The following is a 142,251-nucleotide window of genomic DNA, read 5'->3' as shown; positions in this document are numbered from 1 at the left end:
TGCTTCTTCACTGACCACTCAGGAATAGTCTGAGAATCAATGACAAAAGTCAGAGAAGGTTTGGTTAGATGCAAACGGGAACGGGAACAGCAGCAAGATTGGTTTGAATCATGGTTCAATCGTTCCCCATGGTTAACCACCTTGCTGTCCACCCTAGCCAGGCCCCTCATTATCCTCCTCCTCCTCACCTTCAGGCCCTGCATTGTCAATAGATGAGTTACTTTTGTCAAAGTCAGAGTCTGTACAGTTCAGCTCATGGTACCCAGACAGCAGTACCAACCACCGGACCTTGTTGCTGAGACCAGCCTGGACCCACAATTGGGTCCTTCCTTAGGTTCCTCTGAGGGGGGAAATGTGGAGGCCGAGAAAATGAAGGCCATCCCACCTCAAGTTTAGCGTTGGTACAATTACAGCCATCTTAGCTTTGGCAGCCATCTCAGGCCCCTGTTACCAGGGGCTGAACTTCACCCTACTTTAGTTATAGGAAAAACCTCTATACCCCACCCTGCAACACCCGGGCAACAGCTAATGAGCTTACTGCAGGAAAGTCTGAAATTTCCCCTCTACCCCCGGCCACCAAGCCTCCTGTAATGACACATAAATACTCCTGCCTTAGCTAGACTTGGGGTCCAAGTCCCTACTCTGCTGTGTTGGGTGTACTTGGGCCCAAGCTTAAGCTTGTCGAATAAAACCTCATGTGATTGCATCGGTGTTGGTTCCTTGGTGGTCTCTGAGACACGAAAACTTGGGCATTACACTGTGTGGGTGTGGGTGCGTGCGCAGGCGTGTTCACACACGCGCGCGCCCGTGCATTGGGGGAGGGACAGAGGGTGAGGGAGAATCTGAAGCAGACTTCCCACCGAGCATGGAGCCCAAGGCAGGACTCAGGGCTCATCCCACAACTGTGGGATCATGACCTGAGCTGAAATCAAAAGTTGAACTGAAATCACACAACAAAAACTTACACGGTGTACTGTATGTTGGCTAACTGAACATAATGGAAAAGAAAAAGGAGTCAGACAACTGACGGAGCCAGCCAGTGCCCCTCGGTAAGGATTTTCATATGTTAAAGAAGACTTACAGGATCCTAGCTAATGTTTTTTTGTTTCTATCAAAGCATTAACATTAGGACAGTTCAGCAGGGGGAGGAGGTGTCACCTGGGTGGCTCAGCCCATTGTCTGCCTTTGGCTGGGGTCACGATCCTGGGGTCGGGGGTTCCAGTCCCACATCGGGCTCCCTGCTCTGCAGGGAATCTGCTGCTCTCTCTCCTCCTCTCTCTCACGTGCACTCTCAAATAATAAAATCCTTTTTCTTTTTTTTTTTTAGATTTTATTTATTTATTTGACACAGAGGGAGATACAGCAAGAGAGAGAGAACACAGCACGGGGAGTGGGAGAAGGAAAAGCAGGCCTCCCCCACTGAGCAGAGAGCCCGATTCGGGGCTCGAACCCAGGACCCTGGGATGGTGACCTGTGTTATGCCCCCCCCAAAATGGGTCTGTGATTAAAGGAGCAAGACTGATACAAAGCGAAGATCAAGCGAAGCTTTATTTCACGCCAAGCGTCAAGAATCAAACTGACCAGCCAGGGCCGAGCCTCTTACAGAGAGGGCGACCTTTCTCTTTCACAGACTAGCTTTTTTTTTTTTTTTAAAGACTTTATTTATTTATTTGACAGAGAGAGATCACAAGTAGGCAGAGAGGCAGGCAGAGAGAAAGGGGGAAAGCAGGCTCCCTGCCAAGCAGAGAGCCCGATGTGGGACTCGATCCCAGGACCCTGGGATCATGACCTGAGCTGAAGGCAGAGGCTTTAACCCACTGAGCCACCCAGGCGCTCCACAGACTAGCTTTTAAGGGCAAAGGCCATGTGGTTGGGCCTGGCCATGCACAGGTGGCCAATGAGATTGTAACACACAGAGAAAGCTGCACAGTGATGCTAGGTGACTAGTTGCATTACAAGTTACCCTCTAGTAGACATTTGACCTAGCCTATCACACCTTGGTTAGAATTGGCGCCCAAAAGGCTCCTAAAGGGTGGGGCCCATACTCCTTGGTAGCTAGGGAGACAGTATGCAAACCCCCCCCCCCCCACTGATCTGATGTCTCCACCTGGCCTGACCCACCCTTGTATCTGGGCTTTGTTACCTGCGGCTGGTTTGCGGGACTTGTTTTTAAGTCAGTCCCCTGGAGGAAGGGAAGCAGGGACCGTTTAAGGGTTAAACAACAAGGTGGTTGTTTAACCTTAATGGAAGCCTCTGGTTAAATAGGTCCTTACACCTGAGCCGAAGACAGACGCTTAACGAGGAGCCACTCAGGTTCCCCAATAATAAGTTTTTTTTTTAAAGACAGTTGGGAGCTCCTGGAGGAATGTCATATTCTGCTTGTCTCAAATATTTGTCAATGGACTGGTTCTCGGTTAGAGGTTCTTGTCAGTGTACATGAACTATTAACCCCGGACTGGAAAGCGGCGATGTCTGCAGAACTCACCAAGGGCCCTGGAACTGTGAACTCAAAAGAGCTCTCAAGATGCCACATCTGTTTCTCATTGTCCCCGAATGCCATCAGAAGTATACTTTGGATCCCGACAACTGCTACCAAATCTGTTAAAAAAAACAAAATTCATCCAAGTACATTTGAAGATTAATGTGCCTTCAACAATTCAATAGTTCATGAATCGAGCAGCATCCCATCTAGCAAGTAAAGGAGAGCTGTGCTGAGCTAAACAAAAGAAAGGCTTTTAAAGGCAGAGGGAGAGCATTAAAAAAGAAAAATTTGTTAGGAAGGAATGCTCGGTCTAGGCAAGGTTGCCCTCCCAAAGGAAGCAGGAGGGAAGTATTGGCCAGGAAATCCCGCCGGTAAACCATAAACCCGGTGAAGCTTATATTCCTGGGAGGGGCGTGGTTTGAGGCCGCAGTTGGGGTAGGTATTAAATCTGGGTTTACTGACCTGGGGCCTTAACCCAAGCAATGCTATTTTGGGCCCGTGGTTTTCTTTTTAACAACAGCTACCATAAACACCTCCTGAAACATAAGAACAACAACCCCTCATACCATCTAGTGTCCAGTCTGTATTCCTACTTCCTTGGCTTTACCAAACCGGTCCTTTTTCACCATTAGTTTGAATCTGGATCTACAAGGGCTGACCTTTTGCATTTGGTTGTGTCTTTTCTTACCATTTGTTTCCAGGCGTTTGAGCGTTTGAGCTTGCCAAGTTCTTTTGCAGGTTGCCTTTCCCTCTCCCTGAGCTCGCTCATCCTTGGATGGTGACTTTGTATTTGCTTCCATCCCTGCCACAGGGCATTGGGTTAAGAACCAGGTTTCTTCTTGGCAGCTGAGAGCGCTGTGGATGTGGGGATGCTGCTGGCCCGGTTGGCTGGTGGTTAGGTTGGCCCAGGAGCCCCTCACAAGACAACATCTTTTGTCTTTCACCTTCCAGAGTAAACCAAACTCCTAGAAGTGGTCAAATGTAGTTTTATTCTGTATGAATGCATAAATGGGAAGGTCTCCCTCCATCCCAGGTATTGTGTGATTAGGTGGCTTCGATCTCCTTTTCTAGGGCCCTTTTCTTCCCTTTTAGCGACAGGGACTGAAATCCCCGCTGCTCTGCTGGTGTTCAGACTTGCAGCTCAGCTGACTTGCGGCTTCGGCCACCCTCACTTCCCGGTGTTTGCCAGAAACATCGACCGTGTTTTCTATCTTTTTCATACAGGGCAGTGAACAAGGCCCCTTTGTGCTCCTTTGCCTCTGAGAGGTTTGTCTTAAAAAGCCTGAGCAGCAGCGGGGAGCCTGCTTCCTCCTCTCTCTCTGCCTGCTGCTCTGCCTCCTTGTGATCTCTCTCTCTGTCAAATAAATAAAAATAAAAATAAATAAATAAATAAATTAAAAAAAAAAAAAAGCCTGAGCAGAAGATACCAGTGATCACCGACCATCTTGACTTTTGTTATCGTAAAGTGTGAGTCCATTTAGGAGACACACTACTAGGGGTTCTGGAGAAGAGAGGAAATCATATTTGTGGGGGAAAGAATAGAGGAAATGTAGGGAAATACAAAGAGAGAGGTCTGTGGGTCCTAGCATTGGTGAGGGTTCACTCCCCAGGTCATTGGCAAGCCTTCAGAGGAAGTGGTTTGCATGTTGCACCTGGGAGACTGGATGCAGGGCCCCAGGGTTTCAGTCCCAGGGTAGAGTCATACAGCCCATCTGTGGCACAGACACAGAGAGCCACCAAGAATCTGTAGTACTGCTGTGGTCTTAGAGTGGCTCTTAGAGGCAGCGACTTCCAGTGGGGTCCATATAAAAATCACCACAGTGAAAGCTCTCGTGTGACTGTACTTCTTAAACACAGACAAGACAGAGCAGCCCAAGGGAAGAGCATTCACAGGCAGAAGGAACAGCCATTGCAAAGCTCTTGCATCAAGAAAGAAGTTGTCGTGGAGAAATAGGAGGTTGGTGCGGCTGGGAGGTAATGGACAGGAAGGAGGGTGGTGGTCTGGAAGCTAGAGCCTTACTATGGGGAGGCAATTCAAGCACCTAGGGCACAAGGCTTATGAAGGTAGACTCCCTCCCATGTCTGGTGCATGCCTGGCTTGTCTCACCCTAGTCCAGGCAGTCCTAGTCCAGTACAGAAAGCCAGAATACTTAGAGCCTGGCAATAAGTTACTGGAATGCACTGGGGTGCCTCTCAAGGATTTCATGTAGGGGAGAGGATGATGTGATTTGATTGACATTTTAAAAGACTGCTGTCGTAACTTGTTATGGGAGATCTTTAAAATAAGCCTGAAGCCCATGGTACAATTTTTCCTCCCTCATGATGCCTGAGGAATAGAAAATTCAAAAAGGCAAAACCTCTCAGTCTGTTGATGGATCGTGGCTAAATAGTCCCTACAGACTCTGGGCTGGAGACTGCGGTGAAGACGCTCTCCCCCTCAGTGAGAGTGAACAGTGTCAGCTCCGTGCCACGGCATGACTCACCCACTCCAAGAGTCTCAGCATTGCCAGCAACAGAGTGGGTAGAATTGCCCTACACGTTTCTTACCACAAAAATGCTTAGAAGGAATCAGTAAATAAGTACAAATTTAAATGTATATCTGATTATAGGATTGGGTAAATTAAAAATATTCAGATATTGTTGGAAAACAGGATTCTGGGGATGCCCGGGTGGCTCAGTCGTTGAGCGTCTGCCTTCGGCTCAGGTCATGATCTTAGGGTCCTGGGATCGAGCCCTGCATTGGGCTCCCTGCTTGGCGGGAAGCCTGGTTCTCCCTCTCTCTCTGCAGCTCCCCCTGCTGTGTTCCCTCTCTCTCTCTCTGTCTCTCTCTGTCAAAAAACAAACAAACAAACAAAAACCAGGATTCTTACTATAAAGGAAAGTGTATCTACATTAGGGATGGGAGGAAAAGGGCGATAATTTGTTGGTTTGCTGGGGCTGGACTGGAATTAAGAATCAGTAGAGACCCATTTTGACAAAAATCAAGAAACTCTTAGCTCTGTCCATTGTAAGGGCCTTGTATTAGTCATTGTTCTCCAGAGAAACAGAATCAGTAGGAGATACCTATCTCTCTCTCTCTCGATTTATTGTAAAGTATTGGCTCACATAATGTCCCAAGATTGCCATGTGTAAGCCAGAGATGCTGGAAGACGTGAGGGTCAGAGAGTCAGTGATGTCAGTCTGGATCTGAAAGCCTGAGAACAGGAGCACCGAGGTCAAGAAAAGATTGATGTGCCAGGGGTCAGCAAGCTGAGAGCAAATTCCACTTTTTTGTTCTATTCCACTTTTCTTTTCTTTTTTTTTAAGATTTTATTTATTCATTTGACAGAGATCACAAGTAGGCAGAGAGGCAGGCAGAGAGAGAGAGGAAGGGAATCAGGCTCCCTGCTGAGCAGAGAGCCCGATGTGGGGCTCGATCCCAGGACCCTGGGACCATGACCCGAGCTGAAGGCAGAGGCTTTAATCCACTGAGCCACCCAGGCGCCCCTCTATTCCACTTTTCAACAACAATAGTTCTATTCCACTTTTGTTCTATGCAGGCTCTCAGTGGATTGGATGATACCCATCCACATTGGAAAGGGCAACCTACTTAGTCCACTGATTCAAATATTCACCTAATGAAGCATTAAGAAACACTTTCCCAGACACAGCCAGAAATAATGTGTAACCAGATATCGGGGGATCCTGTGACCCAGTCAAGTTGATACATAAAATTAATCATCAGGGGCCTAGGCACAGTGGGATCCCAGGAGCAATGAGCACATGGAAATTCTGATCTTAATTTTATTTTATTTTTTTTAAAGATTTTATTTATTTATTTGACAGAGAGAGATCACAAGTAGACAGAGAGGTAGGCAGAGAGAGAGAGAGAGGGAAGCAGGCTCCCTGCTGAGCAGAGAGCCCGATGTGGGACTCGATCCCAGGACCCCGAGATCATGACCTAAGCCGAAGGCAGCGGCTTAACCCACTGAGCCACCCAGGCGCCCCTGATCTTAATTTTAAAATATCATTTTCCAGTGAAAGGAATCAGGGTTCCTTGGATAAATGAGTCTGAGATCAGGGTCAGGGAAAATTTAAGGTGAACCTAGAATGTCTTGCTAGTCAGAAAGGAAGTGTTCAAAAACCAGTGGAAGTGTGTCAAAAGGACACAGGAGGCAGCTTGAAGGAATGCAAGAATAATCAGAGAATCAAAATGAATAATGAGAGAAATGGTTTTTAACACACCATATATTTTTTTAAGATTTTATTTATTTATTTGTCAGAGCGAGCGAGCACAAGCAAGGGGAGAGGCAGGCAGAGGGAGAAGCAGGCTCCCCACCAAGCAGGAGCCCGGTATGGGACTCAATCCCAGGACCTCAGGAACATGACCAAGCCCTAGGCAGTCACTCAGCTGACTGAGCCACCCAGGCATCCCTAACACACCATATTTAAAAATTAATGAGTTTATACTAACTTCCATGATGATAATGACTGAGTTGGGGTGGAGGGGTGGTGGGGGAGGGAGAAAGGAAAGCTATCCTTAGAGAAGAGCTAATAAACAACAAAAGAATAATAGAATTAAAACAATTACCATTTTGTAACTATCACACCAAAACTAATTCAAGCAGTAATAGCTAATTTAGACACCGTTGAGCAAAATAGGACATTCGCACAGTCTGAAAGTACCACACCTTAGCTTATTAATAATGAATGAGGGAAAGTGTCTTTTTAATGGATAAACCAGGTAGATACCAATCAAATAATCAAACTTAGCATTACTACAAACGTAGAAAAAGGCATCATGTTCCTCCTGATAAAATGGACAGAGAAAGACACAATATTAGCTCTGTACAATTCTTTTTTTTTAAAATTTTTTTTTAAATTTTTATTTGACAGAGATCACAAGTAGGCAGAGAGAGAGGGGGAAGCAGGCTCCCCACTGAGCAGAGAGCCCGACGTGGGGCTCGATCCCAGAACCCTGGGATCATGACCCGAGCTGAAGGCAGAGGCTTAATCCACTGAGCCACCCAGGTGCCCCACTATGTACAATTCTTGACAAAAAAAAAAAAAAGCTTACTCTGAAACTAAAAGTAAAATATGCAGACAAATCCAAATTCAGAGTTATTCTGCAAAATAAGTGGTCTAGACTTTTAAAATGTCAATGTCATCAAAGAGAAAAGGCAGGTACACTATCTTAGATTAAAAGACACAAACGACATAAGGCATGTAAATGACGTGTGTGGCCTTTAACTGGATTAGAAAAAAAGACTGTCTTAAAAGACATTATTGGGACAAATGGGGAAATTGGACCGTATATTAAAGTACTATACCATTGTTAAATTTTCTGAATATGATAATTGTATCATGATTATGTAGATGTATGCAGCAGTGTTTAGAGGTAAAGTGTCATGATATCTGTGACTAACCCTCAAATGGTTTAACAAAAATTTAAAAAGTAAATGTGTGGGTGTCCAGTTCTTCCTGAGATTTTTCTGTGGTTTTGAAATATTTCAAGATAAATAGAGGGGTGGAAATGGTGCATAACTGAGGTCACAAGAAAAAAAATCCTTAAGGGATAAGAACAGAAAGAGAACTTAAAACTAGATGAGCTCTCACTGTGGCTGCATTCAGATGGGGTGTGTTGAAAACACAGGGCACAGAATTTCACAGTCACCCAGAGATAAAGATGAGCGCAAAAGTCCATGCAAGCAGAGGGCTGGGAACAAGAGTCCTCTATTAAACTGTGATCCTTGCGGTACAGCACCCTCCCTCAAAGGGGGAGGTAGGAAGAAAAGCTGTCCTCTGCCACAAGGAGATGACAAGGAAGCATGTCCATCTCAGCTTGGACGGAGAAAAAAAAGTAGCATCTGAGAAATTAGACCCACAGGTCTACTCTCACCGGTTTGGGGTTTAATTTTTTCATTTTTTTATGTGATATTACAACTGCCAAGATGAGAAATAAAAAGTGGTCCTCTGTGTGTAGAGCACAATTAAAAAATATGGTCCAAGACTACTGCCACCACGACTACCTGGAAGGGACAAAGGCAAGACAAACTCTTCAAGCTGTGTAGAATCTGCACAGATAGAACTACTGAAGATGGGCTCATGGTTCCAAACTGTAAAATATACAAGGAAACAATCCATTATGAGAGAAAGCTAGCCCAGAGAGTAGCTGCTGTGTTAGACCCCCGAACTTCAACTACAGTGATTCACAGCTTATGACTATAAAAGTGAAAATATACTAAATAATTTAAAAGCATAAGAAGGAATCGAAACAAAAGAAAACAATACATTGTGAAAATGACTAGGCAGTTTTTAAAAAAGGAAATAGAATTTCTAAAAACAGAGGTATATGTTTGTTTATTCACCAAATCTCAACGCATGGGTTAAAAGAGCACATTGAGAAACAAAAAAAAAAAAAAAAAAAGAATGTTTAAAAAAAAAATAAAAAAAAAAGAGCACATTGATATACCTTAGAAAAGAATAAGTGAACTGTACAAGGAACTGAGAAAATTACCCAAATGTAGAATTGAATGAGGAAAAGATGAGGGAACTCCTAGGTTTCTAGTGTTCTCTAGACCTTCTGCTAGGTGGTCTAGAGACCACAGTGAAAAGGTCTATCATGTATTTAACTCAATGTCCAGAAGGAGAGTTTACAGGTGGAAGATCGACAACATTCAAGAAGAAATCAGTGAGTGTTGGGCACCTGGGTGGCTCAGTGGGTTACGCCCCTGCCTTCAGCTCAGGTCATGATCTCAGGGTCCTGCATTGGGCTCTCTGCTCAGCAGGGAGCCTGCTTCCCCTCTCTCTCTGCCTGGTTCTCTGCCTACCTATGACCTCCCTCTGTCAAATAAATAAATAAAATCTTAAAAAAAAATCGGTGAGTGTTTTCCAGAACTGATGAGAGAGAGGAATTCAGGAAATAGATTCCAGATTAAGTAAAAAATAGTTCATACTAGATCTAGATCTGTAGACATCAAAGAGTTGGTACAAGTATTATGAATAATACAATATATTAAAAGTTGTGGAGTACTAGCAGAGGAGTGCTTATGAGCCTTAAATGCATATAACAGAAACAAAGGAAAAATGGAAAATCAGTGGTCTGAGCTTCCATCTCAAGAATCTAGACAAAAATAATAAATCAAGGGGCACCTAGGTGGCCCAGTGGGTTAAGCCTCTGCCTTCTGCTCGGGTCATGATCTCAGGGTCCTGGGATCGAGCCCTGCATCGGGCTCTCTGCTCAGCGGGGAGCCTGCTTTCCCCCTCTCTCTCTGCCTGCCTCTCTGCCTACTTGTGACCTCTGTCAAATAAATAAATAAAATCTTTAAAAAAACAAAAAACAACAAAAAAAATCAAACCTAAAAATCTAGAAGGAGGAAATAAACATAGCAGGTATTAGTGAAATAGAAAACAAATGTATGGCAAAGAAATTTATCCAACCCAAAATCTGGTTCTTTGACGAGATGAATAATATTGAGAAATCTCTAGCAAGACTGATGAAGAAAAAAAGAAGACAACATGTTACTGAATCCAGATTTGGCTGCCTGTCACTTGAAAGCCATTACTTGAGAGATGAATTTTTTTTGTTGTTTTTTTGTTTTAAAGATTTTATTTATTTGACAGAGCACAAGTAGTCAGAGGGAGAGGGAGAAGCAGGTTCTCCTCTGAGCAAGGAGCCCGATGTGGGGCTCGATGTGGGGCTTGATCCCGGGACCCTGGGATCATGACCTGAGCTGAAAGCAGACACTTAACTGGCTGAGCCACCCAGGCACCCTGATGAGTTTTTGATTGGAAAAAAAAATTGAGTTTTATTCAGAAGGCCAGCAGCCCAGGGAGAAGACAGACTCTTGATCAAAAGCCAACTCTGAGGTTTCTGCCTGGCTCGTGGCTCATTTTTTTAAAGGGGTTTTGGCTAGTTTAATCAGCAAAGGGAGCGCAGTGGTCTGCAACATTTCTTCATTTCGTGCAGACTTGCTGATGTCAGCTACAAATGTTATCTCAGTGCTTCAAGGTTGTGCAGGGGGCTTCTGGTTCTTGGTCCATGATGTGCAGGGATACTCTGTTTTTTTCTGCAGAGGAGGGCAAGGTCTATAAATGCACAAAGCCAGGTCAGTAAAATCATTTGTGTGACCTAAAAAAAAGAAAAATGTGTTGCTAAAAATTTGTGGGGCTAGTCAGAAAGCTGAGACATTTTCAGACTTCCTGGCCCCTGTGGCCTGGGAAAGTTTGGTCCTTTATTCCTCAAGGCTAGAGGTCTGCAGATTTCAAAGAAAGTATATTAGTTCTGTTACCTCTCAAGGGCCTTAGGTCAGCAAGTAAGGAGTGTGCTAGCTTAAAGCAAGGCAACCTTTTAGACTGGTAGGAGTGCTGTTACAGAGCATCATTACAGATCATACAGTTATGCTACAGATGTAAGAAGCAACTACACTTTTAAAACACAGCTTACCAAACTGACAGAACAAGAAATAGAAAAGCTGAACAGTTTGATAGCTAGAGGCTGCATCCATTGTGAAAAAGCTCACAAAGAAAACCCAAGCCAAAACAACTTCACTTTTCTCCCAACCATTTAAAGAAGAAATAATAGTTTTGCACAAATTCTTATTGAGCTATAGAAACTTAGGGAACACCTGCCAACTCATTTATGAGGTCAATACCTTCTAGTCACACAAGTCTGACAAGTATATTACAAAAAAGAAAAGTAATACATCAACATTAAGGGCAGTTTATTCCAAGAATATAAGGGAAGTTTAATAGTTGAAAATCAGTCAGGAGTCCCTGGGTGGCTCAGTTGGTTGAGCATCTGCCTTCAGCTCAGGTCATGATCTCAGGGTCCTGGGATCGAGCCCCACATTGGGTTCTCTGCTCAGCAGGGAGCCTGCTTTCCCCCCTCTTCTCTGCCTGTTTCTCTGCCTATTTGTGATCTCTCTCTGTCAAATAAATAAATAAAATCTTAAAAAAAAAAGAAAATCAGTTCATCACGTGAAAGGAAGAAACAAGAAGGGAAAAAACATAATTATCTTGACAAATTAGGAAAGGCACTTGATAAAACTCAGTACCTATTCATGATTAAAGTGGGGAGACTCTAGCAAGGCAAGAATAGAGGATAATTTTTTTTCAAAGACTTTATCTATTTGACATACAGAGATCACAAGTAGGCAGAGAGGCAGGCAGAGAGGGGGAAGCAGGCTCCCCGCTGAGCAGAGAGCCCGATGAGGGGCTCGATCCCAGAACCCCAGGACCATGACCCAAGCCGAAGGCAGAGGCTTCAACCCACTGAGCCACCCAGGCACCCCAAATAGAGGATAATTTTTAAAAATCTGATAATTGTCAACTATAAACTTACCATGAATATCATCTGTAGTGGTGAAATATTGAAAGCTCTCCTGTGGATATTATATTTATTCAACATAGTACTGGAAGTTCTAGCCAGTTTATTAGGACGAGGAAAAGAAAAAGTATAAGGACTGGGAAAAAATGAAATAAAGCTGTCTTTTTTCACAGGTGATACACAGTTGTGTATATGGCAAATCCAAAGAATCTATAGATAAACTACCTGAAAGAAAGGTTAATTTTAGCAGACACAAGCTCAATATATGAAAAGTCGATTATATTTTTATGTATTAGCAACAAATATAAGATAAAAAAATTTGAAGATATTATCTACAGTAGCCCCCAAAATACCAAATTTCTTGGAAAAAAATCTAATAAAAAAACTTTAAAAAATCTAATCAAATAAGTTGAATACCACTTCAGAGTTTCTCAAGCTTGGCACTGTTGACACTTTGGAATGGATAAGTATTTGTTGTGGAGGTAAATTAGTCAGCTTGGGCTGCTATTAAAAAAAAAGGTGCAAAACCTGGGTGGCTCAGTGGGTTAAGCCGCTGCCTTCGGCTCAGGTCATGATCTCAGGGTCCTAGGATCGAGTCCCACATCGGGCTCTCTGCTCAGCGGAGAGCCTGCTTCCCTTCCTCTCTCTCTGCCTGCCTCTCTGTGATTTCTGTCTGTTAAATAAATAAAATCTTAAAAAAAAAAAGGTGCAAAATTATTTCTAGTTAAGAACCACTGTTTTACACTGAAAACTATAAAGCAGAGAAAAAATTTAAAGCCCTTAAGTAAATGAAAATATATGCACGTTCTTTGATTAGATCATCATCACTAGCCATCAGGGAGATTCAAATTAAAACCACATTGAGATACCACCTGACACCAGTTAGAATGGCCAGAATTAGCAAGACAGGAAACAACGTGTGTTGGAGAGGATGTGGAGAAAGGGGAACCCTCTTACACTGTTGGTGGGAATGCAAGTTAGTGCAGCCACTTTGGAGAACAGTGTGGAGATTCCTGAAGAAATTAAGAATAGAGCTTCCCTATGACCCTGCAATTGCACTGCTGGGTATTTACCCCAAAGATACAGATGGAGTGAAAAGAAGGGCCATCTGTACCCCAATGTTTATTGCAGCAATGGCTACGGTCGCCAAACTGTGGAAAGAACCAAGATGCCCTTCAACGGATGAATGGATAAGGAACATGTGGTCCATATACACAATGGAGTATTATGCCTCCATCAGAAAGGATGAATACCCAACTTTTGCAGCAACATGGACGGGCCTGGAAGAGATTATGCTGAGCGAAATAAGTCAAGCAGAGAGAGTCAAGTATCATATGGTCTCACTTATTTGTGGAGCATAACAAAGAACATGGAGGACATGGGGAGATGGAGAGGAGAGGGAGTTGAGGGAAACTGGAAGGGGAGATGAACCATGAGAGACTATGGACTCTGAAAAACAACCAGAGGGTTTTGAAGGGGCGGGGAGGGGTGGGAGGTTGAGGAACCAGGTGGTGGGTAATAGGGAGGGCACATACTGCATGGAGCACTGGGTGTGATGCCAAAACAATGAACACTGTTATGCTGTAAATAAACAAATTAAAAATATACATATAAACAACTACCATAAAAAATAATAATAATTAAAAATAATAATAATAATAATTAAAAAAAGAAGATTTAAAAGTGTAAAAATGCCTGTTCATTCTTCTAGATTCAGTAAAAACCCAATCAAAATCTCCACAGGGTGTGTGTGTGTGTGTGTGTGTGTGTGAGTGTGTATGCGCGTGCACATGTGCATGCATGTGAAAATTAAAAACCAAATGATACAGAAATGCAAAGTTTTAAGAGTAACCAAGGTAATCTTGAAGATGAATAAACTTGGAGAATACATGTTTCTATGTGCCCGTTGCAACTCCATTTTTTAAAACTACTAAAAGAATAAATATTGAATGAATAACTTTTTTTTTTTTTACAATTTTATTTTTAAGTAATCTCTACACCCAGTGTGGGACTGGAACTCACAACACTGAAATCAAGAGTGACAAGTCACTGAGTCAGCCTGGTGCCCTGAATGAATAAGTTTTAAGCCATTAGAATAAAAAAAGGGTAATAGGGAAAACCCAGTGGAAGATAGGAAAAAATAAAAACAGAAGCACAAAAAGTCCTGGTTAATAGAAAGTACAGGAGAGCCTGGGTGGCTCAGTCCGTTAAGCATCTGCCTTTGGCTGAGGTCATGATCCTAGGGTTCTGGGTTCAGGGAGTCTGCTTCTCTCTCTGCCTGCCATTCCCCTGCTTGTACACACACTCTCTCTCTCTCTCTGACAAATAAATAAATAAAATCTTTTTTTAAAAAGTACCAAACTAGATGGTTAAAAAAAAAAGACATCAGTAATCATAAATGTAAATGACTTGAACCTGCCAGATAAAAGAAACTGTCCGATTTTTTAAAATAATAAAAGCTACTTCTGAACTGTTTGCAAGAGATAGACTTAAAAAATGACACACAAATTTTTATGTTAAAAGATAGAGAAGTGGTGCATCTATTTTAATACCAAACAAAATAGACTTTAGGGCAAAAAACATATTAGGGTTAAAGATGGTCCTAGTTAAATAATAAGAACAATTTACCAGGAAGGTCTATCTTTTCTACATTTATGTGAACCCAATAATGGTTCAGAGCATGTAAATTAAAGATGAAATTAAAAAGAGAAATTGCCAAATTACAATTATGGTGGTAAATTTTAACACATGTATTCTAGCAGAGTGGGATCAACTCAGATATCAAGTAGACCAAAAATTAAGAGGCTGTGGAAGATTTGAAGCACACAGCACGCTTGATCCAATGGCAATATCTTCAACTCTGTATACAATGATCAGAAACTATTCATTTTGGGGATGCCTGGGTGACTCAGTTAAGCAGCTGCCTTCAGTTCAGGTCATGATCCCACGGTCCTGGGATCCCAGCCCTGTGTCTGGCTCCTGCTCAGCGGGGAGCCTGCTTCCTTTCCCTCTGCCCTTCCTCCTTGCTCATAGTCTCTCTCTCAAATAAATAAATAAAATTTTAAAAAAAGGAACTATTCATTTTTTTAAAGTTTTATTTATTTAAGTAATCTCTACACCCAGTGATAGGGCTTGAACTCGTGACCTTAAGATCAAGAGTCCTGCACGCCTCTGACAGAGCCAGCCAGGAACTCTGAGGCTATTCCTTTTTTATATATACACAGAATATTTACAAAAGCTGGCTGTCTACTAGGACACAAAACAAGTCACAAAAAAGACCAAAAGATCAGAATCATATTTATATTCTCTGATCATGATACAGTTAAGTTAGATACATACAGAAATGGGTTAATTCTTTTTTTAGTGGGAGTATTTTTATTTTACGTGCAATGGATTGGCATTAAGGTAGGTGTCTTGGATGATGCACTCGAGGAGGCTCACTTAATCCAACGTAATGAAGCCTCTGTCTTCTGCATACTGACGGAGATACTGGCAGCACATACTGGGGCCATAATTCTGAATCAGACCATGCTAGTTTGAGCAGACACGGCAAAAAAACAAGAACCCGGGCGCCTGGGTGGCTCAGTGGGTAAAGCTTTTGTCTTCGGCTCGGGTCATGATCTCAGGGTCCTGGGATCGAATTCCACATCAGGCTCTCTGCTTGGCAGGGAGCCTGCTTCCTCCTCTCTCTCTCTGCCTGCCTCTCTGCCTACTTGTGATTTCTCTCTGTCAAATAAATAAATAAAATCTTAAATAAATAAATAAAATTTAAAATGCTCTGTGTGCTGCAACAAGGCAAAAGAAATGGGTTAGTTTAAAGAAGACATACATCTGGCCATTATGAAATATTCCTGAATAACCCCTGTCTCAGAGAATAAATTATATTAGAAAGTAGAAAATGAGGGCGCCTAGGCGGCTCAGTCATTAAGCCTCTGCCTTCGGCTCGGGTCATGATCCCAGGGTCCTAAGATTGCGCCCCACATTGGGTTTTCTCCTCCGCGGGAAGCCTGCTTCTCCCTCTCCCACTCCCCCTGCTTGTGTTCCTGTTCTCGCTATATCTCTCTCTGTCAAATAAATACATAAAATACTAAAAAAATTTTAAAAAGTAGAAAATGGGTAGCCACATCGGCCTCCCTCACTGACCCTGAACCTGCCAAAAATGCCCCCACATCAGTGTCTTTGTCCATGCTCTCCTCTCGACATACTAAGGTGCATGTAATGGGGCTAAAGCGATACTTAGGGGACAATTTATATTTGTACGTGCTAGTATTGAAAAATGAAGAGAAAAAAACTGAAAATTAATGAGCCACTAAAAATCTCAGCGAACCTACTAGCAAAATATCTTTTAAAACATTTCCTGTATTACCGACTTTGCTTTATCATCATTTTCCAAGGGTGATTGAATATCAGAAAATCTAACATCATTTACCACCAAGCCACCAGATACGGTCGGGAACGTTGTCCCAGAGCTGCTAGCAGTCCAAGTATCTAGTAAGACTAGGAGCCAAACCAGAAGTCACGGGCAGGCCTTTATTTACTTAGTGTAAGGAAGAGGCGACAGGAAAGGATGTTGGCTTCCCCGGAGCCATGTTTTCACTCCACGAAACAGCAGTGAGTGAAGGTTAGGTAAATCAGTGAAGTGGGGAAGGGAATTATCTCACAGCTCAGGGAGTCACCAACAAAAAGCACTGTTTGATGGAGCTGGAAACCAGGGGGAGGGTTGGGGGGAGGGCTAGAGGCAGAGGCATCTGCAGTGTCTGAGCTGACCCCACTGCTCCCCCAGCGAAAACCCTGGGCTAGGAATGTAGGTACAGCCAGTGTATGCGTGAGCATGGCTGGGCTGGGCTGGGCTAGGGAGCTGAGTCCTCGATGGTATCTGCCTGCAGGTGGCAATGTACAGGCTGGGCGTCAAGTCTCTTAGGAAGACAGCTTCCCCACTCCCACCCGCACCCCCTGAGGGCTGCCAGGCAAAGCCTTCATACTTGCCAGCCGTCAGGCCTGAAGCATCACACATAGGCTTTGGCCTGGAGCCAGACTCCTTATAGGGTATAGCCTCTGTGTGGGCTGAAGGGGGCTGAAATTGAGTTCCAGCTTTGCTGCCAAGCTGTGGTCCCTGGCATGGGGCTGTGTCTACCTGAAGGAAGACACGCAAAGCTACCATATGGGCTCCTGACAGCCCTACCCCCATGAACAGATTAAAGTAGATCTCTCCACGTCTTCAATAGCCAAGAGGCATGTGATAAAACTCCACACTCATCTATGATTTATTAAAGTGAATAAACTAAAGACTAGGAGGAAATTTCCTTAACCTAGTGAAGTGTCTGTGTCCAAATGTCCTCTTCTAAGGGCACCAGCATGTTAGATTAGGGCCGACCCTACAGATTTTAACTGAAGCACATCTTTAAAAACCCTAGCTCCATGAGGTACCTGGGTGGCTCGGTTGGTTGGGCATCTGCCTCGGCTTGGGTCATGATCCTGGGGTCCTGGGATTGAGCCCCATATCACATCAGGCTCCCTGCTCAGCGGGAAGCCTGCTTCTCCCTCTCCCACTCTCTCTGCTTGTGTTCCCTCTCTTGCTGTGTCTCTCTCTGTGTCAAATAAATAAAATCTTAGAAAAAAGCCCCAGCTCCAAATGCAGTCACATGAGGTTTCAAGGGCTAGGACTTCGATATGGAATTTGGAGGGACACAATAGGGATAAGAGGTGGGTGTCAGAAGAGGCCAGTTTGCAGAGGTACATGGGAGACAGTCCCTGCAGGTTCCCAAGGGCTTGGGGTCAGGTGGGAAGGAAAGGGAGGGTAAGAAATGACTGGCCTTGAACAAGAGGGCAGCTGCTGCTCCACTTGCTGAGACGCGGAAAGCAGGGGAGGAATAAACTTGAGGCTTGGTCCCAGACAGAGCCCTGAGGCATTCTAGCTTACAGAGACTAGAAGAAGTGGAGCCCAGAAGAGTAACGGGAAGGAGGAAGCCAGAAACCTGCACTGTCTTGGAAACCGAAAGAGAACCAGCAAGTTCTATTGATTCTGCCCTTTCATGTCTTTCTTATTTGAGGCAGAGAGAGAGAGAGAGAGAAGCAGGCTTCCTGCTGAGCAGGGGGCCCGATGTGGGGCTCCATTCCAGGACCCAGGGATCATGACCTGAGCAGAAGGCAGACGCCTAACCGCCTGAGCCACCCAGAGTGCCATTACACTGGGTGAACTCCTGACTTCTGGTGAACTCCTGACTTCTGGTGAACTCCTGACTTCTACTCCAACTTGACCTCTACCCTGATTCCACCAGCAGAGGGAGCCTTCGATTCCAGGTGTGGGCCCAAGGGGATGCATTTTCAACGGATAGGATGGAAATAATAAAACCCAGTCTGTTTTTATTATCACCGTGTGCTGGCAGTTCTAGTGGGTAATAAATACTTTTCTGAAAAAATAATTTATTGGTCTAAGTTCGGAATAATGACTGTGGTTATGTAAGCTTCAAAGGGAACATATTTATTATTATCTTTAGTAAACTTTATACTTGGAAGCTAATTCAAGGAGTTCACAGTGATACAGTGGGCTGCTACACATTTGTTTTGAAAGTAAGTTCTTGGGGTGTCTGGGTGGCCCAGTCAGCTGAGGGCCTGACTCTTCCACTCAGGTCATGATCTCAGGGTCCTGAGAGGGACCTGAGTGCTCAGCAAGGATTCCCTCTCTCCCTCTCCCTCAGCCCCGCCTCCTGCACCCCTCCCCCGCCCCCGCGGCGCCCTCCCCCCCGCCCGTGGGCACATGCACACAAGCACTCTCTACAATAAATATATCCTCTTTAAAAAAGTAAGTTTTTAAAAAAAGATTTTTATTTATTTATTTGACAGAGATCACAAGTAGGTAGAGAGGCAGGCCAAGAGGGGGAAGCAGGTTCCCGGCGGAGCAGTGAACCCGATGCGGGGCTTGATCCCAGGACCCTGAGATCATGACCTGAGCTGAAGGCAGAGGCTTTAACCAACCCACTGAGCCACCCAGGTGCCCCAAAAGTAAGTTTTTAATAGCTTAGAACCTTTAAAACTCATTTTAGATACAGTTCATGTCTTCAGTCATTATGATAATACAAATTCCTGTGTTTACACAGTAGATTCAAAATCGACCAGGATAGCATCGCAATTGTAAATACAAAAGAAAGAGCATGAGTTATGGTAATTATGTCATTTTAATTATGACCACTTGGAGTTTTACTTGTGTCTAGAATTTAAAACACTGAAAGAATACAAAGTGTTTGGTGTATTTTTGTTTGGTAAGTGCAAATCTTAGTTCATGCACGATATATTTTACCAGATTCGAATATCCTTAAATTGAAGTTTATCCTTTTTTAAATGGGAATTGTTGCTAAGCTAATGAACGAATCAAGACAATAATGATTATTACTGATTACTATGTGAGTGTTAACAAAAATAATTTTGTTGTCTAGAGGAGGAAGATACTTATAAATGATCCACTCCCCAGGTATCCAATATGCTGATTATGAAATCAAAATGCTCAATATTTCATCTTTGAATATACATATATAAGGACAAAGTTTAGTACCTCCTGGGGTGCTTTCTATCCTTGCAGTTTGTTAACTGGGTAAGGACAAAAGTAATCCATTTTTTCTGGCCAGTACAGAGGGACAATGAGGAACATACCTGATGAAATATGGTGGTCTTCACAGTCAGCTGATGGCTCCGTCTGTATTTTCACAGAAATGGCTCACATGCAGAGTTTCATTTTACTGAGTTTCTTTGAACATTTTCTTTTTCCAAAGTCGTAGAAAGGAGTGACTTCCTAATTATTCTTCCTTGAGCCCATAAAGGGGTATTAGGGAGTGAATGGCGGAGTTGGGGCTCCAGGCCTCCCAGCCAGCTTGAGCCCAGACAGGTCACACCCACATCTTAGAGTCCAGACATTATGGGCTGAATTGTGTTCGCTCAAAATTCCCGTGCTGAAGGCCTAACCAGCAGGACCACAGAATGTGACTGCTTTTGGATGCAGAGCCTTTAAAGTGGTGAGTAAATGAAAATGAGGCTCTTGGGGGAGGCCTTAATCCGATATGACTGATGTCCTTCTAAGATGAGATCTGGACATACAAAGAGACACCAGGGGCCCATGTGCACAGAGGGACAAGCAGGTGAAGAAGCCAGAGACCAGCCACATTGCAAGCCAAAGACAGAGGTCTCAGAGGAAACCAACCCGGCTAGCACCTTGATCTTGGACTTCCAGCTCCTGGAACTGCAGGGGGAAAAACAAAAGTGTGTTAAAGCCACACAGTCTGAAGTATTTTGTGCGGTAGCAAACGAACACATCAGGCATTTGTTTGAACTGAGGGCTCCACAGCTAGAAAGTGTTGGGAAATTACTAGAATAGGGACAGAGCACAGACTCAGACCATTCCTCTGGGTTTGAATCCTGGCTTTGCTTTCTTGTAGCAGAGCAATGGGATGGGGCATGGACTGAATGCTGGGGCCCAGTTTTATGTCTGTAAAGTGGGAGTGATAACCACTACTCAGTATTTCAGTGGGGATGACACGGGGTAACGAATGGAAAGTGTGAAACCCACTGTGGGAGCCCAGTAAATGAGGCTGCTGAGCCAAAGGCTTTCCTGCTGCCTTAGCTCATGTAAGTGAGATCCTGCCCAAGCTGACTATATTGGGGAGAGCTGGAAGTCTGTGGATTTTGCAGTTAAGGGAAGGTCGTTTTAAAAATGTTTGCTCAGTTAAGTTTTTAAAAATTTTGCTTAGTGTTACTTTGAATGGTTGGGAAGATCGAAAAATAAGTGTCTTTTCTCTGCTTATAAAAATAGCATATGTTTATACATATACTGTGGAAATACACATATTCTACAGATACATTTTAGAAAATTTGCATGAAAGGTGCAGGAGTCTAGAGAAGAAAACAACTCATAATAAAACCGGTCAGGGATAACCACTGCCCACATTTTAGTATGTTTTCTTTCCATATTTTTTTTTCTGTTGTGTTTCTAAATTGAGGACATCAGTTTTGTGCCATGTTCTTTCACTGAACTTTTAAGCATGGGCACTTCCTATGCCGTTACAAAGTCTTAACATCCATTCTTTCCTCCTGTCCTTTAAGGCCCATGGCTGCTGTAGGGGCTGTTGTGAAGTAGCATTTGAACTGGGGAAAGCAGATCTGGGTTTGGGGGGCTGTGCAAACACTAGCCGTCAGTCTTCCTAAGGAGTCCCTGGCAGGAGCTTGGAGGCTGAGATGATGATGGGCCTGAGGCCCGCAGCCCACCAGTGAGACACACCCCTCCCCCCGCATTCCCCATCGAGGTTCCTGTCACCCTGGCCCTTTAAGAAGGGAGCTAGAACTTGGGCTAGCCAGACCAGTGGTCTCCTAGCAACGGAGGGACAACAAACAGTTTCAGAGTTTGGGCTGGGGTGGGGACCCTCCACAGCAGGGGATGGCGTACATGGAGGCCTATCAGGTAGAGCAGGGTCTAAGGGTGGGTCTCTCTGTCCTTTCTCTCCAGCCTCCCTACCCCTGCCTTTCTCTGCCCTTCTGTTAGCATTCCCACTTCCTCTGTTCCAAATGATCTTCATTTCTGGACACAGTTCCTGCTTATTAAGACTTTCTTAGTGGATCTTGAAATTTTCTGTGGGAAAAAAATATTCTGCAAATGATGATACTTTGTTGGATCTCATCAACTTCTAACCTTTCCAGTTTTCTTTCTTTCTTATGCCCAAATTGCTTTTGCTAAGACCTCTAGAAAAAAATGGTAAAAAAGGCATTGGTGAAGGGTGCCTGACTGGCTTACTCTGTAGAGCCTGGGACTCTTGATCTTTCGGGGTTGTGAGTTCAAAGGGTGTGGAGATTACTTAAAAAATAAAATCTTTTTTGTTTGTTTGTTTTATTTTTTATTTTTTTTTTTTAAAGATTTTATTTATTTATTTGACAGACAGAGATCACAAGTAGGCGGAGAGGCAGGAAGATAGAGAGGGGGAAGCGGGCTCCTCGCCCAGCAGAGAGCCCAATGCGGGGCTCGATCCCAGGACCCTGGAATCACGACCTGAGCTGAAGGCAGAGGCTTTAACCCACTGAGCCACCCAGGTCCCCCAATAATAACTAAAATCTTACCAACAACAGCAGGAACAACAACAAAAGACATTGGTGAATATCCCTGGCTTGCTCTGAAATTAATGTGGTATTCCTAGTGTTTCCCATTAAGTTCCATGTGGTGTTTTGACTACTTTATTGAGTTCCTTAAATAAATTTGCATAGAGTTGTCCTAGGTGTGAGTTTGGTAAAGAACATAGAATGATATTTTGCTCTTTGAATCAATTTTAATGTGCATGATATAATGGAATCTATCCCATATATGGTTTTTTAAATTTTTTTTATTTTTTTAATTGACATATAATGTATTATTAGCCCCAGGGGTACAGGTCTATGAATCGCCAGGTTTACACACTTCACAACAATCACCATAGCACATACCTTCCCCAATGTCCATAACCCAACCACCCTCTCCCTACCACCACCACCAACAACCCTCACCCCCCCACCCCCACAACCCTCAGTTTGTTTTGTGAGATTAAGAGTCTCTTATAGTTTGTCTCCCTGGATCCCATCTTGTTTCATTTATTCCTTTCCTATCTCCCAAACCCCCTACATTGCCTCTCAACTTCCTCATATCAGGGAGACCACCATATATGGATTGTTTTTTTGTTGTTGTTTGCCAAGGCTTTATTTAATGTTACTTCCATCATCTCTTTTTTGTCCATTCTTTAAGCTTTCTTCCCCCCTCCCCTTGTATTATATTTTTGGCTGTATTTTGCTATAAGTTCAATCTTCTTTATTAACTAATGTCCCCAGTTTCTGCCAGTTACTTGGAAAAAATATTACTTATTGAATGTGAGAGTTACACGCCCTTCCTCCTTTCTCTACACTTTAGAATGCATTTGGAGGTTCCCGTCCTAATCTGTTGTGATAAAAAACGGTTTGTTTTTTACATTCTGTAACTCTTCTTTCAAGAATTATGATATTCGTATACCATTTTCTTGCTGTGGTTATTTCACTTAACTAAATGTTTAAGCAAATTAAATGTTCATCATGAAGCATTCTCTCTCATGACATCCCAGTTTGTAAGTCATTTATTTATTCATCCCTTGGTTGTCTGCATTATGTCTTTTTTAAAAAATATTTTATTTATTTATTTGACAGAGAAAGAGGGATCACAAGTAGGCAGAGCAGCAGGCAGAGAGAATGGGGAAAGCAGGCTCCCTGCCGAGCAGAGAGCCTGAAGTGGGGCTCCATCCCAGGACCCTGAGATCATGACCTGAGCTGAAGGCAGAGGCTTAACCCACTGAGCCATCCAGGAGCCCCCTGCATTATGTCTTGTAGTCGCTTCCCAGGAAGGGTAATGAATGTCAAGGCAAAGCTTAGAAACATCATTTAGTTATGGACATTGGGGAGGGTATGTGAATTGGTGAGTGCCGTGAAGTGTGTAAGCCTGACGATTCACAGACCTGTACCCCTGGGGCAAATAAAACATTATATGTTAATAAAAATAATTAATAAATAAATTAAAAAAGGAAAAAAAAAGAAACATCCTTTAGTGAGTTGTGTAACTAACTCACAAGAACACCAAGGACAGGCATTAGATTCTTATGGGTGAACAAAGACAAAAAAAAAAAAAAAAGAAAGAAAAGAAAAGAAAACCAAAAAAAAAGGACTTACATAAGGAAAAGGCAAGGAAGAAGGCAAGGGGGGACAAGGTGCTAGTCTACAAAGGGTGAATTTTGTTTTTCTAATTAGGGTTATTTAGCTCACAGCTATCAAAGAGATTGGTCAGGCCATCTATTCTGGAATAGATTGACTAGGTCATTAGAGAAAACAATTTCAGTTATTTGTGGATTTTCCAGAAGTCTTGAGACTTAAGCTATGCAGGACACAGACAGGGTGTCTATAAACAGTGTCTGCCAATGTTCTGACATCTCCACCATAGATAGGCCAGGACCACTCCATTTCCCTCAGTGGAATTTCTGTGAGAAAGACTTACAAAGTCATTGCAAGTTTGGAAACATCTTCCAGCTGCCATCGCGGCTTATAGATTTTTGTGCTCTTAACATTTCCCCTTTAAACATCCACAGATAGTGTTCCATTTTCCTGTGGCATGTGAGTTGCTAGGGAAATCTGCAGCCATTTGATTTTCCCCTTTGTATTCCACCTAAATCTTATATTTGGCTTTTTTTAATGCCCAGAGAAAAGAATCTTGCCATGATCTGTATCAGACATTTGTCTGTCTATCTATAAAATGGCAAGCCACTTTATAGCTTCATGTTTTCCTTTGTTTTAACAAAATATGGTTGCATTTTAATTTTTTAAATTAATGGTTGCATTTAATTTTTTGTTTTCCACAAATATTGATATGTTCTATTCATTTTCATTCCATTCAATGTACTTTTAAATTTCCCCAGGATTTCCTCTTTGACCTAGCATGTTTTTAATTTCCTTTTTGGCCCAGCATGTTTTTTTAGTTTCCAAATGGTTGGAGATTGTCCTGCTATCTTTCTGGTACTTATTTCTAGTTTGAGTTCATTGTGGTCAGAAAACAGATAATGTATAACTTAAATTCTTTTAAATTTGTTGAAGTTTGTTTTGTGGTCTAGGAAATTGTCTATCTTTGACTATGTTCCATGGGTACTTAAAATGAAGGTGTATTCTGCTGTTGTTGGGTAGAGTATTCTACACATATTGATTAGGTCCTGTTTTATTTATTTTATTTTATTTCATTCATTTGTTTTTTAAATAGACTCTATACCCAGGGGCGCCTGGGTGGCTCAGTGGGTTGAGCCGCTGCCTTCGGCTCAGGTCATGGTCTCAGGGTCCTGGGATCGGGTCCCGCATCGGACTCTTGCTCAGTGGCGAGCCTGCTTCCCTCTCTCTCTCTGCCTGCCTCTCTGTCTACTTGTGATCTCTCTTTGTCAAATAAATAAATAAAATCTTTAAAAAAAAATAGACTCTATACCCAACGTGGGACTTGAACCCACAACCCTGAGTCACATGTTCTATCACTTGAGCAAGCCAGGTGCCACACATGTTGATTAGATCCTGTTGATTAATGGTATTGTTGAATTAATCTATATTTTTGCAGCTTTTCTGTCTAGGTATTCTATCAGTTGTTGAAAGAGAGATGTCAAAATCTCTAATTATAATTGTGGGCCTTGTCATTTCTCCTTTCAGTTCTATGAGTTTTTGCTTTACATATTTTGCAGTTCTTTTCTTTTGCACTTACACATTAGGATTGCCATGTCTTGTAAATTGATGCTTTTGTCATTATATGATGTCCGTCTCTCTCTCAACTAATTTCTTTGCTCTGAATTCTACTTTATCTGAAACTAATATAGCCACACCTGCTTTCCTTCGATTACTGTTTGCATGACAGATCTTTTCCCATCCTTTTACTTTCAACCCACCTATATTTTTTCTATTTGAAGTAAGCTTCTTGCAGATAGCATATATCTATAGTTCTAAATTGACTTTGACAATCTGTCTTTTCAATTGGTGTATTTAGAACATTTATATTTAGTGTAATTAGTAATATTTTAGAGTCTAAGTCTGCTATTTTACTATGCTTTCTGTGTGTGTGTGTATGTGTGTGTGTGTATGCGTGTGTTTGTGTGTGTTTAGGGGGTGGGGGGTAGAGGAAAATGAGGAGAAAGAATCTTAAGCAGGTTCCATGCCCAGTTGGAGCCCAATGTGGGGCTCAGTCTCACAACCCTGAGATTATGACCTGAGCCAAAAATCAAGATTGGATATTTAACTGACTGAGCCACCCAGGCATCCCGCTTTCTTTGTTTTTCATTTCTGTTTTCTTTTTCCTGCCTTTCTGTGGGTTACTTGAACATTTTTTAGAATTCCATTTTGATTTACCCATAGTATTTTTTAGATGTCTCTTTATATAGCTTTTTTAAATGGTTGCTTTAGGTATCACAGTCTTCTGGTGTTCTCAGTTTACCAACTAGAGTAAAGTATAGAAATCTTACCTCCCTTTATGTCCTTTTAACCTTTTCCACTTATAATAAACTATAATAAATTACAATAAATTGTCTTAAATATTTGCACTAGATAGTTATAATTTTTGTTTAGCCATCAAGCACAATTTAGAAGATTTAAGAAGAGAAACCAAGTCTATTGTATTACTTATATTTACACTTACTGTGTTCTTTTCTCCATCTTAATGTTCTAAGATTCTTTCTTTTATCGTTTCTTTTCTATTTAGAGAACTTCTTTTAGTTGTTCTTTTAGACTAGGTCTCCTGGCAAAAAATTCTCTTACTCTTCCTTTATCTGAGATTGTCTTAATTTCTTCCTCAAATTTGATTGCTATGTTTTCTTGGTAAATTGACCCTTCATGAATTTCCAAGTGGATTTTTTCCCAAATTTCAGAAATTTTCAGCAATTGTTTTGACCACTTTTTCCACCCCACCCTCTTTCTCCTCCCTGGGACTCTGATAAAATGAATGTAAAATTGTTTTGTTAACATCTCACAGATCCCTAGTCTCTGTTCATTTTTGTTTTCAGTCTTTTTTTTTTTTTTTAAGATTTTTTTATTTATTTATTACAGCAAGAGATAGAGAGGGAACATAAACATGGGAGAGCTGGAGAGGAAGAAGCAGGCTCCCTGCCAAGCAGGGAGCCTGATATGGGGCTCAATCCCAGGTCTTTTTGCTCTCTGTTGTTCAGATTGGGTCATTTCTATTGTTTTATCTTTGAGTTCATAGGTTCTTTCTTTTTCCACTTCCATTCTACACTGAGTTTTTTATTTTCATTATTGTATTTTTCAATTCTAAAATTTCCTTTTGGTGCTTCGTTACATGTTCTGTGCCTTAGCTGAGACTTCTTTTTTCATTTGTTCAAGTGCATTTACAATTGCTTGTTAAATCATTTCTTTCTTTTTAATTTTTTTTAAGGATTTTATTTATTTATTTATTTACTTATTTATTTTTGAGAGAGAGAAAGAGAGCACAAGTGGGGAGTGAGGAGGGGCAGAGAGAGAGGGAGAAGCAGACTCCCCTCTGAGCAGGGAGCCTGATATGGAAGTCAGTCCCAGCACCCTGGGATCATGACCTAAGCCAAAGGCAGATGCTTAACTGACTGAGCTACCCAGGTGCCCCTGTTGAAGTACTTCTGTCTTGGCTACTTTAAAATCTTTGTCAGATAATGTAACATTTCTGGCATCTTAGTATTTGTATCGATTGCCTTTTTCCCATGGAGTCTGAGGTCTTCCCAGTATTTGGTATCATGAGTTATTTCTGACTGAATTCTGGACATCTTGGGTGTTATGTTGTATTATGAGATTCTGGATCTTAGTGATATCTCTGTTTTAGCTGTCTCTTTCTGACACCATTCTATCAGGGGCACGGGGGGCATCTTTTTACTGCCAGATGGGTTCTAAAATCCAGGCTTCCCACCCATCTGCCATTGACACCCAAGGTAGAGGCTTCTCATTACTGCTGGGTGGGGATGGAAGTTAAGTTCTCTAGTGGTGTCTACTGACACTGTAGGCAGGGGCCAGGGCTCATTACTGCCTGGAGAGCATGAAAGTCCCAATTCCCTACTGGACCTTCTCTGACATTGTCTTGGTACAAAGGTTGTGGCGCTTTATTACAAGCTGCTGAAGCTGGCAATCTAGACTCCTATTATGTTTTGCTGTTTTGAGTGAGAACAATGTTTGGCTGTGGTAGAACAATTATTGTCCTAAAGTTTTCTTTCTGGCTAGCCTGCCCCTTTGGCTGAGTGAAAAAATGCTTTTGTTAGGTTTTTGTTTTGTTTGTCTGTTTCTTTTGATGTTTCTGGATTGCTGGCTTCAAGGTCAAAGTCTGGGAATTTGAAGCATAAAGAAAACCCAGGAAATACACCATTTTGTTTTTCCTTGAATCCTGAGATCCCTAGCTGGTCTGCCTTCTTCTCTCTGCCTTTCAGTCTCCTTATGTTTGTTTTATATATAATGTCCAGGGTTTTTAGTTATATTTAGTAGGAGGAATAGGGGAAAGTGTGTTTACTCTATATTCCAGAAGTCCTCACTTTTTTATGCATATAAAATTGATGACCTTGTGGGCTATAAAGCAAAACATTTCTCTGTGTTGTACTTAAACAACTCTTGTTGATCTTAAAATATTGTAAATCTAGCTCTCTTTAATATTATAATACTGTTTACCAACTTAGTCAAATACTCTTAACTGATGTGATGTGGGCCTGAGCAAATGGTCAAGAAAGAATTTTTGAGATGTTTTTGGTGCAAAAAGGTGTTTTTATTAAAGCACCAGCACACGACCTGTGGGCAGGAAGAGCTATACTGGGATTATGAGGAGCTGTTGATTATATACTTAAAAAAAAAAGATTTTATTTATTTATTTGACAGAGAGCAAGAGCACAAGCAGGGGGAGGAGCAGGCAGAGGGACAGGGAGAAGCAGGCTCCCCATTGAGCAGGGAGCCTGATACCAGGCTTGATCTTAGGACCCTAGGATCATGACCTAAGTTGAAGGCAGCTGCTTTACTGACTGAACCACCCAGGTGCCCTGATTATACTTCTAAGTTAAGGGTGAGAAGTAAAGACAGAAGAAGTTTCGGAAAGGATTTTCATATGCTAAAGAAGACTTCTAGAATCCTGGAGCCCTAAGCTACAGTCAAGCCTCTAGCAGAGCATTAACATTAAGACAGTTATGAGCTCCTGGAGGAATGTCTTACTCTGCCTGTCTCAAGTATTTGTCGACGGGCTGCGAGTTGCATGGAAATTTAAATTTATCTACATTTCTTTGGCCTTTTTCTCCACATCATGACATCTACCCATTTTAAAATTGTAAGTCTGAGATCCATTTCACTTTTTAAATTGGAATCACCACGTCATGTGTTTGATTCTCCAATATGCCGAACTATGTATACCCACATTACAAGGGCTTTCGAGAACAGCCATAAACTGGATATTCTTTTTTTTTTTTTTTAAGATTTTATTTATTTATTTGAGAGAGAGAGAGTGAGAGAGAGCGCAAGAAGGTAGTAGGTCAGAGGGAGAAGGAGACTCCCCATGGAGCTGGGAGCCGGATGTGGGACTTGATCCTGGGACTCAGGGATCACGACCTGGGCCGAAGGCAGTGGCTTAACCAACTGAGTCACCCAGGTGCCCATAGACTGGGTATTCTTAAACTTCACCTTGAACACAAAGAGCACACTACTGCAGCAGGGAACTCTGGGTCCATCTCTCCATATAGGACTGTTTGGGACGCCGAGTCCCCTGCCTTCATAATCTTTCATAATCTTCCAATCACACCTCCTGTTATGGGAAACATTCTATAGCATATACGAGCATGCTTCTTCAACTGATGGATTCACTGGACTTATTTCATTCCTGACTTCTGCATCTGGCTCCAGGCCACCAAGATGAGTCTGATGACATTCTCAACATGGAGAATCTTAATCCCGTGGTGTTTGGGAGCATGGGTGTGGCAGTCAGGCTAGAACTAGATTTGAGTGGGTTCCAACTCTGCGCTTAGTAGTTGTGTGTCCTTGGCTAAACCTGAGTTTCCTCCTGTACAATAGGCTCCCAATCTCCATCTGAAAGAGCTGCTCTGAGGACTTACGGCAAGCTTTCTGTAAATAGTCATCTTCTTTCCCACCAGCGTTTACTTGGCGGTGCTGCCGTGTTGCCTTTAGTTTCGCTGCTTCTGCGATGAACGTGATTGCCTCTTTTACATCTTTCCAAGGCTCTGACAGTTCTCTTTCATCTCAATCTGTTGGTTTATCCACCGTGGCATGGAAATCAGTCTTTCTTTGATTTCCTTGGGAATGGGAAGCAATTATTAACTGAAATTGTATTCTCTTTTCTCAAGAGAATCATCCATTATCCTCTTACTGCCTATGCTCTGCTCTGCTCTTTTTCCTGCTATGTGCTCATCCTTTTTTTTTTTTTTTTTTCTGTAGAAATTCCGTCTATCCTTTGGCTTTTTGTTCTGTTCACTCCCCTCTGAGTAATAGGGCTCATTTTATCCTCACCTGATACTGTCCCAAAATAGTGTGGGTAGAAGCACTCTGACTCCCTTCCACATTTCTGGAAGCATCCCTTCAGGAGGTCCACCCACGGTGGAAGCACGCGTGCTGACACCTTTTTTTTGTTTCTCGCTTCTGAGCCACCTGAAGAGGGTGTGGTAGAAGCGGTTGGGGGGCAGCCTTCCTCTAGGAGCTTTGTTTTCCCGTCTCTGAATATGTTGAACATCTGTACTGCGGACCAGCTCTAAAGAGGTGGGGGCATGGCTTGTTTCCGGGGTTTTTGATTTGTCCCTTTGTTTTGGGGAGAGATAGCCACTTTGTTGAGAAAGTTGGGCCTTTGTTTTCTGAGTCCCCAGGCATATTCCTCCCAGGTAAGGTCTGGTCCCTAGCTGTGGCTAAAGGGCTTGCCTCCCAGCCTCACGCCGCCCAGTCCAGGGAGCCTGGTCAGAGAAACAGTGCCATCGTGTGGCCACTCCGCGTTCTCTCCGGGCCTGCTCCGGCTTCATTCAAGCCCCTGTGGAGTGTGGGTGCGCCTGGTGGGGTCAGAAACCCCAAGGGAGTCTCTCATTCTTCCTGCGGGCCTCCCATCCTCTGCCCTCTCAGGGACTGCAAGCCCCTCCAGGCTAGGCGCAAGGATCTGTCAGGTCTTCAGAAGCTCCTCACGACCATACCCAGAAAGGAGACTCATGACTTGGCTCCCTTGAATTCTCTCTGCACTGTGTTTTGTCTTTATTCTAGGCCCTTTTTATTCTCCCAACTATCTAGAAACATCATTAAAAAAAAGATTTTATTTGTTTACTTGACAGAGAGAGAGAGATCGCAAGTAGGCAGAGAGGCAGGCAGAGAGAGAGAAGGGAAGCAGGCTCTTCGCAGAGAGCCCAATGTGGGGCTCAATCCCAGGACCCTGAGATCATGACTCCAGCCGAAGGCAGAGGCTTAACCCACTAAGCTGACCCAGGCACGCCTAGAAACATTGTTTTTGTAAATGTGATATAATACCGTCATCTTCTTAAGAAATACTCTGAGAAAGCAAAATGCATCTTAATTTTTCTCCATTTTTCTGTTCCAGGCCTCTCCTCCCAGCCCACATTTGAACTATGCTGTCCCCATAACCTTGCCCATATCTGACTGCAGGGCATGTTCAGACGGTCCCATCTCTGTAGGAAACCTGGGTCTTTGGTGTTTTTAGCTCAGGGCCTTGCTTTGCTCTGAGCTTCTGGATTCAGGATGATCATGGGCTTACATTTCAGCACCTCTCAGGACACAGGAGGATTTCAGCTCTGGTCTTCTAGATGATAATAGCCAGGAGGAGCTGTCTGATGGCGAGAATTTCAAGCCCCCGTTAAGGTGGGTGCTGGATTTAGATGTGGATGTAGAAGGGTACTATAATTTGATGGCCGTCAAGTCACCATGCTAGTGCCTACTTCGCCCAGTTACCCACAAGGCTGGTATACCTTGTCAGGGACCCCTTGGCGTCCAGCTGGACTTCTGTGAAGATTCCCTCAATGAGGGCTAAAGAAGGGGAGAGATGGGCAAGAGGTGGTGAAATATTTGGTGCCCAGAAACTAACTTCCTCCTTATTCCTCTGTTAGGTGCCTCGGAAGGGGAGCATTGAACCGGGAAATCTGGTACTTCACGATCTTGCACGTAGGAGGCACTCAAAAGTGTTTGCTGAACTTAATACTAGGAGACAGTGTGCTCTCATCGGGGGAAAAAAAAAATCCCGAACACGCTCCTCTGCCATTTCTGAGATGCCTCCCCCGGGCCGCGCGGTGGCGCTGTGGCCCCGCAGAGGCCGGGTGATGGCGGGCGCGCCAGGGCGCGCGGGCTTCCGGGGACCCTCAGAGCGGCGTCGGTGACTCGCGGGGCAGGGGCGGTGAGTGGGGCGTGCGGGCCTGGGGGTGGGTCGCGAGCTCCGAGCCCACTAGGCCTCCCGCTCGGGGACTGGGGAGGGCCGGCCGCGCCCGCCGAACAGGCCCCAGAGGCGCCGCGCGGTTTCCCTGGCCCGGCCCCGGGAGGGCTCGCCGTAGGGGTGCGCGTTCCCGCAGGGCCAGGAGTCGCTGCCCTGGCCCCGCTGCCGACTTGCCCAGGGACCCTGGGCACTTCCTTCCCCCCGCCTCGGAGCCTGGCTGCTTTTTTGTCAGAAGAGAGACCTTGGCCGCGGTGCTTCTAAGACCCGTCGGCACCGCCGCTCCGGGGTGTGGGTGGGCCCGGGGTCTCTGCTCTGATCCCGCCGGGTCCTGCCCCGTAGGCTCTCCCACCTGTCACCCTGGCCCTTCTCTGCTTGGACGGCGTCTTCCTCTCCTCCGCCGAGAATGACTTTGTGCACCGCATCCAGGAGGAGCTGGACCGCTTTCTGCTGCAGAAGCAGCTGTCAAAGTAAGCTGGGGCGGGGAGCGGCGGGGGCGGGGGCGGCTGCCTGTTTGGGAAGGGTGGGCTCACGGGGAGCCGCCTGTGCCCCCTTCCCAAGTAGCTCGTTCCTCCCTGCGTCTGGTCTTGGCCTTTGGGTTTAATAACCTCCTCGCTAGCCTCTCCCAGCCACATCTTTCCTGTGTAATTCTGAGCATCACCCAGAGACCGAAGGGTGTCAGCACAAGAACGGAGTGGTACAAGTAACTCCCTGTGATAACCTCTTTGCAGCTGGCCAGGGACACAGAGGGGCAGAGGGGCCTGGTGTCAAGCCTCCTGTGGGCTGGGCATGGACCTGGTGGGGGTCAGGCCCTCGGCCCCGGGTCAGCACTCATCCCCATCTCTTCCCAGGGTGCTGCTTTTCCCCCCACTCTCCAGTCGCCTGCGGTACCTGATCCACAGGACAGCAGAGAATTTTGATCTTCTGAGCAGCTTCTCTGTTGGGGAGGGCTGGAGGAGAAGGACAGTCATCTGTCACTTGGATATCAGGTGTGTATCTTAGTGCCGTGGGGGGCCCTCGGCAGCTCCCTGTGGGTTGGTGGATAAGCTGGTCAGGAACCAGGGCCTGCAGCCTCCAGGCTGCTGCTTCTGTCCGCACCCCAGCCACTTCAGGTCAGTGCCCGCCTTCTGTTTCAGCAGCGGGGCAGGTGCACATTGTTTGTGGGATTCATTCAGCAAATTCAGCTATATGCTTGGGCCGAAAGAGAGAAGAATAGAGCCGTTGAAGCAGTGAGAGCATCTGCTCTGAGAGGCCGTGGAGTGTGAGAAGCACACTCGAGCCTCACGCATTTCTATTATGTGTGCATCTCACAGGATCTTATTATAACCACTGTGATCCTAGTGTTTAAAGTTATGTATTTTTTTTTTTTATTAGAGAGAGGAGGGGTAGTGAGAGAGGGAGAGAGACCCTTAAGCAGTTTCCGTGCTCAGCACAGAGCCTGATGTCAGGCTTGATCCCACAACCCTGAGATCATGACCCTGAGATCACTGAGCAGAAGTCAGGAGTTGGACAGCCACCTAGATGCCCCCAACATTATATATTATTCTAATAACCAAGTTCCTAAATGCAAGTACTTACTTTTATCTAGTGTATTCCTGAAGATTCCGGTATCTCCAGCATAGTTTATGACACCAGAGGGAGAGCTGGTGTTTCTTCTTCAAACGTGGCATTCAGCTTCCTCTCCAGTGCCTTCCTGTGGTATTTCCAGGAGTCATTGTGGCGTTGGTTTTGCCCTAACGCTGACTCGAGAGCCTCACGCCTGAATGGCAGGTAGCACCAGTAAACCGTTGTCCTAAACACTGCTCTGATCACACTTCCTGTTTCTGCTCCAGGTTACCCAGTTCAGATGGACTCTCTGGCCCCAGCCACCCTCCTGCCTCCCAGCTTAGCAAGTACCGAGGTCCCCGGCCCACCTCAAACCAAGGAGCACCTGTGGGTCCTAGAGGGGCGCGGGCCGGCCGGTGGCATCGTGGACGCAAACCAGACCAGGCTTTGTATGTGCCCCGAGTGCTGCGCAGGCAAGAAAAAGGGGTACCACCCTCTACCCTAGGGCTCAAGGGAGACCCTCCAGCTGGCGGACTCCCAGAAGAACCTGGAAATGTTGGTGCTGGGGACCTCAGCTCTGAGCAGGACCTCCCTGTGTTGATGACTCAGGCACCTGAGGACCCAGAGGGCCCAGAACAACACTGTGACAATGAGCAGCTACTGGACCCACTTGGCGTTGAGTCCCCAAGGCCCGAGAGCCACTCAGGAATGGGAGATGGGTTGGAGATAGCCACACGGCTGGGGTCCAGTGTGCGACTGGACTTGGAAGAGGGGAATGGGAGTGAGGTGGAGAAGAGCCTGGCTGCAGAGGAAGAGGAGGAAGAGGAAGAGGCGGAAGAGGAGGGGCTGGGCAGCTGCTCCTGGGATGATTGCAGTGAGCTGCTACAGGAGGTGATGAGGCTCTTAAGCCCAGAAAAGGGAGGGCGGAAGTGAGGTGGGTGTGGTCATGGGCGGACGGTGACCAGGGGTCCTGGCGAGGAGGGGCTGGGTGTTGGGTGATAGGGGTCCCTTAGGAGACGTAGGGGTGGAGCGCTAGGACTTCCCCGAAGGAGTCTGGGACTGACACAGTTGGGGGGATGGGGTTCAGGATATGGGGTCAAGGGTGTGGATTTGGGTTCCCGTGCAGTCCCGTGCAACCACGGGCAAGTCATTTTGTTTATATATTATTTTATATATATTATATATTACCCGCCTGGTCTGAGAGGTGGATAATAATATTTTGCCTCATGAGGTAACAGGATATGAGGAGTTGCTTTGTAAGGAACTGCAGGCCTTGGTCATGAGAATGGTTCTTCAGCCTGAGGCTTTGTGTTACAAATCTTGTTTCCTTGGAACTGCGTGTCTGCCCCTGAGACTGGCTGTTCGTTGGGAGGGTGGGCATCTTTTACTACTGTGTTATGCATGAAGGCTAGAGACCAGGGAGACTTGCTTAAGATCGCATTGTTAATAAGGGGAGGAAGGATCCTGGATTTGCCCAGTTCTGTCTCTTACTATGTATCTTTGGGGAGAATTACTTTTTTTTTTAAAGATTTTTTTTTTTTAATTTATATATTTGATAGACAGCAAGAGAGGAGATACAAACAGGGAGAGTGGGCGAGGGAGAAGCAGGGTTCCCCTACCCCCACCAGGGAGCTCGATGCAGGACTCCATCCCAGGACCCCAGGATCCTGACCTGAGCCAAAGGCAGATGCTTAACGACTGAGCCACCCAGGGCACTCCTGGGCAGAATTCCTTAACTCTTTGATTTATAGTGCTCTTGTCTGTAAAGAGGGGATACTATGAAACATAATGCACGTAAATGCCAGTTCCCCAATGGGGACTCCATAAAAGTGAGGTACCTTCCTGAAAACTCCTGCCTCCCCACCTTCTAGCCTATTCTGCCATCATGCTGCCTTTCCCAGACTCCTGCCAGGTGTGGCTCCCGTGGGAAGCCGCTTGCAGTGGTCTGTTCCCTGCTGAGTGAGTCCTGCTTCTGCCTGCAGGACTTGGTGTGTGGTTTTGAAAGCACATGTGTAGAGCCCTGCATGTCAGAGCTCCCCTTGCTGAAGGGTGCGATCTCTCCCAGATAACAGACAACCTGACGGAGAAGGACATTCAGGTAGAGAAGATCCATGTGGACACGTCCTCCTTCGTGGAGGAACTGCCCAAAGAGAAGGATTTTGCCCATGTGGTGGAGATCTACGACTTTGAGCCGACACTCAAGACTGAGGATCTGCTGGCCGCGTTTTCTGAGTTCCAGTGAGTGCTCACAAGACTTCAGGGAAGCAGGGGAGGTGGGCGCTGGGACGTCACTGTGTTGTTGGGGACCCTTGCTGCCCCTCCCCTAAGGTCTAGCTGTCTGGAAAGAAGGGCAGAAAGTGAATGTGGTTGCTCTGGGCTCTGTACCCCTGCTGGCCATGACAGTACAGAAGGGGAGAGCTGGTTTTTTAGTGGGGGGCATATTCAGCGGCTCTAGATCTGGTCCTGCTGGCATCCATCCTGCCCCCCGCACACCTGCTGGGAGCCGGGTTCCCTGTCAGGGTGCAAGACGCAGGCAGCCCACTGCCTCCTCTTGCTCCACATCCCGGCCACCCCATCAGTCAGTCTACAGACTGAGGGCCATTTCTGTGCCAGAACTGTTTCTGGGGTGAGCTGGTTCTGAAAGGCCTGGGGCAGAGTCAGGGTGGAGATGGGCGCCAAGGGGGTGTACTGCAAGCATAGATTTCTGTTGCCTCAAATTTCTTGATCTAACTCCAGTCTTTCCTCCTTTTTCCTACTTTCCTCTTTCCCCCTTCTTTCCTTCCTCCTTCCCTCCCTCCTTCCTCTTCTCCTTCCCTCCCACTTTCTTTTTTTAATGTTCATTTTCCTTTTTCACTCTCCTTTCTCTTTTTCTGCTTAGTCTTTTATTTTTTTTTCAAAGATTTTATTTTTAAGTAATCTCTACGATCCAACATGGGGCTTGAACCCACAGCCCTGAGATCAAGAGTCACATGCTCCACCGACAGCCAGCCAGATGCTCTTCCAGCTTAGTTTTTTAAAAATCCCTTTTTTGGGGCTCCTGAGTGGCAAAGTCGGTTAAATGCCTGACTCTTGGTTTCAGCGCAGGTCATGATCTCAGGGCGTTGGGATTGAGCCCCGTGTTAGGTTCTGCACTTAACAGTGGGGTGTGCTTGGGACTCTTTTTCCGTCTCCTCTGCCCCTCCTCCTTGCCCTTTCTCTGAAATAAAATGAAAATCTTTGAAAAAAAAATGAATAAAGATGCCTTTTTTCATGGCCCCCTTTTATGACTGCTTCCCAGACGGCCCTCCCTTGCCTCCCTGAGCCTGAGCCTGAGGAATGCCAAAGGGGCTGCTTGGTAGGGCAGGAGGGGCTCATCTGCTCTCGCTTCCTAAAGGTGTGGCCAAATGGGGGCCTCCTCTGACTCCTTCAGCCAGTGTGGGCAGTGCCCACAGAGAAACGGGCCTCAAACTGCTTTTGGCCTCTCATCAGCCTCAGACTCAGTGTGGCTTTTTTGGGCAGTAGGAAGAAAGCTGACCAGGAGCAGTAACATGGGCATGCTTATTTTAGGTTCTGCCCCCTGTCCCCAGCACGTAAACCCTTTTGTCTCCCATGCCCTTGGCCTCGCCTTGGTGGTGCCTGCCTTCTTCACCCTTGGCGCTGTGCTCTTCGAGCTCCTTGAGTCCTGTCTTCCTCAGCTCTGGGAATCTGGGACCCACCGATCCACAGGGCTGATACTTGTCCTTCTGAGGCTAACTGTGTGGCCTTCAAGAAAGTTGGCTGCAAAGCGTTGTCTCCTCACAGGGGACATAGGAACTTGTCTTGGGCTCGTAGTGTTGGAGGATTGGAGGTGGGAGGGGACTCCTGCAGAAAGGGTTTCGCCCCTTGCTTTTGTCCTTACTCTGTCTCCTCTTCCCTGGCACAGAGAGAAGGGGCCCAAGATTCACTGGGTAGATGATACGCACGCATTCGGTGTCTTTCCCTGCCTGGCCTCAGGTAATGCAGCTTCGTGATGTGCTTGGCCCTTTCTCTGGCTGCCATCTTCAAGGGAAGGATCACCTCACCTGTGTCGGGTGCAGGCTCACCTGGGCAAGTGGCCCCGCAGCCCGCACCCAGCCCTCCCCGTCTGGGAGTTCAGACGCAGTGGAGGGGGTGCTGGGCCGGGCAGCTCGTGGTGATGCCTTCAGGTCAGAGGTTTCAGAGTCCTGTGATGTTTACTGAGCCTGTGTCACAGGCTGAGCTCTGGCTGCTTCCGCATGGGAAATGAAATCGTAGGAACATGCTCTTTTTATAAGTGAAAAGCCTTTAAATACTGGGGATTTCATATGGTTCAAGCAGATGTGTTTTTCCTCAGCTTTCATTGCAGCCTCAAGAAATAGGTCAGGTTACTTCTATTTTACAGATGGGGAGACCGAGGTTCCCAGAATGTCAGTGGTCTGTCCCATGTTAGAAGGCCTCCCAGTGTCGAACCTGGGGACGTCAGCCTGCCCCTGGCTGTGACCGCAGTGCTCCTTCCCCCGCTCGGCCACACTCCCAAGTCACCCCTGCCACACACGGCTCACTTTGGGTGTATTTATCGAGACCCCTGACCCCCTTGGCTGGGGTTTTCATAACCATGAGCTTCTGAACAGCAACAGAGCTGGGAGAGGCCATAGTTGACTTGGACCGAGTTCTCAGGAGAGCTGGGGGTGTTGGGGGTGCAGGAGGACTGGGCCGTGATGGCTGCTGCAGCACCAGGGAAGGAGCCCACTGAGGGCAGGCAGGGAGGGTGGCCACGGGGTGCCGTGGAAAGAGAGTGCTGGATGCGGCGTGGCCGTGGCCGCCTCCTGAGCTCTGCCAAGCTGTGTGTGAGGAGCAAGTCCCATCTTGGCCTTGGCTTACACAGCTTACATAGCTCTCTTGTGCTGTGTGTGACATGCCATAGCCCAGGTACCCTGTGGCTCCAGCATAGCTCTGGGCAGTGAGGGCGTGCACTGGGAGGGTCTTGAGTGGGGAAGGGGGAGGGTTTATTCGAAGCTCCTGAGCTTTAGAAGCCCTTCTTCTAAAGAGCTTCTAAAGGTGGGAGGTGAGAAGGTGGGAGGTGGGGGCCGGGAGCCGGCCTTCCCTGATGTCAGCAATTGCAGCCTCGCTGGTGTGGCTCCAGACTGGCCCAGGGGAGAGCTTGGAGGCTGGGCTCTGCACCAGGTACCCATCTGAGAGCACAGGTGGCCTCTGCGGGCCTGTGGAGCTCTGGGGGGATGAGGTGAACAGATGGCGGCCGTCTCTTGCCCGTTCGGAGTGGTGTCAGGGCAGCCCAGTCCCCGAGCTTCAAGGAGGGTGCACAGAGAGGCTCCGTCAGTTTGGGGTGGTACATGTGCTCCCTGGCCCTGATGGGGCCTCACCAGGAGGAACAGGGATGGCTCCAGATCTGTTTTCTTTCCATAGCCGCTGAAGCCCTGACCAAGGATTTTTCTGTGCTCAAGATCCGGCCCCTCACTCAGGGAACCAAGCAGTCAAAGCTGAAAGCCTTGCAGAGGCCAAGTAAGGAAGCTGGTTGTGTCCTGATGGGAAAGGCGCGTGAGCATACGAGTGGTTGGGCAGGGTGGGGCCTTCCCTTGGATTCATTCCTGTTATTGAGCTCTCTGCCTTAGGACCTCTGGGCTACAGTGGCCAAAGGGATGCTCTCCCACACCCCGGGGCTCAGAGGTGCCTAGGGAAAAAGGGTCCCATTACGGAGAGCTCTTTGCCAGCTGCTCTGTTCTGGGCTTGCCCTTCTAGGTGTTGCTCAGGGAAAAGCTTGGTCTTTTCTATTGGGCCCTGGAAACCATTTTTACAGTGGGGTAAGAAGAGCTTGGATTTTGGGGTCAGCCCTGTGTGTGATCCTGCTTCTGGCACCCCTTGAAGTTGACCTTGAGCAAGTCACCTAATGTCTGTGAGCTGATTCCTTTCTCTCTAGAGTAAGCAGATTGTACTGGGTGGACTGGAGGAGTGAATAGAACAGCCTGACAGAGGACACCTGGGTGGCTCAATGGGTTAAGCCTCTGCCTTCAGCTCAGGTCATGGTCTCAGGGTCCTGGGATGGAGCCCCGCATTGGGCTCCCTGCTCAGTGGGGAGCCTGCTTTCCCCCTCTCTCTGCCTGCCTCTCTGCCTACTGGTGATCTCTCTCTGTGAAATAAGTAAATAAAATATTAAAAAAAAAAAAAAAAGAACAGCCTGACACACCTGCCTGAGGCAGTGAGGGTACACAGAAGGTGCCAGATAAATGATCACTCCTCGTTTTTCCTCTTGTCCTTCCCAAATGCATGATGGAGGATATTGGAGGCTAGTTTTCTGTGGCTGCAAAGTGGCTGGCAAGACTGGCCCGGAAGAGGTCTCCTGAGGCCACCTGATGCTCTTATGTCCCGTGTAACCTTTGCCCCAGACGTGGGGACAGTAAATATCCTGTCAGTCCAAGAGCTCCAGGTGTCCCATCTTGACTTGACTTCCCTTCCCGGTGGCCCAATCAGGGAAGAGGCAGAGGTGGCAGGAATAGGCTAGGACCCCACGGGCATCTGGCCATGCTGTGGGGACAGCTGGGCCTTAGAGGTTGGCTCAGATGGCCTCTTGGCTGCTGTGTCACTGGGAAGAGTGGTGGCCATAGCCTTGAACTCAGGTTCCTCATGCCATGGGGCTTTCCTTTTAGAGCTCCTACGTCTGGCGAAGGCGAGACCACAGACAAATACAACGGTGGCCAGGAGGCTGGTGGCCCGGGCACTGGGGCTCCAACACAGGAAGAAAGAGTGGCCTGCCGTTGAGTCTCCTACCTCCCTGAGGCCCTGAGAGGCCCAGCAAGCCTGGATTGGCGCCCGCAGGACTGGGCTGGTGCCCCAACACCACAAGCCTTTACAGACACCAGAATAGCCCTCTGCAGTTTGTTAGGGTGTCCCTGTGGGGTGGGGTGGGCTTTCGTTTGGTCTAGTTCCAAAGTTGAGAAAAAAATAAAAGTTGAACATTGCTTCAAAATGAAATGGCCTGCCAGGGAACACTAGGGGGTGCTGTTTCTCTCCCGTTTTAGACCTGGGGCTGCTGAAGAAATGGGTCCTTTAGGTAGGCTGGGAGGATCCCAGCAGGGCCTCAAAAGCATTTTTGCCCCGTGTTTACCCAGTTTTGGGGGCGTTGGTGGGGGGGAGACCTGCCCAGTCTCCCAACACTTCCAGCATCCTAACCTGCTGCCCTGGGCTGCAGGACACTAGCCCTTGGACCTGGTCCTAGTGTCACCTGCTGTGTGGATCACAGAAGGGCTTGCCGCACTTCTGTAGCCATGAACAAAGACAAGAGGCAGCACCTGAAATGGTCGCTGAATTTGACTCCCTCCCAGGACAAGGGCATCTTTGGGGACAAGGTCTCAGGTCACTCCTGTTTCTGGTTTGGGTGGATGGGTGCCAAGGCAGCCCTACTTGGTGCTCTCGGGTCACGGTGGACCCTTCTGATTTGCTGGGAAGAGCCCGCCCCCTGTTGGTGCTGATGCTGGTGGGCGTGGTCCACATCCCCATCACCTGAGGGGGCAGGGCTGGCCTCCCCACCCCCACCCCCAGAGCCCCCCGCCTGGGCACCGGCCTTGTGGACACCTCCTAAGATGGTTTAAATCTGGATGTCCCATCCCATCCTCACAGCTGCCGTGCCCCAACAAACTCACTAAAATCATGAGTTCAGGAAAGGTCAGGACTTGGCATTTTTGTGACTTTTGTGATCTTTAACCTCTGCTGTCAGAAGGCTGGAGCCAGTCTGTGTGGTGGGCGCTTACGGCAGTCCCAGGGACCCATCTTTAGCGTGAACCTGAGAGCACGTGCAAGGCTCCCGCCCTGCTGACCATCTGTGGGAGCTCTGCTGCTCAGAGGTGGGGGCAGGGGCCCAAATGAGACACAGATACGTATCATAAACCTTTTATTCAAAGTTTCAAGTATGTGTAAGTGTCTGTGATGACACATGGCGCTCGGTGGGTGTCCTCACCACCCAGGACCCTGGTTATAGCACCGTTAAATCAGTTACCCACAGAATTGGACCAACAGAAAGGCAAGTCACTTACACAGGTGGGCTGGTTTTCCTTTTGAGCTATACTTTCAGAGGCCCAGATGCCCAATAGTATATGCTGCAAAATTAGTTTGTGTTTCAAAGTCTGTGAAAGTATAATAATGTTATCTCGTAAAAGGATTTAAGAGTGGAGGGGAGAGAAGCACCAACTCTGAGCTCATTAGAAAACACATGGCAGCATTATTTGTATATGTGAATATCGTAGAGTAGAGGCAGCCTGTTTAATGGGAAGAGAGGTCTAGGTACTGAGGTTGGCCGGAAATGACCCAAGAGAGGGGGAGAAATGGAATTCAGCCTGACTGCCTGTGGTTGACCGCTCACACCAGCAGCGTGGCGAAATTATCTGTCATGAGTTGAGTGGGGTGGCGTCATACTTGGGGTGGGACAAGCTGCTGCTAACTTGTGCTCCTGGGGTCCCAGCCGAGCTGACTCTTGGTGCCCACAACCCTGTCGTCAGGCCCCACCCCAGAGGTCATCCCAGGCTCCAGAGGTCAGTAAGCAGCCCCCAGCGGGTGACAAGCACACCCCATCTCCCCCCCCCCCCCAGCCTCGGATGTGGCCGCAGGGGGTCGGGACAGGGCAGGGGCTGGGCTGCACGAGGCGGGAGGAGCGTGGCTATCAGTCAGACTGCAGTTCTTGGGAAGATGCGTGGCGGCCTGAAGACAGGAGGTGCCCCGGCGCTTTACCGTGTGGAGAGCTGGTTATTTATGAGTCCACTGAAGTGTTCAAACTTTTTTTCCGTCTCTTCACTGAAGGAACCACCTGAAGGATGGGCATTGGGGAGACAGAGTTTGGCAAACCAGCCTCCTCCCACACCGCAGCTGTCGGCCTCAGGGGCTTGGAGCCACTGCCCTCCACCAGGTGGCCGTGCTGGGGGCCTCTGTGTGACAGTCCCAGGGCAGCCACCAGGTGTGGGTCATCCCAGGGCCAGGCACAGGTCAGGTGCTCTGTCAAAGCTGAGCAAAGGCACGGTCAACCCTAGCGAGTTTAGTTTTTGCCATCAAGGGAGTGGGGGTCCATCGCTCTTCCTGCAGGAGAGGAAGCTCTGCTTCCCCTTTTATCCCCCAGTGTGTGGAGTGCAAGGAAAAGTTGCTTTATTAGTGACCCGAAGCCACAGTGGTTCACTAAGCTTCTAGCTCTCGGCAGAGGAAGACGATACACAGAACCCACAAAATGCTGACGCCTACATGTTTGAGGTCACATGAGGAACGAGGAGATGGCCTCCGCTCCAGCCCGGTTCGGTGCCGCCCTCCTCCTCGGCCAGAGCTGGCTGCGAAAACCCAGCCTCTGTCCAGGCCTCATGTGTCTACAGCTTCCTTCCTCTGCGTGGAAGCAGGAGGCTGGCTCCATTCCCCACGCTCGTTACCCAGATTGGGAAGCTGCTCAGATTCCTCGACAAAGCAGGGCAGTTCTTGGCTCCATCTCCCGGAGGCTGGGCTGCAGGGGGGACCCTGAGTCCCCTGGGGTGAGGGGCTCCCCGCCGAGCCCCCGGGGGCCTTACCTATGTGGCAGTTGTACATCCAGATGCGGTGGCCGTCGTAGCGGGTCCTGCACTTCATGATGTTGTTGCTATAGTCAGACTCGGCGACCTCGTAGTTGGGGTTGATGACGACCTGGGAGCAGGGCAGAGCAGAGCAAGCTGCTGAGACCCGCCCTGGCCACTCCCAGCGCCCACCACAGGCCCGGAGCCCACCCACACCAGCACTGCCTCCAGAGCCAGGGCGACCTCATGGGAAGGAGCATGGTCGGTGCTGGGGGCAGGATGGGCCCAGGGGGTGGGGGGCGAGGTCCAGAGTAGTGAGGGTATGCGCCCCTGGCTGCCTGCCTCTGTGCCATTCACACACATACCCCGTCCCACAGAGAGGCCTTCATAAAGGGGTTACCCTGTCCTGGGGGCCCTGGGAGGCCTGAGGATAGTAGAGGCAGGAACTGGGGCCAAGGGAAACCAAAGAAGAGGCTGCTGATAGGACCCAGGAGGAAGCTGGGGAGCAGGACACGCTGATATGGGGTGCAGACGAGCACCAGGCTGTGTGCTCCTGGAGGTGTGCCTTCACACAAGCCCCTGCCTCTGAGCCCTTGCCCGCAGGCCCCTCTGCCTGGAAGGCCACTTCCTCTCCACTCCCCACCCCCAGCCCACCCCGGCTGGCTCTCTCCCGGCCTTGGCAGCATTACTGCTGTCTGCACGCAGGGCCAGCGGGTAATGGAGCAGGTCAGTGAATCCCAGGCCAGGGGAAGCTCCGTGTCTGTCCTAAGGGAAACAATTCTTTTCCTTGAATCAGAGGCACTAACATGCTCCTGTTGAGTTAATTAGCTAATTGTAAAGTTCAGGCGTCAGGAACGCAGACATGATCTGGGTTTGCCAGGCTGTGAAATGGGCGTGCTAGTGGAGCCCTTCCTTGGAGGGCTCCATGCGTTCATGGGGCTCAAGCACAGCCAGGCCAGGCCCGGCATCAGGCTTCCAACGAGCCATCGTTACTAAATAGATGGCATTGGTCAGGACATGGGATGCTACCCCTTCCCCCAGCAGAGCGATAGCAGACCCCACACGGAAGCCCCCATGCACCGTGTACGTGCACAGAGACATGGATAGTCAGTTTTTAGAATAAAGAGCACTTTGGCTGGGCCTCTCCAAGTCTGCGGTTTGGGGTTTGTGGGTGGAAAAGTGTTTGGCCGTCTGATTTCCAGCCTTTGAAACTGCCCAGGAAGACTCCCAAAGCCGCTCTGTGGTCACTTCTCTGCAGGTGTTGCTTCTTCCCAGGGCCGTCTGCAGGGTGGGGACCCTGGGCCAGGCTCTGGGCTGGCAGAGTGCCCCCTCGGGCAAGTTTTCAAGGCAGGATGACACATTTCTGGTCACCCACTTTGCCACCCGGTGGGGCCAGCCTGAAAGCAAGCCGGATGTCTGTACAGGAATGTGACAGGACGCCAGGGAGCCCCTGCGGGCTGGAGCACACCTGCGCCCCAGACAGGGGGAGGCTGGAGGGGGGGCAGCCCCACTCCCACGCCGGCCAGGGCCCTGGCTGGAGCAGGCTGGAGCAGGCCACTGTGTCTGCAGGGAGGCAGGAGAACCGTCCCCCCTGCAGACCCTTGCCCGAGGCCAGTTTTTCTGGGAGACCCAGGTCACAAACACTGGCGAGTGAATTGCTCTTCATGAGATTACTTTCAGCTCTGACAGCACAGATGAGGCAGGGTGAGGGCACTGGGAGAGGATGCGTGGAGGACAGAGCCTGTGTCAAAGGACACCGCAGGTGTGGGCGCCTTAGAGTTCGTGGAACAGCTCCTCGGCTGGAGGACCAGATCTGTCCGCCCATGTATTTTGATTTGCAAGTTCCAGGTGTCAGCTGAGTGCAGGTGTCCCAGGAGGCGTACATGCCTCCCATGCTTAGGTCACCTGGTTGGCCCCGATGTGCTGGCCCCTGGGCATAGGACTCCTGCCCTTCAGACTGGCCTCCCTGCCCTCGTTTCCTGTTTGGACACCAGCAGGAAGGGGGCTGCCTTCCCCATCACCGGGGGAAAGGGCCCTCCTCCCATCCACTGGGGCTGGACCCCCTCCTACCTGGAATAGGTAGTCTCCTGGGGGGACGTCGGTGATGTCGACCCACTGGCAGTCGATGTCATGGCGATACACATCCCAGCAGCCCATGGTGATGCCCTGCTCACCGAAGTTGGCACACTCGTAATTCTTCTGGATGTCTGCAGACAGGGGCAGAGAGAAGCCCGGTCCCCTTGCACCCGGGCCCTATTGCCTCTAGTGCTTGCCCTCTGTGCTCCCCTTCCCCCAGTGCGCCCCAAGAAGCCCCACTGGCTGGGTGCTATTCCCAGAGCCCATGCTTGGCAAATCTCTTCCTTCCCCCAAGCCCTCAAACCTCTGCTTCATCAGGGCTTGGCGTCCCATCCCGACTGTGTGGGTCTCCCATCCGTTCTCCCGTCCCTGGAACCCTTGCCTGATTCTCCACCCACATCCCGTCCGTCCTTTTAGGGCCAGCCAAGGGCCCCCTCTTCCACAAAGCCCTCCCTGGCCCCTCTGGCATTCGCATTAGCTTGGGAAGTGAGCGCTGATCTGGGAAAGCTCTGGTGGTGGTTATTTAGCTTAATGTGGGGGTCATCTTGCCGCCTTCCGGAGAGTCGGCACTTGGATGTGGGCTCAGGTCTGGTTTGTGTATCTGACCCTTCACTGGGTCGGCTGGTTGTGTGGCACATAGGACGTGCTCAAAACTCATTCGTTTGGGTGATTTCATGGCATGGCAAGTCTACGGCTGAGTAACAAACACGCATTTGTCGAGAGGCTACCCTGTCTGGGCACTGCTCAAAGCCCAGGGCATATGCAGAAGCAGCACTGTGTCTCCCCGAGTCCCAGTCAGGTCAGGTGGCAGATGTGCCCACCTGTGATCAAAGGTGGGAGCTGAGTGCCGGCTCTGTCTGGGGGAGTCAAGAGACCTGGGAACCTCAGAGCGGGTCTTTTGGGTTTGGACTTGGGACGCCATGAGCCTGTGGGGTGGGGGTTTGGCGCTGGGACCCAGAGAGAGAGGCCGTGGCAGCCAGAGGTGGAGGGGGACCACCTGGCAGGTTTGGGCCTCACCAGGGGACCACGTGGACCCACCAGTGCCCACCGGCAGAACTCTGGGGGGATCCAGCACCTTCACAGCCAGGCCCTGTCCACAAGCCCCAGCTCCAAGCTATAGCCACAGGAAGGCCCGAGGGGAGAAGGGGTCACGGGGAGAGTCAGCAGTGGCCAGGGTGACAGAGTGTGGCATCATGCCTGAGCTCTAGGACAGGTGGGAGCACTGGAGTCCCTCTGGAGCCACCACACAAAGATACCTCCTTCACATTCTGTGTCCTCCAAGCAGAAGCTGGCTTTGTGGCCCTCTGCCACCTTGGTGCCGTTGAGGTTCAAGAGGTCATAGTGGGTGAACACTTCCATGCTGTGGTAGTGCCTGCAGAGAGAGAGCGAGTGAGAGAGAGAAAGGGTGGGGGGCGGCTACAGGTCAGTGGCCAGAGCTGCTGCCTGCGATCAGCAGGGCCCTGAGGGGTGGCCTGTGGAAGAGGAGTGGGTGACAGGGCCTGAGGAAAGGGGGGACAGAAGCAGAAGCTGGTATCCGTGGTGCTCCCCCACAAGGGGAGGTGGCCCGTCCGGGCCTTGGATCTCTCACCAGCTGAACGGGAACAACCCTACTGGATGCAGGCAGCCTTGTGGGGATAGCAAGGTGCCCGGGGAGGCAGGGGGCCTGCCACGCTGTCCGCTCCATCCGTGAAGAGCTCTTTACTCAGCGCTGTTTATAACCCTCCTGGGCACGACAGTGTCCCAGCTCGTTTCTGTGTTGCACACGTACTGCAGACCGATAAAAGTGACTTTCTGAGAACTCTGGGAAACTTTCTGAAGTGGGGATATGGCAGGGAGGGAAAGGACAGAAGGGGGAAGGCATGTGCGGTAGGGGAAAGGCAGGCAGAGCAGACACTGGCGAGTCGGGGGGTATCCGGACTCAAGGCAGGAGGCCCCCAGGCCACCACACCAGCTCGAAGTGGGCGGCGGGAGTCTGTGCCCCTCGCCTGGGGCACGTACACAGGGGATAAATGGGCCGAGGGGAGGCTCGCAGGCCCTTGGGAAGGAGCAGAGCGTGGCAGGCATGTCCCCATGGGCTCAGGATGAGAGCAGAGGAGGGAGAGCTCGTGTGTCCCCGTGTCTCTTGCTCCTGCAAGTTGTTTACATAATAGTGTCCCATCTCTTGGCTCCGGAGGAATTGAGAACAGATGCAGATTCTTGGAAAGTCGTGCCTTTGGTGCAGAAAAAATAAGGGGAAGATGGCTGCCGCGTGTGGCCAAGGGCCTCCCTGAGGTCCAGCCTGAGCTGCGCCACGTGTGCCTCACAGGCATGTACAACTATGCGAACACGCTTGTCTCTGGCACCACAGGACACGGGGCAAATGGGGAAACAGAGATACAAGGCACCCAAGGCACAGGGAGCAAGACTACCCGAGCTTCTTCCTCAGGAAAGAGGGGATGATCACAGGACCCATTCTTAGGGGTCCCAGAAGGACTGAATCAGAGAAACCACAGAAAGACCTTCCAGGGGGCTTGTAACAGAGGGGTTCTCAGCACCTGTCAACTCTGTTGTCGTCACTCCTGCCCACAGAAGTACTACAAGTAGTGTTTTTGTAACCACTGCCGTCACTACCGTTCCTGCTACCCTTCCCAGCCTTCCTCACCCCACCAAGACCCACGGGGCTGGCCTCAGGCTCCCTCCATGGGAGCAGGGGCAGTCAGGACAGCGGCAAGAGGGGAATTAAAACGACAGGTTTTCAGAGAGGAAATTAGAGGCTCTTTCCCCCTTCCTCCTATGTTTGCTTGTGCTAAAAATAATGCCAGGAGTTCCTAACTTGGGCTTTTCTCAGGTCCCTCATGTTTCTGGGTAAAAGCGATGCTGAGCCAGGGGCCCCCTGAGAACACTCACAAGGACACATTTTGTGGCAAGTCGAAGCGATGACTCTGAACGAGTCTATTTTGGCTTCTCGAAGGAGCAGGATGAGACATGAGGTCTGACTCATTGCCTAAAACATGTCTGCATCTTTCAGAGAGGGGTTTATGTTACCATGTTTACCGGCTGGAAAGACTGAAGAGAAATGGGTTTATGTTCCGTTGTCTAAACAAAATTCAGATGCAGTCCACAGATGGACTCTTGTAAGGTTGACCTTCTCCCGCTCCTCCTGCTTCCTGCAGACCTGATTTAAGAGTCTTCCCCAGCTCTTCAGTTTTTCCCCTGCCAACACAGGATGGAAACAGCTGGTTTGGAGCCTCTTGATTCCAGCTAGCTGTAGTCCTGGGGCTCCTGTGTTTCACCTCTGGGGCAGGTGTGGACATCACTCCCTGGGGCCACGTCTGCCTCCCTGCTGGCTGGCTATAGAGACGGGGGCACCCCTGCCCCCACATCCCCCACCCAGGAAATGCAGATGGAGCCCCCTGGAGGGCAGGAGAGAACATACTGGTGATGGGTATATCTCTGCTTTCCACACTGAGGTGTCCTGACCCTTGGAAGTTTAAGAGGGGGCTGGAGATCCACGGTAGTGGTGGGGGGAGGGGCTAGGGAAATTACAACCTGGAAAGAAATTCCAGAACCTCAGGAGAGAGAGAATAATCTGACACTTGGTGGAGGTCATTGTGATCCGGAGAAAAGGAGGGATGGCCTTCCACCTTAAGACTCCGGAGCTCAGTATGCTAAGACATGATGTCAGTGGAAGAAGGAGATGATGAGATGTGGAAGACGGACCACGCCAGTCCAGAGGGAGATGGCAGCTTTGTTTTCCTAGGTCCCTGGGGAGCCACATAAAACTCTGCATCAGAAAGTTGGTGTGCACTGCAGAAACGCTGTCACCCTTCACCCTGTCCAACCCCTGCCACGTGTCCCCTGGTGCCCCCAGAATGGACAGTCCTAGCTGGCACTCAGCTGCAGCTGGGGCAATGATCCTGTCCCCACTGCAGAGAATATGGAGGAGGGGAGGATGGTGGCCAGTGTTCCCGGCTCACGAGGTGCTGTCATGAAGGGTGAGGGCCTTCTGCTCACCCCACCCCGCCCTCCCCATGTGCTGGGAGCCCTCTGGCCAGAACGAAGCCCTACAGATGGGACAAGGGCCTAACATTGGCTCCTAGAGGCCACATTGCATCTGTGGGGCTTTGATCCAAGATGGGGCCTGCTCTGCACATGGTGGGAGCTGGGCAGAGTAAAGGAAAGTCTCCTCTTTGGAGCAGGGCTGTCCCTGGGTCACTGTGCTGGGCCTTGGACTGGGCCTCCACTGCCCTGCTTGCCAGCTCCCAGCGCCTCTCATGGGGCTGCCTGCAGAATGAGGACTCATCCCCGGGCCACAGCAGGGGCAGAGCTGCTCTGTGTCCAGCTCTGCCTGGACCCTGACGGACCTGGGACGTGATGTGCCAGTGAAGTGGGTGTGGCCCCGCTCCCTGGGGCACAGGCAGGGTCATTGACCCATGGCACGGTGCATATAAGAGAGGACATCTCAGGGCATTCTCTTCTACCTCTGGTGGGCAAGGAAGGTGCTAAGGGGGTCAGTCTTTAAGTTTCATTTGAAAGCTTTCAAAGAACATAGTTCCATTCCTCACTGTAGCATTCATCACATTGGGAGTGATCATTTTCCCTATGCACACTGATTTGAGCCAGGGTTCTCAACTTTGGCCCCACAGTCAGTCAATCTGCTGAAAGAGGATGTTGAATCTTCTAGAAATAATTTTTTGTTTTTGGGTGAAGGAGGGCCTGCTTTCATCATACTCCCAAAGGGACCCAACCGAGGTTTGGGGCCAGAAGTCTTATTGAAAGGTCCTCCTACAGAGCCTGGACATGTCCCCTGGAGCTTTGGAGGCTGGGGGTTGGGGGACGGCAACACTCTCATGCTCCCTGAGATCTCATGGCTGTAGGTTCTCAGTTACGGACGAGGAAGGGGTGGCTTGAAGGGACATATTCTTGGCCAGCATGTTTTTTTCCACCCATTCCTCCCAAACCACCCATTAGAACAACTGTAAGCACAGAAATGAAACAGGACGACAGGAAAAGCATGGGGAGGGGTAGGGTAGAGACCAGGATGCCGGAGCTCCAGATCAGAAGGAACACGTCCGTGGTGTCACCATGTGTATTCTTAGAGGACAAACCACTGCTTGGGGCGCTAGCAGATGTCCCGCGGAGACTCCCCCCATGTAATGTCTGGGCGGACCGCCACGTGTGGGACAGAGATGCAATCACGTCCAACTTACAGCGGGCAGCGTCAGCCCCTACCAGCCCAGGGCTCCCACCTATTTGCTTTCTAGAGGCCATCAGAGCAGGCACCAATCTGCTCACGACTTCAGTTTTACTCTCTGACGTCCACCCTGCTGAAGGCTGACATACTTCTGTACAGAGACCGAAAAGGACATTCAAAACATATGGATAATAATTATGAAGGAAAATCAGCAAGTTCTAAGTTCTATCCCTAGGCTTTTTCTTTTGAAACAGATTGAACAGTTCAATCCCTAAACCGGTTTGACTGTGATGGGAGCATTCATTGGGACAGACACAGAGAAGCAGGCGAGGACAGGTTTCTGATGGACATTCAGCAGAGGTAAGGGAAAGAGCACACACTCTGGAGTCAGACAGACACAAGCCGGGGATCCCCACCTGGCAACTTCCCGTTGGACTTCCTGGACAAGCCCTATAAACACCGAGCCCCCACTCCCTCACCCTTGAAAATGTGCCTGGCACTGAGAAGGGGGTCAATAAAAGTCAGTTCTTGTGCCCCTCCCAGGGGTCGCTATGTTTTCAAGTTGGATGGATGCCTAGTCCCGGCTGGGCTGGCACTCCTCAGACTTAAGACATGACATACACACCATTGCCTGGTGATCCTGACAAAATGCAGATTCTGGGGTGAAGGTCTGCCACGGGCTGACTCTGCCCACTCGCAGGCCTCCCTGTGAGAAGCAGGGAGCTCTGCGGCAGAGATGGAGGGCATCCGGGGAGGGGGGTGCTCACTGTGGACCTCTCGGGGGCTTGCTGCCCTGTTGCACGGCAGGGCTCCCCCACTTCGTCTTCAAAACTGTATTCTCTTCTGTTCCCTCTCCCTGCCCAAGTCAGGTCCCCACAGGAAAATCTGAACAAGCTAGGGCAGGGGGCTCTGGATTAGAATGAGCATCAAAGGCAAAGAGAAAGAAAAGGCAAGGAGATGAATGGGTGGCTTCTGTTGGCTCCAGCTAGGGCCAGCTCTAGGATTTCTGTTCTGGTGCAGGATTCATAGCACTGGGGCCAAGTCCACAGGCTGAGGGCTGGCAGGGACACTGGAGGTCCCGGCTGATGTGGCCCAGATGGTCTGACATCACGCAGCTGGTTGGAGGCAAGGCTGCGTTGAGAGACTGGGTCTCATGACTGCTGGGCCCAGACCCTTGCCTCACACCCACTACCTTCCTGGAGATATTTCAAATATATATACATATATATATATAATATTTTAAAAATATTTTATTTATTTATTTGGCAGAGAGACAGCACAAACACGGGGAGTGGCAGGCAGAGGGAGAAGCAGACTCCTCACTGAGCAGGGACCTGACATGGGGCCTGATCCCAGGACCCCGGGATCATGATCTCAGCTGAAGGCAGATGCTTAACTGACTGAGCCACCCAGGAGCCCCTCACATATATTTATAAAAATCCAAAAATTGAAGAACCCCCAAGCACCGTGCAGAGCGTGAACTTGCCATAGATGGACGTGAAAACCATCAACCAAAGTGTCAGTGGAGATGAAACAAACAAGATGTTTGTTCCCTAACATTAGGCACTGGAGGCAAGAAAGAGACCAGGCTAGGGGAAGGTGAGGGGGGCCAGGGTAGCTGGGGGTGGAGAATGGCTCAGTAAATGTGGAAGGCCACTGTGGCGACCTGGACCCCCTCTAACGTGGGCAGTCCCTGCCTCCTGGATGTGTGGCCGCTTGGCTCTCTCTAGAGGGACCCTGCGATTCTGACTCCTATGCGGGCCTGCACCGTGTCAGGCTGCTGGTGATGCAGGAGGGCTCACCTGTGGCAATCATGCCAGATCCACGCATGGCGGCCATTCTTGGGTCGGAAGTCAGACTGCCCATTGTTGTGGATCTGGGAGGAGAAGCGCAGAAGGCGGCGGTGGCCTGTGGTGGGGTTGGTCTGGGCGGCCGAGGCTGAGAGGCAGTTCTCCTCCATGGCACACTGGAGCATGAACATGGGGCGGTCCTCTAGGTAGGTGCTCTGCTGGACGATCTCCGCATTGAGGACCAGGTCGGGGGCAGCTGGGGAGCACAGACACGTGTTCAAGCAAGATGAGCGACCCCCTCACCCCTCCAAGTCTTCTGCTTTGGACTCCTGAGCTGGGACCAACCCCATCCCTGCCTAGCATCGCCACCTGGGACGGACTCATGGTCTCTCCAGTCCCCTCCTGGAGGAATGCTACCCCAAATTCCTCTTCCCCTCCTCTGAGAGTCCCCTCAAACATCTCTGCAGCTATCACTGCCACATGATGGGCAAAACACGAGCGTCCATTAGATTGTTATCTCTCCTTTCAGGTGGCTAGAGATTTTCCATCGTAAAATACAAACGATAGCAATGATACTATGCTTCCTGGAGAGAGAGCCCCGTGAACACCTTGGCCTGATCCTGGTGGGAGGGACGCACAGTTTACAACACGTGTGATTGTATATGGAGATTTACAGTCTGCTGATACCGTTTCCCTTAAAAGAGATCTTGACACATTTCCTTGTTAATAAATACCCATTACACATGCATTTTAGGGCTACATTGAATTGGGTTTGAATTTGAATTTGAATTGAATTCATAACCCTATCTCCTATTTCTCGATACACCGGTTGCTTGCCATTTCTCACCGTTAAAGATAAAGCTGTGATAAACATCCAGGAGTAAGTCTGCATATATAACTTATTTCTTTAGAGTGTATCTCTAGAAGTGACATTGCTGGACAGAAGGGCTGCATGTTTTCAAGGCTCTGATGCGTGTTGCTCAATAACGGATTCTTCCAGTTTCCACACACACCGTTGCTCTGCACGAGAGTTTCCACCAGGTGCAATTTTTTTTTTAAGATTTATGTATTTATTTTAGAGAGAGAAAGTGCAAGCTCAGGGAGGGCCAAAGGGAGAGAGGCAGAGAGAGAGAGAGAGAGAAAGAGAGAGAAGCAAATACCCGGCTGAGCGTGGCTCCTCACATCTCAAGGCTCGATCCCATGACCCTGAGATCATGACCTGAGCCAATTGAGTCCAACACTTAATGGGTTGACTGCGCCACCCAGGTGCCCCCAGGTGCATTTTTAAAACAAAGCTTGATTGAATCAGTGAGCACACTGCACACTACAGGTGTTTTTAAAAAATTACCAATGGCTACACTCTGTATTTCCTAAACAAGCCTATTAAAAGGTTTATCTTTTTTACAAAAGGATTAACCGTAGGTTTCCCTTTAAAAGTCAGATTCCACTGACTATTTCTAGTACGTCTGAATTCACAAAAGTATTGTCTGTGAATTACTTGTAACGGGATCCATCCTTCATTTTCTGACAAGTTGCTTGTAACTGAAGCGGGTGTGCGTCTGAGCTTTGCTTCCCTCAAGTTCACCAGAGCCTGGAGCGCTCCCCATGGCCCCCAGGCTGCGCATGGAGCTCTCAAGACACACTGGGACCCCCTGGGGCAGGCAGCCTCTCGAGAGCAAATCCACCTGCAGGGGATGGATGTGGAGCTGAACGGTCTGAAGTGGGGCACACAGATGAGCTGTGGGGTAAGGAGTAGAAGACAGCAAGTAGAGGCCTCTCCTTTGTTGAGAAATACTTCCTCTTGGAGGACACACACCAGGAGGCCGCGTGGCTGGTGCTGAGTGTCCTGGTCACACTTTTATTGGAGGGTGTAATGAGTCTCTTTTTCACTGTCTGTACCACAGTCGGTACTCCGTGGACAGCACTTCTACTTACATCTGAGCTGAGCGAATCGGTCTCCCTTGCTCTTTCTCTCTTTCTTTGTGTCTTTCCACCAAGCATCCCAGTGAACCCTGTGCTAGGCTCTCTGGACAGTGCTGCACAAGGCTGACCTGACGTTGTCGCAGGAGAGACAGACAGAAGCCCATATTAGCTACTTAATTACAGTTGTGACCAGAGCCAGAAGGAGACATATGGAGGGTGTTGGAAATTATAACCAGGGGACCCAGTAGAGGGGAGGAGGTCGGGAAGGATTTCCTTGGAGGCAATTAGGGTTTAGTTGCTCCCTGGAGAACGAGCAGGGACTACAAGGAGTAGCCCTACAACGCTAAGTAGCACGTGTCAGGTCCCCAAGGCATAAAGGGGCACCTCTATGGCTGGGCCACCAAGGAGGGGTGGGAGATGGAAGGTGGCTCCAAATGAGGCTGGACAACACGTGCCTTGTGCAAGTTCCCAAATTCACCTAAGTGCTATGGGGAAGCCTGGAGGGGTTTGAACAGGACAGAAGTATGCGTGGGAGACCAGCATGGATTCCGGCCCTGGAGTGGGGAAGCCATTGGAGGGGCACCGGTCACTGTGGGGGTCCTGCCAAGGAGCCTCGGCACTGATACAGTCTGGAGGAACGGCGCCTGGACACGGGCCGAGACAGCCAGGGTGAAGGACGTAGAGGGAGTGGAGAAGACACTAGAGGTAACAGTGAAGACGGAGTGTATATGGCGGAGTGGGGGGTGGGTCAGCAGGAAGAGGGAGAGAAAAGGAAGACTTGTAGATACAGGGTGGAACTGGTTGGATGAGAAATAGTAATTACGCAGAATATTCCTCATCTGCCAATACTGAAACATGCATTAAGCCAGATTCGCTAAGAGCTGTGTTCTTGGCCCAAATGGCCACTGTTCGCCTGGCTAACTGTTTGCTTGACCTAACTTGAGGGGTTCTCAGAAAAAACTCATTTTTCACCTGCCATGAGGATGGCAAGGGCACTGTTGATCTCATAACTGTCTGTCTGCATGAGAAATTCCCTTCCATCTCAGAATCTAGAACAGTGGGCGTCTCTCATCTCATGGGTATATTTCTACTTCATGGACACTGGGGATGACATTAATGACCAGGTTTCCCTCCTTCCTTTGGCTGTTAGGAAGCTCCTGGTGAATTTTATGACCTCCCAACAGTACACGAATAGGACTCTATAGCACGTATTTTTTTTTTAACCTCTCTCTCAGTTCCATTTTGAGCCAGTACCTTTTTGCCAATCCCTACTTTTCACATCTGATCTTCTCCTAGGCTACCTTGAATTTTATTTAGGTTTACATTATTTCCCTCTTGTGAATGATGGTATATTACAAATATAAATAAATTCAGAAGCCAAGAAAAGGCCCCTGACTGCTTCTCTCTGGATGTTCCTTCTGGGGAGGCCGGTTAAGAGCGACGAGCTCTTCCTCGGACAGGGTGGTCCGCCCAGAGAAGCTCATGCCTGGTGGGTGGGAGGAGGGCAGTCCTGCCTTACAAGGAAGGCTTAGAAAACGCTGGGTGAGTCTGAAGGGGTCAATGGTGCAGGAAGCTCACTAGCTCAGGTCTGGCCCCCCTGGCTTTCCATGACGGTAAGAGATGGTGAACTACTGTCTTCTGGGCACGCGCGTGTGTTTCCTGTCACATTTAATTCCCATCGTCTAGGAAAAACCGTAACTAGAGATCAGAGTGGTTAACTCTGCCAAGATTAGCTAATAAACGGCAGGTGGGGTCTGCTCTCAGGCTTTCTGGCCAGATCCGGGGCCCCCTGCACCTCCCAGATTCACGAGGGAAAAGGCTAAGTGTGGTTTCAGAAAGTCAAGGCGGGAGAGCAGCACCGTCACGAGGCTCCGGAGTGCTGCCTACAAGGCTGCAGGGCTAGTCCTCTCTCTCTCTCTCTCAGCATAGAAGGGAGCCTTCATGAGCTGGGCCATTCTGAGTCCCCGCAGGGCTTCCCCTTCTATGTTTTCAGTCTCTCTAGGATTCCCAGGGACTCCCCAGGAAGCTAAGTTGTCTCCAAGGTGTGAAAACAAGCAATGCTTTTTGGAGCGGGGTGGGAGGAAGGAAGCCAACACACACGGAGCCCCGGGTATGAGCTTCATCTGCTTCCCTGGCCTCAGAAACGGCCCTGAGGAAGGTGCTGTCTTCCTCGTTAACTGGTAAGAGCTGGGAGTTCTCAGGGACAGAATTCACGGAAGGTCCCCTGGTCTCCGGCGGCCCCACCATTTGAACCCAAGGCTCCCAGACTCCCCAGTCCCTCCCTCCCCCTTCTCTTTCCACCGTCAGCAGGCAAGTGTTGGGGTGTCTGTGTGGGGAGGGGGCATGTGACCCCCCAAGGGACTCTCACTTTCTGAGCAGGCAACTCCGGCCCCATACTGCACCGCGCCCTGGGGGCAGGCCACATCCTCGTCCTGGCGGCAGTGTGCCAGGGACAGCTCGGTTCCCGAGCACTTCACCCCACTCATGACCACCTTGTTGGCGTAGATATTTCCGTGCCAATACCAGGTCTCCTGGAGGAATCAAAAGACAGGGGAAGTGTGTCACCGTGAGCCATCACTTTCTCGTATTCAGTCAACTTCCAGCCTCAGGTAAATCCTAAGGCTGAAGCTAAATGCAAGCCCACTTTTTCTAATGGGGACAGCGGCGGCACACACAGTCATGGCCCCAAGTCACTCAGTTTGCTGGTGGTGGAGTGGGGGAGAGCCCCACGCTCTGTCTCTGCCTCTCGTCCCCGCGGGGAAAGTGTGGCTAAGGTTTTGGTCAAACGGCTGTCCAGTGTTGTGTGTCAGGAACGGCAGGCGCCGATAACTCAGGCTGCTTGTTCCCCAGCCCTGAGCCCAGGGGCAGACAGGACTTGCCTGTCACGGTCCTGTCTCCTCTAAACCTGCACGTGCTCTCGGATTCCTTGGCACAGTGCTCCCGGAGACACTGCCGATCCATCAGAACTGGCAGGAGAGAAGAAACCTGTTCACATGTGATAGCTCATCATGCATACATCCTACTGGTTCTCCTTACAGTCGTCCTCTGGAGAGAGGGCTGGGGCCTTGAGAAGGGACGGGGTGTGTAATCGGTGGCAGAGATCCCGGCCCACGTCATGACCTTGCTGAGGCCCAGGTGTGTTAAGAACGAGCTACCTGGGAAAGAAAATAGCGGGACGGGCGCTCTGCAAAAGAGCACTGTTTTCCCCTCTCGCGCTGGAGCCCCAGGGAGGGCCCGGCTTGTCGAAGCAGCATTAGCAGAGACACTGTGGGAAGCCAGGACCCCGGAGGGAATGGGCAGAGGTCTCAGAGGCCGGGCCCTTCTGAATGCTAGAATGAGGAGCCACAGGACAGCTCAGGACTCAGCTCCTACCCTGGACCCAGCCAGCCCATGGCAGGCAGTCAGGCTCTGCAAGGCTTCGGGGCTGACCCAAGTCCCTCCCTAAGAAATCCTGTTCGGGAGGCAGGACCCCCACCCCCCACCCTGCCTCCCTGAACAAGAGCTGGGGCAGGGTTAGCAAAGCAACGTGGGGCCTCCAGACATTTTTCTTTTCTCCAAACACTGAGAAAGTGTCCAGAGCCAGGACACTGAGGACCTGAGGGGTTCCTTCCATGTCAGAGGGAGGAGAAGGGATGCCTGGGAGGGCAGCCGCATTGGCCGAGATCATTACGCAGAAGGCTGGTGGGGGTAGAGATGGGAACAGACCTTAAGCCTCCCGTCTCTGGCTTCTCCTCCCCCCACAGTCTCCTTCTCACAATGTGTCCTCACAATACAGCTTGCAGAAGTCAATGATTTTTGAAGCCAAAGTGCTTCTTGCCTCTCCTCTGCTGCCTTTTGATAGGGGCAGGGGCTTAGCTGCCTTCAGCTGAGTCCCTCTCTTTCAGGGAGGGGCTGGCTGGAGGAGGGCATGGACGATGGGAAAGGCTTAGGGGTTTACCAGCCAATCAAGGGGAGAAGGCATGAGTACAGACGCCGGCTGGGAAACACGGTCTGCACAGAGGGGCCTCCAAGGGAGTGAGCTAAGGCCTCTGGGGTGCCGGGCCTTTGGGCTGGGTGGTCTTCACTGCCCCATAGGACTGAGTTGCTTCCCTCTGCATAGGCACATCAGAACATCCCAGAATCAGCCCCCAGCCCAGGGTGAATCCCAGCGTTCTAAGCAGAGTAGACCCTGGAAACCAGAGTCCAGGCTCGTAGCCTGTAGAGGAGAAAAGGAGTCCAGAGCAGAACATGACCCCCCAAGGACTCAGGGCAGTGAGCTGCAGAGCCGAGGCCAGGATGAGGTTCCTGGTCCCTCTGCCCCCAGCTCAGGGCACTTTGCCGTCCACCTCCCGGGCAGCTGGGGAAGGTGCATGGAAAGCAGGTCCTGACTGCGAGGGTCAGGGTCACACTGGATGGAAGGGGCCAAGGTGGGGGCTTCTCACCTGGAAGGCGTTGCTGGCAAACCCCAGGCCCAGCTGCCGACAGACCACCATGGCCTCTACAATGCCCCAGTTCTCGCCACACACCGTCCCCCATACGAGGGACCCATTCCTCTCCACGAGCACCTCCACGCGGCCCTCGTAGGGGTTCCGGCCCCCGTTCAGGCGCAGCTGTGGACAGAGAGAAAGGCAAAGTCACCAGATGGGACCGGAGGGGAGCTGCCCCACCGTATTGCCGTCAGTCTCAACTCCCCCCGAGCCAGGGTTTCCTGCCTGGGACACAGTCAGCGTCAACAGCATCACTGAGAGCCTGCTGTGTGCCTGCATGGTGCCCAGCGCAGGCTTGTGTTTTAGGTCTCCACCCGCAGGCAGCTCAAGGCCTCAGAAGCCTGGGCACTGACCCCCAATGCTGCCAGCCCCTGCTCCCTGCTGCCATCCCTGAGACGCCTGGGGAGGGCTGCCCTTAGAATCAGACACCCGGGAGGATGCGCCAATGTTAGAACTTAAATGTTAGAACTTAAAATTACTAAAAATGTTAGAACTCCCTGAGACTTCTTCCTGGGCCCTTTGGTCCTCAGCACACCCTCTGCTTGGCTGGTTCCAGCTCCCAATATCATCTGCCCCCGTCCCCACTGTCCTCTCCACCAGAACTCCCTTCTGAGACCCCGTAACCAGCCGCCTATTTGACAGTTCAAATACTGTCACGGTTTCACATGTCAGTTTCAGGGAGACCCCAAATCTGAACGTGGCGTCTTCTCCATCTCCATCTAAACCTGTGTTCTATCTCCTCCTTGTGCCCCTATTGCAGCAAAAGGCACTCCTGTCTACTCCAGGGGCAGCACACTTTCTGCAAAGGGCTGGAGGTATTTTAGGGTTCATGGGTCATGCGCTCCGTGTCATAAGCACTCAACTCTGCCGCACAGCTTAAGAGCGGCCCCGGCTAATGGGTCAATGGCCAAGCGTGGCTGTGTTCCCAGTAAAACTATAATGACAAAAACAGAGGCAGAGGGATAGGTCTGGCCTGCAACCTATCCTTTGCTGATCCCAGATGACTCTGTTATACGAGCCGGCAATCCCGGAGCCATTCTCCACACTGTCCTCTCTCTCTCTCCCATAACATCCGGTCAAAATCTTCCTCGTTGGATTTTATCTCCAAAGTCTCTTTCCAATTCATCACTTCCCTTAGCTCTGCGTGGACCCTCTTGTCTCAGCGCCATCACCCCCTGCCTGAACCAGACCCCTCCTTCTCTCCCTGCCTCCGCCCTGGACTTCATCACCCGCTTGTCTGCTCAGAAGCCAGCGTCAGCTTTGAAAGACCCCTGCTCGTATCACTTCTCGGCTCGCAACATGGCAGCGGCTTCCCCTTGCTCCGCTACTCAGGCTTCCATCCTGTTCTGTGACCTCCAGGCACGCAGGCCTTCCTCCGGTTTCCACCGCTACCTCTCTTGACCGAGTCACTCAGTAAGCCACGTGTAAGCCCACTACATATAGGTGCCCTTCTGCCTGGCTGATCCTTGTTCACTCTTCTGATTCCGCACCCTGAGCCACTTCCCTCTCGTTGGGGTTCATGGCCATGGACACACTCCGTCGCTCCCTACACACCTCCCTCTGAGCACTTCCAACAGTTTTAATTAAGCTAACTCGCGATTTAACCCCTGTCTCCCCGCTCGAATATAAGCTCCTAAGGGCAGAGCTGTATTTGTGTGGTTTCCTGTGTGATCGAAAATTAATACGGTACCTCACAAATGTCAGCTTCTCCAACAATATTCTGGAAAGAATGAATGAATGATCAGTCTTACAGACTGAAAGCATGGACCAGCTTAGGTGAGCTCAAGCAGAGAGATCTGGAGTTTGGGGAAGGACTCTAAAAATGCTCCCCTTCTTCCAAACACCTTACACTGCTTCCTTTACACGCCTATAGCAATTCATTCCTTTGGGACAAGGCATGACGCCTCCAGGAACCCTCGCATACTGGGCTGTTGGCTTGCCAGTTCTTAGAAATAGCATAACTTCTGGGACATACGTCTCAAATCTTATCATGGATTTAGGGGCTTCAAAGGTCGATGAGGTCAGCTGGCAAACAGACAAACCAAGGGCAGCCATGATGCCGGGTCTACCTCCCAGGCTTGTGGAGAGGAAGATTTAAATGAGATAATTCATGGAAAATCCTCACATCGTTAAGTGCTCAAGAAATATTAGTCAGCATCCTAGTAATGATCGTTATTACGGTGGAGTCCCATCAGAAATCAAAACTCTCTTCAGAAGAACTAGAGGGGGTCAAGCAGGCAAGAAGAGGGCTGGCCTTTGGGAGGCCAACGTTTGTCTTCTGAGCGTTTCTGGGCTGAGAGCCCGGGGCGAGGGTGGGCACTGGACATGGTCTTAGATCTGGATCGTACTTCACCCACGACTAACATATCTTTGGGTCTATGTAAAAACACAGACAAGTAAGATGAGCAGAGCCACTGAGAAAATCCCAGAATGGCAGAAGGCAGACTACTGGGCTTCAACATGCCAAGGAAAGGGCGGCACCTTGGGCAGGGCGTCTGTTTAAACCCATGGGGGCATCTCTAGGTCACTACCGGCCATCTCCCTCCCCTGGTGTGGTTTCCAGCTGCCACCCCCAAGCCCGTGCACCCTGGGGAGGTGGAGGCTATGGGAGTGGACCCGTCCGGTGGGCCAGGTGAGCGCTGAGGCAAATGCCAGCGGGCAGTGAGGCTAAGAGCAGAATGACTTTTAATTGGGTTTGTTACTGTTTTAGAGTTCCTTGTGGACAGTGCCTTGCCTTATGGACTACTGTAACAGTCAGTGACAGGGACCAGGTTTCCATGGCTCTGGGAGTTTCAAGATGCACTGGGGGCCTTTTCTCATTTTCTAGAGAAGCCCAGAGGGAGCAAGAGGCCAGCCATGAAGCTCTAACACAGCCCAGGACACCGCTCTCCATGCCCCGGGCCCCACTCTGAGGAACCAGCATTCCAGAAATAGCCGGATGTGCCAGCTAGAGGTGTTCTGCCCTCACCAGCATGGGAGGAACCCCGAGAGGCCTCGGGTCAGCCAGCGAGGATACCAGTGAAGGTCCAGCATCCTCAGAGTTTCTGAAAATAACCCTGGCACTCCCCTTTCCTTATTCCTTTGATTTTCGATGGCAGCAGTCTGGGGTCTGAAAGAAGGGCGCGGAGCACAGGCAGCGACATTCTCCTGAGCACCAACAGGGAAAGCAAAACACTTCCCGCCAGTGGCGTCCCGCAAGGCTGCCTCATGTTTTGATAAGGTTGTGGTTAACCAGTCCCACACCTATTTTGGGACGTGAGGGGGTAGGAGGCAAGGGAACATGACCCGGATATCAGCCTGAAAGGAAGCACGGGCACTTGCCAACTCAACATTCCTCACACGGGCTTGGTCTTGCTAACCAGGCCGGGCCAGGGGAGGCCTGCAGCTCAGAGGTGAACCGGAGGTCAGCAAGGGTGGTCGCCCGGGAAGCCCACCTGCCCTTCCCAGAGCCTCCTGGGCTCGGCTCCCCCCTCCCAGTAGCAAGAGGAATGAGGCTTTGCTGGGGCCGGATGACCAAAGCCGCCGGCTTCCAAGTGTGCGGTCTCTAGTAGCCATTGAAGAGGAAAGTCAATTTCCTACCGAGCAGGGGTGGCAGAGAAGCCAGGGAAATCATCTCTCTCAATATCCTTCTTTCCAGAGGAGTAAACTCAAGCCTCAAAGAAATTATGGAAGGACTCAGCCAGTGAGTGACGGCGAACTGACTCGTGTACCCATGGAATTCCCACGCCGCAGCCCCAACCCATTAATATGGCTGTATTTGGAGAAAGGTTGTTTCAAGAGGTCATTACATTAAATGAGGTCATAAGGGTGGGCCTTAGGGCAATACGACGGGCACCCTTATAAGACGAGGAAGAGACACGGGGATGCATACACAGAGGCCGCATGAGGACGCACGAGGAGGCTGCCATCCACAAGCCAGGGAGAGAGGCCTCGGCAGAAACCAGCCCGGCCAGCACTTTGATCTTGGATTTCTAGACCCTCCAGTTGTGAGGACCAACATTTTTAGCGTCAAAGCCTCCCAGTCCGTGGCGTTTTGTTATGGCGGCCCTGGCAAACTAACACGTGATAACAGCTGAGAGTCTTGGCGGTTCTGCCTGGCGTACCTGCCGGTGCCCTTGGCAGCCCCGAGCCATACCACGTGACAGGCTGGCCTGCTGTGGAGCCGAGACAATCCGTACGGCCTGTGGGACTTTCTTTCACAGGTGACCTTGCCCATTTCCTTCCCGGGGGATGGGAGGTCAGGGTAAAAATCTCCCGCGCCTTCCGCTTGAGCTCAGGGAGCACCTGCCAGAGCCTGGAGGCCCGCGCAAGGGTGAGGCCATCGGGGCTAGGAGCGTGGTGTCCCCGCTGGCATCACCAAGTGCACGGCCTGGCTCAGCCATCCCAACCACAAAGTGCATCTGGAAAACATCACTTTCTTTGGCCTAGGTCTTTCATTTGGGTTGAAAACCCCACTCCACCCACCCATCTCCAATCAGCCTAAAGGGCAGTCTGCCACGGCATACCAGGACTAGGGCACGTCGCCTTCCACAGCTCCGAACGGCTATCTTGCAAGGCTGCCAGATGACTGGAGATGGCAAGCGTCTCCCATAGCGATACTTGTGACCCGTGCTCCCACTCACCCACAGGCAAACGCACGGCTTGGCTGAGGGCTGTGGGGGTGCCATTTTGGATCCAAACGCATGTCATGGCTGACCGGTTTGGCATGCCGGTGCCAAGGTCAAGAATCACGGTCGAAGCAAGAACCCAATGGGGGAGCCATCTTGCGCCCTGATGTGTCTGCATTTGCTCGTTTTTAAAATAAGCACTTAAGAAACTCTTCCAACGGGCTAGCTGGGTAGCAGGTTACGCCCGGGACCCAACCAAATACGTGGGACAGTGAAGAGCAATGAATAGAACATACTGGAACTTTCCTGAGGATGGAGATGACTGAGAGGAATTCATCTTGTTGGCTAGCCCTGTGGGAAAAACCACCCAAGCCGGGAGACATGCTGATGTAGGATTTTAGAGACTTACCTCAGGAGAGGAAAGGTGTGTCTCCGGTATAATGTTGTTAAGGTTTCCCTGTCTTTCCCTCTGGTTACCAAACTACACTTTTCTGTTCCAAAGTACTGTCTATTCGGTGCTTACCGTTGTGTAACTTGTAGACCTGCTGTCGACATGGTTGCCCTGGTCCTTGCACAGGGACCATGCCAAGGGTGTCAGAGACGCTACAGACCTTGAGACCCTTATAGAAAGGACTAGCGATCACGCCACATGTCCAGTCCCCGTGCAGGGGGTGGTATGCAGCAGGGGCCCGATATCTGCCCCTGAGGAACAGCGTGCTTGTCCATACATTTTCTCCCTCGGCACACTTGAGTGCAAGGCGACAAAGTCGGTAATAGTGACAGCAGCAAGCCCGGCCCTTTCTGAGCTCGTCCTCAGAGCACTCAAATCCCACCTGTGAGAACCCTTGAGTGTGAGGCCACCTGGCTCAGACTTTCTGGGACTCAGTGACCAAAACAGAGCGCAGCCCCTCACCTTCTTCTGGAAGCCCATGGCGGGGATGTTACATCTCACGCCGGCATCTTCCTCGTGGTTGCAGCCCTGAGACTCGGCGTTGAATTTGCAGTCTATGATGGACTTCTCATTCCCGGTGCACTCGATTTCATTCAGGTGGATGGGTCCTATCCCTGCGGGAGGGAAACAAGCATGTGCTAGTGACAGCTTCCAAAGGAAAGTTTCTGGAATGTGAAAGAAAGTCCTAGATAGGAAGGACGTGTTTGTCCCGTCCTCAAACTCTTCCCGCTGTGTCCCATCATCAGCTCAGGCTCCAGGCCTCCTCTCCGCGGAGAGAATTGCTTCTTGTCTTGGGATTCACTTCTGCCCTGAAAGCAAGTCAAATGTGCCCCTAACTTCCTGTGCGACCTTGGCCAATGCACTCAGCCTCTCTGAATATTGGTTTTCTTCTGGGATAAAGAGTTGGATGAGAAGACACCTAAGGTCCCTATTCAACTTTTTTTTTTCCTGTTCAACTTTAATACCCTGTGTGTTTTGAACCTGAAGGGGTGACTAGCCCTACAGAATTAGAGTCCCTGCAGGAAAGTGACAGCACAATCACACTAGATGATTTGAACAGAGTTAAAAAAAGGGATTTTGAAAATAAAGGTAAGGGGTGCCTTAATGAGCCTGGATGGCTCATTCAGTTGTGTCTGGGTTTTTTTTGTTTTTGTTTTTCTTTTGTTTTTTTGTTTTTAAGCGTGTCTGACTCTTGATTTCAGCTCAAGATCTCAGGGTCCCGGAATCGAATCCCACACCGGGTGCCATGCTCAGCAGGGAGCCTGCTTGAGGATTCTCTCCCTCTTTCTCTCTCTCTGCCCCTACCCTGCTCGTGTGCACGCATACTCTGATGCTCTCTAAACTAAATAAATAAATCTTGAAAAAAAAAAGAAGATAATAAAGGTATGGACAGAGTGTAGGGAAATCACAAAATCACAACGGGCAGTCCAACACTCAGAGACTAATAACAATGGGACACAGAAATGGCTCCTTGGCCTGCAGGAGTGAGGGGAAGATAGATGTCTGACCCAGGAGAGCAAAGAAGCTGTGTGGAAAGGCCACCTGTTAAGAGCCGTTACCCCTGGTCCAAGAGGAACACAGCAGCCTACAGGGACGCTGCAGGGAGAAGAGACACCTGGCCTCCCTCCTCTCCCCAGCCTGTCTCCTGCCGGTGCTCCCTGCTGCAAGCACCTGAGTGTGCCCCCTGGGCAATGGCAGTGTGGACAGGGGAGCTGCTGGGGCAGAAAGCAAATCATCTGGCAAGTGACCAATGGTGAACATGCAGGGAAACTACTCTCATATGCACCCACATAACCACAGGAAGCCCCCCACTGCTGGGGAGAGAGAATTCCCAACCTGACCAGCCTCAACTTAGCTCAGCTCACAAGGTTACCTCCCCTCTGTCTAGCCCATCAACGTGGATGGAAGCCCAGTTCTCTCTGGGAGCTCTGGGCTGCACTGACTCCCTCTTTGGTCCCTGCCCTGCCTGGGATCACCTCTCTCTCCTGACCTTCACCCACCATGCTCCTTTCACTCGGGTCCTGCCCCTCAACACTCAGAGACTCACCCCTCATCTGACAGCTGCCCTCCCCTAAGCACCGCGCACCCTGGCCTGTCACTTTCATCCCCGTCAGAGTGAACTTCTTGGAAATGTTGTCTGTTTTGTCCCCTTGACTTCCCGGCCAGCAGAAGGACCACCTCCCACCTGCTTCTCTGCCAGCCCTCTCCATCCTGGGAAGTCTGGCTCGATGTTCTCACCAGAACCCAGAGCTCATCTCCGTACCCCCTCTCCCTCTGTGGTTGACAAGGAAGCCATCACCACACCTGTGCACTCCACTAAATCTGGTGCTCTGCGCTTCTGCCGTCACAACGCTCATCCCACCCTGTCTTCTCCCATTTGGACAAATGCAACAGCTTCTACGCTCTGTCCTGCCTGTTCATTCCAAAATATTCGCTGCAGGGCAGCCCAAGAGTGCTGTTAATGCCTGTTGAATCAAGTCACTCCCCATCTAAAGTCCCTGGAACGGCTTCTCACTGCATCGAAGGGGAAAATCCACAGTCCCCAAATGGCCCGCTCGGCACAATGTGGCCTCTCACTTAGCCTTCTGGCTCGGCCTGCTCTCCCACCTCCGCTGTCCCACCGTCTCAAGGCTGCTTGACTGAGCTGAGCTTTTCCTCTGCCTGTACCCTCTGTCCAGCCCATCTTCCTCGTCCCCTCACCAGCTAACTCTCACCCAGCCTTCAGGGCTTGGCTTTGACCACTTTCCTTGAGAAGCCTTTCTGATTCCTATCTGAGCTGAGTCCCCTCTCTTCCGTGTCTGCTTCCCTACTGGGCTGGAGGCCCCACAAGGGCCGACGTCATGTCTGTGTTCCTTCTGTGATCTCCGTTGCAGAGGTTTCCAGAGACACTCGGTATCTAGGCTCACTAAGGCCAAAATTAACATCCAGGAGCAACCTATGTTAGCAAGTGAGAGCCAAGTTTCCCTTCCCTTGGAAATTCACAAATTCACAAATACAATTCACAAACAATAAGGCTTCCAATTCAATCGATTAAAACATAGTGACTACAGCTGGAAGCATCCAAGGTCTCAGAGCACAGAGGTTGTGAGAGCAGGGGCCCCAGCTCCGGGAATCGGGTGGACACAGAGACGGACAGCAACCTTGGACCTGAGTGTCCGATGTGGGGCTTGTTTGATGACTGTCAGAAGGATGGCGTGTATGTCTTGAGCACTTACTACATGCTGGTTCCTGTCTACACACATCGCGTACATGAACTCATCAAGTCATCGCCAGTCAGTACAATGAGGAAAGCGGGGGCTGACGATGAAGTAACGGGCCTGATGGAGGAGCCAGGAGGCAAACCAGGCAGTCTGGCTCCACGATGGGATTCTCTCCTGATGAAAAAACTCCCGTGTGCTGGACGGGAGCGGAAGGTTGCTGTGCAAAAGAGCGGAGTGTTTGGGAGTGCCTGCGTTCTTCATCTGGGGAGGCTCTATCGGCCCCTGCAACACCTCCTTTTGCTGACCTAGCTAGAGGCCCGCCTCTGAGGATCTCAGAGCCTTCCTCCAGCCCTGCTCTGTCAGACACCAGCTCACCTCCACCTGCAGCTTCTTCTGTCCACACCTCTCCCTGGGAGGCGACGAGAGACTAGAGGAGGGAGCCTGCGTCTCCTTGGGTAGTGACAGGCGCTTTTGGAGCCCTACCTCCCTCATCTGTCAAAGACCATAATGACATCTCTTCAGCAGGGTGGGGTTGAGGAGGAATGACAGACACCAAGGATGGTCAGTTACCAGGGGCTCAGGAAATGGTAGAGTATTCGGATCCCATCTCATATCCTGTGGCCCTTCTGAATGCAGGTTCTCTTTGAGCGAGGCTATTTCTAGTTTCCCCACTTTGACACAAGCTCCAGGGAAGCAGAAACCATTACCGTAAATGTTTGCGGAATAAATGAATTCTCCATTCCAGGGCCCAGCCCTAACAGTCCTCAGCGAACGCTTATGAATCACTGGCCTACGGGACTGGCGGGGGGAGGAAAGGTTTGTACAAGAGCCTAACATGCTTTAGACTCCAACTAACAACTGGGTGTCTCCTTCCAGCCCCACTTGTACAAATGCCCACGGGGTTCTCAGACACGTGGGGATGGGGCTCCAGAGGGCGGGCCCCATGTAGACACACTCACGGCACAGAGATGGGAAAACTAGTGCTTCTCACTCTCTTCCTGCAACTCCCAGTTCCACAGGGCGGAAGGCGTCCCTGAAGGCTGCTGGCCTGCGTCTACCTCGGACCATGGCTGGCAGTGCCTGTGGGCTTCCTGACTCCCAGCGTTCGCCTGCTCCTGGTCTGGACTGACCCCTGGATTGCTCCTCCTCACGATGCCTTCCCCATCTGCACTTTGGTCCTGTTCTTCCCCCAAGTATCAAGCCTTGGCCCTGGGCTGGGCGGGGGTGGGGGTGGTAGTAAGCAGAGCACTGGGGACAAGCCTAATCCCCTGGAGCGATATCACAGACTCTAGACCTACAGTCAACTCTTAGGGTTACAGTCACATTTTTTTTTTTTTAAGATTTTTATTTACTTATATGGCAGACAGAGATCACAAGCAGGCAGAGAGGCAGGCAGAGAGAGGAGGAAGCAGGCTCCCTGCTAAGCAGAGAGCCTGATGCGGGGCTCGATCCCAGGACCCTGGGATTGTGACCTGGGCTGAAGGCGGAGGCTTTAACCCACTGAGCCACCCAGGCGCCCCTACAGTCACATTTTTAAGAGCCCAGTAGAATACAGTACGACATAGCATGGCATTTTGCATGCCGTAGAGGTAAGCACTGTTTCCAGAAACATCTGTTTCAGCTTTATGTGCATGGCCTGTCCCATCATGTGTATTTCTGCTGGGGGGTGTCAGGCAAAGGGCTTTTGAAGCCACTGCTCTAAAGCTGCCCTGACCCACACAGCCACTGACCACACAGAGCACGTGGACCATGGCCAGTCCACACCGAGATGCTCTCTAAGGGTAACACACAGCTTAGAGTTCAAAGGCTTGGTATGCAAAATGTACACTATCTCGTTAATAGCACTGGTGGTGATTACATATCGAAATCATAATATTTGGGATATAGTGGACTAAGGGAAATATATTATTAAAATTAATTTTTCCTGTTTCTTTTTATTTATTTGGCTACAAGACAATTTAAAATTACTTCTGTGGCTCCTGCTGTATTTCTATTGGACAGCTAAGGTGCAGAGTGCTCAAACTTCTTTACCAAGCATTCACTCAGCTAATCCTACTTATGCAACTGGAATTCATTCATTCATTCATTCATTCATGTGTTCTTCATAAAATGAACAGCCTAGAGCACTATGAGTCGGGTACAGACTCAGCATTAGGGATACAGAGGTGAAGGACACAGGCCCTCTCCTCCTGCAGTGCTGGGTCTTGGGAGGAGGTGGTCGTGGAAACAGCCAGCTGCAGTCCAGATGTGTGCAGGGGGTCCCAGGGTGCAAAGCATAGTGCCTGACTCTGACCTGACCTCCAACCTGGTGGTAAGAGCAGGTCTCAGAGAATCCCAGGAGGCTGGAGCCACGACTCCAGTGTAGAATCTGAAACCCCAGGTTTTGCTCAAGGTCACCAAGCAGGGAGGTGGCAGCGCTGGGACTGGGGCTCAGACTGCTGGGCTCTTCGTCCTTGCCTTTCACGCCCAAACTATGGGTGTGGTTGCTCGGTCCACCAGCCAGAGCCGAGACTGAACTGACCCCATCTGCTCTGTGACTTGACATTGACTGTGGACTTTCCCCTTCCTGCCTACCAGAGTTGACCTGCCCAGAGTGGTGGCAGATCATAAATCACCCAGTGGTTCTTTCAAGGACAGCATCGAAAATGTCAGTGGTCTCTTCCAGAGTTTGGTAGGTCCCTAGAAACCTGCAGCCACTCCGGGCAGTGAAGTAACTGGGTCAAGTAGCACACGCCCACGATAGATGGAATGCTTACGTCATCCAGTGCTTACTCATTTCTCAGAACGTGTGGGCTTTGTCCCGCAGGCCTTGGGAAAGCACAGACCATCACATCAGCCAATCGGGGACCCAGACTGTGGGGGTATTTGCCATCCAGGGGAGCTCCAAAGAGCTCACCATGACCAGGGCGGTATAACTGAGGCTTCTAGGTGGCCCAATGCAACGTCAGAGGCCAGCCTAGATCCCTAACCTTCTGTACATGCCCAGGAAGCTTGTGGGATTGCAGAATGGCGATAGAGAAACGTTCTGAATGTGCACAGGACTGGGCCATGGTGGACATACCAGGAGAAGCCCAAACCTGAGAGCTAATGACTTGGGTTTCAGATTTTCTCCACCATTCATTCTGGGGATGAACACAGGCTTGTCCTCCCACGCCTCCAGGCCTCGGTTGTTGGATCAGATGAACTGAGGTCCTCCCCAGCAGGGCATCTCTGATTCCAGGACTCTCTCTCCAGTCCACTGGGCTGTTCCTTCCTCCAGCCTGTGACCAATGACCTCACCACATTCCTCTCTGCAGGGCGATGGCCCTTGTCCGGCAGTATGGAAACATCTCCCCACAGGACAGGATGCCCTACCCCCGTCAGAAAGGGAAATTATCTGTCATGTCCTCATGTCATGTTTGCAACGAAATGACCTGCTTGAAAGCCTCTTATACTTTCGTTCTCTGCTTAGATGAAAGATTTGTTCGGGACACTTAATAAGAACCAGGCCCCTTCTCGTTAGCATCACGTGACATCCAGAGCGGGGGCATCCTGTTCCCAGTCTCTGATGGCAGGGAGAGCATGTGTGTGGGGCTATGCTAGAGTGGGAATGTGAGATGACTTTTGAGATTCTTGTGTGCCTGGGATGGGCCACAGCCAGAGGAATTCGGAGATCCTGTCCTAGAGGAAGGGCCTGAGAATTCCAGCTTTCTCGGTGGGACAGTGGGGAGCACTGGGTTGCAAGCTGGGAGACCTCCATTAAAGTCTTCACGGGCTGCTAATAATGTTGTCTGATCTTGGTTACTCACTTCTTTCTCTGGGTCTCAGCTTCCAAATTCATATGGGGGTTCGGGGCTCTAAGATCCCTTCCAGCTCTGACTACTGGGAGAGACCTGCCATTCTCGAAAAGAGCAGCAGCTGCGGGAGGCAGGAGGCCAAGCGGGAAGACCCTGAAAAGCCCAAAGCCAGCCTGCTGGGGCTGGGCTCCCTGTGCCATGCTCCCCATAGAGAGACCCCAGAACGCCTCCCCAGTCCTTACCTTGCCCCAGCTGGGAGCCAGTGATGGCCTCTTTGGCACTCCCGAAGCCCAGTTCTCTGCAGACGACGCTGGCAGACACCAGGTCCCACTTGTCGTCACAGACGGTGCCCCATTCTCCGTTCTTGAGCACCTCCACTCGGCCCTCCCCGATGTTGGCACCACCTCTCAACCGCACCAGGGGTTGCTGGAGAGACACACGGTCCTGCTGAGTGCAAAAGCTGATGCACGTTCTGCAGGCAGGCACTGCCCACCCCCCTCCTTTCCCCGCCGCCCCCCTCCGCAGCGAGGTGCCTGGGCTAGGAGCCGAGCCTAACCAAGAAGGTGGGGGACTGAGACAGTGGACATTGCGCGGGGGTGGGGAGCCTGCCGCGTGTCCTCGTGCTGCACTTCCTGCTACCACTACCTCTGATTCTACCCCAGGTCCAAATCAGTCTGGCTCTTCAGAAGAGGCAGCCCCTCTAGGTGCGCAGAGAGGGTGGGTGCTTACAGCTTATTTATTTATTTTTTTATTAACATAGAATATATTATTTGCCCCAGGGGTACAGGTCCGTGCATCATCAGGCTTACACAATTCATAGCACTCACCATAGCACATAAACTCCCTAATGTCCGTCCCCCAGCCACCCTATCCCTACCACCCTCCTCCATTCCAGCAACCCTCAGTTTGTTTCCTGAGATTAAGAGTCTTTATGGTTTGTCTCCCTCCCCAGTCCCATCTTGTTTTATTTTTTCCCTCCCTACACCCCATGACCCCCAGCCCTGCCTCTCAAATTCCTCATATCAAAAAAAAAAAATTTCCTCATATCCGAGAGATCATATGATGGTTGTCTTTCTCTGATTGACTTATTTCGCTTAGCATAATACCCTCTACTTCCATCCACATCATTGCAAATGGCAAGATTTCGTTTCTTTTAATGGCTGTATAGCATTCCATTGTGTGTGTGTGTGTGTATACATATACACATATGTATACACACATACCACATCTTCTTTATCCATTCATCTGTTGATGGACATCTAGGTTCTTTCCATAGTTTGGCTATTGTGGACATTGCTGCTATAAACGTTCAGGTACATGTGCCCCTCGGATCCCTATATTTATATCTTTAGGGAACCCAGTAGTGCAATTGCTGGGTCATAGGGTAGCTCTATTTTCAACTTTTTGAGGAACCTCCATACTGTTTTCCAGAGTGGCTGCACCAGCTTGCATTCCCACCAACGGTGTAGGAGGGTTCCCCTTTCTCCACATCCTCGCCAGCATCTGTCGTTTCCTGTCTTGTTAATTTTAGCCATTCTGACTGGTGTGAGGTGGTATCTCACTGGGGTTTTGATTTGTATTTCCCTGATGCCGAGTGACGTGGAGCACTTTTTCATGTGTCTGTTGGCCATCTGGATGTCTTCTTTGCAGAAATGTCTGTTCATGTCTTCTGCCCATTTCTTGATTGGATTATTTGTTCTTTGGGTGTTGAGTTTGCTATGCTCTTTATAGATTTTAGATACTAGCCCTTTATCTGATATGCCATTTGCAAATGTCTTCTCCCATTCTGTCAGTTGTCTTTTGGTTTTGTTGACTGTTTCCTTTGCTGTGCAAAAGCTTTTGATCTTGATGAAGTCCCAATAGTTCATTTTGCCCTTGCTTGCCTTGCCTTTGGCGATGTTCCTAGGAAGAAGTTGCTGTGGCTGAGGTCGAAGAGGTTGCTGCCTGTGTTCTCCTCAAGGATTTTGATGGATTCCTGTCTCACATCAGGTCTTTCATCCATTTTGAGTCTATTTTTGTGTGCAGTGTAAGGAAATGGTCCAGTTTCATTCTTCTGCATGTGGCTGTCCAATCTTCCCAACACCATTTGTTGAAGAGACTGTCTTTTTTCCTGGGTGCTTACGGTTTAAATGCCCCTAAATACTCACTGACAACTTGGAAACCCGGTGGAACACGGGATTTAAGAGCATAAAAGCCACTCTCCACCAGTGCTCAGACCAGAACCCGCGTGTCCATCCTCTCACTGAGGTTCCCGCTCGGCCACATGGCTCTCTCCCACTAGCGGTGCCTTGTGGCTGCTGTGACAGGGCAGGGCGCAGTGATAGCCCCCAGGCTTACAGACCACGGGGACTGCTCTGAGCCAGGCACTAGAGAGAGAAGAGGCACAGGGGCGTGTGCAAAACACCCGGAACCTTCGAGCTTTAGAGAACAAACCAGACTCTGCTGGCTGCAGCCTGTTTGCCGTGGAGCAGTGCTCCCTCCCTTCCCCCACCGCCCGGCTCGGGCAGCTATAGCTCCCATGTTCTGGAAACTGCTCATATGGGCTGGTGGGTAGGAACAGCGCATGGGAAGAGGAGGGGGAGGACAGGAGGTGGCTGCTCATTTATGAGGGGGCAGACCCTGTATTCCTCTAGCCTGATGGAGGCAGAGTGTCCAAGAACCTCACCCCAGCCTGGCAGTAACCACGCAGAGTCAGCTGGGCCGGGAGGAAAGAAAGAAAGAAACCGAGGGAAAATGTGATGTAAGACTCACTCCCCCTTTTTTTTTCTAAATTCCTTTGGCATGAACTCAATTCCTTTGCTTTAAACCACACGGCAAAAGGAATTCCAAAACAGTAGGGTCTGGAATTCTGGATGACCCATGAGAAAAGCTTGGAGGCTCAGGCTGAGGCTGTAGGAAGGATGTAGCCGTCACATCGTGTGGCAGGGGCAGGGGGGCAAGCGAGGGTGTGTGGGGGATGCGGGCAGGGGTGTGGCATTGTTGGGGGGGTGTCTATGTTGCCTGACTGCATGCATGTGCTGTGTGGGGAGCCTGTGTATTTTGGAGGCCCCCAGGAGACTGAGGGGGCGGGGACGGCCTGCCGCTGGAAGCGTCAGGAAGGCACTCCAAATGGTTGATGGCTGGGCTCACAGCATTCTTTTCACTCTTTTCATTGAAGACTTTTTCTTTTGTGCGAACACACTGCCCCCCCCACCTGGGAAGGGGCACCCAACTGGTTTTTCTGCCTCCCGCCCAGGCTTCCCTTTTCCTTTGGATGAGTGTTACCACCCCTTCCCAAGAGCAGGTCCTTAGATGTTGACGGAGAGAGGAGGTGGCAGAGGGGAAAGATGGGAGAGACAGGGAGAGGGGAAAGAGACACAGAATGAGGCTGTTTGAGTCTGGGAAGGGGCTGCTCCTCTGGTCCAATGGCCGGGATCCAGCTGACACACCATCTATCCCCATCATGGCCTTTCCCCTCCCTCTTACCGCGACATGGTCAGAGCTCACTTGCCCGTGTGAGCGTGGAGGTTTTATCTGGCACGGGGCATGGGGAATCCCTCCCTAATAAATGAGCGGCCACCCTTCCTACCCTCCTCCTCCTCCCGTGCTACTGCCATGCCCCAGTCCCGTGAGCAGTCTCCAGAACACACACATCCCTGAGAACCTTTGGTGGATGTAGAGAAAAAGGAAGGGTATGATTTTCAAGGGCTTGAAAATCCCCCCGTTTGAGAGGCTGCGTCAAGACTGCCGTGGTCGGGACAGTTCACCTGTCCCAAGAAACCAGACACTCGAAACGGGGCTGTCATTTATGTGAGCAGATGCACACCGACATATCTTGAGCGCACTCGTACGCACACAGTGAACATGTGTGCACATGCACATGCGAGAACACATGTACACATGAACACACACATATGTGAACACACGTGTGCACACACAGGCGCTGCTTGCACACTCAGAATGTGACTGAGGGCTACGAGTGACACAGACATGGGAGTGGCAGGTTTTCCTGGTCTGTCTTGGCGAACGCTTTTAAAAATCTTTATCCTTTCGGTTGCAGAACAAAACATGCTCAGAAACACTTATAGCGGAGGTCAGGTGCTTTTGAGAATTATGCTGACATCCCCCCCACCCCGCAACAAACACTCCTGTCCTCTGGGCATTGAGCAGGACTCCCCCCGCCCTGCCTTTCGCGCCTGGCCAGCAGGCAGCGCACAGAGCCCGTGACAGTGGGTAGGAAGTGCTTTCCTCTCCTTGGTATCTGTCCTGCATGTAGAGGACTCTGGTCTCAGAGTGGAGGAGCAATGGTGGAAGGCTAGGTAGGGGTGCTGAGGATTTGGGGCTGGGGCCCTGCAGTGCGTCACACTCTAGAGATGGCATCTATGGGCGGGGCCAGCCCGGACAGGGGTCCCAGCACGTTCCTGCCCTGTAGGCAAGTGGTCTGAGAGGGGGCCATCTCTCCTCATTATTTCCTGGCGGGGGGGTCCTCCGCTCCCTGGCCTGCACCCCCCCGCCCCCCCCCCCCAAGGAGCCAGACCTCTGGCCGCGTCCTCACCTCTGGCTTGTAGGCTTTCCGGAATCTCGAGGGCCCGTCAGGGCTGAAGACCTGGCCAGGCACACAGCTCACCACAGCCGGCAGCCCATTCTCACAGGTGACATTCTTCACGGGGTCCAGCAACACCTGCGGGCCGAGCTTGCAGCTGGAGATGTGGGCCTCCGTGCCTGTGCAGTCCATGGAGAACGGCCAGTAGCGCTGTTTCTTCCGGGCGGCAAACATCCTGCGGGGGGCGAGACGGGCCGGCTGACCAGGGCATCATGGCACCCACCCCCCCTGTTCCTTCCACGACCGGGGAGCGGGCACGGGGCCAGCTGCTATGCTGGTTTCTGGGGATCTGGTGGGGGAATGAAATGGGCACAGTCCATGCACCTGGACCTCAGCATCGCTGAGTGGTCAAGCACTCGCTGAGGACCTCAGCAATGTGGGGCACCATGCTGGGCACTGGGGAGCAGGACCTGGAAGGGCGGACGGACGTGGCCTTCCCCCAGGCAGCCTAGGTGCTAGGAGAGGAGGAACTCAGGATCGAGATAACACTAAAGCCTATAAACGCAAAACGCAGGGATTTAAACGAGGTAAGTAAGATCCCCGGTCCCAGGAAACCCTCAGTCCCAGGCAAACCAGAATGGTTGCTCACAAGCATTTGCTTCAGAAAATTTCCACACAGTTGGTTGGGGTTTCTTGCTTGTGTCAATGAGCAGAACAAGCTGAATGTTAAACTCTCTCCCAGTGACACACAAGATCAAAGGTGTGGATCCGATAAGAAGCAACGGACAAGAACAGTCTTAAATCACCCCATGGGCTGAATCAAAGCATAACTTGTTGGAAATGAAAACGGTCATGAAACTCAGCCACGGACCTTATCAAGGCTTCACATGGGAGCCTGTGAGGCTGATGGTGCCCCCGGAGCATTGCCTAAGGGAAGGTCTTTGCCTGTATTACGAGTAAACTATTCCTTTTTATGTGTTTTTGGAAGGCAGAATATAGGTCAAGTTGAGCCAAGGTGTTTTCTGAAACAATAACCAACCGATAATAAGGAACTGGTCAACAGAAAGGTAACTGTGCCTCAGTTTCCCCCTCTCCAAATGAGAAGCGAATGGGATCTCCTTGATAAGACTGCTTACACCACCCGTGAAGCAATTAAAACCACACACAGGACGGGCTTCGTCTGTGTCTGTAAAAGCATCGGCAACTATCTCGTTAAAGGAGAAACATCGGGGATGCGAGAAGGTAGGGCTCCCCAGGGTTGCCGTCCTGAGACACGTTCTCAGGGAGGAGCAGGATTAGAGCTAGGCTCTGAATGATGGTGGGATTTGCAAAGGAGGGTGTCGCGGGATGTCCTCTGTCCTCTCAACGCTGTCGCAGCTCTCTGGGGGTCCCTGCTTGGCAGAACCACAGACAGACCCACAGCATTGCTGCCAGTTGCCCAGGGGAGGGGCCTCCTGGGGCGGGCTGGCCCAGGGAAGGGCAGAAGAGGGGGTCCTGTTCCTGCTGGTAGGGGAGGCCTGGGAGTTTCCACTTTGTTAAGAAGTAAAGGGATGTGAACACGGAGGAAGGTGAAACCCTACAGACATGGCCAATATTTTTTCTTAACCCAAAATTTCGACGGGTAATAGTTCTAGTGTAACTGTGTGCCCAATGACAGAGAATCTTTGAAAAAAGGACTCTCCTGGGAAATTCCCAATCACTGTGGCCCCTCCCCACTTCCTGTATACGAGGCCGCTGCCTTTGGAATCACAACCTCCAGCTTGTTCCCCATGACACCCCTACCTCGGACTGGAGACCACCCTTGAGGGCTGTCTCCCGCTTGTTCCTCCGGCCACCTCCACTCGGGCGAGACCAGCTGCGCAAGGCCTAAAACATCCTCTTGCTTCCAGGGTTCAGTGAACAGCGCCCTCACCCAGCACGAGATGTACTGAGCTCAGTGTAGACCGCAGGGCCCACAGCAAACACAGATCTGCTCCGGCCTTTCCCAGACAGCCCTGCTTCCCTCTCACATCAGCTCACAGGAATGCACCGGGGCCTCCACAGGCCTCCACTACTCCGGGGGCAGCAGCGGTTCCCCTCCCCCACTCAGTCACTCAGTGAGTCACCAGCGCCAGGGCCAGGCCCGGGGTGGGGGGTGGGGTGCAGACATGAGGCAAGTCCTGGGGAGGACAGCCAGCGCCAGGTCTCCTGTTTGGAGGGCGAATGGAGTGAGGGGCTGCCTGCTGGAGAAAGGGGAGTCTAGGCCTATGAACCCTCAGCAGGGCTGTTGACCTGAAAATGAAAAGTCCTCCTGGCTCTTCCCCAGCCAAGGGAAAAGCCAGATTTTATTAGGGATCCTGCCAGCTACTGTGTATGCCTGTTCCAAGGATGAATTCCAGAATTCGGGAAATAACCACAAGATGGGCTCAGGGACCCACTGGGCCCACTGTGAGACGGGCCCAAGCTAAAACGCCATTGATCACCTGACCCCCAGGAGCCCCTCCTCCGACTGGAGAGCCAAAGTGACCCGTGGGTCTCCTTGAAGCAGTGTCGTTCAGAGCCTGTGTCCAGTCGTGCTAAAATTCTGGTTATTTCCTCTTTCCCGGTGCACCCTTTGGTAAGAGGCCATTGAACCCTTTGGGGAAGCCTGGGTAATTGATTAACTGGGGTCCTTCTTCAAGGGGACCCGGCCTCCCCTTCACTCAAGGGGTCCTGGGTCTGTAAGCTGGCTCAGGTCTGGGACTTGGGGGAGGGGTGCGACTCTCTGTTTTTATGACTCATGTTCGATTTTTCTTCTCTCTCCTAGAGTTTCTGTCATCTAGAATGAGTAAGAATTCGGTAGGCTTCCTATCCATTGCTTCTAGGAACACCATGGCCAACCAGCCCGCACCATGGGTCTGTAGGAGTCAAGATGCTGTCATTTGGGAACCACTCTCACCTGGCCTGGGAGGCTGAGTGCTGTCACCTGGCCCTTCCGCCCTGGGATCCGGTCACCCCCCACTGCAGTTATGGGGAGGTATGGCCTATAGAGAAGGGCTCCCCGGGAGTTCTTAAGAATGCCAGGGTTTCCCACACAGATTTATTCCTCAGTCCTAGGGAAAGTGTGTCTTCTGGACCCTCCCAGGGTGGGTGAAGGCTCAGATGACAATGTTCCAGTCTCCGTAAGTCTTTGAATTCCTTCCTCTGCGTGAAACCAAGGAGAGTTGGCATGTCCATTTCGCTCACCATGGGCCACATTTTGGTCCCTGTTTCAGCCAACCAACCATGTTGGTTAAAGCTCTTCCTAACTCCCGAGAGGCAACATTAGAGGCAGAATCTCAGCTTTGTGAGCTCGTATCAATAAATCAGCATCAACACTGGGGTCCTGCTCTAAGGGAAAAAAAAAAAAGACCACAAAATGCTCCTGGCTCCAAGAAAGGGCCCTGAAGCTTCAGTCTGATTAGCTTCAAGGCGCATTCAGGGTCCCCAGGGCCAGAGCAGAAGTCCGCTCATGGCAAAGCAGCTGACTCCACTCCCGGTGACCCAGAGGGCACAAGGACTCTGAGGGACATGCAGGAACCACCTGGAGGGCGGAGGGTGGCAAGCCGGGAGGCTCTAATGAAGAGCTGTGGCCCTGGCCCTGGGGATGACCGAGGCCCCTCGGTGGCCACCAAACACAGGGTTCAGTTAGCAGACAGAGCAAAGGGGGCGAGGCCTCAGGCACCGCCCAGGTAAATGTCTAAGCCTGCAAAGCTCCTTCGGTCCGAGTTGAGATGGCTAACCCCACTCTAGACAGAATCAGTTTGAGAACGATCTCCTTCCCAGGGTGAAGGGCCTCCCTGGGACTGGGATGTGAGCAACAGCAGGGACAGCAGGGACAGGCTGTGACAAGGGCTGGGGAAGGAGGCTGCTGGAAGGCGCAGACTCGGGGACCATGCAGGGTGGACCTCACTCGGCTCCCAGGCCTCTGCTGTCCATAGCCTCTCAGCACAGCTCCCAGACCCCTGTCCCCAGGCCAGCCCTGCCCAGCTCCCAGGCTTAAGAGCCACACCCCCGTGGTGGGGGCCTGTGCCCTGTAGCCAGGCCCTGCCTCTGGGGTCGAGCAGAGCAGGAGCCTGGGGCAGGAGGGGGCAGCAGCAGTGTGGAGAACACACCTGGACTCCCCAGTGTCCTGGACTCTGTGACCCCCAGTGCCCTGACCTGCAGGCCTGCATCTCCTTCTCTGTGGACTGAGGACTCGGACCAGGTGATGTCTGAGGCTGCTGCACGCCCTGGGAGTCCCCATTTGTCACTAACAGCTTCCTCCAGCCAGCTGCCATCACAGTCCCAACAGCACCACCGAGGTAGAAACTTCCCAGTGCGCCTTTCTCTTGGGGGGACCCAGCTGAGCTGAGTCTCAGAGGCTAACAGGAAACACGCCTACAAGCTTTAGCGCTGGCCCTCCTGCCCTCTCCGGCTAGAGGTCGGGAATCAGCCGCGTCCTTAATCATCTCCCAGCTTGGCTGAGAACACCACCCTCCGCCGTGGCCTTGGATGCCTCCCAGCCCCTGGGGCCTCTTCCTGTCCCAGTTTGAACAGGGAAGCCCGAAGCGGGGGTAGGAGGAGCAAGGAGATGGCTTCCAACCCGCCCTTGAGAAGATCGCCTGGGGCACAGCCACCAAATGCAGATCTGAGACCCCTCGTCCTTGAGAGCAGGAAGGGGACTCAGACTGTCTTCAGCTGGGGAGATGGCTTTCAGATGCTCTCTGTACAAGGCATGTGCGGCCTGGCCTTGGTCAGCTGGCAGCCTTCCCACTCCTAGGACTGGGCTGGGGGCTGTGGTGGGGCCAGCCAGGGGAGGGGTGTGCTTTTCTTGGCTCCAGTGGGTCGGAAAAGCTGAGAAGGTGTCCCCAGGGAAGGAGCTGACCAGCTGGCGGGAGCTGACCAGAGACTCAGAGGCCTGAGACCACTCCGCCTCCCAGCTGCCCTGGGCTACCAGGAAGCTCTGGGCGGTATCTGGGCTGGGGGGTGGGGGGTGGGAATCGACACTGCAATCATCCACAGGCGTGTTGTGAGCCTTCCTGGCTGCCCACGTTCACCCCTGCGGCCGACTGGGGCTCTAACCAAAGGCGCAGGGCCAAGCCCACGGAGGGATGCAGCCCGCCCTGACCCCAGGGATCTGGAAGTAGAGCCTGGCTTGGAACTGATGTTTCCTGACTTCGAAATTCCCTTGTGCTTGGTTTGCAAGGAGAGAGGCAGTGTTGTGAGTCTACACTCTCTAGGAGTGTAGACCAGGAAGTTGGAGACCTGTGTTCGGACCCTAGTTCCGACTTTTTTCTTTGACCCTGAAACAGCCCCTGCTTCCTAGTGCTGTGAGGGTTCAGGGCTGAGAGCAGAGCCCAACCCACAGATGGTCAGAAACAGACCGTCGTTACCATTAGTAATAAACAGACCTCATTAATAATGAGGGAGACCCACTGTCAACCAAGGTACTCCAGCAGCCAGCCTGTCAGGGGGCCGAATCCCTTCACGGGACACCCCTTGGGGCAGGTTACTCTGAGTCTCCTTGGTATCTCACCCCTCTGGCCCCCAGGGAGATGCTAACTTTGGAAACCATACCAGCACTGTAAGGTTTAACTGGGATGGGTGTAACTGAGTCAAATCAACCATCTTAATTTCCTGACAGTTGCTGAAAGGCCCAGATTATTCTCTGAAAAATCACTTGCTGAGGAAAAGTGGACATGTCTCCTGAAGTTGGCATTGCCCACCTCCTGGCCTGGCTAGTACTGTCCCCGTTCGACCCCTGCTGTCACTGTGAGGACCGTCTGTCCCGACAGGCGGGATTTTTCCAGGCTGGAGCACCTTGAACTTGCTCTCTGCTCTCACCCGACCTTTATCACACTTTGGGGGTGGGGGGGCGGTGTGTCTCCCACAGGACAGGAGTTTCTCAAGGGCAGGCTTGGCGGAGGGTCACGGGTGGGCTTGCCACGACATGGGGCAGGAAGGACTCTCCTTTGTGTGTGTGTGGGGGGGGTTCCCTTACTTGTACACTTTGGTGTTGTACGTCTTCTCCCCGGGGAAGCCGAACATGCCGCAGACCACTCGGGAATTCTTGGCTGTCCAGTGCTTGTCGCAGATCTGTTTCCAGGTCTTTCCGTCCTTCACCTCCACGTAGCCCTCTGTCACAGGCGTGCGCCTGCGGTAGGCCGACAGGATGGCTCGGATCCGGATGTCCTCCACCTGGATGTTCAGGTTCTGGAAGGGACAAGGCACAGAAGCAGAGGAGTCACTTGCCTGGTCTGGCCACGGAGAGGCGGCGGCCGGCAGGGCCCTCTGGCCTCAGGTCCTGCAGGGCGGTGGGGGGGCGGGGCGGAGGGGTGGCAGGAGCAGCCCAGGAGCAGTCAGAGAAGAGGTCCCCAGGACCCCAGCGGCTTCTCCTACAGCCTCCAAAAAGCCCAGACAGCACAGTGCAGCAGCCTCCCTCCGTGGGTTCTCAAAATAAATGCGGAACAGAGAACGTGTTCTCTTTGAATTCTCAAGTTCTATATTAAAAACAATTGGGATTTTGTATTTTACTCCAAAGTGTGTCTGTGCGCGCACGTGTGCCTGTACACGTGGGTCTCCCCACTAAGCTTTCAGTAAAATTGTTGAGCCTCAGCCGTCTTAGGGCTGGTGGTGCCATCTTGCATTCTACGTCATCCCCTGGCGTTGGCATTCTTTTTTTTGTTTTTTTAAGATTTTGTTTATTTATTTGACAGACAGAGATCACAAGTAGACAGAGACGCAGGCAGAGAGAGAGTGGGGGAAGCAGGCTCCCTGCTGAGCAGAGAGCCCCATGCAGAGCTCGATGCAGAGCTTGATCCCAGGACCCTGAGATCATGACCTGAGCCGAAGGCAGAGGCTTAACCCACTGAGCCACTCAGGTACCCCTGCGTTGGCATTCTTCAGGAGAGAAGGGGAAGGGCTTGGAGAGAAGAGGGAAGGGAGGAGCTGTGTGCAGGGACTCAGGCCTGCCCAGCAGGAAGGAAGGGATGGACGCGGTCAACAGGCTGTGGCAAGAGAAGGAAAGATTCCAAATGACTTGAGGGCCTTGGGAGGCCCACCCCTCACCCCTGCTTCCACCCACCCCCATCTATCTTTCTGAGGCAGCGATGAAAGAGGCAGAACTTTGACAGGAGGAACGGGAAGAGGCAGGGCATGCGGGGCAGGGGATCTTGCTGCAGTGCATTGTGGGCTCTCCTCCTCGCCCCTCTGACACTGAGCCGCAATGTCCCTGCCTCTTGCCAACCCAGAGGCCTAGAAGGACAGGGGGCCTCTGGGGGCCAAGCTGGATGAGAGGAATGGGGGGCTACCCGGAGTTAGTAGTTCCTATGCTCACCCAATCTGCCCCCAAACACCAGAGGAGCTCCCTCCTGAATCTCTCCTTTCCAGCCCCTCCGATTTCTGCCCTGTCCTATGGAACCACTACCAGCTCTTGCAAAGCTCCCTGCCTCCATCTCCCTCTTCCACCCATTGGCTACAGGGCCAGCCACCAGAGGTCTTTTTGAAACAGAGTGATCTTGTCCCTTGACTGTATAATAAAGTCCAGATTACTTAGGGAGATGGCCACAGCTGGTCATGACTGATGCCCCCGTGCCTCCAGTCCCCTCACGGTCCCCAGCCCCAAAACTATACTCAGGCCTCAGGTTAACGGCAATATGATAGCATCTGTGTCCACGTGTGAGGCCCACAGGATGTTCTATGTGCATTCTCTTACTTAATCCTCAACCAACAGAGCAGGGCGGTTCGGAGCTATTGCTGTCCCGTCTTCCAAGCAAGAGAACTGCCTGACTCTAATTACTCCCAGAACCACCTGGAGGCAGGGAGTACAGGGTGAGGAGCCCTCTGAGCTGGGCCAGGGAGAGAGGCAGGGGGGCGCCGAGCACAGGATCCTGGCAACCCAAGTGCCTGAGCCCCTGTCCAGCCAGGATGCAAATGAACCACAAGCTTGAACAGAACCATTATTTGGGTGCCCAGGGATTCATGTCTCTTCACTCCAGCTTCAGGGTGTAAAGCCAGGCCCCGCTTCAGCAGCCCCGCAAGGCGGTGTAAAGTATGTGGGCTGGGAGTGATGGCATTTGGCACTGGTTCCCTTCCACGCAGAGAAGGAAAGCGCCAGGGGCAGGGCAGTCAGTGTTTGCCAACTTAGATCCTGGATCATTTACAGCCTCCATTCAGGCCACGGGACCTGTGCCACCAAGACACGTGGACAGGGGCCAGCCAAGAAAGGGTCTGAGCTCCAGACCGGCCTGTACACCAGCCCCCTCCTGTCTCTTCCCACCTCGGAAGGCGGGGCTAGAATTCCAGCGGGTAATGCATAATGGCCAGAAGGAAAGTTCTGCTGAGGCACCGGCCCTGGGACTCCACAGGGCAGATAGCTGGGGCCACCTTTATTAAATTCTGATCCTTCTCCCCTTTATTAAATTCCAATCCACCCTCCCCCAACGGCAACTCCCCACCCCCACCCCCCGCCCCCCGCCAGCCACCATGGGGCAGCAATGCAGGCTCACTGAGCAGAGATGCAAAAGTGACCCTCGGCACCCCAGCTACCAGTGTGGGACAGGGGACGCAGCAGACCCACCCACGTACCCTTGTCTTGGTGTAAGGTGGCCTCTCTTCCACAGAAATATGACAATGACCTGGGGGAGCCAGGTGGGCTCAAGGATGTGGGAAATAAGGTTTAGAGAAGAGAAAGTGCTAGAGCAAGGTGTCCTCCTCCTGCCTCACCACCGACTCACTGCATCTGTGTGTGTGTGTGTCTGTGATAGTGTCTGTGTGGGTCTGTGTGTCTGTACGTGGGAGTGTGAGTCTGTCTGTGCACGTGTGCGGTGCAGGAGAGGTCCAGAGAGGGACTTGTTCTCTCCAAAGCCTTGGAAAAGTGGTCAGGGTCGTTCCTTCAAAATGGAATGTCTTCTCTCTTTCCATGGGAGCAATGCCTTCTCATTCCGTCAGGCTCAAATTCACCTCAGTCATTCATCCAACAAAATACCCTCTCTCCCCACTTGATGGACCTTGAGGGCTTCCTCCCTCTGGCCCCAACCACAGGGCCCTGTCTCTTCTCTGAATAACAAAACCCGCAAGGGCCCTCACTTATCAAACACCAACAGATTCATTACAGGGCGGGTTCTGGGCTCGCTCCATTCCCATGACAGCCCATGAGCAGGCTGATGGTACACCCATGTTCCAGATGAAAAATGAGAAAATTTGGCAAGGTTTCACAACTTCTCCAAATGCACACAGCCAATAAGTAGGTAAACAAGGGTGAACACTGAGTTCCGACTCCAAGCCTGTGCTCCAGTCTTGGACTGCTCGTCTCTACCCTCCCACTCACGCCCTGTCCAGTGCGAGGTACTGAGTTGACCCACACAGGGCAGGGTCAGTGGTTTGGCCTTCTGGATGGTTCCCTGGGGCCTGTACGTTCGAAGCCCATCCTGTGCTCTTATGGGAGAAGCCCATAAGAAGGCCAGAGTGTACGTGAGGGGAGACCTGCTTCCCAGCTGCTCTTGGACTTGGGCCAGGGGGTTAGCAGGGAAACCCATCCTGGTGCACATTCAGAGCTCCCTGCTAGCTAACGAGCTCCCTTAGGCTGCTATGTGCAGGAAAACACACACAGACACAGAACTTCCCTCCTTACTTCACCGCCATGGAATCTCTTCCATAACCACAAGGGTTAGTTTTTTTTTTTTCTCAGAAGTTCAACTCCAAAAAAGAAGAGAAGATGTGAAACACTGAAACACAGACACATTTTTCTTTCTTTTCTAACAAAGGGCTCTCTAGACTTGCTGGTTATACATTAAGACCAACAGCCTAGAAGCTTTTAATGCACCTCGCACATTTTTCAGATTAAAATGAAAGTCTGAATGCTGTCTCTCTTGCCAGAGATAAGAGTTCACCCAGATCTCCAACAAGGCCTTCCTCCAAGGAATTCACAGAACCTTCTAGACTCATCCTACTCAGAACTCATCTTGTCCCCAGCACGGCTCGAGCCCTGTGAGTGAGGACCAGCCACTTCCAAAAGGGCAAATCAAGGTGCAGGGAGGTGAGGCCCTGCCTTGCTTCAGCCAGAGGGGCTGGTGGAAAGAAAGGCTGATGCAGGAGCACCACTCCTGGACTCCCAGGCTTCTGTCTGCACGACATTTCACATTTTCAGCGTCTGTGAATGACTTGCAAAAATTCCACAATGTGACAGTCTGGGGCTGTCGCCAAGGAGAAAAATTACCAATTTCGAAAGCCTAGTTGAAGATTGCATCAGGTAAAGATACAGGGTGAGGCAAGGCAAGGCCAGCAAGCAAGCCAGCCTGTAAGGACATCATAATTTCAGTACGAAGCACCCCCGTCCTGGGAGGCATGTTGGTAAGGGCCCCATCTTAGGCAATTATCTTCCTTCCCTCTGTTTTAGAAGCTTTCCTTGAACATCAGCCCAGGCCTTCCCACCTGAGAAGGCAGCGCAGGAGAGGTGTGGAGGAGGGCGGACGGCACTGGTGAGATACTCCAGCACGCAGTCATTCCAACGAGAATGCACGGCTGGTTCAACCTCTGCTGGCTTCCCCCTACTGCTAACAGCTTTCTGAATCTTGCTCTCTAAGCCCTCAGCTGCCTTTATTCAGTGTTTCCACCTTCACCGCCTCAAGCCTCCCATCACTGCCCCAATCCCATCTCCATCTGCCAGGCAGGTGGCAACAGGGGAACCTCAGGAATGAAATGACTGGAACTCTGTCATTTCACATAGGCCGAGTGTCTCCTTGGTGTGGAGGATTTGCTGACCCGGTCCAGCTCTCACACCAGCTTGCCGGCTGCATAGTTATGTCTTGCTCCAAATCTTCCCATGGCTCCCCAGGCCTTAGGCTCCCAGGTCTGACCATACCACAGCCAGCGACTTTCTGACTGCCACAGACATCACTCCTTAAAGCCCAGCATTGAACCTCACTGGAATTCTCTCTTCCTTCTCTCTGAGTCCTACTGACCTCAGGGACAATCTCATTCATGCATTTGAACGTGTCTGTTGAATGCTCCTGGCACCGTGTGGGGCCCTAGCATGCACAGGCCAACCCGACACACCAGTCTCTTGCTGTCACTCCTGACAGGATACAGACAGCACCATCTCCCCCACAAAGCTCCCCTCCCCCAGTATCTGGTCCACAGAGATTGGATTTCTTTATTCCCCGCACTTTTGCTTTTTTTTTTTTTTTAAGATTTTATTTATTTATTTGACAGAGAGAGAGATCACAAGCAAGCAGAGAGGCAGACAGAGAGAAAGGGGGAAGCAGGCTCCCTGCTGAGCAGAGAGTTCAATGCGGGGCTTGATCCCAGGACCCTGAGACCATGACCTGAGCCAAACGCTTAATCCACTGAGCCACGTAGGTGCCCTGCACATTTGCTTTCTGAGTTGCTCAGTTAGTCCTTGACTTAGCCCGACCATCTTGCACTCTGATTATTTATCTTTCCAATGTGTTTTTGCCAGCTCAGAACTTTGAGTTCCTGAGGGCAGGATGGTGCCTTATTCATTTCTGTCTTACCCATGGCCCCTAATCCCAGACACGACACAGAGTGCGTCCTCAAACATTTTTGGAAGGAACCAATAATGGTTTTTATAAAACTCTGATCACAGGAATTCGTCTTAGCCGGACATTGAGCTCCCAAGCTAAAAGTGTAATAAAGACTCCCTTTATTCTTTGTTTAATGCAAAATAAACAACCAGGCAGCATGTTTCTCTTCATAGCATAAACACTACGTGTGTGACCTATGGATGGACAAGTAGGATGTCTACACTCTCTCCATGCTCACTCTTGTCATCCTGGCTATTTACACCCTCCCTCGCCTCTCAAAACCTGATGCTAAGGAAGTTTCTGGGCTGAATTAAAAGCTGATCTGATCCTCAGCACACAACTAGACAATTTAGCTATGTGGGTATTCTCCGTAAACAGCATGAGGCATGCTGTAGTTGAAGAATCTGGCCACACCGTAGATACCTTTTTTTTTTAAAGATCTTATTATTTATTTGACAGAGAGAAAGAGCACAAAGCAGGGGGAGCAGCAGGCAGAGGGAGAGGGAGAAGCAGGCTCCCTGATGAGCAGGGAGCCGATGCAGGGCTCCATCCCAGAACCCCGGGGTCATGACCTGAGCCGAAGGCAGATGCTTAACGGACTGAGCCACCCAGGCACCCCTGTAATTATCTCCTTTTGATAATCGAATCAGGAATTCACAGAGTAAGGAGCCAAGTAAGAAGACACATTCAATATCCAGGGACTTCCACCGGGTCTGATGGATGAAGGGGAAGAGAGAAGGCATTGCCGTGACGGCTCAGCTCTGTGGGATGGCCACCAGTCGGGTGGGGGTGGTGTGGAGAGCTGAGGTCATTCTGAGCCACCAGAGGAAAAAACCAGCACTCTGTCCGGGCCCTCCTCCTATAAATCAAGAGCCTTACAAGGCTGCTGGAAAACCGAATGCTCTGTATTTCATTTTCCAACCTGAAAGTGCTGGGGTAGGTAACAGAGACTGCTTCTTTGGGGAACAAGGAAGCCCTCCAGTCTGCAGGAAGCTGGCGGGACACCTGCTTCAGCAGCCAGTCCCTCTGAGCCTGCAGTGGGGCTGAGGCCACAGCCCAGCCAAGTCCTGGGCCAAACTCCCAGCTGGGGGTACCTACTGCCTCTCAGGGTAATTATCACCATGGTAACTAAGTCATGATCTGTGGAACTGTCCTTCATGACTAGACTGTAATCTCCAGGAAGGCAAGGCTGTCTGTTTCATCAATCTCTTTATTCCCAGTGCCTGGCATCTGTCTGGTGCTTGATTAAAACGTATCAAATGAATGCAGGACCAGATCCAGCATCCAGCTAACTTAGCACCAGCCTTGGGGGCGTGGAGAGGGGCGGGGGGTGGGATTCCTTGGCACTGACCCCTCCGGCATGGCTGAAGTGAGTCATTTGAACGGCTCCGGTCCAGGGCAGCCCCACCTGAGCCACCTGAGTGGGATCGCCCCACAGAATGGATCCCCTGCCTGGGGGGTGAGAGTCTCATGCCCACTTCTCCCATTTTGCATCCCTTCTGTATCTACCCTCCATATCCTCTCCTGTCTCCCTTTCCAAACGGCCACAAACTCCCCATCCCAGCCACACGTTCGAACTTCGAATCCCTGCTGTCCGCCCCTTGATTTCATCTCAGGTAAGTTATCTCACAGCTTGTTTCTTTCATCTAACAGGTAAGCACGATGTCGCTTATTTGCTTATTTTGCTTCACACACAAATCATAATCATATCTATCCTCTTTGAAGAGTTGTGCGGACAATGCCCCGGCCAGGGATCAGGTTCCCAGGTCTGTCGGGATGAGCGCAGTGTCAAGTATTTTGTTTTGTTACCCGCACACATGCCCTTTTGCTTTTCAGAGGCTCTGACCTATTTTTCAGTTGGGAAAATAGGTCACCCTGGAACTACTTCTCTTGTGCTCCTTGTGGTGGCTGGCAAGCCCCAACCACATAGAGACTCAGTAAATAGAATCATGGGATGTTGGCACCGGACAGGATCTTATATGTACATCCTTTTGCCCAAACTCCCCGTGAACGACGAGACAAACCCTGCCCAGCTGTATCTGAGCGGTCCTGCTCAACGGGGCAGCGAGACTAGGGATTCAGAGGCCATGGGCTTCCACTGTAGCTTTTCACTCCCTCGCTGGGAGGGTCTGACACAAACTGCCTGCTTGCTCCCACTTCTCCTCCTGCCCCAGAGGGAGGCCATCCAGCTATCCTGCAGCCATCAGGGGAAACAGGACTATACTGAAGCTTGGAGGGGCTCCCACCCTCGAAATTGGACAGAGATGAGAACAGACCCCCTTTCTTTCCTAAACCACCCAGTGTAACCCATTGCACCCACGCTCTGGTGGAAGGGGGGAGGTGGGAACAGGGGGCAACTTTCGGCTGGGAAGTTCTCAGACCTTCCTAGAGGCCCCAGATGCTGGTCAGATAAGGCTGCTGCTGCGAGGGAAATCTTGAAGCATTCTGGCAGCTGAGGGTCACTAATAACAAACCTGGGCTCCTGGAATTTTAAGAATTCACATCAGCCTCGGTTCCATGGTTAAGAGAAGAAAGAGCTTTTTCAGGTCTCGTGCCCTTCCAGAAGAATGTGAGAGCGTGGAGGGTAGGGGTACCAGATTCTCCCAGCTCTGGCCTCCTTTCCCTCCAGGGGCTTCTCCAGACCTCGGGGCTCCCTGCTGTCACAAGGAGAAAGTGAGGCTTGGGGGCCACTCGAGGAATGGGCCCCCTCTAAATCTCACAGCCCGGGGGTTTCCGATCAGTCCTGGTAACCTAACTGCCTTTGCAAGAGAGCCTTTAAAAAATGGGTACGGAAGAAGGCGGCATGAGGGGGTGAAGAAAAGGAAAAGATATGTATGTTCCCTAATCTCACAACACATGGTTCCAGCCCTGAGCCCTTCTAGGACACATGAGTTCGCAATGTGCACAACAGCTAGTGTGGAGAGGTTGACTCAGGAGGGCATCTGGATTTGCAATCTCTTCTTATCTAATGCTTTTTCCAGCTTGTCCACTGCCACAGACAGGAAACAAAGCCTCTCGAGTTAAGAGCCTCTGAAACCCTGGGAAGTTTAGCTGGGGTTCTATTTCCTAGGTTTAAAAAGGATCTGTTTGCTCAGAAGCAATAGTATTCTGCATGGCAGACCTTGGTCCTGCTTGCCTCTTTTTGAGAAGGTTTTGAGGCCCGGCCTCTGACTCGTTTGCCTTATGAGAACGCCGCTTTTGCAGTCCAGAGACCCAGGAAGGGTCAGGCACTCCAGACGCAGAGCTCCAAGTCTCAGGCTCCACCAGACCAGAACTCAGGCATCCTGCCTTCCACTCTGGAGTCTAAGACAGGCTCCCTAGCAAGATATGACTGCATACAGTCTGTCTGAAGACCGGAGAACTGCAACTCCCCCTGGCGAATTTTTTGGATGCTGTGACCCGAGGTGGTGGACTGAGGTTGGGGGTGGGGGGTGGGCCGTGAACCTAACGAAGCACTTTATAGCCTGCTAAGTGCTTTGACAGAAATCATCTGAGTTTCTTCCTCTCCAGAACACTTAAAACTCCCTTGTAAATGATGAGTGCATGCTGTGTTGTTTTGATGGAGAAACCATCGCCACTCTAGATTACAGATGGTCATAGCCCGAAGGGACGGAATTCAAGCAGCAAATCTTCATAAAGAGAATGGACCTGCCCTGGCTGCCGGCCAATAGGTAGCTCAGGGGCCAAACCTGTGAACTCTCCTTTGGTGGGGTCATTCCTATGAAGGAGATGGGCTTCCTCCCTTCTTTGGAACAGAATCCGTGAAGTGTCAAAGAGCCCCTGGGGATGCCCCAAGCAGCTGGAGGAGTCCACTGGAAACACAGTTAGCTCACTGAGCGAGATTCATCAGCCGGGCCCCAGGGCTTAGTGACTCATGTCTCTGGCATTCCAAAGTGGGATGATCTTGGTCTAGACTGATGCTCAGTTTTCTTCCACTCTCTGCTGGGGGAATTCCAGTGCTCTGGAGAAGGCACAAGCCTGTGAGGGTCACCTCTAATGGTCTGTGATCTGCCCCCAAACTCCAGGAGTCAATGAGGAGGGACGCTGGAGTAGAGTTAGAGATCCTGGTTGTACCCTTCAGAGTAGGGTGGGAAGAGAAGGGGGGATGGGGGGGGGCGAAGTGTCCTCATCTCCTTCGTTGGGCTAGTCATTTGCCCCTGGAGTCATAAGCCAGAGAGAAAGCATTAACTGACAACTCTTTTTGACCACACTCCACTCTTGGCCACTTTTGAATTTATGGACCCCAAACTGGGGAAGTCACGGGAGGGCCTTAGTGCTCACATGTTGATGTGGAAGAATAAGGGCCAAAAGTCTGCTCCTGCTTTCAAGGCCAAGGTTGGGCGGGACCAGAGAAGAGGCAGAGAGAGAGCCAGAGCACACAGCACACACACCAGCGGGCAGCCCTTCCATGTGTATGAGAGAGAGAGAGAGAGATGCTGATTCCCACAATGGTGTGCACTGCCAACTGCCAGCTATGGGCATCCCCTGCGTGGGCTTGGTGTACTTTTGTAAATACAGAGTAATGAGGGATCTTAGAATTTGACAATTGCCTCACCCGGCTTCCTTCCCAGTGCAGGAATCTGGCTGCACGTTCCTGGCAGGAGGTCATCCCGCTCCTGCTGGAACGACTCCTGTGACGGGAGCTTACTACTTACAGGGTAGCTGCATGCGCTGTGGGGCGGTCCTAAGTATTAACAGTTTCCAGGCGGAGCCAAAATCTACGTCCCGTTACCTTCTCACCCATCTTGGTCCTGGGTTAGAATCAATCACACATCTTCTCCATGATAGCACGGCTGAAACTTAGAGAACCCACATGACGCCCCTCCTCTCTCTCTTCTTGTCGCCAAATCTTCCTCTCCTCCTTTGATATGGTTTCCAGACCCGTCTCCAACCTGCTGGTCCATCCTCGGGGTGACCTAGCTAAGAGATGGCCCCAGATCTGAATCCTGACCTCGGGTCTTGATCTAAAAAACAGTTTAGGGGGGGCGCCCGGGTGGCTCAGTGGGTTAAGCCGCTGCCTTCGGCTCAGGTCATGATCTCAGGGTCCTGGGATCGAGTCCCGCATCGGGCTCTCTGCTCAGCAGGGAGCCTGCTTCCCCCTCTCTCTCTCTCTGCCTGCCTCTCTATCTACTTGTGATCTCTCTCTGTCAAATAAATAAATAAAATATTAAAAAAAAAACAGTTTAGGGGAAGAATCTTTCCATCAGTGCGTCAGTGCACGTTCACATTTTGGGATTTTGTTTGTTTGTTTGTTTTTTACCACCATATCACAGCTTTGGCTTATACAGAGCTTGCAGGGATTTTAAAGATGCAGTCACTGTCCTGGGCTTTCACTCTCTGGCTGATTTTTTTCTTCCAATCAACCTTGATATAGGACCTTCTATTCATCCCACTCTATTATAGTTTGGGTCAATTCTCTCAACATCCTGAGGTTTTTCTGAATCTCGTTTAATAACGTTATATTCCAGCAATCCCTTCTAGTTTTGTGTCCCCTATAACCTTTTCCAGGGCACATTTTAATCACCACATAAACTTCTGCTGTTAGAAAGGCAGCAGCCAGGCCCCAGGAATGATAGCTCGAGACCATCCGCTGTGTTCACGGATTTACCTGCAGGCTTTCCCGGCACCGTTAGTCATCCCACAGTCACCCACTGAACTGCATGTCCACCGGTGTACATCTCTTGCTCTCACCCACAAACATCTAAAAGGGGACATTTCTGTAGCCAAGAGGAAAGATTCCATGACACAGCTATTACATGAGGTATTTTGAGAAACTTCTCAACATCCCACAAATATCCCTGTAAGTGGTCTGGGCGGCTCCCTACCCATCGGGCCAGCTCTGACAGGAAGCGTGAGCTTTAGCCACAAAGTCCTAGATGGACTGGCAACTCTAGAAGTTTCTCCTCAGACATCTGGAGATGTGGGCCCTTTCATGACCTCTGTTCAGCTGATACCAAAGGGAAGAGATTCCAGAGGATGCTCATCAGCTGAAAGCTTCCTCAGTGTCTGTGGCTGGGCAAGAAAGCTCCCAGTGTGGCACAGTAACTGTATGAAGAAGAGGGAGGACTTCGAGGAGCCTGCAAAGGGTGGAAGGCGGTGGGAGTCATGCCACCCTTCCAACCAGTCATCCGCATCCCCCCCCCCCCGCCCCCCGGTAGTCCTCTCTGGGTTACCGTAAGTTCATTTAGGGTCTAGGCTCCTCGCCTTGGAATGACCCCCCCAGCTTTCCAAAGGCACGCATCTTGTCTTCTCAGGTCATAGGGTCACATCTTTTTTTCCCCTAATGGGGTCCCCGACCATGCTGTGTGTACAGCATGCACCCAACAAATGTCCAGAAAAAGACAGGTACTGGAGTACCTGATGGGGTACCTGATGGGGGGCTCCATCAGTTACGCATCTGCCCTTTGGCTCAGGTCATGATGCTGGGGTCCTGGGGTGGGGCCCTGCATCGGGCTCCCTCCTCAGTGGGGAGCCTGCTTCTTCTTCTCCCTCTGCCTGCTGCTCCCCCTACTTGTGGTCTCTCTCTCTGTCAAATAGATAATTAAAATCTTTTTAAAAATAAAGACAGATACTAAGCTTTTGCGGTGGACTCTCAGCATTTCCAGAATAAAAAGAAGTACTTTTTCCTGTATTTTGGGGGGTCATTTCTCTGCCTATTCTACCCAGTCTAGGCTGCTTTTCCTGGGACCAGATTCAATAGACACTTCTCTGTTGACGTGCCATGCCCAGAGTCCTTTCTCCAGAAGCATTTTTTTCTAATGGTGGATGAGTCTTTTCATTCTCCCCCCGCCCCCAAACCCATGGACACATTGGCCCACCTTCTTTCTATTCAAACCATCAGTGACTTTCTTATGCTTGGAAGCCTGGATCCTCACATGACAATCCAACTTATTATCCCGAGGTTCTAGGCTGAAGAGAGGTCCATTAAAGATGTTACAAATAAGCTCATGTTTCGATTAAGCAGGGTGATGCTACGAAGGAGTGACTTGCTTCTATGTGCCTCTTATCACTGTTTAATTTGATATTTGACCCGTGGAGATTCTGCACCTATGGGGATGACGATCTCTGACATGCATTCCTAAGAAGAAAATTTAGGGGTTGGAGACACTGTTCCTATCAGGTACCCAACGCTATTTGTACTGGATACAATGGTGAATTAGACAGACCCCTCCCCCCCAGAAGCTTCCAATCTCCTTGGAAATTGGGTGCTAATGATCCCATATGAGGTGATAAGGAGCGGAGATAGAACATGTGAAACTGGACTGGACAAGCCCATTCTCCAAATCACAGACTTTATGGTAAAGCCAAGTTGTCGTCGATATCTGGAGCACTAACGCACATCAGATCTCTGCCAATCCCTTCTACTCCTCCCAGATGAAACAGCAGCCTGTGAAGAGTGTCCGCTAGAAGCTGTCTGATCCTGCCAGCTGAGAGAAAGCTAGAAATCCTCTTCCCTGCTTTAAGGCAGGCTTGGACCAGTTCCCAGTGTACTCAGTGTGCTCTAGGAACATATGAGAAAAGAGTGGGACAGTGTGAGTCATGGGAGGAACATGTAAAGACTACAGTCTGGGGAGAACTTCCTCTGAAGCCCAAATAGGGAAATTTCAAGTTGGTTCTAAGGTCAGCTGGGGGGTAAAGCACAGTGAAGGCCCTTTGGTTTGGCTTCATGGCAGATGCCACAGTGCCTCGGGAGTGACATCCAACGTGTCCTCGAGGAGGCTGTCTACTCTGTTTGCCTTAAGCCTCATGTACCTTGTCCATAAGAGCAGTGCCATAAATGTTTGTTGGTTTTGTTGTTTGTGTGGAGAACTTTATTGACGAGCTAACTCGGAAATGTAGCCATAAATGTAGAAGGGTCACAAGCCCTTTGGCCATTTCCAAATGCTGACTTGGGGCAGGCTGGCAACATCAGAATCATCTGAGAGAACTTGCAAAACTAGTCTGGTTCCCTAGTGGGAATTCTGCTTCAGGAGGTCTGGGGTGAAGCCCCAGTATGTGCGTTTGAAAAGTGATTCTGGGGTCGCCTGGGTAGCTCGGTCGTTAAGCGTCTGCCTTCGACCCTGGTCACGATCCCAGGGTACTCGGATTGAGCCCTGCTTTGGGCTCCCTGCTCAGCAGGAAGCCTGGTTCTCCCTCTCCCACTCCCCCTGCTTATGTTCCCTCTCCTCTGTGTGTCCCTCTCTGTCAAATAAATAAATAAAATCTTAAAAAAAAAAAAGGTGATTCTGATCCCCAGCTAGATTTGGAAACAATGGTCCTTTGGTAGCGAGCCTCCGAGATGACCCCCAATGGTCTCCATCTTCTGTATTCACACGCTTGGGTTATCTCTTCCCACACTGTGTATAGTTGGTCTGTGTGACCAACAGAATATAGCAGAAATGATGGTCTATCACTTCCAAGATTGGGTTATGAAAGGCTGTGGCCTCCATGTTTTGCTCCCGTTCTCTCTCTTTTGAATCACTCACTCTGGAGAAGGACAATGGCCATGTCTTAAGGACACCCAGGCAGGCTATAGAGAGGCAGAGGACCAGAGAGCTCCGGCTAATGGCCAGCAGCGAATGCTGGCCAACAGCTGCGTGAGTCAGCTTGGGACAGGGGCCCCTGCCTGAATGTGATCAGTGTCAACCAGCTAAGCCGCTCCCTGAATCCCTTGGAAACTAAGTGAGATCATAAAGGCTATTGTTTGAAGCTGCAAAATTTGGGGGGTAATTTGTTACACGGCATTTGATAACTAGTACATTTTCCTAGCCCAAACGGCAAGCTCCAGACAGAGCCCAGTGGGGCTCTCCTGTGCACCCTCTGTAGCTTCCTTTCACACCACTCCCACATTCACCTTGTCTCTTGGTCAGTATTGACCTACTTACCCCTGTTCATGCCTTGGGGCCTCTGTGCCTCACCCAAGCCATTCTTCGTGTCTGGAATAAGTACCCTTTCCCCACCCACTGGTGGCCTCCCCTTCTCCTGCAGCCCCCCCCACACCAAATCACGTTGGCTTGGGTCCCCTCCTTAGCACTCACACACTCTTCTTGGAATCAGTAGATGAGACTGATGTAGAGACTGAGTTACATGGAAAAAGGAAAATATTGACATGTAGGAGTCCTCAGGAACACAAGACTTGCCTCTATGTGGTTGACCAACGAATTGTCGAATTTGAAACCAGGAATCCTTTTGTCACTGCACACCACACCCACGTCTTCTGTGTGCTTGCAGTCGGTGACGCCCCAGCCATTGGACGAGCAGGCCGCGAGGGTGGCCTCCCTGCCCGTGCAGTAGACATTGTCCAACCAGATGGGCCCTGAAGGAAGCAGAGAAGAGAGAGGTACCAAGGGCTGCATCAAAGTTGGTTTGCATCTTTGGGGGCACCAACATCATCCAGAGAGAAGTTTTCTCTAATTTTGGCAGTTATCGTGGTCATCAATTGATTGTTGGTATGTTCAAGATACTGGATATCATTCTAGGGCATTGGGGTCCCCTTTCCAGAGTAGGCAGCTGACGTCATTTGGGGATGTGTTAGACTGAATGTGATTTGGACAGAAACCAGATTTGAGCCCAGATGTCACATGGTTAGTAGAATGGGCAGAGATTGTGGATGACAAGCTGGGTTTCATTCTGAGAGAGCCACTTAGCCTTGGGACCTTGGTCAAAGCCCTTCTTTCTCATCAGACACCTCAACTGCAGGGTTACATAGAGGTTAGAGAGAATATGTGGCCTGTGTCTAGTTTGTTATTGGCCCTTCATTACTCAAACAAGGTGACAAGGATGACGATGGCAATTGTCATTAGACTGACCATGGTGCAGGCCAGACTCACCTTCCATCTGCAGCAGAGGCTGAACTCTGACCCCTCAGCGAAAATGTAAACCGTTCTGCAACTGAGGGTTTGGAGTTTTTCAGGCATTTTTCTAGGTATCAGTTCCCCTGACTTCCCTACGTCTCAGGGATGGTCATTCCCACCTTCCAGACACAGAGCTCTGGTTCAGGGGGACGGTTCATCCTCAAGGTCATAGCCTGAGCCCAGAGAATTGGGCCATTCAGTGCTCTTCTCTCTGCCTGATGCTTCCCAGCCACTGATTTGGCCCTGCTACACTAATACACAGAGTTACCCCCTCATGTTCTAAAAGTCTGGTGAAGGCAGGGCTGGGAGGCCCTGTGCAATTCTGCTTGCCTCCTGTGTCTCCATCTGATTTGCACTCTGTAGAAAATTCAGCATGCCAAGTGCTAGAGGGTTTGTCACAATGAGATGCTCCCTCATACCATTAGAACGTCCACCGTCAAAAGGGCAGAAAATACCAAGTGTTGACAAAGTTGAAAGAAGCTGGAACCCTTGTGCGCTGACGGTCAGCAGGAATGCAAGATGGTGCAGCCACTACAGAAAACAGTATGGCGGCTCCTCAAGAAATGAAAACTGGGAGACACAGGCTTCCAGTTATGGAGTGAAAAAGTCACTGGCATGAGAGGCACAGCACAGGGAACACAGTCAGTGGCATTGTAATGGCGTTGTGTGGAGACAGATGGTAGCCATGCTCGTGCTGAGCACAGTATAACGCACAGACTTTTCGAATCACTACGCTGGACGCCTGAAACTAATGTGACGTGTGATGGCTGTATGTCAATAAATAAATAAATATTTAAAAAATAAAAATGGGATTCCCGTACCATCCAGTGATCTCTGCTTCTGTGTATTTACCCAGAAGATCTGAGAGCAGGGTGTCTGAGCGCTATCGGCACACCCACGTGCGTTACGGCATTCTCCACAAGAGTCAAAAGTTGGACAAACTGGCATACGCATACCCTGAGTCTAGTGCTCAGCCTTAAAAAGGAAGGAAATTCTAACACAAGCTGCAACATCAGTGGACCTTCAGGGCATCACGCTCAGTGAAATAAGCCAGTCACAAAATGACAAAACCGTATAATTCTGCGTAGATGAGGTACTTGGAATAGTTGAGTTCATAAAGACAGAAAGTTGAATGGAGGTGGTCAGGGGCCGGGAAAGGGGAGCATGAGGAGTGGTTGTTTAACGGGGACTGAGCTCCAGTTCCTCAAGACAAGAGGTGTTCTGGACACTGGTTGTGTAACAACAGGAATGTATGAACATTACTGAATTGCTCATTGAAAAAACGGTGAAGACAGAGTATTTTACATTAGGTGTATTTCACCACAATTTTTTAATGTGCTAAAGGGTTTCCAGAGGGTGATTTTTGTAAGTGCCCCTACAAAATGAGAAACAAACTCAAATGTCTCCTTTTTCTCAAAGCTCCAGGCAGGCCTCAACAGGATAATGGAGCCAGATACCCAGGCCTCAGACTCTCTGCCTCCGGCCTGGGCACCACCAACTTGGCCAGCAGCTTACCCAAGCCTGTTTCCCATTTCTGAAGTGAAAACAAGGATCCGCTACAAACAGGTCACCATGGAGATTCGATGAGATAATGTATGTGCCTAGTACATGTTCAAGCCCCTTTCCCTTCCTCCTCCCGGCTAATCAGAAAAACAGGGAATCCCGTTCTTTCCAGATGCAAGGAAAACAGACACAGAAAAGCAGATACAAACACTCCCATTGCAGAGACAAGAAAACCGAGGACAATCTGAGGTTCTTCAAGGTCAGGGTGGACGTGGGGCTAGTCCCTGACTCTGGGGCCCTGCTGAGACGCGTCTGCTGTGACGGATGGCCAGTTAGGGCTCGAACTAGAGCGCCTCAGACGCATTGTGGGGAACAACAAACTGATTGAAAACATCTGGGCTGAGGGTTTCCAGCCGGTTTCTCAATTTGGCCTCGCTTCCCAGCCATCGAGCTCCTCGGAAACATATGCTCCCTAATCAGTTGCTGCTTGGACAACAAAATGTTTGTCTTACTAAGTACTAGCAACGGAAAAGACCCTCCACATTTGCAGGGGGGCCTCTTTGGAACATTCTGCGGCAAAGCTGCTGAAGGGACAGAGATGGTGAAAAGAAGCAGGGCCCTTATTCCATCTGCAATGAGAGAAACCACGCTGGCTAAGGGGAGGGGGAGTGGGACAGCGTGCAGCTGAAGGAACCACGAGCAGCAAAGCAGATGCTCTCTGGCCTGCTTTATTCTTTGATAGGAACATTTGAAAGGCGCTCCCTGGGGTGCTAAGGGAAGAACTTCCCCCAGAGAGCTGGGAGTAGCATTAACGCACTGCCAATGATCCCACTCGGCATCTCACTAGGTGTTTTTTTTTTTTTAAAGACTGTATTTATTTATTGGAGGGAGACAGTGAGTGAGAGAGATTGCACACAAGCAGTGGTGGAGGGAGAGGGAGAAGCAGACTCCCCTACTGAGCAGGGAGCCCGAAATGGGACTCGAACCCAGGACCCTGGAATCATGACCCAAGCCGAAGGCAGATGCTTAACCGACCAAGTCACCCCCATCAGGTAATTTTTCTTAGATGGTGGAAGTGTAAATTTCTACAAAGCCCGAGAGAGCATCACCAGGCATGATACACTAATTTGGCTTGATTCCATGATCATATGTTTCCGTGTATGCTTCCTGCCTATCACGGACACTGTCCTGACCTTGCTCTGGCTCTCTCCTGCTGGGATGCACAGTGGGCCAGGTACAGCTCGGGAGATGTCACTTCAGAGCTGCTAGGAAAGTGGCACTTGGATTGTAGACGCGGCTCTAATTTTGGACACAAAGAGCCAGCCAATCAGAAACCAAACCTCATTCTACACTGTCTGTTCATTCACTCTAAGAAATGCTTCTTCTGACAAGAGAAGAGACGTATCAACCAATCTGCAAACCATTTGGAAGACAGAGATCACAAAGGAAACTCTGAAAGCCCAAGTGTTCCCTGTGTTGTCAGGACAGTTGTTCAAGTTGGAAGCCCTGGGGTCCCCTGTGGTCATCTGTTGGCTTGGTCACTCTGATCTGAACAATGCAGGGTGAGGGGCAGCGCAGGTGGTGGGGATGGGGAGGGATCAGATCTGAGCTTGTCTGAAGACAAGCCAAGAAGAGCAATCATCTCTAGTTCAGGCTGCTGTGCAATCCAGGGTGAGAAACAGAACAGCTGTTCCTTCTAGAACCCTCTGGAAGGGTCCGTGAGTTCCCTGAGCTTAGAGATGCTTTATGGGAGAACTCTTGACAGTCCAGGCTGGAAAGACTGGGAGGACCTGGGTGCTCTCCTGGGGCTTCCTTACTACCCCCGTATGTCAGAGAAGGAGATAGTAAGAGCTTGGCTCCAGTGGTCCCAATGCATGCATGGAGCCAACCTGCAGGTTAAACTACTTTCCCAGGAGCACAGCCCAGGGCACCAGTCACATTCTCTGCTCCCTCTGCCAACAACTGCTTGCTGACTGTTCTCAGTACTGTCCTCAGTCGAAATGAATTAATCAGCTAATATTTACCGAGTGCCCAACATGTACCCAGGGCTAAGAATCCTAACCTGATGCTAAAGAATTCAAATACCTTTATATCTAGCAGACTTCTCCTGATGCAAAAACCAAGTATCACTTTTTACGGACAACATAATCCTCAAAGTTCAGGAGACAGGACAGTTCACAATTTTTTTTACCTCTGTTTCTCCCTTCATCTTTGATATTTCTCCTTCCTAAGTCCTGCTGGTTTCAGTATCCACTGAGATGGCCGTTCTAGGATTCTCTGGCCTCTTGTTAGCTTCTCTCTGCAGCGTCTTTCCCTGGCCCTACATCAGCCACTATCCCACGGTCGTAGCTTAGACCTTATCATTACCAACAATGGCACCCCTCCCCAGTGTCCATTTCAACCCTTCTGCTGTGGATCTGCATCTCCACCCAACCCCCAAAATGTTTCTAGCACACTCCTTCTTGTATTGCAATTTCCACCCTGACCCGTGACCCTAACAGCCTTCCCCACAAGTCCCCCATGTAGTACCATCCTACTTAACCCAGCCCAGACTCCAGGGTCCACAGTTTCAGCTGCTCCTTCACACACTCCCTCCACTCCCTTGAACTCTTCTCCAGCCATCCTCCCTGGGGAGCAAAGTCTGAGCCACGTTAACCCACTTCCCCGGCCACCCCATGCCCACACTTGGGCAGGTGAACTAGGATGGGGAAAAAAACCACACCCATCTAATCTAATGACAGGTAAACTTTAAGTCTGAGTAGAAATAAAATAAAGAAAATAGTAGAAATAAAATAAAGTGGTCCCTGGAAAAACCCCATTGTCATTGCAAAGTATTATAAAATACCAAGGCTTGAGAGTCTGGGACTGAAAACATAAACCTGACGTTATCCGTGGGTCACTCAGCCAGCAGAATACATGAAGAAGCAGAAGTGTGGAGACATGTCTGGAGCTTTTTGTTTTTCATTTTCATTTCATTTCATTTTAAAGTAGGCTCCATGCTGGGTGTGGAGCACAACACAGGGTTTGAACTCACAACCTGCAATCAAGACCTGAGTTGATTCAAGAGTCAGATGCTCAACGGATTAAGTCACCCAGGCCTTCAGCATGCCCAGAGTTTTGTAAAGAACACAGGAAGTGGGCGGGGCGCCTGGGTGGCTCAGTGGTTTAAGCCGCTGCCTTCGGCTCAGGTCATGATCTCAGGGTCCTGGGATCGAGCCCCGCATCGGGCTCTCTGCTCGGCAGGGGGCCTGCTTCCCTCTCACTCTCTCTGCCTGCCTCTCTGCCTACTTGTGATCTCTCTCTGTCAAATAAATAAATAAAATCTTTAAAAAAAAAAAAAAAAAAAAAAGAACACACGAAGTGGGCTTTAAAAGCCCAGCATCGGCAGGGCACCTGGGTGGCTTGGTCAGTTGAGGTCTGACTCTTGATTTCAGTTCAGGTAGTGATCTCGGGGTTGTGGGGTAGAGTCTGGTGTTGGGCTCCACCCTGGGTGTAGAACCTGCTTGGGCTTCTCCCTCTTTTCCTTTCCCTCTGCCTCTCCCTGCCTCGCCCCCCCCCCCTAAAAAAAAAAAGCCCAGCATTTGCTAATTCATTTTTGCTGCTTTAATCTCGCCACTGCTAGGGAACCCCAAGTCAGCTTCAGAGAACATTTCACTGTAAGTGTGGTCTCTTGGTCTGGTTACTCCCACAGAGCACATTCAACTGCATGGAGGTAAAACACATAGATTTTCCCTAAAATTTCTAGAATAACAGAAAGCAAGAGTTAGAAAGGACCTTAATAACAATCTATTTTGATGACTCCCAAACCTGGCTACGTATACGATCACTTGGGAGGCCTCCAAAGGTTAGAGTCCTAGACTCTAGCCCAGACCTTAACCCAAAATACTATAGGTTAGCCCTGCCCCCCCACAAACTGGTTCAGAGCGCCAATACCAGCCCTCCCTCAAAGCTTTTACCAAAACATCTTTTTTTTTTTCCCCAAAATATATTGACTTGAACTTGACAAGGGAAGAAAGAATAGCCCAACCAAAGTGAAAAACCGAGATCAACTCTGTTCCTGTCACGGATGAGCCCAAAGAGTGTCTTGCTGTTAACAGTGTGAAGGTTACGCGAACAGCACGGTTGGGAGAGTCAGGGAACATTAGCCTATGGGGGCCTTTGTGAGAAATAGCAAAAGGCACCCCTTCAAGGAAGGGGGACTGGAAGAAAGGCACCCCGTCCCCTGGCTCACGTGGCCTCCAGGTAGGGCACAGGAGGCCACAGGTACAGACGGACTTCAGCCTTTAGTGAGGGTCACCAACTGGTCCGCTCGAGCCAGGAGGCATTTCCAGGACGCAAGACTCCTGCCCTAACACACGGAAAGTCCCAGGCGAAGCGGGATGGTTGGATCCCATGCCCTCGCCGGGCACCCATCTGTTCCCACCTCCAGCCCAGACCCAGGAGGCTGGCCAGATGCAGGATTCTGGGGAATTCACACTGGAGAGCAACTGCAGCTTCCTTTACCAGGTCACAAACGCGCGCAGGACTGCTCCTGGGGTTTCCAGCAACGCGAGCACTCAATTCCTATTCCTTTACCTTCCCCCTTGCCGTAGGAGGAGCTGGCGGTCCAGGCCTTGGCCTCCACGTATCCCAGCTCCCGGCAGACGACGTGGGCCGCGTGGATGGAGAAGTCGTCGTCGCACACGGTGCCCCACTGACCGTTGTAGTACACCTCCACCCGGCCCTCGCTGTGCTTCCTCTTCTGGCCGGCCAGGCGCAGCTGGATCTTCACCGTGTCCGAGGGCACCTGGGGCCGGTGGTACTCGGGGGCCGGCTGCTGGAAGTACTCGGGGTAGGGCCAGCCCTCGTACTGTGCCAGGCTCAGGGACGGGAGCAGCGACAGCAAGGCCATACACCCGCTGAGGCCCCAGCCTCCACGCCTCTCCATCCCTGTCTTCTGAACAGAGGACCTGCACGAGGGGGTGCTGGGCGGTGAGGGGTGACAGGCAGGCGTGTCCTGGAAGACAGGGACGGAAGCACATTACAGGGGTCTGCAAAACGTCCAGCTTCTCCAACCTCCTCCCTTCTCCTGCCTAAGACTCCAGCCGACAGATGTGTGAATTTCTACCTTTTCATTCTATGTACCTTTCCCTACCTCTGAAATGTCTTTTTCACGGGGGCTCCTGGCAGGCACAGGAGCCCATCTACACTTCATTTGAGCAGAGTTCTTTTTTTTTTCTTTTTTAAGATTTTATTTATTGATTTGACACAAAGAGAGAGACAGTGAGCACAAGCAGGGGGAGTGGGAGAGGGAGAAGCAGGCTCCCAGCTGAGCGGGGAGCTTGATGCAGGGCTTGATCCCAGGACCCTGGGGTCGTGACCTGAGCCAAAGGCAGATAGATGCCCAACCAACTGGGCCCAGGTTCCCCTTGAGCAGAATTTTTAAAAAGACGATCTACAGCGATGTGAGCAAGGTTCAGGGGAACGAAGGAAAGAGCTTGATACCCAGGGCTGGCAATAGAGGTGAGGTGTTCCCACTCCAGCCTGAGAGGCCGGGGAGGGAGTGCTTGCCAGCACCAGAGAGAATGGCCAAGCTGAGAGGGTCATGTGTTTGGAACTGTGGCTCAAGGGAAGAGTCTTAAAGCCAAACTACAGCCACAGAAGCAGGAGGGATAAACACCGGACCTCTCTCTCTCTTCTGGTCTCCTGCTCTCTTTCCGGGGTCTCCTACTGAGCAAGCCCCCCATCCCGCCCGAAGTCAAGCATGTCGGTGCAGTCTATATGGGTAGGCCTCCTGGGGCACAGGGGCTGGTGGGGAAGGAGGGCAGCAGGTGGAAAGGGCAAGCAGAGGGCACCAGCACATTCCCTTCCTCCCCACCTCTGTACAGCTGGTTCCCTAGGGCTTCCCGCCTCCTTCATGCCATATCCCTATTGAGGCAGCCTCCAGGCTTCTCTCCTTCCAAGTTGGACTCATCATCTAGACACACTTCTCCACCTTTCCAGACACTTCTCTGTCCCCATGTAGGTTACAAACTTCTCAAGGGCAGGACTTGTAGCTCATTCTTCTTTGGCTTCCCCAAGTAAACCCTGCAGGTTCATGGACATATTTACTGAACGAGAAGGTGGTCTGGTTCCAGGGACTGAGCCACTGGTGAGGAATGGAACTTAAGGTAATAATACATGGGAGGAGTCCCGTGTGCACTGTCTGGGCTTTCCTATGTGAGATGTCCTCCTTCCTTTAGGACGTTAGCTGACCCAGACAGAAATGGCCTCTTGCGGATGCAGAGAAGAACACCAGGAAGAACGCCAGAAAAACATGGGCTGCTGTTCTCTCTGCACACACCTGTGAACCTCCCAAGGCTCTGCTCTCAGGTTCCAGGCCCTCAGACACACCAGCATGCCCCCAGCCCACACCCCTGATCTCATTACACCGTGCACTTGGGACCACAAGCCAGGCGAGGTTGCTGAATGAAGGTCAGCCGCAAAGTCTCCTTAAACAGCCCTCGTGCAGGGTCTGTCCTTAGCTGAGTGGTGGTTTCTGCAAGCAGCTGCCTCGGATGGTTCTGATGCCAGTGATGTCCCAGGGACGGTTCTGTCCCCTTCACAGCTTCTGTCCCTGAAGGATGCAGGGGGCCGAGACCAGCATGCTCTTAGCACAGAGGGGAGGCATAGAGCTCTGGTGGCAAACAGGAGAGGGGCTGAGTGGCCCATCATCGGGGAAGGAAGATCCAGTCAGCAGAGCAGGGGGAGCTACTCTAGACTCTAGAGCCAGACAGCTTGGGTTCAAATCTGCATTCAGATACTTACTCACTGTGCAACCTCGGGCAGATACTTAACTTCTCTGTGTCTCTCTGTGTTTCCCATCTGTAACATGGGGATAATACTACCGAGCTCACAGAAGTGTCATGAAGATCGAATGAATGGCACATTGCAAGCACTACAGGAACAATTGCTAAAGAAAAATTTAAATTCTCAAGATTGTAGTCTCCATTCCCAGGTGGAGACTACCTCTAAGAATTCCACAGTAAGGATTATAGCAAGAGATAAATACTTAGGTCATGGGTCCTGGTCCTTCCATAGTCCAGAGAGAGGGACTACTAGCTTCAAAGGATTGCAGGTGTTTCCCAGCAGAGGAAGTGGTCTTGGGATGTGGGGCCCCAGAAGCAAAACCGGGACCAGCAGGGGGAAGCTAAAAATATACTACTTTCTATCTGAACCAGGTATAAAGGGTGAGGCTAAGCATATTCAGTTCAAGGCACCTCTCTATCGAGAAAGGACCAGAAAATTGCCCCAAGCTGTCAGGATGGTCGGGCAGTGCCCAGTTCCCCCTCATGGGTGCCAGGTGAAGAGGCCCGAGGACTGTGGAAGGCCCCCCAGTTCCACTGGAGATCCACACATCGTCATCTGGTGACTCACAAGCGAAGTCAGAAAGTCACGGGGATTCCTGCAATAGCCCCCATCGGACACAGCCTGGCGAATGAGCAGGATGGCTCATCCTCCCGCCCTCACTTCTCTCCCATCAGAGCCCCTTCGCACCACAGGCTCAACTATGCTCACTAAAACCTCGAGGCGTGGTAAAGAAGGCAGGGATCATGATTCTTCTACAAGGGAGAAACTCAAGAACCCGAGAGGATTAAGGACGCCACTGAAATTGCGCCTTTGTGCAGGCCAAGCCGGAACTAGAAATCCCAAGCTACCCAGGCATCAACAATCCACCAGGACATGTAAGAAAGGTCCAAATTCTGTCCGGGGCATAGAAGCCTCTACACTTTGGCCCATACCTACTCTCTTGGCTTCAGTTCCAACCACCCTTCTCTGCCCACTCTCACTCTAGACCTTCACATGCCCCCTGTCCAGTCATACGGGCCTCGACTCGGCTGAAGCTTTACACCTAGATCAACGTGTCCCTGTCCCAACCCTCCCCGCCTCCACCAGGCCCAGCTTCCCTCCAAATAGTGTATGTCACAAGCCCTCCCATTCGTTAAGGAGATTCTCATTCTCTGATGGACCGGGAGGGGACAGAGGTAGGACACTCCAAGATGGGCCGCTTTAGCATGAAGATTATTTTAAGTAAAAAGCAATCAAAACTCTGCAGAATCCAGAAAAGCTCTTCACTTCCCCCTCAACTGCCCGAAAAGAATTCAGACAGAGACCTGCTCCAGGAAGACAGGGGTCACCATAGAGAACGACAGTCGGACACGAACTGCGTGTGTGGACAGAGAACCTTAGCAAGGCCTGTCTGATCAAAGTCCTGTGTGTCCCATTGTTTCTAAGGGGTCTGAGTGGCCCCCTAGCATTTGTTTATCAAACATTTACTCTTTCTCATCTCCCTGTGAACTGCATTCCTTCTTTTGAAGTCCCAGACACCTACCCCCTTTCTTTAGTTCAGGAAGACATAGGTACCACAATTTGCCTATCTTTGGAATTTCCATGTCCCTGTATGTATGAAATGAAATTTGATTTTCCTCCTGTTAATCTGTCTTGTGTCAAGAGGACTCTTAGCCCAGCTAGAAGGGCCTTGTAGGGCAGAGGAAATTCTTCCGTAATCAGAATGAGTGTCTTCTCTGATTTCCTTTAAAATAGAATTTTGTCTGTGCTGTACACAATGAATTTTCCCAGGGCTAGTTAATTCCTTGAGATGATGAAGAACTCACAATTGTACTTTTCATGTGGAAACTAACGAACCCAGAGCCCTGTCCTCCCAGCCACCTCCTTGCCAAAATCTCATACTCTGGGCCACCAGCCCTCCACCCCGATCACCCCAGGGCCAGGCACCAGACAACTAGAGACAGCCCCTCGGTCCCAGAGTGAGCCAAAATTATTCGACCAGGGCATCCTAAACTTGCTTAGCCTGCTTCTTAGGCCTCACCCATTCTTGCCTGTGACAGTCACAAGAAAGGCTCTGTCCACGGTTTCCCCTTGCTCCCTCTGCCTGTGACCGACAGTGGGGCTTCCCCTCACCGTGTGCCTTGCCTCCCATTTCTAGAAATCAGTGAGTATAAACTTCTTCCTTCTGAACGGTTTATTCTTTTTTTTTTTTAAGGTTTTATTTATTTATTTGACAGAGGGAGAGAGAGATCACAAGTAGGCAGAGAGGCAGGCAGAGAGAGAGGGGAAGCAGGCTCCTTGCCAAGCAGAGAGCCCAATACAGATGTGGGGCTCGATCCCAGGACCCTGAGATCATGATTGGAGCCAAAGGCAGAGGCTTAACCCTCTGAGCCACTCAGGCACCCCTGAACAGCTTATTCTTTAAAATAAATCTTACTCTGGATGTGCCTATCTCCACACTGTTCTACCCGTCTTCTTGGATTCTCCCATCTGTGGGAATGGCCAGAGTTCAACTCCTAAATCTTTCCTAGAAAAATGCTCCTGAATTTTTTGCTTCTTTTGTGGGGCCTCCTGCTTCCTACTCTGGGGGATTGTCAAGTATTAGGCCCAGATGCTTCCCTCCGCTTTCAAAAATAACTTTTATGCTTTTTTCCTCTGCAAAACTTATGCAAACTGGTGAAAAAATCTACGCAAGCAAGTAAAAGGAAGAAAATAATTTGCAATATCACTGATGGAGGGAATGATTACCAACACTGTGTTAAGTACCCCCACCCAGGCCTTTTTTTGGACATACATATATCCTTTAAAACACTGGAAGAATTTTCTACATACTTGTTATGTAAAACTGACTTTCACGTTTGTCAGTCTATTCCAAATACTGTGCCACTTTGAGTATTCCTTTACAAGATTTTTATCCATATACCATAAAATTAGATACTCTTATCACAAAATTTTTTACTGCTATAAACATTGATGAAATGAATATCCTTGTAGCTAAAACTTTGCAGAGTCTCGAGATAAATTCCAAGAATAAAATTGCTGCGTCAAAGAGCTGGCAAAAAGTCAACACTTTAGCAAAACTCTATTAAACGCCCTCCCTGCCTGTCAGCTGATGTCAGCCAGTAGTATGGAGATTTCCTCACAAATTCAAAATTTTAGCTATGACCATGTTTTCCAACCTTTCTCATCTGATAAGCAGAAAGGGTATCTTCTTTCTTTCTTTTCTTTTCCTTTCTTCCTTCCTCCGTCCTTCCCTTCCTTTTTTTTTTTTTTTTTTAAATTATCTCTCCATGCTTTTATCTCCTTTTCTCTGAATGCTCATCTTTCCCTTACGGCTTTGTAAAATCCATTTTTCTCATTGGCATCCGAACAGCCCCAAAGCAAAGCCTGGGTGGGCCCAGAGCAAAACGCCCTGCGGTCTTCCCTCACGCTGCCCCTCTTTGAGGCCCCTGGCCTGCTCCTCCCAAGCGCCCTGCAGTTGAGCTTGGGTTCAGCGCCTCCTCGGCCTGACAACCCAGCTGCCTGGAGCAAGGCGGCCGACGGGGAATCCGTCCAGGGCGCCCCCCTGTTTCTGGCCACCGCCGTCAGCCTGCGGCGCCCCGCGCCCCTGATGCCCTGGGTGTAACGGAGCAGCGTGCGGGGAGGGCCTAGATAGGCCGGACGCCTCCGGGAAGTCCGGCCCCAGCTGGGGACAGCGGGCCGGGCCTGCGAGCTCTGTGCTCTGGGTCACACTCAGCGCCCCTGCCCCGGGCAGGAGGGGCACTGGGTCGGACCGCCCTCCCAGCCCATCAGGGGCCTGGGCCACCAAAGTCCTTGGGGGCAGGCGGCTGCCGCACGCGGCCCGTCTAGAGGCCCACACGTGAGCCCGCGGGGACGCTGGGCGCGGCGGTCTGGTGACCAGAGTCCCCGGAGGGCTGGGAAGGGTGGGCACCTCGCACTGACCCCACGGCCTGGACCCTCCGGGCCCCTCCGCCTCCTGAGGGCCTCTCCAGGCACCAGGGCCGGGAGAAGCCTGGGTGGGCTGGGCAGTGCTGGGTTCTGTGGGAGCAGGTGTCCCCTCTCTGCTCGCTTTGCCCATGTGTATGTTGGGGGTGGGGGTGCCGCTGGTGATCGGGCACTGGACACGGACCCCAGGCTTAGCACGGTGCCTGGCGCACGTTACAAATCCTTATTTTAGAAGATTTGCGTAATGACAGGGTACAGCTGGCTCAGAGTGGACCTGTCCTCATTCCTGGAAGAGGGGAGGGGGAGGGCAGAAACCAGGCCGACCACAGGCCTTCCAGATGGTGGGTGAGAGTCACAGTTTTGCTTATATAAACAACAGACCTCACAGAGGGGCTGGAACAGAGCACCGGCCAGAAGTTCTGAGATTATAGTTAGGTTGGCAGAGCTCTGTGATCCCTACAGCACCACTGCCCCTTGTTGAGAGTTTCTTCTCTATAGAATAGGTACATCATCGGGACCTGTGAGAGAAATGTATTCAGCCAATGAGAAGAAGGGTGAAAGCAGAGGAAAAACCTGATTACCCTTCCTCACTTTTCCCTGGGAGGCAGGAGCCCCATCACGGCCAAAGCTGTCTTCCCCAAACCCAGCTCTCTCCTACAAAGCCATTACTTTCCTCTGCTCTGAGTGCCTTGTGTGAATTCCCAATTGTGAGAAATCAGAGGACGGGGTGACAGACAGCAAACTTCAGACAGGAAAGACTCCCTCTGCTTTCGGCCATTGATGTAAATAATGTCTCATAGGGCACACGTGCTTCTACCAGAAACGATCATTAGAGCAGGGTGCAAAATGTCATTTTCTTATTGAACAATTGTAGGGTTTGGGACTGAATTTTGGTAGCATACAGTATGGCTCCCTCTGTGGCTTCTTCCTCTCAGAGGAGGTGACAGATAAGAGTTCAGGTACAGAAAATGAGCCCTCCCTTCTTTTCCTGTAAGAATGAAATGGAAAAAAAAAAGAAAAGAATGGAGGGATGGGGGGCACCTGGGTGGCTCAGTGGGTTAAGCCTCTACCTTCAACTCAGGTCATGATCTTAGGGTCCCGGGATTAAGCCCCACATCGGGCTCTCTCAGCAGGGAGCCTGCTTCCCCCCACCCCCACCCCCCACCGCCTGCCTCTCTGCCTACTTGTGATCTCTCTCTCTCTCTGTCTCTCTCTGTCAAATAAATAAATAAATAAATAATCTTCAAAAAAAAAGAATGGAGGGACAGCCTGATGGCTTCCTGGTTCCTGCTCTCCATCTCCTTACTCAGCTCTTTTTAGCACAGGGAATCTTTATAAACTGTGCTATGTTAATGAAAAGTAGTATCATTACACTTGAGTATTTAACTGAGCCCCTATTATGTACTCAGTGTGGGGCTAGCTGCCGTGGGAGAAACCTAAGGAATGGGAGGTGCTCACATTCTTGTGGGGTGGGTCCTATCTCCCCATCTGGACTGTCCATTCTGCCCTCATTTTCCTCCCACTGTCTCTTGGGCCAGTCCTATCTCTCTGGAATGGGAGAACTGTAAGATGAGAATTTACTCAAGTTTTAAATAGGTGGGCCCAGATTAGTTAAGAGCTATGGGTGTATGAAGTCTGCGTGAGTTAGAACAAAATCAGAGAAGGTTTTTGCCAGAAAGGACCATGCAGAGCCATTTGAAAAGGAAAGGCCTGGTCGGGGGTCACTTGGCTAAGGGAGCAAGAGCAGCGAATAATTCTCAGCTCCTGCTTCCTAAATCCAGGACTCCTCCCACTTGAGTACAAAGGTCGGGAGAGGTTCTGGGAGGAGGACAGCCTTGAGGAGGGCTGGGAAGAAGAATTAGGGAAAGAAAACCTGAGGTAGTCTGGACTAGAGCAAACTACATAATTCAAGCGATAGGTGTGGAAATCAGCAATCCCTGCAGGGACAGAAGGAGGTGGCATTTGGAACATAGTGTTTAGAAGGTGCTGGGAAAAAAGGATGGATGGGCAGAACTTCAGAGCAGGAGGGGAATTCAGAGCCAGTCCATCAAGTCAGCAAGTCCAACTCATTTCACTTTATAGATGAAAGAAACGAGGACCAAGGGTTTACTGGACTGGCCCATGGCCAATGGTTAGTAATTGGCAGAGCCTTTTCTTGACCTTGGGTATCTTGGCTTCCAATTCTGTCTCCTATAGTGGGATGTCTCTTTTCTGTCCCTGTCTGTCCCCGTTTCGTTTCCCGGCTAGGTACTAAGGTCCTGGCTGAGGCCAGCTTGCAGAGGACCTGGAACCATCCTGCTGGACCCCAAGATGCAGCCAGGCACCATGACAAGAGCTCGGGCTCTCAGTCTCTTCTGTTGTCTGAGTCCCTGCGACACCAAGCCTCCAGTCCCTCATCTGTGCCACAAAGAGGGTGCGCTAGCACAGGGAAGGCAAGCAGAGGTCGACTTGCATGTCACATTCACCTAGCTAGTGGTGGCAATCTAGGGAGCTAAATGGCATCATGACCGAGTAAGAGGCAGGAAGGCAGGCATGGGTTCGTGAGGACTAACACAAAGCGGGGCAGGAGGGCGACAGCCTGCCTGCTGGGCATTTGCCATCCCAGGCATGGAACAAACGATCTTAAGAACTTCCTGGTTCTCAGATTTTATGAATCCACCAAGGTTCTAAATGTCTTAGGTGAGACTATTGTTGTTATGGGTTGAGTTGTGTTCCCTGCCTTGCTCTGGTCAGTCTTTTTAGACTGATCCCCTCCCTCTCCGAACCCTGGTCCTGATTCCGCTGCTAGACCTCAGTATTGCTTCCTCCCTGGATTTCTCACTAGCCCAGCCAGTGCTCTGCTGCTGAGCCCACCCCAAACACATGCCCCACCACCCCTCTGACTGAATATCTACTCTGTTCCACGGCTGCTCTATCCACATCCACTGATGGGATCAGATTGCTGTCGGATACTTGATACGCCTCTCCACAGTGGTTTTACAAGCTCTCTTCTATGATCATAGGTCAGAGAGCTAGTCAAGTAAATTGGATGGGAGGGGGCCCTCTGCCTCCCTCATCTTGCAATGTGTGGGTCATCTTGCCTCTTGGCAACCCTTCCTCTGGTATCTGTTGGCAGCACTCATTCCCTGGAGAGGTCTGTTGGGCATCTTGGAATAAGAACATAAATGTTTGAATTCTGACTTCACCACGCCCTTGATTTGGGGACAATTTACTTTTAGAGCCCGAATTTCCTCTTTGGATTATGGAAATAACTTTCGTGTGTGTGTGTGTGTGTGTGTGTGTGTGTGTGTGTGTAGAGTAAATGAAACAATGTAAAAATTCTCAGCATACAACACAGACTCATTCACATTAGTTTTCTTCTTTCCTTCCTGTCAACTCAGAACCCCAGATTGTGGGTACTCAGCAAATATTCATTGAGTGAGTAGGTAAAATTCCTATCCACATCTTCACACCCTACCCACCTTGCCTTTTTCTTCTGATCTAATTGCAGTGGAAAGCAAGGTGATAAATTCATACCTTATGAAATTATCGTCTTTAGGAATGTAACATGTTAAAGAATAAGTTAATTACTCTTCTGAGGATAGGGCACTTGTAACAGGAACTCCTAGATGTGAATTCCAATAGTCAAATTTTATATATTGTACAACGTTGGAAGGAAGGGCAATAGTGTGTTTCCCGAGTGGGCAGAACTTCCCAGTGCCCTTCAGAACAGCCGCCGGAGGTGCCTGCTTACGTCTGAAATTCACATGTAGCAAAGGCGGTAGGCAGGCGTTGGGGTGATTTAAGGGAGATGAAGACTCCCAGCGATCCTAAAATCTCACTGTCCCAGATCATCAGTGCTGATATCTAGATGAGAGTCACAGGCAGTAAGGTGGGATCTAGGAGAGGCAGAGGAAGGCACAATCCTGACTCATCACAGCTGATTACCCGGGCCGTGTGCTGACTCAACTGTACAAACTTGTTAGCCCTCAAAGCAGGAGCCCCTAACCACCTGCTGATCTCGACACCCTAAGGGCCCATGAAGGTCTGAGGCAGTGAACCCTGCCGACATTCAGAGGGGATAACAGTGTCTGTAGGGTACCCATGTCAGCCCCACGGGGAATGCCGACTCTTCAAAACCCACTTCCTTGAAGAAGCCAGCTCCAGCTACGTCTGCTTTCCCGGCTAACCTCCAACAACAGGGTGAGCTGCACTCGGGAAGCCAGCGGGGGGTGGGCATCATCTCAAGCCGAGCATATGCCAGTCCCTTTCTGAGGCCATTTCCAAATAGGTGGCAACCTCAGGAAGGAAGGCAGAATGAAAGCTTACGGGACAGCTCAACAGGCTCCATCTTTCAGCAAAACGTGAAGGTGCAGGGAGGTACACGTGCTTCACCTTTGGGGGTCTGATCATTTTGCTGTGCAAAAATTGTGGTGAGCAATTCTACACTTGTCCCCCCACCCAGGGACATGTAAAATTTTCTTATTCTCTGCCTATCTTATGTACCCATTTGCCCTCCTCCCCATCTTCTAAAAGCATGACCTCTGCTTTTATACAGAAACCTGGACACTACACGGGCTGGCGTTGAAGGTGGGATCCTGTTACAGAAAAAGCTGGATTAAAAAAATAATAATAATAAACAAACCCTGTGTTTATTGATCCCTCATTCTTTATCAATTACCATGTGAAAAGTGCCTTACAGGTATAGACCAATTTAATTCTCTGGACCAGAGCTTCCCAGTAGAAATATAACGTGAGCCACATATGTGATTAAAAATTTTCTGGTAGTCACATTAAAAAAGTACAATGAAATAGGTGAAACTAATGTTAATGATATATCCTATTTAACCCAAATATACCCCAAACATCATCATTTCAGTATGAAACCAATGTAAATTATTAGTAAGATACTTTACATTCTTTTTCTGTACTAAGTGTTGGAAATCTGGTGAGTACTTTACATTCACAGCACTTCTCAGCTGGGTCGAGCGCATTTCGGGTGCTTGGTGGCCCCACTTGGTGGTGGCTGCCATATTGGATGGCTCAGCTCCAGGAAGCCCTCTGAGACAGTATGATTAGCATCCCCACTTCAAGTCAGAAAGGCTACGTGATTTTCCTAAGGTCACAAAGCTAAAAGGTGATCAAGCTGGGATTGGCATCCAGGCAACCAGATACCAGAGCTGATAGGTTTAGTCACTAATAGTTCTTATCTCTGTGGCTGAGACAGGCGCATTCCAGTATACCTACCGTATACTGGTATACCCGGCCTTGCCCAGGGACCAATTTGCTTGAGAAGACTGCTTTTGGGCTAAACGATTTGAGCCTCGGCAAGAAATGTGGTAGGCTCCAAATGATGACAAACAAAAGCAAAGGAAATCTTGAATTTTAATTTCAGTAAAACAAAGAGAAGAGCACTATGTCTCTTATCTTTCTTTACTGGTGCCTAATCATAAACAAATATGGTAAATTTTTCTTTTACCTTTCTGGACTTCTTTTTTTTTTTTTTTTAAAGGATTTTACTTATTTATTTGACAGAGAGAGAGAGAGAGCGAGCACAAGCAGGGGGAGTGGCAGGCAGAGGGAGAAGGAGAAGCAGGATTCCTGCAGACCAGAAGGGGAGCCGGACACAGGGATCGATCCCAGGAACCTAGGATCAAGACTTGAGTGGCAGGCAGACACGTAATCAGCTGAGCCACCCAGGTGTCTCTACACTTCTGGACATTTGATGACATTTGGATGGATGGAAGACATGTTCTTCCTCCTCACACCTGCTCCATCAGTCCTGGTCAGAAATTTTATTCTGCTAAAGACGTCAAAAAAAAACAAAAAAAAAAAATGGTGGAGACCCCTGATCAAATGTGGTATCTGCTGCCCCAGCTGGGGGAGTTTTTGGCAACAGGAAGAACTATTTTCAGCATTCACCTCTGAAGATCTCCCAGGTCATCCGCGGCCCAGTAAGGGTCTACACCAGTGAGGACGCATCACCACCCAGTATGGAAATTCCAAAAGCATCCTTGATCCAGAACACAGGCCAGCTAGGTGTGCAGAACATTTCTGCAGCCTGATCACACACACAGGTTGCAGTTTTCAGCAACCCTCTCCAGGCAAGCCGAGGAAAGCTCACAAGGGGGAAGCTCACCTTGGAGAGTATTCTGTTAAAACCTCATCTGACTGACGTCCAGAAGCTAATGTAGCAGATGGTCTTCATTATTCACATAGTTTAGCTCGGGAGTGGGCCATCTGCAAAGGGTTCAAGGCAAGATGCCCATGGACGGCAGTCTGTGACTAACAGGAACGAGAGCCAGCGCGTGCCAGAAAAAAAGTTGGCGGTGTCCATGGCTTATCAGAAAGTGGTAAATTATCTCTCCTAATATGTTCTCACTTGGCTCTCGGCAAAGCAGTTGAGGACAGTCTTACATTGAATTCAATCCGCTAGAGGATACAACTTTCACACAATGGGTACTACTAGCATAAACTTGGCCAAAAAGAGACTTTAGGCCCCCAGGGGGTATCTGGGACCGTTAGGGAAAGAATTCCTTCACATCCCTGGGATTGAAGGTCCCAGGCATCCCCGACAAACGTCAGCCAGACTCTGCTTGCCTTGGGCAGTCCCTGCATGCAGTGGGCCACTCAGACAGCCTGCTCGTTCTTTCCCCATGAAGAACAGGCTGGATGGATTCCCACTTCCCTGTGGTCAGTACACAGCATGGAATAAGAGGTTAGAGGCATGCAGAATAGGCTTCAAATCTCACTTCCTCCTCCTAGCTCCGTGACCTCAGGCACACTGAGATTTTCCAAGTCTCTACATTTCATCCATAAAACGGAAGTGATGTGTACCTAAAAGCAACTTTTTAAATGGAAAACAGGAAACGCCAACTTTTCAGGATTGTTATAAAAGCAAAGATCATATTTCTTAAGTTCCTGATCCACAGTAGGTGGACAAAAATACCAGGTAGGATATGTTGGTTCAAACAGGTGCCACCTGCTAGATTCAGGCCAGGCGGTGTTAAGTACCAACCACAGCTAAGCTGCATTTTGGAAATAGTTGTATTTAATTTTGATCTTCAAGTTTGGGGGAACTGGTAACTCCCAAGGATGAGCTTAGGTAGTTCCTCCTGGATCCAGCTCTTGGAACAACTCAGCTGAAAATCAGAAATGTGCATTTGCTCCAAAGAATCTATGATACTGAAGAAAAGCTTAATTACCAAAAATCTGTAGGGGTCTTCACACGTGCTATATAAGCTAGGGAGGTGCTACCTTGTGTGAAGTTCAATGGGAAGGTGGGCTCCAGGGAGTCTGCAGTATCTCCAAGGAAGACTTTGAAGTGGGGTCTAAGTCATCCAATGCTTCTTGGTCTTGTTGGGGCCAAGGGCATGGTCAGGGGGAGAGAAAGGGTTTCTAAACCTGGATCTTGTTAAGTTTCTCATCTGATCATGAACAGAACTTCTTCAATGGTCTGATAAACATCATTCTTTGAGGATATCTTTAGCTTCAAAGCATATGTCACCTGAGGAACTTTCCAATACATTCTAGAGACACTGATTTCTAGGATTCCGAGAGTGGCATTATTCTTGTAATGGATAAATATTTGAAAATCTTTTACTTAATTTTAACCAAGCAGGGCTCCAAAAGACAAAGGAGAAAACATACAACTGGAATTTCCAGGGTGCATTTCTTACGCTACTATTTTGACAGCTCAATCACTCTTCCTGGCCAAGACTAGATGAAAGGCCTACTCCAAAGAAATCTCTGAGTCTCAAGGAGCCTTGGGGCCACTCCAATGTTTTCCTTCCCCTGGAAGCAATCCCATTGGAATCACCCCGTCACCTATCTGACAAGGGTATTCTGTGCTACAGAACTTGCCTGCCTAAAAAATATTTTCCGAAAAATCAAGTGGCTATTGACTTCCCTAGGGCAGCCTTAAACAATATGACAAACCATTGCCTGGCTTTGTGGCACCCGGTGAAGAAATGCCCCATGAGTCCCAGTCAGTAACAAAGGCATAAACAGATTGGAGGGTGGGGGCACATTGTAAACACCATTCACCATGTGTATGGAGTACATTTAGCAGAAAGCACCGCTCTTACACAAGCTGATCCTCTCAACGGTGCCCCCTCTGCCTGCCCACCAACAGGACTGTCTGGGGTTCACATGATGGGCCCTGGGGTTTCTAGGCCCTTCCTGAGTAGGCAAAGGAAATGAATCATTATTCTGAGCCCTGGCTTCTCATCTTGTCCTCCGCAGCTCTCAGGAAGAGGCCTTCCCCCTCCACACGGAAAGCGTCCCATAAACAAGGGTACCAGTCTCCAGCCAGGAGCAGTGGCCCACGATGCAGAGGGCACAGGGGAGCACAGAACTCAGCAGAATTCTTTCGCCCAGACAGAATGCTCCGCTGAACATAGCTGCCAGATGTCGGCATTCAGATAGGGGGTCAAGGGGTTGGGTCGGGGCTGTCTCCTTCATCAGACCCTCACCGCTTGGGATTCCTGCTGGATCAGCAGGAGCTATGAATGGTCCCCATTCACAGCCCAGGGCGCACCGCGGGGAGGTGACCCCAGCTGCGGTCCCGGAGCTGCTTCTGGCCCCACACGGAACACATTCCTTTGTGGAAGAAGGCTGCCTTCGGTGAATGGGGTGTGCTCCGAGAATAAGGGAAGCGGTGGGGGACGGTGGGGCCTTTCTGAACCACCTCAGACAAGAATGCAGACTTTGCCACCCGGCTAGACCAGGGCTGGTCTCCGTTTGGCCCCGGGCCAACGATTCCACCTCCGTCCTGTCTATTTCTGGCCATGGAGCAGGAATGTTCAGGGCACAGGGAAATGGTGAGAAGGGAAGCATATAAAGCTGAAGTTTTCTTTTCATCCCCCAGAAAGAGGCCTCTGTGAGGCAGGATGTGTTGTGATCAACTGGGGTTCCTCACAGTCCACCTCTGGCTCTGGGTGGACTATCATTTTAACCAGGCTCTTTCCTGGGAAGGCTGAAGCTACAATTTCTAGTTCCTAATGGAGGCTGTTGGACCGGACCAGAAACGGAAAGCCAAGTATACATAGCGTCTGTAAGAGACGTCATTTTATCTTTACAGCACATAGCCCATAGAGAGAGGCCAAAACCTACCAACTCAGGGCAGCCGCTTGAAGGCAGTATTGTTACAATGGCAGCGGGAAGCATGTGAGGCCAAGAGGCCCCTCGGGTCCAAAGGAACCCATCCCAGCCCCTAAAAAAGGGAAGACCTAGTTCGATATGGGAGAACATACAATAATTGAAAGAATAGGGTGTTGGCCTCTGTGTGTGGTCTCAGATTCAGATCTGGCTTCTGCGAATAGGGAAGGGCCCTGCCATCTTAGTGAGCTGCACAAGAGGTAATGAGGGCCCAGTACAGTGACGGACTTGTGGCAATGCTCCATGAGTAGTAACTATTATAATTACATAAAATCACCAAGAACCTGGAAAAAAATCCCAGGAGGGAGGTCACTTCACCCATCACCCAACACGTGGATAACAGCTTTTTTTTTTTTTAAGATTTTATTTATTTATTTGACAGAGAGAGATCACAAGTAGGCAGAGAGGCAGACGGGGGGGGGTGGGAAGCATGCTCCCTGCTGAGCAGAGAGCCCGATGCGGGACTCGATCTCAGGACCCTGAGATCATGACCCGAGCCGAAGGCAGAGGCTTAAACCACTGAGCCACCCAGGTGCCCCTGGATAACAGCTTTTAACCATCCTCCCCCTTCCCCTCATTCTGCACACACACTGTTTCTCGGGCTAACAATCAGTAGCCAAACTGGTCTGAGTTTCTGCACCCTCTAGAAGGGGAGGAGAACAGACGCCAGGGCCAGAATGGTGTGCAGACTTGGTTAACAATCCAATCACTATAAACACATTGTGTTTTTTTGTTTTGTTTTGTTTTACTAAATTTGTTTATTAGTTCTAACATATTTCTGTAGACACTTTAGAATTTCTACATATAAGATAATGTTTGCAAACCAAGATAGTTTTAATTCTTCTTCTTTTTTTTTTCCAGCAAACTTGAAAATTTAATTGTTGTGTTTTTAGGGCAGGAAGTGTCATTGGGGATGCGACCCGCTACAGGCAAATTCCCGGAGGGTTGGTCCAGGGCCAGATCGGCAGGGAGGGGCTCTGCAGGGCACTTGAGGAGAGTCTACCGCGCTGGAGGTGGAGGGAGTTCTGGGCTAGTGGCCATGTACAAACCAGTTTTTCAAAGAGATGGTCCCTCGAAAGTGGCCAAGGAGCACCCCCTACTTAGCTTCCCTCATGCCTCAGGTAGGGCGAGTCCCAGCAGAACTCACTCTTGGCTTTGTCCACTTTCTGTGCTCTCCCCTGGCTGCCAGATCAAGCTCTCATCCACGTGATTCACCTCCGCCAACAGTCAACTGTTCAGGCCTGTGCCCCTCAGATGAGACTTAGACCCCGCGGGGCCAGCAAGGGAAGGAGCAGCTGGCGCAGAGACCGTGGCCGCATCTTTGGCTTGTCTGGAAATGTCTGGATACACCGAGGAGGGGATAGGAGTGCTGTTCTCAAGTCTGTTAAGGGCCTGTGATCTGGAATTCTGCTGTCCACAGAAGCACTGGCTCCCTTCCAGAAGCCCAGGGAATAAGAGCAGCAGGCACTGGCCGCCACATCACCAAAGCTGGCCGGGCCCAGCTGCACCCTGCCAGCTGGTCCTGTGTCACGATGATCATTCCTGGAGAGAATGGCATCCGCAGAGTTGTGGCATAAACACACAGGCCTACAGGTTCTTGCCCTTACTGATGAAGGCAGACTTTCTCTGCTACCTTTGGACTGGAACAGTGTCAGTGGTGCTGATCATAAGTCTTTTCGGGACCTCCTTCTGGGAATGATTCTAATATTCTCACTGCATTTCCAAGCTTGGCATGGTTACAGGATGCCTCCACTCTCTTTAGCAGGACGTGCACCCACAACCCTGAGCTCTAGTCACACCGACTGAGGGCACGTGGTCCCCAGAAGACACCTTGTTCCACACTTCCCTGGCACTTGCTATTCCCTGTTCTAGAATTCCATATATCCACCTCCTGAACACCTATTACTCTTTGTTTAGGAATCTATCCACATGTGTATGTATATATGTATATATATGTGTGTGTATGTGTGTGTATATATATATGTATATATATATATATACATATATATATTAAGGAACCTACTAAAAGACTATTGGAACTGCTTAGAGTTCAACAAGGTTACAGGATACAAGATCGATTTACAAAAGTTAACTGTTTCTATTTGCATTCAAAGAACAATCCAAATATGTAATTATAAAACTAATCCCACTTACACTAGCATCAAAAAGAATAAAATATGTAGAAATAAACTTAACAAAAGACATGCAATATCCTCAGAAGACTACCAAACATTGTTGAAAGAAATTAAAGATCTAAATAAATGGGAAAATATCCCATGTTCATGGATTGGAAAACTTAATGTCTTCATTAAGATGAGAATACAAATTGATCTACAGATTCATCAAAATCCCTATTAGTATCCCAAATGAATTTTCATGGAAATTGAAAAGGTGATTCTAACACTTAGGTGGAATTTCAGGGGCGCCTGGATGGCTTAGTCATTAAGCATCTGCCTTGGGCTCAGGTCATGATCCCAGAGTCCTGGGATCGAGCCCCTCATCAAGTTCCCTATTGGCAGGAAGCCTGTTTCTCCCTCTCCCATTTCCCCTGCTTGTGATCCCTCTCTTGCTCTTGTCTCTCTCTGTCAAATAAATAAATAAAATCTTTTAAAAATTTATGTGGGTTTTTAAGGGATCCAGAATAACCAAGACAATTCTGAGAAAGGAGAACAAAGTGAGACGTCTCACACTTCCCAATTTCAAAAGGTAACACAAAGTAATAGTTATCAAAACAGTGTGGTACTAGCACAAGGACAGACCTATAGATCGATGGAATAGAAGTGAGAGTCTAGTAATAAACTCATATATTTATGATTACTTCATTTGGAAAAGGATACAAAGACCATTCAATGTGGAAAGAATGGTCTTTATTAAAAAAATGATCCTGGAACAACTCGATAGCCATATGTAAGAGAAAGAAGTTGGGGAGTGCCTGGGTGGCTCAGTCGTTAAGCATCTGCCTCAAGCTCAGGTCATGATCCCAGGGTCCTGGGATTGGGTCCAGCATCACACTCCCTGCTCATCTGTGAGCCTGTTTCTCCCTCTGCACCTCCCCCTGCTCGTGCACACACACACTCTCTCTCTCCCTCTCTCTGTCAACTAAATAAAAAATAAAATCTTAAAAAAAAAAAAGAAAGAAAGAATTGGACTCCTCCTTCATGCTATTCACAAATTAATTTAGAATGGGTCAAACACCTATATGTATAAGCTGAACTATAAACCTAGTAGAAGAAACCATAGGGACAAATCTTCATGACTTTATATTGCACTTCATCAAAATTTAAAACTTTTGTGCATCAGACGGCACTATTAAGATGTTTCAGGAACCAGGGCAGTAGTGGTAGGGTGAGAGAAAGGCATATTGATTAAGCATTTGTTGTACTGTTTGCTTGTCTGTCTTCCTTTCAAGACTGTGAACCCCCTAGAGGGCACATAATCTCCATCTCCTGGGTCTATTCTAGAATAGATGCTGAGTAAATGTGATGTGAACTGAGAAACACAGAGACACTATCAAGAAGGTGAAAAGACAATGCACAGTTGGGAGAAAACATTTGTAAATCATTTATCTGAAAGGGCTCTAGTATTCAGAACATATAAAAATTCCTATAATTCAGTAAGAATAAGATAAGCAGCCCAATTTAAAAATGGGCACAGGACTTGAACAGACATTTCCCTAAAGAAGATACGCAAATGCTCAATGACACCTAAAAAGATGTTCAGCATCATTAGTCACCAGGAAAAACACAAATCAAAACTTTAACCAAATACCACCTGGCACACATTAGGATGGCTAGGATTTTTTTTTAAGTGGGGAAAAGGTAGGTGTTGGTGAAAATGTGGAGAAACGGGAACCTCTATATGTTGCTGGTGGGAACGTAAAATGGTGCAGCTGTTACGGAAAACAGTTTGGCAATCCCTCAAAAAGATAAACATAGAATTGCCACATGACCCAGCAATTCCGCTCCTATTTATACAGCCAAGAGAACTGGAAACAGATGTGCAAACAAAAACCTGCATGCAAGTGTTCATAGCAGCGCTATTCATAAGAGCCAAAAGGTGGAAGCAACGCAAATGTCCATCAACAGCGAACAGAGAAACAGAATGGGGTCTGTCCCACATGAGGGTCGGTAAAAAGGTATGAAGTAGGCACACATGCCACAACATAAACAAGGCTTGAAAACATAAGGTGAAGTAAAAGAAGCCATATATATGATTCCATTTACATGAAATATCCAGAACTGGCACATGCAGGCAGAAAGCAGACCAGCAGGAGTGGGGGAGGGGAGTAGGGAAGGGGAGTAGAAGGAGAAGCAGGTGATAGGTGAAGGGCACAGGTCTTCTTTCTGGCAATGAGATGCTCTAAAATTGACCATGGTGATGGGTACACATATCCGTGAAAAACACTAACATCTGCTGACTTGAACACTTTAAATGGGTGAAGGATGTGGTATGTGAATTACATCTCAATTACGCCGTTAGAAAAATCAACTTAAATGGCACTTGACGTCAGTAGTATATATTTATGAAGCATCTGTTACATGACAAACACTGCTAGGTGCTGGGAATTCAAAGATGTTATCTGCTGTGGGTTTTGCTCTCAAGGAGTTCACACTATACTTAGAGAAGCAATAATAGTGCAGAAATCGGTACAGAAATGAAACAGGGAGGCGGCGATCACACATGGGGATGAGGAGCAGGGAAAGCCGCAGACAGCTGACCACTGAGCAGGTTTTGGAGGAAAGTTTGTTTGACAGGACTGGGGCGGGAGAGATCATTCTAGGCAGCAGGCAGGGCAGGTCTGAAATAATGCAAGGTATTTTGGGAGCTGCGTGTGGTTCCAATTGCCAGATGAAAAGTAGAAGCGCTGGGTGTGGTGAGAAGTGGAAGAGGTGAGGGAGGAGAAGGAGGCTGTGCGCCAGTGGAGAGGGAACTTGAATGTCGCGCTAAGGAATGCTGAGTTTTCCTTTCGGGGATGAGGAGCCAATGAGCGGTAAGCGGGAGGGCGATGGGGCAGGTTTGTGACCTAGAGCAGGAGTGAGCAAATTGTAGCCCATGGGACAAATCTATAAATACAGCTTTTGGAAATAAAATGTTATTGGCACACAGCCATAATGATTTCTTTACTTGTTATCTGTGGCTGCTTTCCCACTAAAACGGTAGGGTTGACCAACAGCAACATAGCACATAAGGACTGTAAAGTCTAAAATATTTGCTATCCATCCCTAGAGAAAAAGTTTACCACCCCCCGCTCTGGAAAGGTTCCTGGGGCTATTGCATGAAAGGTAGTTTTGCACGGGTTAAGACCAAGGGAAAGGAGGCCAACGAGGAGACCAGCCCCTCTCCTGACGCTGGGTAATGTTATGGCGGTGTAACGGATGGCATAGGGGGTTGGGTGTGGGGTACAGAGATGGCCATGGCTATGTGGGAAGGAAAAACACCCAGAGAGTATCAATTCAAGAAAATCAAGAGTGCCTGATTTTCTGAAAAGGATTAGAGACCAATGTGTAAATTTTAGGGTTTTTTTTTCTTCATCATTAAAATGGTCTCTAAACATTTTTAGCAGAATGCTCTCGAACAGAGCACCTTAATTCAACACAGCTTAAAAGTATTTTATTTAATTTTTTTAAAGTAATCTCTACACCCAACATGGGGCTCGAACTCAAGAACTGGCTATCAAGAGTCGATGCTCTACTAACTGAGCCAGCCGGGTACCCCCAGCTTAAAAGTCTTTTTAAAATTATTCTTACCGTTTGGTTATAAACATGCCAGAGCAATTCTAGGTAACTGGATGGATAGTCTTCCTCTTTTCATGTATTGCACCAAGCCCAAACTCCACAAATTCTTTGGCTGTGCTCTAAGGCTGTTGTTGGCACTCGGTGGGCACCAAGGGGTTGGCTGCCGGCCATCAGAATGTTCTTCTTGACCGGCGATTTCATTTTAAATACACATGTCAAATATCATGCCTTATTCATCTTGGTGTCTCCTATGGTGACTGGCAGAGTGTCTGGTACATAGAAAGCCACTAATAAATCACTTGAGTTAAGCAGAGAGAGAGCACTGGGTGGGGAGGGAAGGAAGAAGGAAGGAAAGGAAGAAAGGAAGGCAGGACACAGCCGGCCACACAATTTTCCCTCAAGGCCTAAAACGCAGGCTCCAGCCGCAGCCAATAAAAGGGCCATTCTCCAGGTGGGTGAACCCCCTTCTTCCAGGGAGAGCCTGGGCAGGCTATCCCTTTGTGGTCATGTGTTCACACAGCTGTAGCTGCAAACCCCAAGTATGCCGTACTATCTTCCCCTAAGGAAAGCAGTTGCTTAAATCTCACAACTCATCTTGGGGCCTTTCACATTACAAACTGCATTTTCCAAACATCTCTTCCAAACTGCCTCGTGGTAGAGGAAATGAGCATCCGGTCCCCAGCTCCCCGGGTGTGGATGAAGCCAGCACCAGGGACACAGAACTGACTTGTTATTGACATGTCACTGACATCTCCTGCCTCCCTGTGAATCCCTGCACTCTGGGTAACCTTCTACTCTTGATCTAGGAGGTTGTTACAAGGGCGTGTTCATTTTGTAAAAAATCATCCAGAACAGGTATTTGCACACCCAGGTTCAGAGCCGCCTTATTCCCAATAATCAAAAGGTAGAAGCAACTCAAGTGTCCATTGATGGGTGAACGGAGAAAGAAAATGTGGTCTGTCCACACAATGCAATACTATTCTCTTATAAAGGAAGGAAATTCTGACACGTGTTACAACATGGATGAAGCTTGAGGACACACATGTTAAGGGAAATAAGCTAGTCACCAGAAGACAAAGCACCATATGATTCCACTTACATGAGGTACCTACATGCCAAATTTAGAAAGACAAAGTAGAATGATGGTTTTCAGAGGCTGGGAGGTGTGGGAATAGGGAGTGAGTGTTTAATCGGGACAGAGTTTCAGTTTGGGAAGATGAAAAAGCTGAATGTACTAACTGCTACTGAACTGTCCACTTAAAAAGGGTTAAAATGGTGAATTTTTAGTTATGTCTGCTTTACCACAATAAAGACAAAAATAAAAGTTTACACATGTGTAGGCCGAGGATGGGGCCATTCTGCCTACACATGCTGTTCTCAGGGAAGGGAGAGTTGACTTTAAAAATGCACTCCATTTTATATTTGTATTTGACTTAGAAAGATATTTAGGCAAAGATTTTACTACATCTTTGGGTCATGCTGGCACTCTGGGAAGATATCTATCCCACTACGGCAGGGTACCCCACGACAAAGGCTGGGGGTGGGGGAGTTCATGGATCCAAGTTCAAGGACAGTGTAAAATAACTGAGCAAAGTACGGTGTTCAAAAGTCATCAGCGTTAAGTTCTGTTCTCATAAATCGTGTTCTTTATAAGCAAGCAGCATTATTTTCCCATAAGATAGTTAAAGCCTGCATTGGGGACGTATCGAGGAGGACATATGGTAGTTTGCACAAAACCTCCATGGGGCCAGCTGTGTCTGCTTGTGTAACAGAGTTTTAGTTAAAAAACTAAAAAAAGTGTGTCATCATTCGCCCATGATACTACGGTACAAAGTTCAAGATATTCCAAATAAAGGGACCAAAAGCCCTGGGCAAGAAGAAATTAACTGTGACCCTAATTACACCTTCATTCTCTGCTGAGTTCGTTCTCACTCTACACCCACACTTGCCACACGAAACCTGCCCGGGTATACCGTTTTTGCCAAGAGAAGTGCGAAAGATTTTTTTGAACTCTGGACGGAAATCTTATCAAAACGGTCACCCTCGTGCTTTATGCCTCTCAAAAGGATGGTCCTGGTGCCGGAAGGCTTCTCAGGCACAGGCGGCGAGGGGAAGACCAGCTGGCACACCTGGCCAGCTTGTGCTCCCCACCAAGCACGCGCAGTGCCTGACCACAGGAGCACAGCTGGAATGACTAACAGAAGGTCTGAGGGCTCACTTCAGACCTGGACGCGGCTGCAGGACCGAAGCTAACCAGCGCATCACTGCGGTTGTGCGTCTGTGGAATCTGCTTGGCCCTTCCTTCTCTGGCCCACAGTAGCTAGTTCCACTGCTTTCGTGGGCCTGGAGCAGGGCAGGCTGCGGCCACTTCATCTGAGACCTCCTGGCCCAGCCAGGGCCCGCAACGCAGGTGGATGTCTGTGTGACACGGCCACGCGGACTGACCGCGCGAAGACCCCTCCCCAGAGGGAAATGAACAATAGTCATCACAAGCTGTTCGGAATCCAGGCAGCCCGGGGGCGGACAACTGCACCTCCCAGTGCTCCCGAAACTGTAAAAGGAAGTTAGCCACTTGCCACCGCTGACATAAAATCACTAAGAAATCCTACCCCCCAGAGCGCGTCTATCAGCTACTGGGGAAGAGAACTGGCGGTCGCCAGAAGACAGCGTGACTCCAGGTTAACGCTGTGCCCTGACGAGTCCCTACAGTTGATTACTGGCACTGAAGCCGCCAGTTTCTCTGTCCCTGATTGGCTGTCCTACAGAAGGTCTGCTCACCCCATGTCTTTTTCACGGCAATGAACACAGCAGCAGAAAATCCAGGAGCGGAGACACATAGATTCCATTTTCCCACACAACCAGCCAAGGAAGGAGATTTCCGATTCGTGAGTCTCACTAATAAGATGTAAAAGTGATGTATCACCCCACTTCAAATAAACACAAGTAATGAAAAGGCTACCAGTACAAAATTCTGGTGTTCTGTATCCTCATCAGACAGCAGCAGAATAAACAAAGTTGTTCGTGAATGAAGGACTTCAGAGGGAAGCCTCTTCTCTGTCATCGGATTTAGGACTCTCCCACGAAAGATACCAGCTGCCAGAATGCTCAGCCGATGGGGCAACTGTTTGCAATGAGATTTCTTTCTGGGGCCTTGGTCTTGTCCCACTGGTTTCACTCATCCCACTCCCAGACCCACGAGCCTGAGAATGGGGGGAAATGCTGCTTCCTAGTTCAGAGAGGGCCACCCCGAGCCCTCAAGAGGGACACTGCTTTCCTACAATTTCATAATAAGCTGGGAAATAAACCCAGGCTTCCTGACTTTGTAGCTGATTTACCTCAAGCGCCAAATGGTCAATTACTAAATATTTACACAGGGATTTCTGATAGCAGGTGTATAAAAGTGATAAGCTCGGGATGAAGCCAGAGCCAAGATGAACACTTGGGAGGACAGCTGAGAGTCCAGGAGTAGTACTGAGAAACAGAACCACCGTGGCCCAGGAAGGAGGAGTCTGGGTCAGGTCCTGGTTCCGCCAGTCACGGGCTGTGCCATCTGGACAGCTTATCTCTTTGCCAGTTTACTCCGCCTTAAAATGAATTCAGGACACATCTCACTCTTCCGTGGGACATCATAATAATCAAATGACATAGCGGATAGAAGCGTAGTTTGGAAGAAATAAAATATGACATGAACATAGACTATAAAAACCAAAGAACTCAAATAAACTATACAAAGACATATGGGGGGAAACTGGGAAATTTCTGTATATGGGTTGGGTAAGGAATCATGGCTAATTTTCTTAGGTGTAATAATGGCATCATGGTTATTTAATATTTTTCAAGATCACGCTGAAATAAATACATAGGAATGGAATGATTATCAAATCTGAAATCTGGCATTTGCTTTAAAATACTTCAATGAGAAAAGAAAAAGCAAAGGGATAGTTAGAAGCAACTGTGGCAAAATATTGAGAACATGAAGCTGGGTGAGAATCTACGGGGGCCTTCTCTCTACTTGTGTGCATATTTGAAATTTTTCAGAATATAATTTTAAAATACACATTGCAGAACCTGGGGGGGGGGGGCATCACAAAGCTTCACCGATGGTCATCCCCAGAGCACAGAAAATCTGTTTCCCTCCCAAGAAAGACCCTTCCACTCTGGTCATCCAGAGGTCAGAGAGAACAAAGGACATGGCAAAAGGCCAGGAGAAGCAAGGCCAGGAACCCCGCTGGAAAGGAGACAGACGGAAGCCTCTTTGCAGAATTTTCCTGTCTGCCATGCATCAAAATGTATGTCAAGTGCATACTTTGTCTTCAGACCTAAGTTTCATAGTATCTTTAGACCAAGTCACTTTTTAACACAAAGTCACAGGGAGACAAACAGATTCGTGCATATGCACACCACTGAGACTGGAGATTTTGGGGCCCCCAAAACCCCGGGGGTCCATGAGGGCATGCACTTTGCCATGGATTTGATGGTCCTTCCCCGGGCAGATACTAGGGACCAGGAAGGAGAACAGGACAAAAGGGAGAGGGAAATGAATGATTTAGCTGAGGCAGGGTCCAGTGAGTCGGTCATTCATCTGGGCAGTGACCAGGGAAATGAAGGCTTTGCCCTCCTCTGAAGCCCCATCCCTGACCATTTTAAGTACAGAATACACCATAAATAACTAAATAATTCCAGAAAGGGTAACAAATGGGCTCTGGGGATTCCTGGACAGACAAGCTCGCGGTGGCATAAGGGAGGAGCTGGATTAAGGGAAGGGGGTTGGAGGCCCCACACTGACCAACTCAGGGCCTTGAGCTTCTGCTTTTCCTCCTCTTCGAAAAGGAACAATTAGACTGATTTTAAGAACCCCGCAGTTCAAAGATTTTAGGGAGCGAAATTAATTGGGAGCATGTTTCTGACTTCAAGCACATCATTCTTCTCACCTGGACCTGAGGTTTCCAAGCAAACTGAATAGTTCAGTGCCTCCCCCCCCCCCCCCCCCGCCGCGCCCCCACCAGGCCGGTTCTGCCGCGTCCTCTCACCCCACCCGCGCTGTTTTTTGGGTAGTCCTTGCTTCTTCCTTCCAATCATTTCTATTCCGGCGCTGATTTATGGCAACACCTCCAGCAGGCTGCTACATTAGAAGGCTCCCAAATTTGGGCTTGGGGGGAGGGTGTGCAGAGCGCAGTGGCCAAAGCGCCTGCGTAAAATCTGCAGGCACTGAAGACCGCCGGATACGGAGGTCTGAGTACTAGCCTAGTCTACTAGACTTAGTAGACTAGACTAGTAGACTTAGTACTAGACTAAGATTTGCTCTACCCCCTGGGACGGCCCTGCTTGCACGATTCGCCGGGTAGCCTGTGCCGGTTCTTTCCTACTCCAGGGCCTCTCTGTGATAACCGCGGGAGAGGTTCCCCGGTCCCCGGCCGAGCCAAGGCGACGTGGGAGGGCATACCTTGCGTGCAGATCGCGCCTGTCCTTGCACAGGACTCAGGACGCTCGGGCGCTCAGCCCAGCCTTTCTAGGAGGCTGGGGAGAAAGCCCAATTCCTAGGCAGTGGGCACCATTGCATCCAGGCGCAGTCCCAACGGCCCCCACCCACTCTGCCCTAGCCAGCCCAGTGCGCTCCGTATCTCCAAAGCCGCTGCACCGGGGACACCCCAGGTCGACCCTGCTCCCCGCGCGCGCGCTCCACCTCCTCAAAAGTCATTAACTCCGCGTATCCCTGTCCCCACGCCGCACACTCCTGGGCGCCTAGAGCGCAAGAGCCTCGACTAGCTCCGTCCTGCCAGGTTGCGGGCGTCCCGCAGCAAGCAAGGAACCGAGCGCCCTGCTCTCCCGGGCGCGCCCGCTACATCGCCGTCCGGCTCAGGAGAGGTGGGGCTGGGCGGGTCCGCCCGAGTCCGAAAGGGCACCCCATTAGCCTGCGGGTCCTAGCATCTCTCCGAGCAAGGGCCTTCGCTCGGAGTGCCCGCCGCGCAGGTTCCGGGGGATAAGACCACCGCCAAGGGGCAGCTCCGCAGGGAGTAGAGCCCGGAGATTCCACCGAGACGCTCTCGCTTCCTTGCCTACCGCGTTGGGGAGGGGAGAGGCGACGAGCGCTCTTACTTGGCAGCCGGGGCCGACACTTCCCACGGTAGCCTCTCTCCGTGCCGGTCGCCGCCGACCCCCTTTCCCGAGCAGAGGGGGGCAAGCCGACTTCTCAGGCCGCTGGAGAAAGCGGGTTGCAAATTGCGGACGCCGCGGACTGGAGTCGCTCCTTTACGCTTTTCCCGGTACTTTTAACGCGAGTCGGAAGGCAAACCCCTCCCCGGGCCCACCCCCTTCCCCGGAGGCGGCCGCAGCGGATGGCCCGGCCTCCAACCCCTTTTGTTGTAATTCGAGAGCCGCTCTTCCCCGGGCCTGAGCGGGCGGCGCGGGGGAGGCTGCGCGCCCGAGGGGCAACCTGGGAAGGCACCCTTCCCAGGCTCCTCGCGCCCAGGTTTCCGGAGCCCGAGATGCTAGGGAGGGGACCTTTCCTCTAGGGAGATTCCTCTACCCACCCCTACTCTCAATAGTTCCGGAAATTTAACTCTTCGATGCCGTTATGCGCCGGCGTTAGGGTCCACGCCTGATCGGTCTTGGTCTCCAGAGAACTCGATGCTGCTCCGTGCATAATAGATGCTCAGTAAAAACTGAGATCAGAAAAAAGGAGATCAGAAACTTTCATCTATCTCGCCTGGCTTTCTCCTCTATGAGGAAAGCAGATTCTGAACTTGAAAACAAATAGCCCCCTTTTCTTCCAGCAGGTCATGTCTACGGTCTTTGACAAGCCTCCCTCTCCAAGGATTGGTTTTCTCCTTTGTAATTCAAGGCTTTGGATTCAGTGACCTCTATGGTCCTTCCCTGCTTGGCAGGGCCAGGATTCACACGCCTTGTGCTCAGGGAACCGAACAAGACGCAGCTAAGGGGCGCATTTGGGAAGAGGGACACTTCATTACCGGCTCAGAAGCTCACACAGCGGGCAAAGTAAAGGGCGTGTTAGGAGTTGGAGGAGCCCTCTGTGCCGATTCCCAGGGTTCCTTGCGCAAGAGCAAAGCAGGAGGCAGCCAGCTGGAAAACAAGGCCCCAGTCTGTGGGCCTCTGGGTGGGCAGTATCCAGAAGCGGACTGTCAACAGATGTCTAGTAATGAAAGGGGGCGATCCTCCTCCCGCTCCTTCGGTAGTCTCCTCCACCCAACCACTCCCTCCCTAGCAAACCCACAGCACCAGCAATGACAGGCGGTGACTCCCAGACTCACCTTCAGCTCAGACCTCTCTCTTCACTGCGGATTGGTAAACCCACTGGCTTCCTGCACATCCTCCCTTGGCCTTCTGGACGTTTCCGTGGCCACAGCTGACTTAGCATTCTACACCAAACTTGGTCGCTAACTCACAGCCCATCCCAAACCCTGTGAGCTCTGCCAGGCAGAAAAGGGGGCTCCTCCCGCTCCCCCTCCTTACCCTTGAATCAGTCCTGTGGTCTGGTAGGCATGGAGGGAGGGGGGAAGGAGGGAGATGGGTGTGGCTATCAAACAGCAGCTGGAGTCCTGCTGGGTTGGGATTGTTCAATATCTGGACTCTGGTAGTGTATACAAGAACCTACACTGAGAATAAAAATTGCATAGAATGTAATAAGCGCGTACAAGCAAAACCGGGAGAATCTGAATAAGATCAGTGGATTGTATCAAGGTCAATATCCTGGTTGTGATATTGTCCTATGGTTTTGCAAAACGTCACTGTTGGGGAAAACTGGCAAGGTGTACCAGGCATCTCTCTGTATTATTTCTTACAACTGCACATGACTCTACAATTATCTCAATAAAAATTCTAATTGACGAAAACAAAAAAATATCTACCCGCAGGAGCTCAGGGATGCAGTCTGATCCCCTTGACAGCTGCTGAGGAGCCCCCCTCAAAGGCATTTCCAGCCTGCCCATCTCTCAGCCACATTCTTTTCTCTCCCCCATGGGCCCTACTTGCTGTTCAGCCTGCCTGCTGTTTCATGCCCCAGGGCCTTTGCACATGCGGTTCCCTTGCCTTGTCTAGCAATGACTAGTTCTTTGAGATCTCACTCAGTCTGCAGAGTCAGCATCCTACACAGTGCCTGCACATAGCGGATGTTTAGTAAATGCCAGTGAAACGGAGCTCTCTCCTCTTCCCTCACCTCCTTCTCTGATCCCTCCACTTCTGATCCTACTTTTCATGCTAAAGCATTAACCCACATTGTATAAAATGAAAGGAAACTAACTTTGTAAACAATGTGCTGCCTGATTGTGAAAAAAGGCAAACTCCTTGTGGACCATTTAGAAAATATAAAAAAGTATATAAAAGAAACTTGTCACCCTCACGTCCTATCACCCATAAATAAACAACTACACTGGGGAGTATTCCCTTCAGGATACTTTAAAAATCAAATGTAGATACAGTTTTTGTACTCAACATTTTTTTTAACCTGTGTTTTTTTTGTGTGTGTGTGTGTATATGCATTTCTGAATATATTTTAAAATGTTTTCAGCATCTAAAACTACCATGTTCAGTGACATCATTTCTCTATTGTTAGACACCAAGTTATTTATAACTTTTTATTAGGTTAAATTATACCAGGACAGTCGTCCTTGGGAAAGGAATATTTACTGGGCAGCTACTATGTGGTTCTTGCTAATTGTTACAGATGAGAAAGTGGAGGCTCGGAGAGACTGTGTAATTTCCGCAGACTCACAGTACTGATAAGTTGTCAAGCTGTGATCATTGAAGCGTACTTAGCTCCTCCTACAAGTACTCAGCAGCCTCACACGCAAGATCCCTACACGACCACCTGTGCCTCGCCATGCCCTGACTTCTAGGAGAAAATGAGTATTTGAAGCTTGCATGGAGTGGATGCAGAGAGCATGAATGCACTTTCAGGAAGGCAATAGACCTCTGTTCTAGATGAAACAAAATGCTTTATGTCCATATGTCATCCATACGATCCACTTGTGATGCCCCCCGCCCCCCATCTCCCAGGCAGAGACAGAGCCACGCAATGGATTCGGAGCCCGCATCCACAGTCAGAATACCTGGGACCACATCCCGACCCATCACTTCCTGCCTGAACTCTTGCCTGGCTGGCCTCATCTGTAAAAAGCATCTCACTCAAACTGCTTCTAGAGGAGTGAAAGGGGCCATACCCGAGGGGGTATAGAACAGCACTTGCTATGTGGGATGACGCCTAAGTTGCTGTTTGGCATCTGATCCTGCAGGGCTGCGGGGAAGAGGGCTGCAGGGAGGAGGGCAGGGTGCTGCCGTGGACTCTTCGGGAGCCGGACCTGCAGATCCCCAGCAGTGAGAGGGAAAGAAGCCACAGGCAGCTGCCTGCCACCTTGCAGGAGCCACGGGGATGGCGTCCCCAGGACACACTCCCACAACGTGATGGCTGAGTCCAAGAGTATGGACTGTTCTCTCTCTTTTTCCTTGGCTCTTGAGCTCAGTGCTAAAATCACCTTCCTAAGTCTAGGTATGCCCCAGGAAGGACAACCAGAGTCTCAGCAGAGGCCCAGCTGATCTCCTTACCAATCTTTGCCCTCAGGGGGCGGACACACCCATGTGGGGAGACAGACAAGACCCAAACTGACAAGGAGGAACAACGCAATGGGGGAGAAGCTGGTGACAAGTACTATGGAGAAGACCAAAGCGGAGGGAGGTATAGGGTGTTATTTCACCAGCGTGGCCGGGAAGACCTTGTCTGGCGAGGTGGCATTTTGGGCTGGAAAGACAACTTCTTCTGGGTTCCACCGCACCCCCCTTGTGGTGGTTATGTATCCAATTTCTCTTTCCTATAGGACTACCGCAGGCTCCCTTGTGCAGAAACCATGGGAAGTCAGCAGTAGACCCTTCACATGTCACCAGCATCCGTGTTTGTTGAAGTGAATAGATTGAACTGAAACATTTGAAAGCCTACATGTCTAACACATCATTGTAGTCCACATTATTCATGATTGCAGTAAGAAGAATGAAAAAAACTAGTAGTTTAAATCTATGCCATCCAAGAAGAGACTCCAGCTCGCCTGCTTGTTAAGTTAAAAGGGGAACCTAGCAACCAAACAAACATTGGTTCCTTTGGGAAAGTGATTTGGAAATGCACAGTCACGGCCAGGGTGGTGGTCTGTTCTTGTGCTCGCACAGGGATTGCAGTTAAAGAAGTCAGGCTGGTCAGATAGTTCATCTATTCCAGTGTCCCATGTTGGCCAGATATCAGACCCAACTGGCTGGCTTTCTCAGATTCAGCGATCTGTAGCGTGATCACAAACACCTTTAATGGGTGTGGGTGCTTTGCAAGACGAGCTTGGGGAAATTCTCTTCCTCCTGGCCGGCAGCTCCCCCTAGTGTCCATGTCTCGCACGGCGTTGAGCGCCTGCACTCTTCAGGCCGAGTTGCAAACGCAAGGGGATTTGGAGAGGACCTAAGGTCTGTCTCCGTTACAGCCGCACTGTCTGAAACTCGCAGAGCCCTGCACCCGACCGCAGTGCGTGAGCAGCTTACCCGCAGAGCCGCGAGCTGATCCAGATCGAGGTCTTCTAAGCCCGAGGAGAACCACAAATCTCCTCGGCACAACTGTAAACTGCACGTGTGTGAAGGTCATGAGCCCTTAGGCTGCCTCCACCTTTTCTCCAGAGAACGCGTGTTTTCATATGGCAAAAGTATTAATTTCACCCTTATAACCTATTTTCTAGGATGTGTAATCATTCTTTGTCACACACCTAGGGCCAAGCTTCCTCCCTCTCTCCCCTTTTCCTTTTCTTTGTTATTAATCATTATAACAACATGTTTGAAGGTGCAAAACAATTTATTTGGGACCCCAAAGCTTTTCAGAGCCTTCTCCAATGACGAAAGCAGAGCAGAGCAATCCTTTACATTCTTCAAAGAGGAAAATTAAGTCCAGAAAAGGGAAGTTCCATTTTTCCACGATGATCTGGCCATTTCTGTCCAGAATTTGAGTGGGCAACTTCTTTGTTCCTTGGATAACGTCTGGTGCTTGTAGCCCATTTGGGGTCCCGTTTGGCCTGATGTGGCCCAGTCCTCCCCTCCCTTGCAGACTGACCAGGGTACCTCTAGTTTACATAAGAGCATGCGTTCCTCTTCTGGGGGTTGCTGTGTCTGAAATTCTGTCAATACAAATTAGTCTCCTATGAATAAAGTCCTGATACATGCAACAGTATGGTTGAGTCTCAAATTTTTCCCGTTGAGGGGTACTTGAGTGGATCAGTCTTTGGGCATCTGCCTTCGGCTCAGGTCGTGATCCCAAGGTCCTGGGATCGAGCCCTGCATCGGACTCCCTGCTCGGGGGGAAGCCTTCTCCCTTTCCCACTTTCCCCCGCTTGTGTTCCCTCTCAACACTGTGTCTCTGTCAAATAAATAAAATCTTTTAAAAATTAAAAAAAATTTTTTTCCTGTCGAGCCCCTTCCTAGACAAGCCAGCCACCAAAGATTAGGATACCATATGATGCCATTCATAGAAAACTCTGGGACGGTCAGCACTTAACTACTGTGACAGAAAGCAGATCGGTGGTGGCCTGAGGCATGGAGGTGGGCATGGCATTTGCCTCGAAAGGAGCAAGAGAGGACGAACTTTTTGGGGTGATGGAAATGATCTACTTCTCAATTGTGGTGGTGTTTACATCGGTATATGCCTTCTTTCCAAAGTCGTGAAACCGAACAGTTAAAATGGTTGAATTTTATTTTAGAGAAATTATTCCAGAACGAGTGTTGTTTGAAACCTTGTCCTCTCTTCTGGGGCTCGTCCCCTATTCTGATGTTCTCTTTTAAAATGCAAGCAGTTTGGAGAAGGGGTTTGAATCCTATCTCCCCTGCTTACGGAGTCCTGTGAACTGAGCATGTCATTTAACCTCTCTGGGCCTGGGTTTCTTCACTTGTCAAATGCCTCCACGTTTTCCTGCGCAGAATCCTTGTACAGCTGGAATGAGTTCATGAACGTGAAGTACCTGGAATAAAGTGTCTGGTGCACGGGCACCACCAGCCAGTTTTAAAGCAATTCACACGGAGGTGTAAATGTCACTTCAAGTTGTCTTCTTTTTTCTAGTCACTGTGTTTTTGAGCATAGTGTGAGGTTTACAGAAGAATTGAGCAGCCAATACAGAAAGCTCCCACATATCCGGCCTTCACACAGTGAATTTCCCCTCTTACCAACATCTTGATTAGGGTGGTACATTTGTTACAATTGATGAACCATATGACACCTTATTATTAACTAAGGGCCATAGTTTACATTAGGGTCTTTGTGTTGTACATCCTGTGGATTGTGACAAATGTGTAATGACATGTATTAACCATTATAATATACAGAAAAGTTTCATTGCCCTAAAAATCCTTCCTGCTCTGCACATTCTTCCTCCCCCCTGCTCAACCCCCAGGAACCGCTGATCCTTACACTCTCCCCACATAATTTTGTCTTCTTCAGAATGTCATATAGTTGGAATCCTATAGCGTGTCAACTTTTCAGATTGGCCTCTTTCACGTGGTGATCTGTGTTTATGTTTCTCCCATGTCTTTTCATGGTTTGATAGCCCATTTCTTTTTATTGTTGAATCGTATTCCGTTGTCTGGCTGTACTACAGTTTTTCTAATCCATTCACCTCCTGAAGAACATCTTGGTTGCTTCCAAGTTTTGGCAGTTATGCATAAAGCTGCTATAAACATTTGTGTATGGTCATAAGTTTTCAGCTCATCTGGGCAAGTGCCAAGGGGCACAACTGCTGGATCATATGGTAAGACTATGTTTAGTTTAAATGGTAGAGCCCTACAATGGAATATTAAGCAGCCCTAAAAAATAAGGAAATTCGGACATGTGCTAAAATGTAGGTGAACCCTGAGGACATGATGCTAACTGAAATAAGCCAGACACAAAAGGACAAATGCTGTGTGATTCCACTTACTTTTAGAATAGTTGAAATCCTAGAGACGGAATGTAGAATGCTGGTTGCCAGGAACTGGGGAGAAAGGGAATGGGAGGGTGTTGTTCAGTGGAGACAGAGTTTCAGTTTCACATGACAAAGACGGAGTTACAAGATGGTATAGAGAGTTCTGGAGACGGTTGGTGCTTATGGTTGCACAACATTATGAATGTATTTAATACCACTGATGTACACTTAAAAATGGTTAAGATGGAAAATTTTATGTGTATTTTACCATAATAAAAACTATAGGGGAAAAAGGCCATATAAAGCAGAGAAATTGTTGGGGGCGGGGGAGAGTATGCTTTGTTTTCTAAGAAACTGTCAAACTGTCTTTTGAAGTGGCTGTTTCACAGTGCATTTCCGCCAGTGATGAGTCCCCGTGGCTTGCATCCTCACCAGCACTTGACCTTGTCTGTTCCAGTAGGTCTGTAGTGGTGTCTCACTGTTGTTTTAATTTGTATTTGCCTGATGACATGTGATGTGGAGGATCTTTTCTCAGGCTTATTTGCATCTGCTCACTTTTTTTTTTTTTTTGGTGAGCTGTCTTTTCAGATACTTTCTCCATGTTTTGATGGGGTTATTCATTTCCTTATTGTTGAGTTGTGAATTCTTTGTATATTTTATATAGTCCTTCATGTGTTTTGCAAAGATTTTCTCCCAGTCTGTGGTTGGGAGTTTTCACCAAGCACCTGGAGTTTCATCATACGTCCTCTGTGTGTGTGTGTTGGCGGCGGGGGGGGGGGGGGTGGGGGGGGTGGGGGGTGTTGTGTATAGCAAATAGGATTGAAAGGGGGTGGGGACTAGGATTAAACAAAACTTGATGCAGTCCTCAAGAGGCTTATATTGTGATTTAGGAGAGAAGATCACATAGAAATTAAATAACAAGAATCAGAGGGACCAGAGAGTCCCAGGGGCTTCGTGGTGTCTGGGGAACGTGATAGTGGGGATGGGGGATAAGACGAGGGTAGGGACTAGACATGAGGGAAGAAGAGGCAATGCCTGCCAGGCTGGGCCAGGTGGGAGTGGCAGGAGGAAGACACACCCCTGGGAAAGCATCTTAGTCCTTGCTCAGGAAGAGCTCTGGGACATCTTGGAGCAGTTGGATGTGGCTGGGCACAGAGTGGACCCCGGAGATTTGGCAAAGGCCCAGAACATAGGGTGATAGGTTCTGAAGACAGGCTTCACCCCCATTATGATATTTCTGCTCTCCTCACTTCCCACTTGACCACTTCTCCAGGAAAGTCTCCAGCTGGGAGAAGAGGGAGACTCTTACCTAGCACAGTCATTTGGAGGGAAAAAAAAGAAAAAAATCCAAATCTCATTCCCAGACACCATACTTCTGCCAGTCTGACCACCTTGTCTCAAAGTTGCTGCTAAAACAGGGAGGGGGGGCACCAGAGAAAAATGGGAGCTTTTCTGCAGAGCGATGGGCTGGCACCTGGCAGGGCCCTTGCTCCCGCCCACAGCCCAGCAAAGCCTTGCCACCTCCCAGAAAGCATTTGAGCAGCCCGGCCAGGTCACTCGGGGTTGGCTGAGGACACAGCCTGACTCCATTCCATTCTAGCCGCTGGCATTTACAAGGCTCCTGTGTGCCCAGACCCAGCTCGGCACCCTAGGGTAGGGAGAGGAGGTATGAATTCTACTCTGCCCACCAGCCCCTTGCTCCCAGGGGAGAAGACCCAGCACCAGCCCTTCCTGGCGGCTGTCTTAAATATCTGGAGAGGTTGGGAGGTTCCGAAGAAGGCACGGTTCAGGAGAAGGTCTCCAAGCCCCAACAGGGCCAGTGACCAAAATGGCAGGAACACCGCTATGGAGTGAACTGTGTCCCCTTGAATTCACAAGCTGAAGCCCTCCCACACCCCCACCCTCAGTGTGATGGCAGTTGGACAGGGCTTTGGGAGGTCATGAGGTTAGATGAGGTCATGAGGGTGGGGCCCTCAGGATGGGGTTTGTGGCTTTGTAAAAAGAGGGAGAGAGATCAAAGCATGTGCCCTCTCTCTCTCCTCCCATCAGGTGAGGACACAGCTGGCTGCAGGTGGGCAGGAAGCAGAATCCTGCCAGGAAAGGCGGGCACCTTGATCTTGGCTTGCAGGCTCCAGAACTGTGCGAGGTAAATGCCTGCTGTTGCGGCCGCCCAGGTGTGGTTTTTGTTGCAGTAGCCCGAGCCAACTTTCACAAACACGCCTGTGGCTCTTCTTCCCAGACCTCTGCCACGGCGGACAGCTGGCAGCATGGTCAGCCTGCGGCTTTGGCTTCTCTGTCCTCTGACTTCACAGTTACTGCCCTCCTGCACACAGGCTCACTCCCTGACCCCCATCGCCTCCCCTCCAACGCTCAAGCACCACATAAATTAAGATGCCCCAAATATGTAAGCGTATCTGCCCCTTCCCCGCCGCTACCGCCGTAATTCTCCTCCAGGTGACTGATAGTCGCTGACTTGGCCCCTGATGCTCTAGGCCAGCAGGACTTCTCAAAGTGTGCTCCGGGGACCACTGAGGGTTACCAAGACCCTTGCAAGGAGTCCATGAGGTCAAACGATTTTTATAAAACTAAGACCTTATTTTCCTTTTTACTCTCATTTTTCTGGAGCTGACCATAGACCAGGAGCCGTGGGCACCCCTTCCTCCAGACTGATAAACAGGTATTCTGGAACGTTCCAGGAATGTCAGGCAACTTGGATTCTGGTTTCAGGTTTTCTCTTCAGGAAACAATAGGTTGAATTAGATAATGAAGGATCCTTCTGTCTATAAAAATGGCATCACTCTATTTTTGGGAGGGGGGGAATCTTGCTGTTTTTCCTGTAGATTGGGATATAATTGTGTCTTCCCCCACCTATGTGGTAGAGCTCTTGAGAAGACAAAAGAGATTAAACATGCATGTGATCTAGATGGGGAAAGTAGCTCCCCATTATCAGGTGTGATTATGGTGAGTGGGGCAACCCAATAAACATGAGGGAAGTCAGAGGCCGGTCCCCAGCTACCAGCCTCCTTGGTTGCTAGGAGACAATGCGGGGAGGCTCAAGCCAAAGCAGTCCGTCTCTCCGTCTCTCCGACAGCTTCTACTTTAGGAATTGGAATCATTTTTCCTTAAAGGATCCCTGGAGCTCTGGAGCTGTAGTCAGAAAGTAGTAAGAAACAAAATCAAACCAAACCCCGTTCTCTGCGGTTCGGTGTATATCATTTCTGGCCCTTCAGTCTCATTATCTATCTGTCTGTTGATCACCTCAAAACTTTTAAAATGATGGAATATAACCTACACACACACAAACGTATAATATATAAATATGAGCATAATGAGCTAATATAAAGTAAACATCAAATTATTGTCCAGCTCGATAATTAGAATATTATTGGCATCCCAGAATCATCCCCGCAACACAAGCCCCTTCCCCAAACTCTCTCTCTTTTTTAATGGTAATGACTTTCCTGCAGTCTCTCTCTTATTGTTAGAGGCTCCCGGGATCAGGTCCGGTTTTGCCCTCTAGGCCCCTGGCTTTAACTGCTTCTAGAAGCTGCCAATTCCCAAACACGGACCTCTAGCCTGCTCCTCTCCAAAGCCCTTCAGATTCCTGGTGTCTGACTCTGTGCTTCATGTCTCCCCTGGGTATCTGAGTAATACCTCAAACTCCACTTCTGATCCTCTCCCCCAAATCTGCCCATATCAGAAAGGGTAAAGCCATCTTTCCTGCTGACTCATTCACTTCTAACCTCCCAGATTCACTCCAAATCACTGGATCCCCAGAATCCCGACTCCTCACCTCCTGTACCCATCATCTCTCATTTAGATAACTAACACAGCTCAACTGATCCCTTTGCTTCTCTCTTTGCCTCAACATTTGGTTTCAAACCCATCAGTCTAATTCCGTCTCTGCTCTGACATCATCTTGTGATAATCTCCCATCACACCTAGAGTGAAAGCCAAAGTTCTTACAACTAGTCCATGAACTCCTAGATGCTCTGCCCCCGACTGCATGCCTCTCCGACCTTATCTTCCTTTTGCCATCTCTGCTCCAGCTGCCCTCTTTGCTGTTCTTCAAATGCCCCAGGTCTGTTCCTGCCCCAGGGCATTTGCACAGGTTCCTGTCCACTGAGACTCTCTTTCCTAGGGTCTCCTTGGACTTCTTCTCTTGCCTTCTTCAAGATTTTGCTCTAGTGCCATGTTCTCTGGAAGAACATTCTTGACGGTAATAGTTTAACTTCCAGCCCCTCCACCCAACTTCGGCATTTCCTGGTTACCATCTCAGCTTTATATTTTTCCATGTAGCCCTCAATCTTTCTAGGCATACCATATACATTATTCATTCATTTCCTTTTCCACTAGTGTGTGAGCTCCACAGGGGCAGACCTTGCTTTTTTTTTTTTTTCTTAATTTGTTTTCTCTTCTCACTGCTATTTTGAGTACCTAAAACAGTACTTGTGGAATGAATGAACGGGTTTCTCTGAGGCCAGGGGAGCCGGAGGAGCCGATGCCAAGCGCGTCATGTCTCCCGCTTAGCACCTCATCTCAGCGTGCTCAGTCACAATCACCTCCTGACATCTCTCAGAAAATCAGAAGTTCACACCTCTCTAGGTTTTCATGATGATTTTACAGACATATTCACATCTCCCTACAAAGTCAGAGAAAGTTATGTCCATTTGGCTGAGGGAAAACTGAGGTACAAGAGAGTGAGCCTGCTGTTCAGAGTTTGGCTGTGTTGCAGTAGCTGCGGGTTTCTTCAGGGTGTGCGTGTGTGTGTGTGTGTGTGTGTGTGTGTGTGTGTGTGTGTGTTAGGTTGGGAGTTGTTGTATAAGAAAGAATTTGTCTGGTCTTCGTCCTTGGTTCTGGGGAGTAAGGCTCCAACAACTTTGGAGCACCCCTGGATCCGTGGCACCTGGGGGAAATCCCAAAGGCTTAGAGGCTTATTCTCTACCAGTCCTTCTCCCCCTGTGTTGGTTCATTTCTTCCATGGCAAAAAATTCTTTGTCAGTCTAGGGAAGACGGTGAATTTTTTATTTCTGTTACTGTAATTTTTGGCTCTAGAATTTTCTTTTCTTTTGTGTTTGTTTTTAGTTTTTCTCTCTCTTTCTTAATATTTCCACTTTTTTCATACATTGTTTTCAAGACCTTTCCCAGAACTTCCTTTAGTCCTTTGAACATCTTTAAGACAGCTGTTTTAAAGTATTTGTCTAGTAGGTCTGACATCAGATCCTTTTTAGGGAAAATTTCCCTTTAAATGGGTCATACTTTCCTGTTTCTTTGTATTCCTTCTGATTTTTTTTGTTGAAAACTGGACATTTCAATCCGATCATGTCTGGAACTCAGGAAACTGGGAATCATGTCTTCACCTTTCCCTTGTGTTTGCTGGGGATTTTTATTATTGTTATTGTTTACTGGTTTTTTGATTGTTGCAGGCTGCCTCTGTGGCACTGATCCTCCTGAGGTATAAACTGAAGGTCTTCTCGGGTCTTTTCTGGGTGGGCCCTTGCCCTGGGCCCATGGGGTCACTTCCCAGTTTTGCTCAGGGATACACTGTATTTTATTTATTTTTTATATATCTTTTTAATTTTAAGGCTTTATTTATTTATTTGATAGAGAGAGAGCACAAGCAGGCAGAGTAGCAGGCAGAGGGAGAAGCAGGCTCCCCGCTGAGCAAGGAGCCTGATGTGGAGCTCGATCCTAGAACCCTGGGATCTTGACCTAAGCTGAAGGCAGACACTGAACTGATTGAGACACCTGGTGCCCCTTTATTTACTTATTTGTTTTTAGAGATTTTATTTATTTATTTGAGAGAGAGAGAGAGCAAGAGAGAACACAAGCTGGGGGAGAGGCAGATTGGGAGGGAGAGGCAGACTCCCCACCGAGCAGGAAGCCCAATGTGAGGGTTCAATCCCAGGACCTACCCGACCAAGCCACCCAGGTGCCTCTATTTATTTATTTCTTAATTGGCGGCTGTTAATGGTGTGCCACTGAAGACATAAACTCACTCAGATCTTGACTGGAAAGGAGGGAATCTCAGATCTATTCTTGCTTCTTCTTGGAGACATACAGCCAATTAACTCGTGAGGTCCATTAGATCCTCATAATAAGC

General features: G+C 49.8%; 3 protein-coding genes across 5 annotated transcripts in view; 2 read left to right on the top strand and 1 right to left on the bottom strand.

The window, feature by feature from the left end:
* LOC123936937 overlaps positions 1-706 on the top strand; it is a 9,788-nt gene extending 9,082 nt beyond the window's left edge. The window contains exon 4 of the mRNA XM_045997434.1: positions 1-706. This exon is cut by the window's left edge and continues 1,788 nt beyond it. The gene's annotated coding sequence lies outside the window, so the exon portion shown is untranslated.
* Positions 707-21,210: 20,504 nt separating this feature from the next.
* On the top strand, positions 21,211-40,205 carry R3HCC1 (R3H domain and coiled-coil containing 1). The gene is given in 9 exon segments (XM_045997433.1): positions 21,211-21,234; positions 31,483-31,671; positions 32,047-32,174; positions 32,556-32,693; positions 33,537-34,140; positions 35,315-35,487; positions 37,151-37,221; positions 38,650-38,745; positions 39,888-40,205. Coding segments are annotated over 9 exon segments (1,560 nt in total). The 3' UTR covers positions 40,025-40,205.
* A 910-nt stretch (positions 40,206-41,115) lies between these two features.
* Positions 41,116-129,481, bottom strand: LOXL2 (lysyl oxidase like 2). 3 transcript variants are annotated; one of them, XM_045998134.1, is made up of 14 exons: positions 129,322-129,481; positions 102,176-102,596; positions 95,384-95,559; positions 80,723-80,934; positions 74,755-74,977; positions 70,463-70,667; positions 63,707-63,858; positions 58,142-58,309; positions 56,089-56,251; positions 51,810-52,053; positions 46,091-46,206; positions 44,829-44,965; positions 42,777-42,888; positions 41,116-42,037 (listed from the first exon to the last, which is right to left on the bottom strand). In XM_045998134.1, exons 2-14 carry the CDS (start codon positions 102,525-102,527, stop codon positions 41,958-41,960), a joined length of 2,340 nt encoding a protein of 779 aa, XP_045854090.1. In that variant the 5' UTR covers positions 102,528-102,596; positions 129,322-129,481; the 3' UTR covers positions 41,116-41,957. The 3 variants fall into 3 exon arrangements, with proteins under 3 accessions (XP_045854090.1, XP_045854091.1, XP_045854092.1); XM_045998135.1 differs by having other exon boundaries at positions 70,463-70,664; XM_045998136.1 differs by having other exon boundaries at positions 70,463-70,646; positions 129,322-129,480.
* Between the last annotated feature and the right edge of the window lie 12,770 nt (positions 129,482-142,251).

The sequence above is a fragment of the Meles meles genome, chromosome 2 (assembly GCF_922984935.1).
Source record: "Meles meles chromosome 2, mMelMel3.1 paternal haplotype, whole genome shotgun sequence".
Taxonomy (NCBI): domain Eukaryota; kingdom Metazoa; phylum Chordata; class Mammalia; order Carnivora; family Mustelidae; genus Meles; species Meles meles.
Note: the sequence above shows the minus strand (reverse complement) of the source record. Positions and strands in the feature narration are given on the sequence as shown.

What these genes read in the sequence shown, in the direction of transcription:
- LOXL2 (XM_045998134.1), bottom strand. Translation starts at nt 102,527, where the DNA reads ATGGAGAGGCGTGGAGGCTGGGGCCTCAGCGGGTGTATGGCCTTGCTG. An exon ending in TGGCTCCCAGCTGGGGCAAG is followed by an intron (nt 63,859 to 70,462) that starts GTAAGGACTGGG and finishes TCCCTCCCGCAG; the next exon opens with GGATAGGACCCATCCACCTG. An exon ending in GGACACAGAATGTGAAGGAG is followed by an intron (nt 44,966 to 46,090) that starts GTATCTTTGTGT and finishes CCCTGTCTGCAG; the next exon opens with ACATCCAGAAGAATTACGAG.